This window comes from Balaenoptera acutorostrata, chromosome 15, assembly GCF_949987535.1.
Source record: "Balaenoptera acutorostrata chromosome 15, mBalAcu1.1, whole genome shotgun sequence".
Lineage (NCBI taxonomy): Eukaryota > Metazoa > Chordata > Mammalia > Artiodactyla > Balaenopteridae > Balaenoptera > Balaenoptera acutorostrata.
The window spans coordinates 2,093,562-2,236,700 of record NC_080078.1 but is presented as its reverse complement, the minus strand read 5'-3'; the positions used below and the strand labels follow the sequence as shown (position 1 = coordinate 2,236,700).

At 48.1% G+C, this 143,139-nt stretch overlaps 1 protein-coding gene across 6 annotated transcripts; it reads left to right on the top strand.

Annotated features, from left to right (window-relative positions):
- The first annotated feature begins 32,637 nt into the window (after nt 1–32,637).
- On the top strand, nt 32,638–140,560 carry CARD11 (caspase recruitment domain family member 11). Of its 6 annotated transcripts, none has more exons than XR_009005539.1 (26): nt 32,638–32,850; nt 101,613–101,734; nt 109,302–109,514; nt 111,086–111,223; nt 112,312–112,637; nt 115,478–115,657; nt 116,606–116,758; nt 117,231–117,356; nt 117,914–118,111; nt 119,955–120,131; nt 121,081–121,132; nt 122,725–122,807; nt 123,830–123,930; nt 124,945–124,997; nt 127,099–127,231; nt 127,776–127,977; nt 128,392–128,518; nt 130,854–131,094; nt 131,737–131,833; nt 132,216–132,311; nt 133,825–133,960; nt 134,743–134,922; nt 135,265–135,389; nt 136,844–136,959; nt 138,831–139,363; nt 139,883–140,560. XR_009005539.1 is itself a non-coding variant. In XM_057530153.1 (26 exons), the coding sequence occupies exons 3-26, from the start codon at nt 101,728–101,730 to the stop codon at nt 139,033–139,035; spliced, it is 3,465 nt and encodes a 1,154-aa protein (XP_057386136.1). In that variant the 5' UTR covers nt 32,638–32,850; nt 45,564–45,632; nt 101,613–101,727; the 3' UTR covers nt 139,036–139,496. The 6 variants fall into 6 exon arrangements, 5 of the variants coding, with proteins under 5 accessions (XP_057386136.1, XP_057386137.1, XP_057386135.1 ...); XM_057530153.1 differs by lacking the exon at nt 139,883–140,560 and adding an exon at nt 45,564–45,632 and having other exon boundaries at nt 138,831–139,496; XM_057530154.1 differs by lacking the exon at nt 139,883–140,560 and having other exon boundaries at nt 123,833–123,930; nt 138,831–139,496.
- Nucleotides 140,561–143,139: the final 2,579 nt, after the last annotated feature.

Genomic DNA, 143,139 nt, shown 5'->3' with positions numbered 1-143,139 from the left:
CAGGCAGCCGGGTCCTGGCTATTTCCGAGGTGATTTTAACAATGAATCAGAACCAGAAAATTGCTGCCAAGTCAGACCCTTCCCAGATGTTCAGACGAGTCTAATATCATACAGATCAAGCCACCTGGAGAAGAGGATTCAAAGAACCAAAGAGGGTTTTGATCTTATTCTTTCCTTTAAAAGATGAGCACATGCGCGCGAGCACACACGCACACACAATCTCACACACACACATGCTCCGTCCTATCATAAGCTGAGCTCTTGAAACAGCACCAAATATTTTAAATACTTGGAATTGATTCTCAAAAGAGCCCTCCCAGCAAAACCCATTCAGGATGCTCCTCTGGGTCTGGCATTTCTTTCATCTTCCCAAACCCAGGAGAGATCCTACGGTAAATGACAGCTACTGAGAAAAGATGGCCATTGTCGCCAGAACAGAAAGAACCCAACATTTCCAGCTTTAAAACCTGTGCATTTCACGGGTCACTGGAAATGTCTTTGCTGCTGTATTTTGAAAGAAACATTATCAGCCCCAGGGGGCCTGGCAGGTTGCAGGCTTTGAGTTATGGCTTTGGATCTTGCTATATGTTGGTTGTTATGCAAAATTAATTATCTTGGTCATTTGAATGTTTTCCCCAAACATAATATAATCTCACTACAGACTACTCCATACCAGAGTGAATCTCCAGCCAAATTCCATTTAGGAAATTGAAGGTAATTTAGAGTTATATGATTTGAAAAAAAAAAAAAATAGGAAGAAGCAGCCCCTTTCTGTGCTAAATGCTAATCTGGTCTGTCTCTATAATGTAGAAGTGACATTCATTTGTTGGGGAAAGGCTGTAAGTGTATAGGAGACTTGGGGCAATGGATGGGGCAGCTCAGAATTTTTGAGCGAGTTCTCTGGAAATAGACTGTGCAAAAGAATTCTGGGATACAGGCTGCAGAGGACAGGAGGCCACCTGGCTTTCCAGAGGATGGCATTTGTCGGCTGGTGAGCAGGTGAGTCCATGGGAAATATAGCCCTTCTACCCGAGAATCAGCTGTGGACAGAGAGAAGGCAAGGCTGTGGAGGAAGCAGAAGGGGAAGGGGTGGGGCCTGGACCACGTGAGCTGGCCTGGCCTGGTTTTAGCTAACACCGTGTGTATTAGTTTGCAGGGAGCGGCGGGGCGGGGCTGCCTTAACAAAGTACCACAGTCTGAGCAACTTAAACAACAGAAATTCATTTTCTCACAATTCTGGAGGCTGGAAGTCCAAGACTGCACTGTCTGCCGGGTTGGTTTCTCCTGAAGCACCATTCCTTGGCTTATAGACAACTGTCTCCCCACCCCCCACCCCCGCATCTTTATGTGGTTGGCCCACCGTGTGCATCTAGGTCCTAATCTCCTCTTCCTATAAGGACACAGTCAGATTAGATTAGGGTCCATCCTTACAATCTCATTTTACCTTAATTACCTCTTTAGAGACCCCATTCTCCAAACACAGTCATGTTCCAAGGTCCTGGGGTCAGGTTGTCAACACATGCGTTCATGGGGGACACAGTTCAGACCATAATGGAGTGTAAAGCCCCAGTGACCCTCCAGCCAGCCACCAGCTTGTCTCACCAGATGCCCAAGAGCTGAACCTGGCCTCCCTGCTCCCACCCTCCCCCATTCCTAGTGCTTTCTGCACACAGTAGCCAGAGTGAGGGATGTTCTTAAAACATCTATCAGATCATGACGTTCCCCCAGGACTTTGGTGGCTTCCCATTGTGTTTTGAATAAATACAGGCTCTCCAGCAGGGTCCCAGAGCAGCCCCTGCCTCATTCTCCAGCTCTGATCTCCAGTCACCGTGCTCAGGTCACCTGTACTCTGTGTCTTCCCCTTGAGCTCCTGGGCCTTTTCTTCTTTGCCTCAGGGATTTGCGTGTACTGTTCCTTCTGCCAGGAGACACTTGTCTCTGCTTGTCATCTAATGAGCTCACTCCTACTCACCCTTGGAGTCTCCATTTAAATATCACTTCTGCAGGAAAGCCCTCCGAACCGCCCTCCTCCTGATTGAAAGAAGCCCTTCCACTGCCTGGCATGGGACAGGCACTCCATAGAGATTGCTCAACAGAAGAGAAAATGAATAACATATGACCCAGCAATTCCACTCCTGGGCATATATCCGAAAAAAACAAACACTCTAATTTGAAAAGATACATGCAGGGCTTCCCTGGTGGCGCAGTGGTTGAGAGTCTGCCTGCCAATGCAGGGGACACGGGTTCGAGTCCTGGTCTGGGAAGATCCCACGTGCCGCGGAGCAGCTGGGCCCATGAGCCACAACTACTGAGCCTGTGCATCTGGAGCCTGTGCTCCGCAACAAGAGAGGCCGCAATAGTGAGAGGTCCGCGCACCGCGATGAAGAGTGGTCCCCGCTTGCCACAACTAGAGAAAGCCCTCGCACAGAAACGAAGACCCAACACAGCCATAAATAAATAAATAAACAAATACTTTTTTTAAAAAAAGTAAAAGTCTATTAATTAAAAAAAATAATAATAATACATGCACCCCCAATGTTCATTGCAGAACTGTTTACAATAGCCAAGACATGGAAGCAACCTAAATGTCTATCGACAGATGAATGGATAAAGAAGATGTGGTACATATATACAATGGAATACTACTCAGCCATAAAAAAGAATGAAATTTTGCCATTTACAGCAACAGGGGTGGACTTGGAGGGCATTATGCTAAGTGAAGTAAGTCAGACAGAGAAAGACAAATACTGTATGATATCGCTTATATGTGGAATCTAAAAAATACAAAACTAGTGAATAAAACAAAAAAGAAGCAGATTCACAGACATAGAGAACAAAATAGGGGTTACCGGGGAAGAGGGAAGGGGGTAGGGGAAAAAAAGGGTTATTATGTGATTATGCGAAATAGTGTGTGAAACTTTTGAAAACTGTGAAGCTCTATAGAAGTTAAAGAATCTTTCAATTTGAAAAAAAAAGAATGAATCAGCAAGTAAGGGAACAAACAAACATATCCAAACACAGTATGGTAACTCCAACCCCTCCAATGAAACTTGCAGTGTCAACCACGGGTTCATGATCTCAGCCTTGGTGCCGAGGAAACACCCACAGGGAACTAGGGGTGTTCTCACCCTTGCCCGCCCAGAGGGGCCTGCCAGGAAGCACTCACCTCTCTCACTTCTTATCCCCACAGCCCACGGCAAGTGAAAATCCACAGCTATGAGAGTTTGGGCTCTCTCTGGCCCATGACCCTCTCACCCAAACTTCTGTCCCACTGGAAATATCAAATTATAAATTTAAACTGCAGAGAGTGAAGCTGAGAAGTGTTTCAAGTGGCAGTGAGAGTCCCCATTAGACTTCTCCCTAATTTCTTTTTCTTAGATTATTACTATCCAAAAACCTATTCAAGCCAATCACTCCTTCCACCTTGGAACGATGGTTGTGAGTTAACAGACAACCGTCAAAGAACGTAACAACTTTGTTCAGACTCAAGCAAGTGTAATTGTTAGTGAAATGTGAGAACAACATCGGTAAATGGTTCCCTGAAAGAGTGAATCTCGTTCCCTGGTAAATGACACGGTCAGAGATGAGGTCCTCACCCTGAGATGAGGAGGTGAGACTCGTTTCCTGGGACGCTGATTCCAGGAAGCACTGCGGAAGGGAGGTGTGGTCCACGGCCCCGACGAGACACCCAAGTCCTAACCCCTGCGACCGGTACAGCAAAAGGGGACTTTGAAGATGTGGTTAAGGCTCTTGAGGCAAGGCGTTTGTCCTGGGTCACATGGATGGGCCCTTATACAACCACATGTGTCCTTATGGTACCAGACGCACAGCGAGGCCAAACACCACCAAAACGCCAGAGCTTGGAGCACAGAAATGTTTATTGCAGGACCATGAAGGAGATGGGTGGCTCATGCCTTAAAACCCCCAAACTCCCTGAAAGCTTTCAGCAAAGCCCTTTTATAGGAGCGGTGAGGGAGGGGCGTGGTTCGTTGGTGCCAACTTCTTGGTGTCAGATCCTCTGTTCTTGAGGTCAGGTCACCATGTTCCTGTAACCCTCCACCAAAATAAATGTTACTCTCTGTTCTGACAAGAAAAGGGTAGGTCCCAAGGCACAACTTTCATCCTTTGAGGTCCAGGCCTGGCTGAGAGAAGGGGGTCCCTGCGGTGGGTGGGGGGCAGGGGGGAGGGTTACCCTGCCCCAGAGCGCTCGTCCGGCACCCAGGCTGGCTCCTCCTACCAGTGCCCAGGCCTGACTGAAGAGGCAGATCTCAGTTGGCGGCTCCCTTCAGGGCCAGGTCCCCAGACCCTGCCCAGCCGTCCTCGCGGACGGAGCCAGGTGCCCAGGACCCAGCTGGCCCTCAGGCTCCTCAGGCCGCCTAAACGGTGGGGGGCAGGTCCCCCAGACTGTGTCCCGTGCAGACTGTCTCTGCCATTAGGTCACAGAGGCAGGGATGGGGGAGAGGGTCACCGCTGCCTCAGGGCCTGGGCCAGGCCAGTGGGTGGTCCTGGCCAGGGCTCTGGAGCTCTGCAGGACACACCCCCAGCCTGTTCCCTGGGCCCCTCAGCTCACCTGCCAGGCCGAGGCCGGGGAGCTGGAGGGCCCCGGGTAGAAGACCAGGATCTGCCTCTTACCTCTACTCCCCAGCTGACGACCACCACTCCACCGACCTTTGGCTCAGTGCCCCTGTGACAGTGGCTCCTTGACAGTTGCTCACTAGGGGGCGGGGCCCACTGCAGCGCCGACCCATTGGTCCTGGTCCCAGCGTCCCAGGAAACGAGTCTCACCTCCTCATCTCAGGGTGAGGACCTCATCTCTGACTCTGTGGGTCAGCTGAGCAGGACCTTTAACACCCTCTAAGCGTCAGGCATTAATGGTCTCCAGGTAACCGTTGCCTGGTAACGGGGTGAGGTGGGGGGCAGTGGTAAGTGTGCACAGCAATGGCCGAGGGCTAAGGACCGCACACTGCAGCACTCTATTACACTTACAGGAGGGAGGTAGAGATCTGACTACGGAAGAGAAGGCCTTGTGGAGACAGAGGCAGAGATTGGAGTGATGTGGTCATAAGTCAAGGAATGCCGAGGATGCTGACAGCCACCAGAAACTGGAAGAGGCGAGGAACCGAGTGTCTCCTAGAGACCCTGGAGGGAGCAGAGCCCCCCCAACACTTGGCTTCAAAACAAAGATACTGATTTCAGTCGTCTGGCCCCCAGAACTGTGAGAAAACAGTGTCTGTTGTTTTTAAGTCATCAAGTCTGTGGCCATCTGTTATGGAAACCACAGGAAACCAATATAGGAAGAAAACCAATACTGTGCATGTCACCAAGCAGCTTACTTCTGTGGGCAACTGGGGCTCAGTCCTGCGGGGCCAGCGGGACACTCTGTGGACCCCACCTCAGAGCCATCCCAGCTGGGGGATGAGGAACTGGGTAACTGATTCAGTCTCATCAGTCATTGGTTAAAAGGCATTCCTGGGAGGCTGCACTCTCTGTCCCACGTGCAAACCAAGCAGGTGCCAACAGCCAGAGAGAGCTCTCAGAAAGAGCTATAGCTGCTGCAGTTGCAAGCCAGTGGTGCGTCAGTGTGCGTAGAAATGAGGACTGTCAGGGGCATGTGGGTAAGGCACCGACAATGTCTACTACATGTACGAAAAGAAACAACTCAAAAGTGAAAGCCCAAGCGAGGGCACAATGTTGGACATGCACTAAGACCTTTTTCAGTGAATACATTGGGACGCTGATAGATGAAGTTGAATACCAACCCATAGCTCCAATATTACCTATTAAAACAGCCTGGAATAGCAAGAAGAACTAGCGCTGGTTGAGTGTTTGCCTTGATCAAACACTTGTGTCCATCTTTCCACTTACTATGCCATAATTCTTTATAGAGTACTAGGTCAGTTTCCTAAGGCTGCTGTAACAAATTACCACAAACTGGGGGGCTTAAAACAGCAGAAGAATATTGTCTCCCAGTTCTGGAGAACAGAAGTCTGAGATCAAGGCATTGGCAAGGCTGGTTCCTTCTGGAGGCTCTGAGGGAGAATCCACTCCATGCCCCTCTACCCTAGCTCCTGGTGGTCGCTGGTGATCCTTGGTGTTCCTTAGCTTATAGACACATCACTCCAGTCTCTGCTTCCATCTTCACGTGGCCTTCCCCAGGGTGCCAGGGTATGCCTCTCTGTATCCTCTCCTCTTCTTATAGGGACACTCATCCTTGGATTTAGGGTCCACCCCAAATGCAGATGATCTCATCTCAAGATCCTTAACTAACTACATCCGCAAAGACCCTATTTCCAAATAAGGCCACATTCTGAGCTTCCAGTGGACACGAATTTAGGGGGGACACCATTTAACCCACTATAAGTAGTTGTAGCATTGGCATTTTTACAAATGAGGGAATTGAGTTTGCCTGAGATCACAGAGTTTGTGTGTGGAAGACGGATGATTTCAGCACAGGTTTTTAGGACAGCGAAGTGCTTGATGTCTCACTGGATCTTCTATGTGGAGGCTGCGGAACTATGGGAAGCTCTAAGAAAACGTTCCCAGCAAGATTGGCCAGAGGTGGACCAGGCAAAATTCAGGCTCAATCAATATTAGTTGCATAACTGAAATGAATATTCCAAAAGGACCCCAAATTCCAGGTTCTAAACACAAATAGTGCATTTCTCTTTCATGTCTACCTGATGGGGACTTTTGCCCTGGAAAACTGGTTGCGGGAGGGTAGGGCATGATCTGGCCAAGATCAATGGTCCATGGTTTGTGCTTCTGTCTATGCTGTTGTCCTTGGCATCAGAAAAACGCTCAGCCACAATCAATTTTGTATTTTATTGCCTTTTTACCTGGTTCTCAAACAGTTTCAAGTACACTGGAGCATCTTTTATCCTTAATGATCTGTCCTCCCGAAATTTAGTTTTGGAAACCAAAGAGTAAAGAAAAGAAACCAAACCCAGCTCGATCCCAATAACTCTGAACCAAACAAATTGGGTCTTCCTTCTCATTTCTTTGCTGCTTACAGGGCTTTAAAGATCTTATGAGCCATTAATTTGTTGGCTCTTGTGGAAGTATTTATGCAGAGCCATTAAGTAGCACAAACTGTGGAGGGAGGTTAGGATTCTTTATGAATCTGGCCTCTGACCCTCACTGCCCGTCTTCTCTTAAAAGGGAAACAGTCAGGACTTTCAGCTCTGGGGCCGCCAGTTCATTATAGCCTGGTTTTCAATCCCCAGACAATCATTTTCCACCCTTGTCCTCACTGTGATCAAAAACAGAAAACAAAACAGAAGGGCAGAAGATTTTCTAAGGGGAAAAGCTGGGACACCGAGTAATGAATTAGTCACACCCTAAAAAGTGATTTCTCCACCCAGAAATGGCAAGTTCTCATCTAGATTCTATCCTCTTAGCCACGGTACAAGGAGGAAACACATTACAATGCAATTCTGACACAAACTATGGGGAGTTCGGTCAAATTTTACAGGTTAAGACTGTCCTCGCTGTAGACACTGCAAGCTCAGCAGTCCCCAGGGCACCTGCACTTCTGACCATCTGGCTACAGATTCAGGGCCCCCACTGTTCCCTTGGGTTTGGTAATTCACTAGAATGACTCCAAGAACTCAGGAAAGTGCTGTACCAACTATTATTATTTTTTTATAAAGGACTCAAATTAGGACCAACCAAAAGAAGAGACCCATAGGGCGATGACTGGGAAGACCCCAAAGGCAAGATTCTATGTCCTCAGACACTTCATACTCCCCAAGCAGAGATGTCTGATTACCAACCAATAGGGCAATGAGCTTCAGTGTCCAGAGTTTTTACTGAAGTTTCACTACACAGGCATTATTGTTTGATTCACTGGTTACATGATTTAACTCAATTTCCAGCCCCTGACCTCCCCCAGAGGTCAGGCTGATGTCACCTGGCTCAGTGCCCCAACGCTCTAATCACATGGTTGGTTCTTCTGGTGTGGCGGGTCCCCATCCTGCATCATCGTTCTAGCATAAACTCAGGTGTGGTCTGAGGGGCCCACCATGAACAACAGACACTCCTGTCACTTGGGAGATTCCAAGGGTTTAGAAGCCCCCTCCCAGGAACTGGAGACAACCAAACTTGTTCTTATACAACACAGTACAATTGGTGGGGCCCAAATTAAGAAAGTATTCTCTCTCCTCTTGAGCTGATAAAAATCTGTTGTCACTGGGTCCGTTTTCCATCATCTAAAGAGAAGGGATTCTTGCTTGCTGGAATCTGATCTACAGGACAGCCTGGCAAGGGTGGAAAAGGGGCCCAAGAGCCAGGGCTTGGGAAAAAGTTGTTGGGGGGAGGAGGAGTGGATGGTGGGAGCAGCTGGGGATTGAGGGCAGTGGGAGGGGCTTTAAGAAGTGCTCGTGATGGTTTTAGGTTGGGCTCCCTGTAATATGTTTGGAGAAACGTGATGTAGGAATGAAATTCATTTGGATTTCTTTTGACTGTGGACCCGTGCTTTTAAATGTCTTCTCTCTGCAAAGATTGAGCTGCGAGGCTCATCCCCCTGGGATGAATCATGATTTTATGCATATATAGATCTTCTCCTTCTGATGGTGAACTTTTCCTCTTTCACATGCCATCCTCACAAACGGAGCCAGTTCAAATTCGGCCTGTGCTTCGACCTTCAAGTACAGGCAGGAAAGGTGTGAGCTAGGCGCAGTGGGAGCCCAAAGATGAAAAGACAAGGCCCTGGGCCTAGGGGCCGGCAGTTTGGTCATGGATGTTATCTGTGCTTTTTCCTAGATGACTCAGTTCCTCCTGGTGCTGGGCACGGGGCACGGAGTGGGAGGGACAGTGGGAACGTCCAGTTCTACTACGCGTCAATGGCCACGGGCTAATGACTGAGCTTCTTTCAGTCAGCACTGACTTCCTGACCTGCCAGATGGGGACTGACTCACTCTGAGAATCAGGTAGATACAGCCAGCATCCTCCCCTGGGACCTGACTATTTTAGTGAGCACCTACAGGCTCCCCTTAGCTATACCTGCATCTCTGTGCCCAAGGGATGTCTTCCAGGCACTCCAAGAGCTGTTATATAGAGAACAGTGGGAATTCCCCAGCGGTCCAGTGGTTAAGACTCCGCACTTTCATTGCCAACAGCACGGGTTCAATCCCTGGTTGGGGAACTGAGATCCCACAAGCCATGTGGTGCAGCCAAAAATAACAAAAAATAAAAATAAAAATATCAAGAACAGCTCCTTTGTCCCCAGGTGAGATTATCCTGATGCCATTGTAAGTCATCCCCCATGGGGTCAAGGTCCTCTTGTTCCCAGTGGTGACTTGCTCATCAGATACCCTGTGTTCACCGCCTTCCCTTCCTGGCCTCATTTTCCCTCACCCCTACCAGTGTTTCCTGGGATCACCTCCCCAGTAAACCACTTACACAGAAATCCTCATCTCAGTGTCAGCTTCTGGGGAAGCCCAAACCAAGAGGCAAAGTTATCGTGAGGATTACCTGAGCTTCTATATAAAGAGCTCGCACAGTGCTGGCACATAGGAAGGTGCAGTAAATATCAGGTGCAAGCGTAACCTTTGGATGGGTGGGATTTGGAGGGGAGATCGGCCATGGAGAGTATTGGAGGTGGTCCAGGTGGAAAGGAGGTGGTGGACAAAGTCACCAAAGGGTGGTGCCGAGGCAGGAGAAAGAGCGCCACCTAGGGGTAGGAGAAAGAGGCGCCAGAAGAGTAGAAGGGTTGGCCAACATCACCCGCCCCGGAACAGAGAGCTTTATACTCCTCCAGTTCTCATTCTCAGCAGGAATGAACTTAATTTCTCGGAGTCTGTGCCCCTGCTCCCCAGGTTCTGTGTAGCTCTGTCCTTCCAGTGGAAAGGTGGCTCTATCATTGTCCCCACATCCACGATTCAGGTAGGAAAGGTGGACTCCTTCACCTAGACTACACTTTTTTCTTTTTTTTAAATAATTACTGTTATTTATATCATTTTGGGCATAAAGCTTAATTAGCCTCAGAGCAGCATGTTATATTTATAAACTGCCTTTCATCTGACACTTGTCTGACACTCACCAAAGGCTCTGAAACTTTAAAGAAGCCACACAAAGCTGGGCTTGACTCCACCCTGATGTCAAAGGCCAGCATTGGGGTGGGGAAGGAAACTCATCACAGGCTTACTCACCATCCCCACCGACTTCTCACAACAGACCAGTGAGGCAGGAGTTATGATCCCCTTTCCACAGATACAGAAAAGAGCTTACCAAAAGCAAATTTACTGGCTTCTCAATGTAAGGACACGTGACCCAGACCACACATTCCCAAAGGGCCTCTCACACAGACCTGTGAGATCTCCAGATGAAGTCCACCGACATGTTAGAAAGAAGACAACATTTGTCATTCATCTGTAAATCAACCCACACACCACCCTGCAGAACGAATCAATGTCTTTTTAAAATAAATCTCCTGGGCTTCCCTGGTGGCGCAGTGGTTGAGAATCTGCCTGCTAATGCAGGGGACGCGGGTTCGAGCCCTGGTCTGGGAAGATCCCACATGCCGCGGACCAGCTGGGCCCGTGAGCCACAACTGCTGAGCCTGCGCGTCTGGAGCCTGTGCCCCGCAACGGGAGGGGCCGCGATAGTGAAAGGCCCGCGCACCGCGATGAAGAGCGGTCCCTGCACCGCGATGAAGAGTGGCCCCCACTTGCCGTAGCTAGAGAAAGCCCTCGCACGAACCGAAGACCCAACACAGCCAAAAAATAAAGAAATGAATAAATAAAGTAGCTATAAAAAAATAAATAAATAAAAAATAAAAATAAAAAATAAATCTCCTAATCAACTTGGAAGAAGCGCAATTAGAGTTCTCATCACAAGAAAAAAATTTTTTTCTAACTATGTGAGGTGATGAATGTTAACTAAACTTATTGTGGTGACCCTTTGCTATATATTCACATATCAAATCAGTACATTGTACACCTGAAACTAATACCATGTTATAGGTCAATTATATCTCAATAAAACTCGAGGGAAAAGAACTTAAGTGAGATTCTCTAAGAGTAAACATCCTTCTATCATGAGATCATAACAAAGCAAGTAAAGACAACTCTTAGTTCACAGATTTTACAAAAACAGACTGCAGGGCAGATTTGGTCCATGGGCTGGTGTTTGCTGACCCCCTACTCTGGCAGATGATGAATTATCAAGAAAAAAAATGGAAGTGACTCTGGCCTCTCCTGGTTCCCGAGAGCCCCTCAATCAGCCCTCTTCATTTTGCCTTTCATTCTGTCTTGGGTTGGGGACCCCAAAATGGGACCCTGAAACAAAGATTCGAGGGCAGGTCATTTATATGGGAGGTGGTCCCCAAACTCCCCAGTAGGGCAGTGAGGAAATGATACGGGAAAGGGAAGGCAAGGAGTACACGGTCTGCCATTGATCCGGTAAGCACGGTGGGCGGCTGGAGCTGGTCCTGCTGGGACCTCCGGAGACAGAACACACCTTGGAGTTACCCTACTAGCCAGGGAGTGCCCCGGGGTAACTATCCTCCAGCCCCACCAGTTATTAGCTGAGCGCTGCTCCAGGGACTGCTCCTGTAAGTCGGTGAGACTCCCCAGCATTTGCAGCTGACAACGGCAGGGCTTTGTGCCTGGAGTGGCGAAGTACCAGGGGACTTGAGTGGGGCCCTGCTAGCATCCTCTCCTTTACGGCATCTTCAGGAGCACGCACTTTCTTTGCAGAAGAATTCTTTTTCTCCCTAGAAATAGTGCGCTCCTGTAAGGAAACAATACTCTCCTCATTTCCCCCTAATCTGTGCCAAAAAATGAAACACGTTTTAAAATATATTTTGACAAGCTCAAGGCTGTGAGCGCCTAGAGGGCAGGAATGATAAAAGCAGGTTGTTTCTCCCCCTTTTTATTCACAAGGCCTCATTCCTTCAAAAGGCTCAGTAACCTAGCCACACTGACAGTCTTTCCCTTCCAAGGTGGGCAGCGAACGGGGGAGGCGGCCAAGGTGGTGGCAGCAGGTCAAGATTGCGCTTTGATCCCCATTTCACAGAAGAAAAACCAAAAGAGCTGCAGCCGTGGGCCCAGGGTCACACGGTGAGTAACAGCAGCACCACGTCATTCTCACGTGCCCTTGCGCCCCCCAACGGGGTGCGGACACAACCCTGCAGCCCCTACAGCACGTCATCCCGTGTCCTCTGCCCACAGGCCCCCGAGAGCAGTGTTGAGAGAGAACAGAGACTGCCACTCAGCCGGTCCCCAGCCCATCTCAGTTGACTCAGCAGGCAAGTGTGAAGGGTCTTCTGTGCACAGGGAGGGGAGGGAGACACAAACGGATAAGACACAGCCGTGCCTCTGTGTGATCTGCCGTGCACATCAGAGACAGAACTGTGTCAAAGCAGGGTTCAGAGACTGCCGCTAAGGGGGGCGGGCACTGGTGCGCCAGTGGTGGGGCAGTGGGAGCCGTCCGCCCTGGGTGCAGGCGGTAGGGGGCATGTTCTCCACGGAGAATTGTAAAGCAACAGAAAACCAACGGAAAGTCGGTCTGTTTCTATTACCAAGGTGCCACCAGTGCAATATAATGCCACAATTATATTGTGTATAATTCTACACAATACCAGTGATAAACTGCTCTCCCCTGAAAAGTATCTTTGGTTGGTCTGAGTTCTAAACAATGACTGCGGTTACTGTTGGTGTTTGGGGTTTTTTTTTGATATTTTTATTGAAGTATAATTGATTTACAATATCATGTAAGTTTCAGGTGTACAGCACAGATTCTTTTCCCTTATAGGTTATTATATAATATTGAGTATAGTTCCCTTTGCTATATACGGTAGGTCCTTTTTGGTTATCTATTTTATACATAGTAGTGTGTATGTTAATTCCAGCCTCCTAAGTTATCCCTCCACCCCTCTTTCCCCTTTGGTAACCATAAGTTTGTTTTCTGCATCTGTGAATCTCTTTCTATTTTAGAAATAAGTTCATTTGTGTGTTTTTGTTTTCATTTTTTTAGATCTCACATATAAGCAATATCATATGATATTTGTCTTTCTTTATCTGACTTATTTCACTTAGTATGATAATCTCTAGGTCCAACCATGTTGCTGCAAATGGCATTATTTCATTCTTTTTTAGGGCTGAGTAGTATTTCATTGTATATATGTACCACATCTTCTTTATCCATTCATCTGTCAATAGACATTTAGGTTGCTTCCATGTCTTGGCTGTTGTAAATGGTGCTACAATGAACATTGGGGTGCATGTACCTTTTTGAATTATGGGTTTCTCTGTATATATGCCCAGGAGTGGGATTGCTGGAATACGGTAGCTCTATTTTTAGTTTTTTAAGGAAACTCCTTAAATTGGCTGCACCAATTTACATTCCCATGTTGGGTTTTAATAATATATATGTGAGCTTCAAATTAGCACATTTTTATTACTTGAACTTTAACAAATATTGTACTCTCCTAGGGAGTTAATTTAGTTCTGCAGTCTGCCCCCAATACACACCAACTCAGCTACACAACATGCTCATTTTAAAAGTAAGTTCCTGTGGAACAAGACAAGGATACTTGTCTTGGGTACTTCTATCAGAGGGACTGGCCAAGGCAATTAGGCAAAATGAAAAAGAAATAGAAATAAAGAAATGAAAGGCATCCAGATTGGGAAAAAAAGAGTAAACCTATCTCTATTCACAGATGACGTGCTCTCGTACATAGAAAATCCCAAGGAATCCACTAAAAAAACATTAGAAGTAATAATCAAGTTCAGCAAGATTGAGAGATACAGGATCAATATAAAAACCAATTATAATTCTATGCACTAGCAATAAACAATTTGAAAACAAAATTAAGAAAACAATTCATTTACAATAGCATCAACAGGAATAAAATACTTAAGGATAAATTTAACAAAGAAGTGAAAACTTATACACTGAACACTATAAAAACATCACTGAAATAAATTAAACAAGATCTAAATAAATGGAAAGACATCCCATGTTCACACTTCTCAAACTGATGTATAGATTCAACACAATTCCTAACAAAATCTCCTCCTTTTTTTTTGCAGAAATTGACAAGCTGACCCTAAAACTCGCATGGAAATCCAAGGGGCCCAGGGTATCCAAGAATATTTCAGTATTCTTGAAAATGAAAAACAAAGTAGAAAAACTCACACCTCCCAGTTTCAAAACTTACCACAAAGCTACTATAACCAAGAAGTGGTGGTACTAGCATAAGGGTAGACATATGGATAATGAAATAAAATTGAGAGTCCAAAAATAAACCCTAATTTATAGTCAATTGATTTTTGACAAAAGGAGTCAAGACAATTCAATGAGGAAAGAATTGTCTTTTTAACTATGGTGTTGGGACAAAAAGATATCCAGGTGAAAGAGAATAAATTTGAACCCCTACCTCACACCATATACAAATATTACATCAAAATGGATCACAGACGTAAATGTAAGAGCTAAAAGTATGACACTGTTAGAAGAAAACATGGGAGTAAATATTTGTGATCTTGGGTTAGTCGATGATTTCTTAGATATTTTATGAAATACACAAGTAACAAAAGAAAAAAATAAATTGGACTACATCAAAATTAAAACTTTTGTGCTGCAAACAATACCATCAGGAAAGTGAAATGACAACCCACAGAATAGGAGAAAATATTTACAAATCATAAATCTGATAAAGGACTTGGATCAGAATATATAAAGAACTCTCAATAATAAAAAGACAGCCCCACTTTTTAAATGGGCAAATGATTTGAATAGACATTTCTCCAAAGAAGGTATACAAACACATAAAAAGATGCTCAACATCATTAGTTGTTAAGGAAATGCAAATCAAAACCACAATGAGATACTACTTCACACCATTAGAATGGCTGTACTAGAAAAGACAGACAGTAACAAGTGCTGGCAAAGAAATGGAGAAATTGGAAGCCTCACACACTGTTGGTGGGAATGCAAAATGGTACAGCTGCTTTGGAAAGGAATTTGATAGTTCCTCAAAATGTTAAACATGGAACTACCATATGACCCAGCAATTCCACTCAGGTATCTACCCAAGATAAATGAAAACATATGTCAACACAAAAACTTGTACATAAGTGTTCATAGCATTATTCGTAATAGCCAAAAAGTGGAAACAACCCAAATGTCCACTGACTGATAAACAGATAAACAAAATGTGGGGTACTTATAAAAGGGAATAATATTTGGGAATAAAAGGAATGGCATACTGATACATGCTACGGCATGGTGAACCTTGAAAACAATTTGCTAAGTGAAAGAAGCCAGATATGAAAGTCCACATGATCATAAGCTATAATTTCTTGGGGGTGGGGGGTAAGTACAAATTTTGGTTCATATATGAAATATTTTCCTGAATTTGAACACTATCTTTAATATTTAAATTCATTCTTTTTATAACTGATAATTGTTTTAAAACCAAAACACAAACAAATAATGATTGTTACTGATTCTAGGATAATTATTACTGAAAATAATTCTGAAATATAGAGGAGATTGTTAAAAATGATCTGCTCCATGTGTCAGATAAGCTGGTGCTACTGGGAGTTGGATATGTCATAAATGGTTGAAAGGACACACTTTAAAGAAACTAGCTGTACCCAGAGTAATATATGCAGACCCAATGGATCTTAATAGTTATCAATAAGATATTGATATATTTCATGTATCTAGTCATGTACTTTAACACGTACTTTAACATTATGGACCATTTCATAATTTAATCTCAGCATCCCCAAGTACAAAAGCCAATGCTAAGAAAAAAAAAATGTGTATGTATGGAATACATAACTGGCACATGTTGTGTGTGCGTGTGTGGTTGTTGGTTGTTCTCGTTTGGTTTGGTTTTGATTTTGCTCTGCACATTTCCCATCTTACAGCTCTCAGGATGGGCGGCTCACATAGTATGCCAGATGAAGCCCTTCCACCTCGGCAGTGGTTAGTGTATTTATTTGGTGTGTTTATCTCATGGCCTCGGTTCTTTGGGCTGAATAGTTTTGAACCTTATTGGTTCTTCCCAACATTTGCTTCTGTATGATCAACCCTAGAGTGGTTCATGCTTGCTCTCACTTCCAGTCATTCTTTCCTTTCTTCAAAGAAAGAAAATTTCTTTCTTCCTCCTTGGAACATTTCCTCCCCTCCTATTTGCTCTCTCAACTAAACTTTTTTTTTTTTTTTTTTTTTTTTTTTTCCACACACACACACTGTATTTTATTTTTACAAGAGATAGATAGACTGACACCAAGCATTGTACATGGATGACCACAACAAAAGCAACAATGATTGCAATTACCAAACATGAAACACACTTATACTATGTCATAATATTGACATTCAGTCCAGTAATCCTCCACTGTAACAGCTCCTTTACTTTGCAGTGAAAATTGATTTGTATATTCTTTTCCTCTGAGTCCTTGTGGGATTTTTTTTTTTTTTTAATTCAGACAGAAAGTCACAAAAATTATACTCATCCTCATCAGTTCACTCAGTCCCATGTAATTAATTTCTTTTTTTTCATCTTGATCTTTTGTTAGCACTTTTATGAGTTCATCAGTTTTTCATTAGAGTTCTGAAAATGCTTATTCATTCAGTTCAGCAGTACAGTCAGTTACCAGAAACCTGTACTTGTCAGAGTCTTTTCCATGAATTTCTTGAAGATGAAACTCTTTTATAGGAACATATTTGCAAAATCATCAGAGTACACCCAGAACTGTCTGTAAATGACAAAAGACTTAAAAATGACCATGGTTAAAGATTTGATGAAAGTTCATAATAATGCAGTTGACACGAAAATTAGTTATTTCTGAGCTATACATTTTAAAGTAATAACTAGGATTATTACTTATAACATTATACCAGAACATATAAGATTTTTAGACGTTTCCTGTAATGTCTGAAACATTTATATTAACATATTTCCATACATATTTCCATACAAATACAAATATAAGATTTTTAGAAATTTCATGTAATGTCTGAAACATTTATATTAACATATTTCCATACATATTTCCATACAAATACAAATATAAGATTTTTAGAAATTTCATGTAATGTCTGAAACATTTATATTAACATATTTCCATACATATTTCCATACAAATACAAATATAAGATTTTTAGAAATTTCATGTAATGTCTGAAACATTTATATTAACATATTTCCATACATATTTCCATACAAATACAAATATAAGATTTTTAGAAATTTCATGTAATGTCTGAAACATTTATATTAACATATTTCCATACATATTTCCATACAAATACAAATATAAGATTTTTAGAAATTTCATGTAATGTCTGAAACATTTATATTAACATATTTCCATACAAATAACCCAATGAAAGTTTAGTATTAGTTGTTTTGTTTGTTTTTTTATACTGCAGGTTCTTATTAGGCATCAGTTTTATACACATCAGTGTATACATGTCAATCCCAATCGCCCAATTCAGCACATCACCATCCCCACCTCATCGCAGTTTTCCCCCCTTGGTGTCCATATGTCCCTTCTCTACATCTGTGTCTCAACTTCTGCCCTGCAAACTGGCTCATCTGTACCATTTTTCTACGTTCCACATACATGCATTAACATACGATATTTGTTTTTCTCTTTCTGACTTACTTCACTCTGTATGACAGTCTCTAGATCCATCCACTTCTCAACAAATGACTCAATTTCGTTCCTTTTTATGGCTGAATAATATTCCATCGTATATATGTACCACAACTTCTTTATCCATTCGTCTGTTGATGGGCATTTAGGTTGCTTCCATGACCTGGCTATTGTAAATAGTGCTGCAATGAACATTCGGGTGCACGTGTCTTTTTGAATTACGGTTTTCTCTGGGTATATGCCCAGTAGTGGGATTGCTGGGTCATATGGTAATTCTATTTTTAGTTTTTTAAGGAACCTCCATATTGTTCTCCATAGTGGCTGTATCAATTTACATTCCCACCAACAGTGCAAGAGGGTTCCCTTTTCTCCACACCCTCTCCAGCATTTGTTGTTTGTAGATTTTCTGATGATGCCCATTCTAACAGGAGTGAGGTGATACCTCATTGTAGTTTTGATTTGCATTTCTCTAATAATTAGTGATGTTGAGCATCTTTTCATGTGCTTCGTGGCCGTCTGTATGTCTTCTTTGGAGAAATGTCTATTTAGGTCTTCTGCCCATTTTTGGATTGGGGTGTTTGTTTCTTTGATATTGAGCTGAATGAGCTGTTTATATATTTTGGAGATTAATCCTTTGTCCGTTGATTCATTTGCAAATATTTTCTCCCATTCTGAGGGTTGTCTTTTCGTCTTGTTTATGGTTTCCTTTGCTGTGCAAAAGCTTTGAAGTTTCATTAGGTCCCACTTGTTTATTTTTGTTTTTATTTCCATTACTCTAGGAGGTGGATCGAAAAAGATCTTGCTGTGATTTATGTCAAAGAGTGTTCTTCCTATGTTTTCCTCTAAGAGTTTTATAGTGTCCAGTCTTATATTTAGGTCTCTAATCCATTTTGAGTTTATTTTTGTGTATGGTGTTAGGGAGTATTCTAATTTCATTCTTTTACATGTGGCTGTCCAGTTTTCCCAGCACCACTTATTGAAGAGACTGTCTTTTCTCCATTGTATATCTTTGCCTCCTTTGTCATAGATTAGTTGACCATAGGTGCGTGGGTTAATCTCTGGGCTTTCTATCTTGTTCCATTGATCTATGTTTCTGTTTTTGTGCCAGTACCATATTGTCTTGATTACTGTAGCTTTGTAGTATAGTCTGAAGTCAGGGAGTCTGATTCCTCCAGCTCCATTTTTTTGCCTCAAGACTGCTTTGGCTATTCGGGGTCTTTTGTGTCTCCATACAAATTTTAAGATGATTTGTTCTAACTCCGTAAAAAATGCCATTGGTAATTTGATAGGGATTGCATTGAATCTGTAGATTGCTTTGGGTAGTATACTCATTTTCACAATGTTGATTCTTCCAATCCAAGAACATGGTATATCTCTCCATCTGTTGGTATCATCTTTAATTTCTTTCATCAGTGTCTTATAGTTTTCTGCATACAGGTCTTTTGTCTCCCTAGGTAGGTTTATTCCTAGGTATTTTATTCTTTTTGTTGCAATGGTAAATGGGAGTGTTTCCATAATTTCTCTTTCAGATTTTTCATCATTAGTGTATAGGAATGCAAGAGATTTCTGTGCATTAATTTTGTAACCTGCAACTTTACCATATTCATTAATTAGCTCTAGCAGTTTTCTGGTGGCAGTTTTAGGATTCTCTATGTATAGTATCATGTCATCCGCAAACAGTGACAGTTTTACTTCTTCTTTTCCAATTTGTATTCCTTTTATTTCTTTTTCTTCTCTGATTGCCGTGGCTAGGACTTCCAGAACTATGTTGAATAATAGTGGTGAGAGTGGACATCCTTGTCTCGTTCCTGATCTTAGAGGAAATGCTTTCAGTTTTTCACCATTGAGAATGATGTTTGCTGTGGGTTTGTCATATATGGCCTTTATTATGTTGAGGTAGGTTCCCTCTATGCCCACTTTCTGGAGAGTTTTTATCAGAAATGGGTGTTGAATTTTGTCAAAAGCTTTTTCTGCATCTATTGAGATGATCATATGGTTTTTATTCTTCAGTTTGTTAATATGGTGTATCACATTGATTGATTTGCGTATATTGAAGAATCCTTGCATCCCTGGGATAAATCCCACTTGATCGTGGTGTATGATCCTTTTAATGTGTTGTTGGATTCTGTTTGCTAGTATTTTGTTGAGGATTTTTGCATCTATATTCATCAGTGATATTGGTCTGTAATTTTCTTTTTTTGTAGTGTCTTTGTCTGGTTTTGGTATCAGGGTGATGGTGGCCTCATAGAATGAGTTTGGGAGAGTTCCTTCCTCTGCAATTTTTTGGAAGAGTTTGAGAAGGATGGGTGTTAGCTCTTCTCTAAATGTTTGATAGAATTCACCTGTGAAGCCATCTGGTCCTGGACTTTTGTTTGTTGGAAGATTTTTAATCACAGTTTCAATTTCATTACTTGTGATTGGTCTGTTGATATTTTCTGTTTCTTCCTGGTTCAGTCTTGGAAGGTTATACCTTTCTAAGAATTTGTCCATTTCTTCCAGGTTGTCCATTTTATTGGCATAAAGTTGCTTGTAGTAGTCTCTTAGGATGTTTTGTATTTCTGCGGTGTCTGTTGTAACTTCTCCTTTTTCATTTCTGATTTTATTGATTTGAGTCCTCTCCCTCTTTTTCTTGATGAGTCTGGCTAATGGCTTATCAATTTTGTTTATCTTCTCAAAGAACCAACTTTTAGTTTTATTGATCTTTGCTATTGTTTTCTTTGTTTCTATTTCATTTATTTCTGCTCTGATCTTTATGATTTCTTTCCTTCTGCTAACTTTGGGTTTTGTTTGTTCTTCTTTCTCTAGTTTCTTTAGGTGTAAAGTTAGATTGTTTACTTGAGATTTTTCTTGTTTCTTTAGGTAGGCTTGTATAGCTATAAACTTCCCTCTTAGAACCGCTTTTGCTGCATCCCATAGGTTTTGGGTCGTCGTGTTTTCATTGTCATTTGTCTCTAGGTATTTTTTTATTTCCTGTTTGATTTCTTCAGTGATCTCTTGGTTATTTAGTAACGTATTGTTTAGCCTCCATGTGTTTGTCTTTTTTACGTTTTTTTCCCTGTAATTCATTTCTAATCTCATAGCGTTGTGGTCAGAAAAGATGCTTGATATGATTTCAATTTTCTTAAATTTACTGAGGCTTGATTTGTGACCCAAGATGTGATCTATCCTGGAGAATGTTCCGTGTGCACTTGAGAAGAACGTGTAATCTGCCGTTTTTGGATGGAATGTCCTATATATATCAATTAAATCTATCTGGTCTATTGTGTCATTTAAAGCTTCTGTTTCCTTATTTATTTTCATTTTGGATGATCTGTCCATTGGTGTAAGTGAGGTGTTAAAGTCCCCCACTATTATTGTGTTACTGTCGATTTCCTCTTTTATAGCTGTTAGCAGTTGCCTTATGTATTGAGGTGCTCCTATGTTGGGTGCATATATATTTATAATTGTTATATCTTCTTCTTGGATTGATCCCTGGATCATTATGTAGTGTCCTTCCTTGTCTCTTGTAACATTCTTTATTTTAAAGTCTATTTTATCTGATATGAGTATAGCTACTCCAGCTTTCTTTTGATTTCCATTTGCATGGAATATCTTTTTCCATCCCCTCACTTTCAGTCTGTATGTGTCCCTAGGTCTGAAGTGGGTCTCTTGTAGACAGCATATATATGGGTCTTGTTTTTGTATCCATTCAGCCAGTCTATGTCTTTTGGTTGGGGCATTTAATCCATTCACGTTTAAGGTAATTATCGATATGTATGTTCCTATGACCATTTTCTTAATTGTTTTGGGTTTGTTTTTGTAGGTCCTTTTCTTCTCTTGTGTTTCCCACTTAGAGAAGTTCCTTTAGCATTTGTTGTAGAGCTGGTTTGGTGGTGCTGAATTCTCTTAGCTTTTGCTTGTCTGTAAAGCTTTTGATTTCTCCATCAAATCTAAATGAGATCCTTGCTGGGTAGAGTAATCTTGGTTGTAGGTTCTTCCCTTTCATCACTTTAAGTATTTCATGCCACTCCCTTCTGGCTTGCAGAGTTTCTGCTGAGAAATCAGCTGTTAACCTTATGGGGGTTCCCTTGTATGTTATTTGTCGTTTTTCCCTTGCTGCTTTCAATAATTTTTCTTTGTCTTTAATTTTTGCCACTTTGATTACTATGTGTCTCGGCGTGTTTCTCCTTGGGTTTATTCTGTATGGGACTCTCTGCGCTTCCTGGACTTGGGTGGCTATTTCCTTTCCCATGTTAGGGAAGTTTTCGATTATAATCTCTTCAAATATTTTCTCTGGTCCTTTCTCTCTCTCTTCTCCTTCTGGGACCCCTATAATGCGAATGTTGTTGCGTTTAATGTTGTCCCAGAGGTCTCTTAGGCTGTCTTCATTTCTTTTTATTCTTTTTTCTTTAGTCTGTTCCGCAGCAGTGAATTCCACCATTCTGTCTTCCAGGTCACTTATCCGTTCTTCTGCCTCAGTTATTCTGCTATTGATTCCTTCTAGTGTAGTTTTCATTTCAGTTATTGTATTGGTCATCTCTGTTTGTTTGTTCTTTAATTCTTCTAGGTCTTTGTTAATCATTTCTTGCATCTTCTCAATCTTTGCCTCCATTCTTATTCCGAGGTCCTGGATCATCTTCACTATCATTATTCTGAATTCTTTTTCTGGAAGGTTGCCTATCTCCACTTCATTTAGTTGTTTTTCTGGGGTTTTTTCTTGTTCCTTCATCTGGTACATAGCCCTCTGCCTTTTCATCTTCTCTGTCTTTCTGTAACTGTGGTTTTTGGTCCACAGGCTGCAGGATTGTAGTTTTTCTTGCTTCTGTTGTCTGCCCTCTGGTGGTTGAGGCTATCTAAGAGGCTTGATGGGAGGCTCTGGTGGTGGGTAGAGCTGACTGTTGCTGTGGCGGTCAGAGCTCAGTAAAACCTTAATCCACTTGACTGTTGATGGGTGGGGCTGGGTTCCTTCCCTGTTGCTGTGGCGATCAGAGCCCCGTAAAACCTTAATCCACTTGACTGTTGATGGGTGGGGCTGGGTTCCCTTCCTGTTGGTTGTTTTGCCTGAGGCAACCCAACACTGGAGCCTACCCGTGCTCTTTGGTGGGGTTAATGGCAGACTCTGGGAGGGCTCACGCCAAGGAGAACTTCCCAGGACCTCTGCTGCCAGTGTCCTTATCCCCACGGTGAAACAGAGCCACCACTCGCCTCTGCAGGAGACCCCCCAACACCAGCAGGTACGTCTGGTTCAGTCTCCCCCAGGGTCACTGCTCCTTCCCCTGGGTCCCGATGCACACATTACTTTGTGTGTGCCCTCCAAGAGTGGGGTCTCTGTTTCCCCCAGTCCTGTCACAGTCCTGCAATCAATTCCCACTAGACTTCAAAGTCTGATTCTCTAGGAATTCCTCCTCCCTTTGCCGGACCCCCAGGTTGGGAAGCCTGAGGTGGGGCTCAGAACCTTCACTCCAGTGGGTGGACTTCTGTGGTATAAGTGTTCGCCAGTCTGTGAGTCACCCACCCAGCAGTTATGGGATTTGATTTTACTCTGATTGCGCCCCTCCTACCGTCTCACTGTGGCTTCTCCTCTGTCCTTGGACGTGGGGTGTCCTCCTTGGTGAAGTCCAGGGTCTTCCTGTCAATGATTGTCCAGCAGCCAGTTGTGATTCTGGTGCTCTCGCAAGAGGGAGTGAGAGCACGTCCTTCTACTCCGCCATCTTGGTTAATCTCTCTCAACTAAACTTTTATTAGCAGTGGTGCAGTTTCTCCATGTTCTTACACAATGAACTCAGCCATTTCTGTACAAACATTTCCAATGGACACAATTCTTTGATTAAGAAAATCAAAGGTCAGAGAAACAAATCTTCCAAACACTCTACGCACAGTTAAGTTCCAAGTAGATAACAATGTACTTAATTTTATACAATATAAACAATTCGAAGGCTTAAGCTAAAAGGATAGCATATATGCATGGGCAGAAATGCATATAATTCTTCTAAATAGTCGTAACACAATTGTCACACGTTGGTGTCGAGATTGATAAAGTGACAGGTGCTTTTCACATCAGTTATGGACGGCTGACTTCTCATTGGCTGGAGTGGTCTTGTGAATGCCGTGCCGAGCTGGACCTTGGGGAAATATACTGAAGTGTGATATGCAGATAGATATTGAGAGATGCCTCATAAACACCCCGACTACTATAAAACAGTTGGAGAACCACTGGTGTGTAGACGACTGTGTTTAAAGCAGCCAATTCTATAAGTTACAACATTCGTATTTTTAATGAGCCCTGAATTTCCTGCTCAAATCGTTGTGTGCTTGGGTGCTTCTAGTTGCTCAGAGCCATTTATATTGCTTAGGTGTTTCTAGTTGCTTTCTCTAAAAGCAAGGGGAAGGGAAAAAAAGCAATTGGCAGGCATGGTGATGGATGAGCAGAGCTAAATATTTTCCATTTTCAAACAGGGGGACCTAAAGCAAATATTGGGCCACTCTTAAGGTCCGTGCAGAGAGGAATGGACTCCTGCTTGATGGAGCACCTTTCAGGCCTCAGGTGACCGAGAGCGTTTCAAAGTTACATGCTGGTAATACAGTCCGTGAAGACAAACAAAGCATCCATTATGTACTCGATGCAATCACTCACACACATTTCTGGTCATTACTGAGATTATTCATTATTTATATAGCGCCGCCAGCACATACACCACACTGTAAAATGGATGTAACATGCCAATTACCCTAACGCTGACTAACTGAGAAAAAAAATGGTGGTCAAGTTTCAGAGACTGTCATCCATCCCCTTGGAGAGGAAAAACGTACAGGATGCAGGAGCGTGAAGGGACTGGGGTGATTCTACATTTTCTCGACATCTGCCTCCTGCACAAGATGGCCCCTCCAGGGCCCATCCTGAGCCCGCCCTCCTGGGCTTAGACCAAAAAGCCCTAAGCTCATTGCAACAATGGGCCCACCATCATTTTGCACATTCCATGCAGAAATGTCTCCCCACCAGTACTGTTTTTAGAGTGAAATTCAAGGTATCTTTCCCCCATGAGATATTTAGATGGCTTTCATCATATTTCATAACTCAAGCAATTGAAAACTATATTACCAGCCTACAGATGGGGGACATTTTCCTCCTGGATTTAAGCCATGCTTAAAAGAAGAAAAGTAAATAAATATGATCCTCATTTTAGAAAGAACTACGATCTTTGCTGTTAGCAGTTATTTATATTTGTTGCTCTTTTGTTCTTAAAAAATAAAACTCACATGAAGAGGGACACCCAACAAAAAAAGAATTAAAAAAAAACAAGTCAAGGGTCATTTAAGGTGTTCACCAAACGGTGGACCTTTCGGTGGGTTGTCTTTTATTTGTGTGGGATAATGGATACACTGACGCCTTTCTGGAATCTGTAGGGAGGTGGCATGAAAAAAATCCGGAACTAAGAGGAATGAGCTTAAAGGGGCAGCAAAAACAATAAGAACATAAAAGTATAAAGTATGTACAACATAATTAAAGGCCTGGTAGGTTCTGCTTTGCTCTCGATGCTACTTTGCGGTAGGGGTGGGTTGGGGGGTGTGTGGTATTAATACATAGAATGGCAGTAAGGGGTGGCATCTGGGAAAAAAGCAATATATTCGTGGATCAATAGTTTGTGAAATACGTTTTTGCTGTCCCAAGCGTGTGACTGTTCCCCCGATAAGGAAGGATTTTCTGGGCGGTGAAGGCAGGCTTCACGGGAAGAGAGCGCTCTCTGGAGGGGAGGGGTGGCCGGAGGGGGAGGGCCAGCAAAGGAGGGATCATTTAAGAGAGGGGAGGACAGAACCACGTCCTGCCCTGGGCTCCTGGTCTCATTCCATTTTGCTTTCAATGCAGCACAGAAACATCTCAAAACACAGCATTGTGACCGGAGCTAAGATTTGGCTCCGGGTAAAACCCATCTCTCATCTTTCTCGTTTCTCATCTCCTGTTGGGGCTCAGAGAACTCTGAAGCTGCGGTGTACAGCGAAAATTTTTCAGCGAGGAGGAAAACTGAAGATGCGGAGCGTTTGGCAGACATATTGAGACCTACAGGGGACCAAGAGTGAGAAAGGGGGGCACAGCAAACAGAGCTGACAATTCCAGGAACGGAACTAATTTCATGAACTTCCTCCAATTATGCAGCTGTGACACGGCTCCCTGCTGTTCTGTCCTTTCCGTTTCTGAGAGGCTGGTTCAAGGTGACCCCCTCTTGAGAGAAGCCCTGTTACACACACCTCCCCCTGGCAGCCCTCAGGCAATGGTTAACCAACCCCGAGCTCCAGTGCTTCCGGGGGGAGCAGGCTAGACTCCAGCTGGGATCACCTTCCCCTTCAGCCCCCCCACCCCCTGTTTGGGAAAGTGGGGTCTCCTGGAGCTCTCCCGATAGTTGCACAAAGGGGACAGAGAGAGGATGCTGAAAGGATATCTCTCTCAGGCGTGGGTGTGGGTCTGCCCCTCGCAAAACCTGATTGCCGCAGCCCGTCCTGCAGAGAGAGACCTGAAGCCTGGGCTTTCCCAAGCTCGTCCCAAGCTCCCCGGTGACAGGTGACACGGATGGCGAGTGAGAGCCTGCTACAGCACTCGAGGAGACCCCAGAGCAGAGGCTGCAGGGGGCCTTCGGGCTGGGTAAGACCATGGCAGATGCTCGCCCAAGTCAAGAGGGAAGCAGACCAGGACCCTGCTGGAGGTGGAGGCCGGCCTTGAATTCCCGCAGGGTGAGGGGCACCCAGGCCAGAAAGAGACGTCTTCCTCGTGGTCCTCAGGTCCTCCAAGCCACTTTCCTCCCTCACCCTCGGGTGCATCTTGTGGGGAACACAGAGGGAGGGGCAGCTGTAGGAGAGACTAAACATTTTTATTCCAGAAAACCTAAAAGGACTGTTAAGTTACTGGATTGGGCTATATTTTAAGGCAGATAGAGCTACAAGTTTTATTTCTCCTTCTAACGTGGAGGGGGCCCCAGAAGGAAGACAAGATAACTTCCAGATACAATAGAGGTTTTCTCTGAACATATATCCGGTGGTGTGAGCGACCCTGCGACCCCAGCAGGGGCTCAGATCATGATAACTTGAACGCAGGGAGACATGGGAACTAAGCTGATCGGTTCCCTCCTGGGTTCTCCCACCCCTGTTTCTTGTAGACATGATTTATTTTGATTATAAAAGAATTACACAGTACGGAAATACACGGTTTCTGGTATAGAAGGACATCCAGTGAAGACCCTTTGACCCTCCTCACTCCTTCCTAGTTCAATCCCTTAGAAATGACCATTTTTCACCAAATACGCCTTTCAGATCCATCTGACGTCATACTTTGTCCAATCCGGTAACTTCACAGTGCTTTCCAGTTCTTCGGGTGGCGAGGATCTGACTGAAAGCTCAGATACATCCTGACTTTTTTTTTTAGGCCTCCTGCATAGTTACTATTCCTTTTTATTATTTTCATGGATTTATTTTACTCTTTCCTGGATCCCATGTCTTCCTCTTCCCTAGATTTCTTTTTCATTTCATTGTAGTACCTTCTCAAGTAATTGTTCTTCTCCCCTGCCCCTGCCCCTGCCCCCTGCAACATGCACAGCCTCCCACTTTATCAACATTCCCCAGCAAAGTGGTACATGAACCTGCATCAACAAATCATAGTCACCCAGAGTCCACAGTATACATTACTGTTACATTCTGTGGGTAGTATACATTCTATGGGTGTTTTTTTTTTTTAACTTTTTATTTTTATTTTTTAAATATTTATTTATTTTATTTTGGTCTTCGTTGTGGCACATGGGATCTTTGTTGTGGCATGTGGGATCTTTCATTGTGGCGCACGGGCTTCTCTCTAGTTATGGTGTTTTCTCTTCTCAGGTTGTGGCATGGGCTCCAGAGTCCATGGGCTCTGTAGTTTTCAGCACGCGGGCACTCTAGTTGAGGCGTGCGAGCTCAGCAGTTGTGGCACGCGGGCTTAGTTGCCCTGCGGCATGTGGGATCTTAGTTCCCCGACCAGGGATCGAACCCACGTCCCCTGCATTGTAAGGCAGATTCTCTACCACTGGACCACGAGGGAAGTCACTGTTTTGTTTTTCAAGTATCCTTTTCTTTTCATATATATGCCTATATATTTACAGATGAAATTATATGATATTTGGGACGTGACTCAAAATAATCTGGAAATGGAGGGAAGTGTGTTGGAGCATAGACAAGATTGGTAATGAGTTGATAATTGTTGAAACTGACTTAGGGGTACATGAGGCTTCATTATGTTATGTTCTCTAGTTTTGTTTATTTTTGAAACTTCCCATAACAAACACTTTTTTAAAAGTTAAAAAAAAAAAAGAAAAGTAATTGTGTTTCTGGAGAAGTGCTTGGGGGATAAATTTCCAAAGCCCCTGCATGTCTAAGAATGTGTTTATTTTGCTCTCACAATTGATCAAAAATTTGGTTGAATACAGGACTCTACACTTAAAGTGAGTTTTCGTGAGAATGTTGAAGCATTACTTCATTATCTCGTCGCTGGAAGATAATCCACTGCTGCTGATGAGAATTCTGAGCCCCATCTGAGCCTCGGCATCACTGTGCTTTTTTCTTCCCCCGCTACAAGGTCTCAGAATCTTCTCATTATCCATCTTTCCCTTTTCTTTCCTGAAATTTCATGAGAATGTATCTAGAGGCAGATCTTTTTTTATTTATCACATTGCTTCTCACTGGACCCTCTCATTGTGGAGAATCACGTCACTCTGCAGCTCTGGCAAATATTATTATCATTTCATGATTAACTCCTCCCTCTAGTTTCTCTTTTCCTGCCTGGAACGCTTTCTAAGCGGACAAGGAACTTTTTGTGTTGATGATTGTCTCAACTTTTCTCTCGCACTTTTCCCGTCTTGGTGGGTTTCATTTGTTTTGGCTTCCAGCCTAGGAGACACACTCGACAGACATCTTCTTCCAGTCCTTCTATTAAATTTTATTTATTTTTCCTATGATTTTGGCAATTGTATTTTTAATTTCCGTGAACTGTCCTTTCTTCAGGCAGCCCGTTTCACGGCAATCTGTTCCTGTTATGGATGTGATTTCTGCTTGCATCTCTCCGAGGACACTCATTAGAGGGTTTTTTGGATCATTATACTCTGTTCCCTTCCCATTTCCTCTCCACCCTTGGGAGACAGTTGTCCTATTTGTTCATCTATATCCCTCACTTTCAAGCTGCTGGTTTCTGCCCGTCTCTGCGAAGGCCCAGGGTCACTGATGTTTCCCGACCTCCTCGTCGAGAGGCCGGCTGGGCTCTCAGGGCAGATGCGCTGCCCCAGCAGGCTGCCTTCCCTCCGGGGCCGCACCACGCAAAATCTGGCCCGTGGACCCGTGTCCTCCTGCGCGCTAGTCCTCGACGAGTGCGATGAGAACAGAAATCAAGACTGAGCACTCAGAAACCTTTACAGCATTTTGACATTGCCACGATAACCAAGCGTGATCAGCGGGCCTGTACCTTGAGCATCTGATTTTTAAATCGATTTTCTAAATTCATTTTTATTATATTTTACAAAAGTATCAGTCTGTAACAGATCAGAATTTTTTTTTAGGCTGGGGGATGGAGGATGTCTTTCACTACAGTTCAGAAAGCACAGCCCTAGGGGGCCGGGGCAGAGAGAGGTCTAGGCAGGCTGCCCTTCTGCCAAATGTCACATGGGGAGGGGTCTCCCTGGGCCGCTGCCCTCATTCCAAGAGCCCTTGACCCTCCCTCAGAGGAGGTTTCCTTAGAAATACTTCTCTGGCTTCGCCTGGGGGAGAAGCTTAAGGCGCACAGTGGAAGGTCAGAGGCGGGGAGTGCCCAGGGAACTCTACACTCAGCAATTCCATCCATCCATCCATCATTCAGTGTCTGCCCCTCATTCCACCCTGCACTACCCTCAAACCCGACAGATCTGTGGGGTTCCCAGTGAGAGAACCACTCCCATCTTTGCTGCCGCCTTCTCCCCTGCCCGCTCTGAGCTGGGGCTTCTGTTCACCTGCCTTCTATTCACCTGTCCACTCGCTTACTTTCCTGACACCTGGATTAACTCATCGCCCACTGTTCTTTGCTGTCATTCCAGCAGGTTTCCAAAAGAGGAGGTGAATTTTGCATTTAGTTTGTCGTCTCGAACCAGCATCCTTCAAAGATGTTCGAATCACCTTCGCCCTGGGGTCACAGAAGAATCAAGTTTTAAAAGGGCATGCCTGGGCAGGAGGGAACTTTCTGGGTGATGGTAGTGTTCTACATTATATCCATACTGTCCCATAAAAATATCATGGAAAATTTAAAATTTTCTAGTGGCAACATTAAAAAAGAAACATGAAATTCATTTTTTTTTCACACACACACACACACACACACACTGTATTTTATTTTTACAAGAGATAAATAGACTGACCCCAAGCATTGTAAATGGATGACCACAACAAAAGCAACAATGATTGCAATTACCAAACACAAAACACACTCATACTATGTCATAATATTGACATTCAGTCCAGTAATCCTCCACTGTAACAGCTCCTTTACTTTGCAGTGAAAATTGATTGTATATTCTTTGCCTCTGAGTCCTTGTGGGATTTTTTTTTGAAATTCATTTTAATAATATATTTATTGAACCCAGCATATCCAGAATATTATTATTTCAACATGCAATCAATATCAAAATTATGAGTGAGATGTTCTGCATTCCTTTCTACATACCATGTCTTCAAAGCCTGGTGCGGTTTTTACACTTATAGCACCTCAATTTTCCTTGAAAATACTTCACCTGTATTTAGCTTTCATAAAATTTACAGTTGAAAAAGCAGATTAATATACTCAAGATGCTCCCAACATACTTAAAAGTTTTCCAATAACAGAATTGAGTATCAGTTTTTAGATTTTAATTAAAATTAAATGGAATTTAAAATATGGTTCCTTATTCACACTAGCCACATGTTCAACAGCCAACAGTGTGGGTAGTGGCTGCCATACTGGACCACACAGTTCTATATCTTCACAGGGATTGGGGTTACACGGTGTATACATTTGTCAAAACTCATTTCATGATATCATTAAAATCTGTAGGTAAATTTCACCTAAAAAAATCTCTCTAGTTAATGATATGCATGATGAACTATTTAAAGGTGAAGTATGTTGATGTCATCAACTTTGAAATGCATCAAAAAAACAAAAAAACAAAAAAGAAGGATCGATGGCTAGAGGATACAGATGGGTATGCATGTGATAAAGCAAATATAGCAAAATGTTCATTGTAGAATTAGGTGGTGGGATATATGGGTATTCACTATACAATCCTTCTAACTCTTCCGAATGTTTAAAAAGTCTAATAAGGTGTTGGGGAGGAAAAGAGACAACACGTCTTCAACAAACCATACCTGCATGTAATCCCATGGCTAAATGTGAAAAACATAATATTGAACGAAAGAAGCTAGACCCAGAAGAGAATCTATGGATGGCTCCATTTATATAAAGTTTCTGAACTTTAGAGACAAGACATCTGGCGAAACTAACCTATGCTGTTGGAGGTCAGAAAGTGGTTTATCCTTGGTGGGGGGGAGAGGCTGACAAGTAGGGGTGCGTAAGGGGGAGTTCTGAGGTGCAAAACTCTCTGTTTTGGTAACTTGGGCGTGTTCACTTCATGAAAATTCATCAAGCTTTTTTGCAGAATTTCTATCAGTTTTTGTTGTTGATTTAAGGCCTGCCTGCCCTTCGTACCCTGCATGAGGAAAACCAGAGTTCCCCTTCAAAACTACACGGGCTGATTTAAAGGTTCACCAAGTGCAAGAGAGATTCCACCCTGGTCCCCAGCGAGTCACTGGGGATGAAGGACCCGGATGCTGTGGGCCTTGGCATTTATTTTAGGAACTTTCTCTTTCTGTGGTTCCTGATTAAGTTTTTGAACATGCTGTGCAGAAAGCAAACTCATGTCTCCTTTAGTTCCTGACCCATGTGCATCCGTCAACTGCACTCCTCAACACCGCCAAGATTTTAGTCTCCTGTGCTTGGACCACAGCACATCATTTATTGATCTTCGTGCTTAGTTGCTTAATTTATTGAACGCCTTTCCCTCCAGGAGCTCAAGGAACTTTCCTCAAAGGACTTACAACACGAAACAGGAGGGAATGTTCTCCAGCTGTAATGGGGGGGTGCGGGAGGGACAGAAGTCAGGGGTCACTGAGGCAGAGTAGAAGGAGAGGTGCAGGGGCTGGGGAAACCGGTACATGCGCAGAACCCAAAGTTCTCTGGATGTGCCTGGTTGGCCCAGATTTTTAAGTTCATGATTCAGAAAAACCCTTGGGACCTTCCCCCCCTTGCAGCCCTGTGAGAGAGTAACACACCCAGGGGCCTGGGCCGCAGCTTTGGGGCCAAATTATTAAACCGATGACATCCAGAAGTCACAATTTCCCCTACAGGTGTTGAGTCTGAGAGCACCGGGCGGGGGAGGGTGGGTGCGGAGGGCCAGAGGCAGTGGGGTGACAGACTCTGTCACCATCAAGGGTCAAGACGGGGTGAGTGCGGCCCTCGGAGGTGTGCTGACCGCCAGTCAAGCCCCAGGAAGCTTCCAGAACAGAGGCTGCGGGAGAGAAGAGCCCTGGGGGTGCCCAAGGCCGCAGGATCCCTTGCTTCCCACTTCTTTGTGGGAAAAGCCTCCCCCGCAGGTCGCAGTGACGCCTCCGGGAGTTCTTCAAAACGGGGCCAGTTCCTCCGAGAGGGCAGCTGCTCCAACCTCCGTCCCACGCAGAGCCGGGAGCGCCTTCAAGGGGGTGTCCCTTCCCACGGCCGCTCTGGGCCGGGCTCGGGGGCGTCGGTGTCGGAGCCGGCTGGGGACTGCGGCCCGGGCAGGGGTCCAGCCTCACGCGGCGCGGGGCGGGGCCTCGCGGCCCCGGGCCCCGCGCTCCCGCCCCGTCTGCTCGCCGCGCTCCCCGCCCTCCCCGCGGCCGGGACGCAGGCCCCGCCCCCCCCCCTCCCCCTCTTCCTTATCTCTTTTTCGAACCTTTTGCATTTTTTTTAGTCTCATTTCCTGTCGGGTTTTGCATTTCCCTCCCCCTTCCAGCCTGTGACACACTTTCTCTCCTTTTTTCTCTCTTTTGCCTCCTTTGGCCTCCGGACTGCTGCCCCGGTGGCGCGCGGCCCCCTACCGGCCCTGCAGCCCCTGGGCCGGCTGCGCCCCTCGCACGGTCCGGGCGGCGGGGACCGAGGGCCGGGGCCCCGGGGGGAAGACGGCGGCCTGCGCGGAGCATGAGCGGCCCAGGTAGGCGCGGCGGACGCGGGGGTGGGGACACGGGGGACGGCGGGGGCGGCGCGGTCGTGGCGAGGGGGGACGCGGGGGGCCCGGGGTCCTCGGCGGGCGGCGCGGGGTCGGGGCGCCGTGCGGGGGTCTGGAGGGGCTCGCTTTGCTGGTCCCGCGCTGCCGGACCGCCATCCCTGTCTCACCATCTCTTTCCCCCTTTCCCCTCTGGCTCCATCTCTATCTCCCTCTCCCCGCCTGCCTTTGGAAAACTTTATCTCCACTTTCCATCTCCCCGTATCCCGCCTCCGAGTTCCTCTCGGACCGTCTGTCTCTGGGTGGCCCCGCCTGGCAAAGTCCCCAGCCCCTCAGAGAAGAAAGGGATGAAAGGGGGGGGCCGGCCCGGCAGGGCGCCCCTCGGTGCCCCTGCCCCAGAAAGAGGAAAAGAACTTTTCTAAGACCTGAAAGGACAGGAAGTTTCCAGACCACAGCCGGGCCTGACTCGGAGGCTCCCGAGAAGGTGGAGCCCCTGGGAGGGGAGGGGAGGGCAGGGCAGGGCAGGGGGAAGGACAGCCCCTCCCATGGGGAGAGTGTGGAACCAGGAGGGGCCCAGGCTCCCCGCAAAGCCAGGATGAGGTCCTAGTGGCCTCGTGCCTTAAGTCCCCACCCCCGTGACACTGACCTCTCCCACCCCAGGACACTGCCCAGGCTGGAAGGGGCCCCCGTGGTGTCCTGAACTCTCTCGGCACAGGGAAAGGAGAGGGCTTCTCTGTCCCTTCAGAGTTCAGAGCACAGTTGGAGGGGCCCCAGGGAGACAGTTCTGGTGCAGGGAGCAGGGCCAGCTTGACGGGTACGTGCGTCTGAGCTCCCAGCTTCCTGTACCTGGTCTGGAGAGTGTCAGCAGAGGACCATCCCCACAAACCTGGTCTTGTGGACTAAACCCATCTCTGCCCAGCCTGCCCCCAAACCTTTGATTTGTGGTAGGAAAAAATTTCTCCTGACATTTACCACCTCTCCTGAAAGTGTAAGGCTACCAGCCTCCCAAGGAAGGAAAGAAACGTTGGTCCATCACTGGACAATTATTGGGTGCCTCCTCTGTGGTTATTGGGTGCCGGAAGTCCCGAGCCGTAGGTTAATGCGAAGACAGGAATTTAGCTACAGTGTTCCACTTAATGTCCTTGCCCTGAGTCTCCACTTCTCTCTAACCCCCAGGCAGCTGTAAAGAAATGATGGTCCCCGCTGTGGGCCGGGGCTGATCAGGGGGCAAAGGGAGCCTGGGACTGACTCAGCCTCATCACATCCCAGCAAAATTGTCTGGATGTCTGTGCATTTTATTAGCACCCATATCGAAAAGGAAGTCTGTTAGCCCCACCAGGCCCTGCAGTCCTGACTCTGTGTACAAATGTTCCTTTGTGTGATTTTTTTTTTAAATTGTGGTAAAATACACACGACATAAAATTTACCATCTTAACCACTTTTAAGTGTATAGTTCAGGGGTATTAAGTACATTCACATTGTTGTACAGCCATCACCACCATCCATCTCCAGAACTTTGCATCCTCCCAAACTGAAACTCTGTCACCATTAAACAACTCCCCATCCCCTTCTCCAGCCCCTGGAAACCACCCTTCTACTTTCTGTCTCTATGAATTTGACTCCTCTAGGGACCCCATGTAAGCGGAATCCTGCAGTATTTGTTCTTTTGTGACTGGCTTATTTCACTGAGCATCATGTCCTCAAGGTTCACCCATGTTGTAGCAGTTGTCAGAATTTCCTTCCTTTTTAAGGCTGAATAATATTCCATCGCATGGATGGACCACAGTTTGTTTATCCATTAATCCTTTATGTGATCTTTTACTTATTTTTTATTTTTTTAAAGATTTAATTTTATCTATTTTTGGCTGTGTTGGGTTTTCGTTGCAGTGCGCAGGCTTCTCCTTGCGGTGGCTTCTCTTGTTGCAGAGCCCGGACTCTAAGCGCGCTGGCTTCAGTAGTTGTGGCTCGTGGGCTCTAGAGCGCAGGCTCAGTAGTTGTGGCGCATGGGCTTAGTTGCTCCGCGGTATGTGGGATCCTCCCGGACCAGGGATCGAACCCGTGTCCCCTGCATTGGCAGGCGGATTCTTATCCACTGCGCCACCAGGGAAGTCCCTATGTGATCTTTTTAAATGACTTGTAAACCTAACTCTTCTTCTAAAGGTGGTGGCCCTTGTTTGAATCACTCAGTGGGCACTGTCTGGGTGACACTGTCTGGGTGACGGTACCAGCTACCGTCGGGGACACACAGAAGGAACGAGAGACCCAGACATCCTCCCCTAAATAGTTCAGGCCCTACAGTCGTGTCGCCATGACCAGAGCGTGGCAGAGACTCAAACTAGAGGAAAGGATTGAGGGAAGGAAGGATGGCAGGAGGCGAGTGTGGGCGATGGTGGGACTCAGAGAGCCCAGCAATCCGCGGAAGGTTCCAGGCTGAGACTGTGCTGGTGGGGCAACATCCCAACTAACTTCTCCACTTTCCGACATGCGTTTCTCCACCTTTCCAATGGAAACCTTGCGGTGCCCGGTTTGCTGATTATAGCACTTCATGCGAGAAGGGCCAAATCGAGTCCCAGTGCGCAGGTGATTATAGTGAAAACGGACACCAGATGCTGATAAACAGAGCTCCTCCCATCAGCTTAAAACTGCCTTCCGTCCTCTCTTGCTTTGTCCCCACACTTGGCCTTGAAGACAGTGAGTGCCTCCTGGTAATCTGGACGATGGTGAAGTCCCGCGAGGGCCAGAATGCCCAGATGACCACCCCAACGCAGAGTGTGACCAGATCTGTGAAACTTGGGTTAAAAAGAGGTCAGATCAAGGGGGAAAGGCCTCAGGAGGTCCACGGTCCGCCTTCTGGGTCGGAGGCCGAGGCGGGGGGTGGGAAGGAGCCTCGGGCTGTGGCCCAGATGCAGCGTCCAGTCGTGACTGCCCACCTGGGCCGGCCTGTCATCCCTTCAGCTCTCCGGGAGTCATCTCTCCCCAGTGAAATCAGGATATTAATACTGATTATTTTCAGTCTTGTCAGTTACACCAAGCATAAAATGAGAAAACTCGAGACGTCCCATACTCTTCCCATTGCTGTTATTCCTGAGATCCGGGGAGGATGAGAGAGGATGGACGCTTAGGTCCGGACCTGGGGCCGGAGTGCGGCTTTCCCCACCCCGCGCCGGGTGGACTTCCTTTCTTAGTCTCCTGCTCTGCAGTCCTAATCTTCCAGGGCAGCCGAGAGGATTGAAGGAAATCTACCCTGTAGTTGTACTGCATTATCCAGGAGGTCTGGAGCATTTTGAATTGATTTAAATACGGGAACAGAAAGAAAAGGAAAAGACGACTATCAAGGAAGCCCCTGAAAACCTCTTTTCTGCTAAAGGAAAATTAGATTGGCAGATTCCCAGGTACCAGCCTCCTCACCCGTGCCATGGCGCATGGGAAGAACGTGACCTGTGCACTTCACATGCAAGGAACACACCCCGTACACCTTCCCCCAAAGTCTCCTTGAGCAGCTCCTGCTTGTGGGTCAATGGTTTTAAGGGGGTGACTATTTCCAGGGGGGGTAACCTTTTTGGTTGTGATTTGTTCAGGGCTCTGAGATTGTAACGGTCGCTGTCAGATGGGTGTAATGGGCCAGTGCCGCGGGGTAACGAAGGGTCCCTGCTCCTGCCTCTGGCAAAAGCGCTCCGTCTTCGCTGGTCCAGTCCCGCAGTCAGGCTCCCCGGGCTCATCTCTTATGTCACGGTCCTCTGGTCCTCGAGCTCACAAGTGGGTGAGCCAGAGCCAGGGCTCCATCCTCCCCGGGTGGTTTCTGTGTCAGGGGTGTGACCTTCCTTCTCACCCCAAATCCCACTCTGGAATGTACGTCCTCATACTCGAGTGTGGTGGTGACAAAGCGGGGCCCCAGGCTCTGTCCACATACCTCACAAATCCTGCAGGTACCACAGCAACACCTGTCAGACTCTGCTTTGTACAGTCAGCGCCATCCCCCGGTGCTGGACCCGTCCCCTGAGAGGCAGGTTCCTCCAGGTGGAAAGATCTACGGACTTTTGGAGCCAGGCAGAAAGGGCGTCTGCCCCGGCTCTGCCACGTACTAGCTGTGTGACCTCGGGAAAGTCACCGGTGGCTCTGAGCCTCAATGGCCACGTGTGTAAAATGAAAGGACCACCCCTAAATTAACATAGACCAAAGTGTTTCCAAATGAGAGTGCTCTGCTTTTAAAGGTGTACTTCTGCCTTGGTTATTTTTGACAGAGTTGGGGGTAGGAGGTAGAAAAGAGTGACGAATCTGATGCAAAACTGAATTTATCTAAGAGAACTATTTCCTTAATTTACAGAGAACTCTCAAAAGAAATCAGTGAGATGCAGGAATCGGCACACTTCTTCTGTAAAGGTCCAGATAGTAAATACCTGAGGCTCTGAGAGCAAGAAGGTCCCTGTGGAAACGACTCTGCTCTGTCCTTGCCATGTGGCCGGATTTGGCCAGTGGGGCACGATGGGCAGTGCAGGGGTGGGCCCTCCTCTGCAGTTTGCTGACTCCAGAATTAGGGAACTCGACCCAAGAGAAAAATGCTTAAAGGATGTGAACAAACAGAATATGAACAGACCAATCAATTTACAATGAATAAATGCGAAGTAATACAACAGAGAGATGCCTTTTTTTCACTGTCCGACTGGCAAAGATCAAAACATTTGATAAAACGTTATATTGGCGAGAGAAACGGGAAGCAGGTAGTCTAATACGCTGTGGATTTGACAGTAGGTACCAGCATGATAAGTGAATCAACCCAAGAATTCCACTTCTAAGAATTATCTCACAGATAGACTTGTCCATCTTTTTGTGCACGCTAATGTTAATTGTAGCATTGTTTTTTTTTATTTTAATATTTATTTATTTATTTATTTATTTATTTATTTATTTATTTTTGGCTGTGTTGGGTCTTCGTTTCTGTGCGAGGGCTTTCTCTAGTTGTGGCAAGTGGGGGCCACTCTTCATCGCGGTGTGCAGGCCTCTTATTATCGCGGCCTCTCTTGTTGCGGAGCACAGGCTCCAGACGCGCAGGCTCAGTAATTGTGGTTCACGGGCCTAGTTGTTTCGCGGCATGTGGGATCCTCCCAGACCAGGGCTCGAACCCGTGTCCCCTGCATTAGCAGGCAGATTCTCAACCACTGCGCCACCAGGGAAGCCCACTGTAGCATTGTTTTTAATGGGAAAAAACTTGAAACCACACAAATGCTCCTCAAAAACAAGATCCATCCATCCAGTGGAATTCTGTGAGGCCATTAATGAGACAGGGGCATAGAGGGAGTTTCTGGAAGAAAACACTAGCACATATAAGAAACTGCTCTAGTAGGACGTCTGGGGAATGGTGGCTAGGTGGACGAAGGGGAAAATTCTAGTATTCCTTTTTTTTTTTTTAACATCTTTATTGGAGTATAATTGCTTTACAATGGTGTGTTAGTTTGTGCTTTATAACAAAGTGAATCAGTTATACATATACATATGTCCCCATATCTCCTCCCTCCCGCATCTCCCTCCCTCCCACCCTCCCCATACCACCCCGCTAGGTGGTCACAAAGCACCGAGCTGATCTCCCTGTGCTATGCGGCTGCTTCCCACTAGCTATCTATTTTACGTTTGGTAGTGTATATATGTCCATGCCACTCTCTCACCCTGTCACATCTCACCCCTCCCCCTCCCCATATCCTCAAGTCCCTTCTCTAGTAGGTCTGTGTCTTTATTCCCATCTTGCCACTAGGTTCTTCATGACCTTTTTTTTTTTCCCTTAGATTCCATATATATGTGTTAGCATACTGTATTTGTTTTTCTCTTTCTGACTTACTTCACTCTGTATGACAGACTCTAACTCCATCCACCTCACTACAAATACCTCCATTTCATTTCCTTTTATGGCTGAGTAATATTCCATTGTGTATCTGTGCCACATCTTCTTTATCCCTTCATCCGATGATGGACACTTAGGTTGCTTCCATGTCCTGGCTATTGTAAATAGAGCTGCAATGAACATTTTGGTACATGACTCTTTTTGAACTATGGTTTTCTCAGGATAAATGCCCAGTAGTGGGATTGCTGGGTCGTATGGTAGTTCTATTTTTAGTTTTTTAAGGAACCTCCATACTGTTCTCCATAGTGGCTGTGTCAATTTACATTCCCACCAGCAGTGCAAGAGGGTTCCCTTTTCTCCACATCCTCTCCAGCATTTATTGTTTGTAGATTTTTTGAGGATGGCCATTCTGACCGGTGTGAGATGATACCGCATTGTAGTTTTGATTTGCATTTCTCTAATGATTAATGATGTTGAGCATTCTTTCATGTGTCTGTTGGCCATCTGTATATCTTCTTTGGAGAAATGTCTATTTAGGTCTTCTGCCCATTTTTGGATTGGGTTGTTTGTTTTTTTATTATTGAGCTGCATGAGCTGCTTGTAAATCTTGGAGATTAATCCTTTGTCAGTTGCTTCATTTGCAAATATTTTCTCCCATTCTGAGGGTTGTCTTTTGGTCTTGTTTATGGTTTCCTTTGCTGTGCAAAAGCTTTTAAGTTTCATTAGGTCCCATTTGTTTATTTGTGTTTTTATTTCCATTTCTCTAGGAGCTGGGTCAAAAAGGATCTTGCTGTGATTTATGTCATAGAGTGTTCTGCCTATGTTTTCCTCTAAGAGTTTGATAGTGTCTGGCTTTACACTTAGGTCTTTAATCCATTTTGAGTTTATTTTTGTGTATGGTGTCAGGGAGTGTTCTAATTTCATACTTTTACATGTACCTGTCCAATTTTCCCAGCACCACTTATTGAAGAGGCTGTCTTTTCTCCACTGTATATGCTTGCCTCCTTTATCAAAGATAAGGTGACCATATGTGCGTGGGTTTATCTCTGGGCTTTCTATCCTGTTCCATTGATCTATATTTCTGTTTTTGTGCCAGTACCAAACTGTCTTGATTACTGTAGCTTTGTAATATAGTCTGAAGTCAGGGAGCCTGATTCCTCCAGCTCCATTTTTCATTCTCAAGATTGCTTTGGCTATTCGGGGTCTTTTGTGTCTCCATACAAATTGTGAAATTTTTTGTTCTAGTTCTGTGAAAAATGCCATTGGTAGTTTGATAGGGATTGCATTGAATCTATAGATTGCCTTGGGTAGTAGAGTCATTTTCACAATGTTGATTCTTCCAATCCAAGAACATGGTATATCTCTCCATCTATTTGTATCATCTTTAGTTTCTTTCACCAGTGTCTTATAGTTTTCTGCATACAGGTCTTCTGTCTCCTTAGGTTTATTCCTAGATATTTTATTCTTTTTGTTGCAATGGTAAATGGGAATGTTTTCTTAATTTCACTTTCAGATTTTCATCATTAGTGTATAGGAATGCAAGAGATTTCTGTGCATTAATTTTGTATCCTGCAACTTTACCAAATTCATTGATTAGCTCTAGTAGTTTTCTGGTAGCATCTTTAGGATTCTCTATGTATAATATCATGTCATCTGCAAACAGTGACAGCTTTACTTCTTCTTTCCCAATTTGGATTCCTTTTATTTCTTTTTCTTCTCTGATTGCTGTGGCTAAAACTTCCAAAACTATGTTGAATAATAGTGGTGAGAGTGGGCAACTTTGTTCTTGTTCCTGATCTTACTGGAAATGGTTTCAGTTTTTCACCATTGAGGACGATGTTGACTGTGGGTTTGTCATATATGGCCTTTATTATGTTGAGGAAAGTTCCCTCTATGCCTACTTTCTGGAGGGTTTTTATCATAAATGGGTGTTGAATTTTGTCAAAAGCTTTCTCTGCATCTATTGAGATGATCATATGGTTTTTCTCCTTCAATTTGTTAATATGGTGTGTCACGTTGATTGATTTGCATATACTGAAGAAGCCTTGCATTCCTGGGATAAACCCCACTTGATCATAATGTATGATTCTTTTAATGTGCTGTTGGATTCTGTTTGCTAGTATTTTGTTGAGGATTTTTGCATCTGTGTTTATCAGCGATATTGGCCTGTAGCTTTCTTTCTTTGTGACATCTTTGTCTGGTTTTGGTATCAGAGCGATGTTGGCCTCGTAGAATGAGTTTGGGAGTGTTCCTCCCTCTGCTATATTTTGGAAGAGTTTGAGAAGGATAGGTGTTAGCTCTTCTCTAAATGTTTGATAGAATTCGCCTGTAAAGCCATCTGGTCCTGGGCTTTTGTGTGTTGGAAGATTTTTCATCACAGTTTCAATTTCAGTGCTTGTGATTGGTCTGTTCATATTTTCTATTCCTTCCTGGTTCAGTCTCGGAAGGTTGTGCATGTCTAAGAATTTGTCCATTTCTTCCAGGTTGTCCATTTTATTGGCATATAGTTGCTTGTAGTAATTTCTCATGATCCTTTGTATTTCTGCAGTGTCAGTTGTTACTTCTCCTTTTTCATTTCTAATTCTATTGATTTGAGTCTTCTCCTCTAGTATTCATTTTGTGTCCTTTTCTTTTGTTTGTTTTTTAACCCTGAGCAACTGTTATCATTCTGATTAAGAAAACAAGAAGGAAAAGCCAGGTTCAGAAGAGAACAACAAGAGTGGTCCCCATGAACTGCTGTCCCGCTTAGTCTTAGCTATCCTGATTCCCAACCTGCTGGGTTGCAGGAAGAGAGTTCCTCTTGCAGTGACTTCTGATTTCAGCTGTGTCCCAGTAAGAGAAATCACAGGGCCTCCGTGCTCCTGTGGAAAGGCAAAACTGATTGGTTAAAAAAAAAAAAAAAAAAAAAGGATTTGTTTTAAATTAAGACAGAGCACACACACAGTACACGTCCCAAATCTGAAGTGCGCTATGGGGGAGGTTTCACACCCACCCACGTAGCCAATCATCCAGATCAAGACACGGGTCCTTTCCAGGCCTCCAGGGGGTAGGGGGCTCATGCTCCTTCCCGGTTGCTAAGCCCCCCACCCCTTTTGCCTGTCCTTGAATGTCACGTAAATGGCATCACACAGAGTGTGCTCTTGTGTCTCCAACTTGATTCATCCATGTGTGTAGCAGTCATTGGGGTTTTTTCCTTGCTGTATAGTGTTGCACTGTGAGCGTTTACCACAATTTATGTATCCATCCTACCGCTGATGAACACGCGCGTTGTGTGCAGTTTGGGGCTATTGTGAGAGCTGCTGTGAACACTCTTGCAGAAGTCTTGGTGGTGATGACCCACTTTTTTTTAATCTGAGGGCAAACAGAAACCTTGTGCCAGCATTACTGGAGGTTTAGCCAATTGTCATTTCAGTGGATGAATGCTGATACGAAGTAAAACTGCGTTTTATTGACATTACTGCTTCGTTCCCTGCCTCTGAGTAAGGATTCGGTCATTCACTGAACTTTTCTAAGAAGAAATGGCCTTTTTGAAAAGGGATTCAAGTGTGGCTGATTCGGGGGGTGTGGGGGAGTGTGCGGTTGAATAATAATGATACCTTGCACTTCTCTCCGAGTCTCCTGGCTTCAGTTCTCAGATGCTTTTCAAAATCAACTTGTGAAGTTCCGTGGCGCCTGGGGAGCTGAGGCCACGGCCATGCCGGTTTGCGGGTGGGAGGCAGAGACGCGTGGCGATTCCCAATTCCTTGTGGGAGTTCTCCATCCTCAAAAATCGTGTCTTCTGTACTCTTAGAGGAGGTTCTGCCACGGGGCCCTGGAGACGCAGGCGTTCTGAGTTTTGGGAGGTTTTAGGCTGTAAAGGAAAGTGGCCCTAAGAAGGAGAGGGTGGTTTCCTATAACTGCTCCGAGTAGGGGAGACCACCCGACTACAGCAAAGCAGAGGGCTGTCCCCAAGGAATGGGTCAATCTCCTTCCCCCTCAGTTTTGTATAGAAATTCTGTATAATGTTGTATCTTTCTTAACTGATTTAAAAATATGCTTTTGAAACCCAACCATTTATGTCGGACTACCTGGGCCCAAGAGGCTCCCCTGCCCTAAGCTGATGACCATCCTTCGTCCTTCGACCCACCAGCCACCCCCAGCCTCCCCTGGCCCCCGGCCTCTCCGGGCCCCTGGCCTCCTCCTCCACCCGCCTGGTCCTGCCTCCACGCAGGCACCAGAGCCACCTTGTACATGCAGAGATGCTTCTATAGCGGTTGTCTCCTTTTTCTCCAGTATCATCAACTTTTTTCCTTCTCTCCAAGGATCATTCCGACCAGAGTAAAAATATGCTGCAGTTCCCCCCATCTTTAAAGAAAAAAACCCAAACCTGCTTTGATTTCATATTCCCTTGTAGCTGTCACTGCCTTGCTCTGTACCCCTTTTCTGTTAGTCTGTCGGGGCTGCTGTAACAGAGTACTGCCGACCAGGGAGCGGCGCGGGGGAAGGGGGGTTAAACAATTGAAGTTTATTCTCCCAGTTCTGGAGGCTGGAAGTCCGCGATCAAGGTGTGGGCAGGGCTGGTGTCTCCTGAGGCTTCTCTCCTTGACTTGTAGGTGGCCGCCTTCTAGCTGTGTCCTCACATGGTCATCCCTCTGTGTGCATGCACCGCTGGTGTCTCTCTGTGTGTCCAACCTCCTCTTCTTACAAGGACACCAGCCCCCCTGGATTAGGGCTCACCCTAACGGTCTCACGTTAACTCAGTCACTCCTTAAAGGCTGTATCTCCAACTACAGGTAGTGGGGCTAGGGATTCAGCATATGCATTTGGGGAGATGCAACTCAGCCATCACACCTTTACAGACGGTCTCTTTGAAAGTGTTGTCTACACTGTCTGTCCCCATTTCCTGTCCCCGCATTCTGTCCTGGACCCACTTCAGTCAGACTTCTGCCCCCTGAGTCCCCAAGTCCAGGTCCGCTCTTAGTCCTCAGGGGCATTAGCTCAGTCTGTCTACCTCTCCTCCTCGGAATGTGGCATGGGTTCCCTCTCTTGGTTTCTCCCGCCTTCCCGGCCACTCCTTCCTAGTCTCTCTTTTCTGATTCTTCTGTGTCCCCTGACCTCTGAGGTCAAAGGGCCTTGGCCTCTTCTCCCTCTGCACTCCTTCCTGGATGGTCTCATCTAGTCTCATGGCTTCAAAGCCACCTCTGTGTTCATGACTCCCAAGTTTATACCTCCTGCCACGCCTCCCCTCCTGAACTGTGCACTTCAGTAGCCAGTGGTCTTGACTACCCGGACATGGAGTTGATCCAAAACCAAACTTCTGATTTTCCCATCCCTAAGTCCTCTCTTCCATCCTGCCAAGTGCTCAGGCTTTGAAACCTTGGGGTGGTCTTTGATTCCTCTCTTAGAAATAGGAATGTGTCCACTTGCTCAGCACAGAAAACCCAAGTGATCTGGCTCGGTAACAAAGAATGTCATTCCCATGCCTTGTTGGTGCATCTTTCAGGGGACTTGTACCCCTAACAGATGGGGCACAGCATGATGTGCTGGAGAGAACCCGGGGCTCAGAAGGCAGGGGTGAGATTCGGGTTCTGGGCCACTAACCCATTGGGCCATCTTGGCCAAGTCCCTTCTCTGCTCTGGGCTTAGTTTCCTCATAAGGGAAGTGAGACAGGAGACGGGGCCAGAGACGGCAAATGGGTTTCACCTTGAGGGCCAGCTCCGCAGAAGAGAGTTCTGTGATCGATTGCCCATGTCTGCTGTGGGTGTGAAACTGACAATTGGAGCCCGGGTGCCCCCCATTAGTCATCCCTGCCCTGCCTCCTCACCACCAAGAACCCTTCCAGCTTTAAAAATCTGCGATCGCGCCCTGACCTTGAGCAAATCACTTCACTGTCCCAAGATTTTGTTTCTTCACAAGCGAGGTGGAGATAAATAATCCCTGCCTTCCTACCACACAAAATTGCTCTGAGGAGCGTATGAGATAGTGGGTGAAAAATTGCTTGGAAAATAACAGAACGTTATATAAATTCAAGGTTTCATTGTTATTAACTGACCTCCCTGGTCATGATTTGTGTTAGTCATGCCTTCCTCTGAACCGTCTTCTAGGGCTGGGCAAGAAGCCTTTGCTTTCATTTTTGCCCCTGCCCCCCACCTCGGGCAAGACAGTGCCATTTGGATTTCCCTGGTGATGATGAGAAAGGAGATCAATATGGATGTTGGGTGTGGGGGTGATCTTTCTGTGCTTGGAAGATCTCAGCATCTTTCACAGCCCCCGGGGCAGGTGAAACCAGGAAGCCTTCTCCAGAGCCTTTCAGCTACTCAGCACCGTCTTACCCTCCCACCATCACCCCACCACTTTGTGACACTTCTGCACAACAGGTGGGGAAAAATCTTCCCAAAGTAAATTTTTGTCTCCCTCAAGGGTTCATCTGTATTATCCAAATGTCTGGAGTTAAAGTAATTCTCCGGTTGGGCAGTTGGGAGCGGTGGGTCTCCCCGCAGCACTGCTGAGCACAGCTCTGGTTAATTTCTGGAGCAGGCATCTGCCCTGCAGCCTGTGGGAATCCAGGGGAGATATCCAGATACAGCTGTTTTTGTTACCTGATGAAAAAAGCATCCCTTCCCTCAATCTACAATTCTCCCCTCTTTCACCTTGAATGTTGTTAATGCCCCGTGTTTTCTGCCAAAATCCCAAAGAGAGTCTGTTTGCATCTTCCTGTGTGCATTAACTTGTCCCAGAGACCCAGGGGAGCCATCTGTTCTTACATTATTTGGTGTAAGCAAAGCTTTGGGGCATTTCTTCTTGCCAGTGGTGTGTTCTGAGCTGGTTTCTTTGCTCAGGCTCTTATTTATTGGCGAGTGCGTCTCATTTCCTTCTTCCCTCCTGCAGCCTTTGTCATGAACAGTGTTCGGCGTGGTGTGAAATGAGAAGCATTCAGAACTCTTCTAAGACATAAAGGTTTGATTTCTTTTTTCTTTTTTTTTTTTTTTAAGTGGCAGAAAAATAAAGGACTTGAGTTTCCTGTAGGACTGGAAGCAGTGAATCAGATTTTTGTTTTGCTTAAAACCTGAAAATCTCAGGCAGCAGTTGAGAGTCTCTGGACAGGGCTGAGTGCTGTGTTTGGGGGTTTAGGGTGATGTCCCTTACCCACGGGCCATTCCACGGGAGAGGGGCTGGCCACCCACGGAGACTGATTTGAGAGGGACCAGAAACCTACCTGAGTCACAGAGCTGTCCAAGGCAGAGTGGGCACTGACACTTCCTGCCTTGCCTTTTCTGCTCCGTGAGGCGTTTCAGTGATTCAGTGCCTGGTGTTATCCACAGACGAATGGGTGCAGTGCGCGTGAGCTCTCCCTCTCCCAGCAGGCGACCTTGGACAAATCGCTGAGGTCATTGGTGAAGTGGGGATAAGACGGCACCCTTCCCACAGGAAGTTAGATGAGATACCACCTCCCAAGTGCCATGAGGCAGGCAAGACATCCAGGGAGGCACGGTTGGGACAGGTGCACACTCGTGATACAGGTGTGCCGTGCTCGTCAGCAGGATGCCCTGGAGAAAGTTCAGAAGGGCCCCTGACAAACCTATAATCTAGCATGAGCCATTTGCTTACATCCCTTGCCTGATCCCCGTTCATTAACATCCATTGCTACCATTATCCTTTTATTCATCCCTTAACGAGTACCCAGTGCCTGCCACTCGCGGGCACTCCGCTAGGTGCCAGGGATAAACAGATGTAAGCGCGGGGTCCTCACCCCAATAAGCCTGTACTCAGGTGAGGAGACAGTCAGTTGCAAGATAAAGGAGGCAGGCATTGAAGACATGTGTGAGAGAGAGGGGCACCCGGGTCTGCCCAGGGAGACAGAGACCCCCAGGGCCGATAGAAGCTGAAATGAGACTTGGAAAATAACGAGGCTTTTGCCAGGCAGAGACGTGGGAAGGGCCCTCTAAGGAGAGAAACCGCACTTGCCCAGCCGTGGAGGTGTGATGAGTGTCAGTGTTGGCAAAAAGACGGGAAGATGTGGGGACGGGGGAGGAGGGGCCACCGAGAGCCCCGGGATGCCTTGCCGAGGGGGCAGATGCTGTCCGGTGGGTGAGCACCAGATACTGGGGCGACTGAGCCGTGACCGGGAGCCAGGATGGATGTGCAGGTTCGAAAGGTCACACACAGCGGTGCGGAGAACAGATGGGAGATTGGGGGCAAGAGGCACGGAGGGCCCCCTCTGATGGACATGGGCCAGGATGAGCTGTGTCTTTTTTTTTTTTTTTTTTAATTTTATTTTATTTATTTTTTTTTTGAGCTATGTCTTTAAGTAAACTTTGTGGATGCATGACATTCACGCAGGAGGCATGCACACATCCTAAGTGTGCAGCACGACGGATTTTCGCAAAGTGAACGCACGGTGTCCCCAGTACCCAGATCAAGAAACAGAACGTGACCAGCTGAAAAATAATATTTTAATGAAAAACAATAATGGCTTTTCATAGCATAGTAATTTTTAGTATAAGTCCATCCCAAATACTGCACGGGACATGCACGTTCTTCAAAATGATTGGTTATTCAAGATACAAATCTAACTCAGCGCCCTGTATTTTGTCTGATAACCCTGGATGCATCCACGTTGTTGCAGGTGGCAGTAGTTCTTTCATGTTTTTATTGCCAGCAAGAGTCTGTTTTATGACTGTTGCACGTTTTATCGAGACTACCACTGATGGATCACTGAGTTGTTTCCAGTTTGAGGACATTATGAATGAGGCTGCTCTGAGCACTCTTACACTTACCTTTTGGAGACACGGGCTTGTATTTCCACCCAAGAGTGGATTTGCTGGATCTTAGACTATGTTTATATTCAGCTCTAATAAATGCAACCAAATAGTTTTCCAAGAACGTTGTTGCAAACTACACCCCATCAGTAGTGGAAGAGCGTTCCAGTTGCTCCACATCTTTTCTCACACAGCATTGTCTGTCTCTTCATTTAGCTATTCCAGTGGGTGTGCAGTCAAAACAAAGCATTGTGCAGTTTTAATTTGCATCTCACTTGTGGCTGGGCCGAGTGCCTTTTCATATATTGATCGGCCATTTTGGCTGTCCTCCTCTGTGAAGTGTCTGTTAGAGTTTTGCCCACTTTTCTGTTGTCGTGTCTTTTTCTTATTGAATTGGAGCAGTTCTTTATATATGAGGAGTCCTTTGTCAGATAAACGTATTGCAGATATCTTCCTTCAGTTTATAGCTTGCCCTTTCGCTCTCTTATTAGAGTCTGCTGATGAACAGAAGTTTTAAATTTTAATGTAGTCCAGCTCGTGTGGGTTTTTCCATCATGGTTCACTCTTTTTTGAGTCCTGTTTAAGAAAGATATGCCTTATTAGTTTATCCAGTTTCATTACATTTTTTAATGTGGCTACTTAAAAATTAAAATTATATGTGTGGTTCAAAAAAACAAAAAAGAAAGAAAGATATGCCTACCCCAGAGTGTGTGTTTCCTCCTAAAAGCTTTATTGTTTCATCTTTCACGTTTAGATCTATAACCCATCTAGAATGGATTTTTCCTTTAATAAAGGATAACGTACATACAATAAAACCCATTTTAAGTACACAGTCCAGGGAATTTTGGTAAAAGTATATACCCATGTGACCACAACCACAGGCAAGATGTAGAAGATTTCCATCACCCCATAAAGTTGCTTTATGTCCTTTTGCTTCTCAGAGTGTGGTCCATGGGCAAGCAGCATCGACCTCACCTGAGAGCTGGTTAGAAATGCAGACTCTCGGGCCCCACCCCAGGCCGGCTGAATTAGAATCTGCATTTTAACAAAATTCCTAAGTACTTTGTATGCACTTTAAAGTTTAGAGACAATCTGAGTTCCTTTGAAGAAAGGTGACAAGTGAAAAATGCTTTTTCTATTGTTATTAATGACATCGCCCGAAGCAAGGCAAGGTAAATGATAGATTATTGAGTTTGGGGAAAAAATGAAAGAGAAGAGAAAGACAAAGTTGGGAAGAAGTTTTGAAGTCATTACAGGAGCATCCTCTACTCCCTGGACCACTGCCTCTCCTGGAGACCTGGCCCCGCTGTTGTCCTGCAAAGCTGAGGGACAAGATTTGCCATTGGGGAGGCTTGGGCTCCTGGGGCAGTGCTTCCTGGTCTGTGCCCTGGACCAGCATGGAGAAAGCCATCCTAACGACCAAGTCCAGAGAGACCATAATTTTTGGTTTGTTGTTGTTTTTTTTTTTAACTTTTCTTTTTTTTTTAAGTTTAATTTTTATCTTTATGTAATATATGTATTGCTTTAAAATATCAAATACTTCCACGTGGCTTATAATAAAAAAAATAGCAGTTCTCCAGCCCACCCCTCCCCAATCCTCCGACATTTTAATCACCTACTTTTTGGATGACCCCTTATCCCTCACACTGGAGTCTGGTTTTCCAGTGAGTAAACGTTCCTTCTGCCAGAGCTGGGGAGAGAGTCTGGGGGTTTAACTGCCCCTTTTACATATCTTCAGCCCATCCTCCTGGTGTTAATCCCACCCTGGTTGTCCGCCTTCTGTGGTCCAAGGTACCTCTATTTTCTGGCCTTTTCTGGGATTCTGCAGAGCAGATTGGCTTTTGTTCCTTCCAGCTCTTCTACCATTAAGCACTTAGGTTTTCTCCTTCTCTACTCACATTAGACATTTTTACATTATAGATTAAATTTCTTTTTTAAAAAAATCAAACAAAAGAATATATACATATATTATAAAGAATACTAACAAAAAGGCTTCATATCTCAGTCTGTGGAATTTATTTTTGTGAGTGGTTTGAAATCCAATTAAATGTGTTAAGTTAAATTAAATTAATTTCCAAAGGGCTATCCCAGCCCCATTCCTTCCCCTCTGACCTGCGGTGGCGAGTTTATCCTGCATTATATCCCTGGCTCTAAATCTGAGCTCACATTTCTGTTCCTTAGATCTATTTGTCTTTTGCCAAAAAAAAATAAAATACCAGGCTATCTTTTTCCCCCTTTGTTTTCTGCCTTCTCAGGTTTTATACGAGCATTTCATGATCCCATTTTACCCCTCTCAGCATATCAATTGTACTTCTTGTTAAGTTGTTGTTAGTGGTTGCCCTGTAGTTAAGAAAATACATTTTTGACTAATCCACGTCCCCCTTGAAATGACACTGGATGGTTTCCCATGTAGAGCCAGGCACCTTATAACCCAGTGTTCCCAGTTCCTGCCTCCCGACCCTCTGAGATTGTTGTCCGTCATTTCACTCACCATCCACTATCAGTTACGAGATATGTTGTTACGATGATGACTTTAAAAAACAGTAATCTTGTAGATCAATTAAGAGTAAGAAAAATAAGGAAATCACTGGCGGTCCAGTGGTTAGGACTCAATGCTTTCACTGCCATGGTGGCCAGGGTTCCATCCCTGGTCAGGGAACTAAGATCCCGCAAGCCAATGGGCGGGGCCAAACAAAGAAAAGAAAAGATCTTATTTGACTTTTATTTATTCCTGCGCCAATGCCTTTCCTTTCTTTATGTTGTTTTTCTTCTGCCCGAAGATCCTCTTTTAACACGTCTTGCAGGGCAAGCCTGTTGGCCAAGAATTTCTTCCATGTTTGTTTATCTGAGAAAGTCTTCATTTCTCCTTCACGTTTGAGGACGATTTCGCTGGAAATTGACTTCTGAGCTGGTCGTCTTTTCTCTCTTAATACTTGCAGTATTTCACTCCACTCCCTTCTTGCTTGCGTGGTTTCTGATAAGGGGTCCACTGTGATTCTTATCATTATCTCTTCATAGGAAAGGTGTTTTCCCCCTCTCTGGCTTCTTTCAGGATTTTCTGTTCATCTTCGGATTTCTGCAGTTTGGATCTAATGTGCCCAGGTGTGTTTTTCTTGTTATTTACCCTGCTTGGTATTCTCTGAACTTCCTGGATCTGTGTGGTTTGGTTACAGATCCATTATTAATTCAACTGTTAGTAACGTTCTTGGCCATTATTAATTCAACTGTTTGTTTTGCTTTCTTCTCTTTTGCTTCTCCCTCTGCTTATCACATTATACTACACTTCTGGTATCATCCGATAACTCTTGCTTATTCTGCCCTGTTTTCTTTTCATTCTTTTTTCTCTTTACATTTCAGTTTGGAAGTTGTATTGACCTATACTCAAGCTCGCTGATTTTTTCCCTTGGCCACATCCAGTCTACCAATGAGCCTGTCAAAGACACTTTATTTCTGACACTGTGTTTTTGATTCTCCCTAAGAGCTTCCTTCTCTCTGCTTACGTTACCCTTCTGCATGTTGTCCAGTTTTTCCATTAGCGCCCTCAACCTATTAATCATATTTATTTTAAGTTCTCTGTCTAGAGTAATTCCAGTATTTGTGTCATATCTGAGTCAGGTTCTGATCACTGCTTTGTTACTTCAAAATGGATTTTTTCTTGGTTGTCACTTCAAAATGTATTTTCTCTTGCCTTTTGGCATACCTTGTGCTTTCTTATTGAGAGACATACGTGCTGTGTTGGGTAATAGGAACTGAGGCAAAGAGGGCGTTAGGGCTTTAAGTGTGAGGGTATCTGTTAATCTGGCCAAGCTTTGGGCTCCGTTCGGTATTTTTTGCAGCTGTAGATGCGAGAAGCTTCAGCTCCTCGAGTACCCCTGCTTGTGTCTCCCTTCTTGACCCTGGGCTTCCCTCTGTTCTCCTCCTTAAAGAGAGTCTGGTTTTTTCAGCTCTTGTGGCTGTAACCACCATGGTACTGGAGCCCTGTTGCTGTGGGGGGAGGGGAATGGTCTATAATCTACGACGAAATTTCAGTCTTTTCGTGGGCTGTGTTTTGGGGCTGAGGCGTTCACGAGGGATTCTCCGGTGATGTGGTTTTTCCCTCTGCGCCTGCCCACCACTCCCTCCCCAGGTGCAGCATTCCCAGTCTGTCTCCTTGAAGCCTGATTCTGTTGACTATGGTCTCCCCTCCCGCTTTGGTGAGACAGGAAGGCTGGAGGGGTCCAGAGAAGGGAGGAACTTCTTCCCCTGGGTGGGATAAGGCTTCTGAATTGCATCTGGCCAAGTCCTCTCCCCTGGACTTTGTTATGACTAAGGCTCTGGGTCTACTTCACAGTGGTTCGTCTTCCCCTCCCTCTGCCAGAGACACCAGGGGGTCTTTCTGGGATCCTCACCATGGAAACCTGGAGGGGTTCCTGGGGGTAAACCCAAAAAAGTGTGGTGGCCTCCTAAGCCTGTGTCCCCTCCAGTTTTTCACTTTCACGCTAGTCCTCACTCAGCCTCCAGCAATTCATCAAAATCACCATTTAAGTGTTCCTTCCTGTTTATGGCTCCAGCAAATTCTTCTCCCTATAAGTAGATCTCATTTGCTGTATCCCTCTAGATGTCCCCATCTCTTGGGCTTTCAGGGTGGCCATTTGTCCTGTGACCTTAGTTCTCTGATGGGTCCAAGAAAATTGTTGATTTTCAGTTTGTCCAGCTTTTTCTTGTAAGGATGGAAATGATAACTTTCAAGCTCTTTACATGTTGTAGCTGAAACCAGAGGTCAATACCAAGCTGTCTTCATTACTGTAAGATATCAGTTAGGGTCGGCTACACTGCGTAACAAATAGACCCCCAGATATCAAGGTCTTAAAGAGCAAGAGGTGTATATATTTTTTCTTATGTAAAATCAGGGTGGCTTTCAGGTCAGCAGGATAGCTCTCCTCCATGCAGTGCTTCAGGCACCCAGGCTCTTTCCATCATGTGCCCCACGATGCCTAGGCTACAGTGTTGTTTGCATCTGGGCAGCAGAAAGAATAGGGCAGAAAGGTGCACATATGGGAGGTTTAGTATGGACCTGGCCCAGAAGCAAAGCACAGTACTTTTGTTCACATTGCATTGAGAAGAACTCAGTCCATGCACCCAGAGAAAAAGAGAATGGAATTTCAGGAACAGCTACCATCCTCACCACTTAACCGCTTTACGTTAGCTCTACCAGTCTACTTGACCACGTTCTTTGTCAGATGTGTCTCGACTCTTTTGGTCCTTTGCTTCTCCTTATATACTTGAGATCCAGCTTCTCGTGTTCTATTAAACACTCTGTTGGGATTTCAATTGTATTAAATTTGTAGATCAATTTAGGGGGGACTGGCATCTTTATGATAATAAGTTTTTTCATGTGTGAACTTGGTTTGTCTTACCATTTTTAAAGGTCCTCTATAATGTCTTACAATAAAGCTTTAAAATTTTCTCTATAAAGGTCTTGCTTAGTTTTTGTTCAACTTATTCCTCATATCTTTTGGTTTTTTACTGCTATTATAAAGAATATCTTTTACAATTTGCATTTATGTTGTTACTAATGTAGAGAAACACAGTTGATCTTTTTCATATTTAACCTTGGATTCATAACTATACTAAACTCTTTTTAACATTCTGATAATCTCTAGATTTTTTTCATTTTTCTATGTAGATAATATCATTTGTGAATTATGACAGTTTTTTCTTTTTTTCCATTTCTTAGATCCTTTGTTTCTTTTTCTTTTGTTCATTTATTTTTTTACTGTGCTGGTCGGCATCCCCAGTAAAGCATTGAATAATAGCGGTAATTGTGAGCATCTATGCTTTGGCCTCAGTCTTGAAGGAAAAGCTTTCAAAGCTTCACCTTTAACTATTGTGTTTGCTAGAGGATTTTTGTGGATATATTTAATTAGGTAAGAATGTTTATTTCCTTTCCATTCGTAGTTCTCCAATATATTTTATCAGGAATGCATGTCAAATTTTATCAAGTGCTTTCTCTACACTTTTGGTTTTTTTTTACTGAAACAACTACACAGGCACACCTTGGAGATACTGCAGGTTCGCTTCCAGACCACCTCAGTAAAGCAAGTCATACGAGTTTTTTCGTTTCCCAGTGCATATAAAAGTAAATCCTTGTTGCTTATCTATTTTTGGATAGTAGTTTGTATCTGTTAATCCCATACTCCTAATTTGTCCCTCCCCTCCTCCCTCTCCCCTTTGGTAACTGTAAGTTTGTTTTCCATGTCTGTGAGTTTGTATCTGTTTTGTGTATAGATTCATTTGTGTTATTTTTTAGATTTCACGTATAAGTGATATCATATAGTATTTGTCTTTCTCTGTCTGACTTCACTAAATATAATATTCTCTATGTTCATCCATGTTGCTGCAAATGGCAATATTTCATTTTTTTAGTGGCCAAGTAATATTTCCACATCTATTTTTTTGTTGACTAATTCTCACCTCAGGTGTATTTATTCTACTGTTTAACCATCCTTTGAGGGCTTTAAAAACCACATGACTAAGGACAATTTCAAACATACAAAATAGAGAGATTCAAATAAGGAACCCCCTCCCTTTTCCCATTGTCCAAGTTCAGTAATTATCCACACATGGCCCTTCTTCCTGTATATCTTTTTTTTTAATACTTATTTATTTATTTATTTGGTTGCACCAGGTCTTAGTTGTGGCACGCGGGCTCCTTAGTTGCAACTCCAGGGCTCCTTGGTTGTGGCATGAGAACTCTTGCAGCATGCCTGAGGGATCTAGTTCCCTAACCAGGGACCGAACCCAGGCCTGCTACATTGGGAGTGTGTAGTCTTATCCACTGCACCACCAGGGAAGTCCCTTCCTGTATATCTTTAAACCCCACCACTTCTCCCCTCACAGGATTGCTTTAAAGCAAATCCCAAATTCCACATCATTTCATCTCTAACCATTTTAGTCATAAAGTTTTTAATTTCAATGATTATAGTTTTTCATTTCTAATTCTGTTTGGTTCTTTTAGAAGTCTGCCTGTTTATTTTGAGCGGTTATTTACTTTTTATGTTTTGCTTCTCTTTTTCATTTATTTAAACATACTAAATATCATAATTCTATATTCTGTGTTTGATCAGCTTCTAATATCTGAATTCCTTGTGCATCTGATGCTGCATTTGCTGTCCTCCTAACTATTGGTTATTGGGCTTTGTTTCATTTTATGATTTCTTTAAAATCGTGAGCTCATGTTCTTTGAAACTTTATCTACAGGAAAATTTGGAAGTCCGATTGAGGGTTTGCTCTCCCCAAAGATGATGTGGGTCTGTTCTGCCGATGACTAGGTGTAGTATGAAGGGATCACTGTTTGTTTAATGTGAACACTTTATTGAACTATAACATACATACAAAAAAATACAAATCATTAGTGAACAGCTTTTGTGACCAAGAAACAGAAAGTGATCAGAACTACAGAACTCCCTCTTGCTCCTTCAAGTTACTTCTTCCCTTCAAAGGTCACCACTGTCCTGAGCATAGTTTTGCCTGTTTTCATGTAAATAGAATCATCCAGTCTGTGCTCTTTTTTCGTACCTGGCCTCTTTCACTTAGCCTATGTCTGTGAGGTTCATCCAGGTAGATGTGTGAGCGGCAGGGTTCACTTTGCTTTGTTGTATAATATTCCATTTTGGTTATCTCTCTATGGCTGGTGAGCACGTGAGTGGTTCCCACTTGGGGGATGATGACGGTGCTTCTACAGACTTCTTGTGCACGTGTTGTGGGAACATACCATGCCTTCCTTTCAGATTCATATGTAGGAATGGAACTAAGGGTGGTGGGCATCCACAGGATACTTCTGCTTTAATACTCACAGTTTTCCAAAATGGTCGTACTAACTTATATTTCCACCAGCAGCACAAGAGTATGGGGTGATTTAAATTAAATCCTCAGCTTGGTGCTATTTGGTCCATGAAGTCGGGTGAATTAAGGTCCTCAAGCCACATGGAAAGCAGTGGCTGCAAATTCAGAGAGAAGACCTTCCCCTCCACTCAGCTAAGGCTGAGACAGATGGGTTTCCTCGCTGTCTCCGTCTGTGGGTTGTGTAATTCATCACTTCTCGAGGAATGCAGCCCTTGAGGGGTCCCATGCCGTAGGCCAGGGTCTCTGGTCTGACTCCCCATTGCGATCTGGCCCTGATCGGTTCACCTGGGCTTATTAGGCGAGGCCTTCGGGGCAGCCTGAGCACCTGTTCCCTCCCTAACTTCTCTGGACTTCTGCAGCCGATTCACTTTCTGCCCCTGAGGACTTCTCTTAGTGTCTTGCCAGGTCAGTTATGCACTTCAATAAATATTTTAAAGTATTTTATCTGGCATTTTAGCTATATTATGGTGGAAGTGCTTTTAGACCACATAATCTTCCCCAAAATAGTGGTCCCTTTCTGCTTTCCATCTTCCAAAATTTTGCTGACATCTCTCATCTGCTGTGGTCTTCTCCATTCTCTACGACCATGCGAAGATACACACACACACCCCCACACACATTTCTTTACTGTTGAACTGGTGCAGTTTCAGGAGAGAGCAGAGAGAAATGTGTATGCATTTAACTGGAAATTCAGCTAAAAGCATTTTTCATTTTTTTTGGCCGTGCCGCGAAACGTGCGAGATCTTAGTTCCCCAACCAGGGATGGAACCCGTGCCCCCTGCAGTGGAAGCGTGGAGTCTTACCCACTGGACACCAGGGACGTACTAAAAGCATTTTAAGTAATGTTTTTCTCTGTACTTACTGACAACTCCTCTGGTGCTCCTTTCTCTTCTCAAAAATATGGTCATTAGACCAGCGGCTCTGATGTCTCTTGGATTCTCGTTAGAAATCCAGGCTCCTGGACCCCACCCCAGACTTTCTGAATCATTTCAAGAGCCCCAGGTGAGGGACTTCCCTGGCGGTCCAGTGGTTAAGACCCCGTGTTTCCAATGCAGGGGGTGCATGTTCGATCCCTGGTCGGGGAACTAAGGTCCTGCATGCTGCATGGTGCGGTCAAAAAAAAAAAAAAAAATGGAAGAAAGAAAACAATAACTGGGAAGGCAAATTTAAAAAAAACTATTATATATAGAATGGATAAACAACAAGGTCCTACTGTATAGTAGAGGGAACTATATTGAATTTCCTGGGATAAACCATAATGGAAAAGAATATGAAAAAGAAGGTATATATGTATAACTGAAGCACTTTGCTGTACAGTAGAAATTAACACAACATTGCACGTCAGCTATACTTCAATAAAATAAATTTTTTAAAAAAGAGCCCCAGGTGATTCCTCCGTGCAGTGAACTTGGAGAGACACTGGTTGGCACCGAGGGTCTCACCTGGGCCCCTCCCCCTTCCTGCTTCTCCTCCCGTCCTGGCTCCCTGCCCTTCTCCACCTTGGGTCCCTGAGAAAGCCGGAAGCTTAGGTGTAGACGTTCTCCGCCTGGAAGTTAGAAGCAGCTTCCCAAGCTGACCCTGCCTGGGCAACACCAGGGCTAGTCACATCCTTATTTGGGGCTGGGCTCTGAACTTGGTACTGTAAAACCTTCACAGGAGATACTAAGGTGTACCCAGGAGAGGCAGAGATGGTGAGAAACGGCCCTTGACCTTAAGACATTCTCAGCCTGGATCTGGGAGAACATTCTGGAAAATCAGAAACAGCCCCGGAGGGCAAAGAGTAGATTCCTGCACATTTAATGTAAATTACACGCTGTTACACTAGCACTTTATTGTTTTGGAGTCAGACGCCTGGACTTGTCATAAAAGCCCCAGAACTTTGTTTTCCTGGGATCTTGGGTTCAGTTGAAGCTCCCAGTGTTTTGCTGGCCAAGCTCAGGCCTCAGGTGACAATGTCATCCCACTGAACTCCATCCCTTGATCCAGGAGCCGCAGGGGAACCCAGGACAGATGGGAAGAAACACGAGACAAGGTGCTGTCGAACTCCATTCCCTCATGGTCCTTCTCCCCAGACACTCTGGCCTTGCCCTCGGTGGCCTTGTTTGATCTCAGAGGTGGAGGGGCGTCTCGGGTGATTTGAGTTGGGTCACCCTGGCCCCTCAGGTAAAACAAGACTCTGGCCGCCTGACATTCCATATCCTTCTAACGCCGCATCCTAGCTTTACCTGTTTCTAAGAACCAGGCCTTAACGTGCCCTAACGTTACTAAGTGGAAGACGGGCACTCTCAGAGTTCCGTTCTCCAGGACCATTGCTTTCTCATCTGCCAGGTGGACGAGTCACCTCAAGTTCCACCGAGATTCTGTGAGTTTTAACTAATGGTGCTATGAGAGTGGTTTGAGATTCCTGGATGCAGCCTGCGGTGTGTCAGTGCCTAATGTTGGTATTTTAAGTAACAGAGTCTCAGTGCCCTTAATTACTTCCCTGGGCGGGCTCTGGAATCAGAGTGTGGAACCTGCTGCCCACGCAGAGTCACCTGACTCAGCCAGGTGAGGAGGGGGCTGGCCTGGGAGCCACTCCTTGCCGAAGGCCCCTGAGCGGGGGGAGTGCTATGGGCTGAATTGTGTCCCCTCCCCAGATTCATGTTCAAGTTCTAACGGTGAGTACCTCTGACTATAGGTGGAGATGGGGCTTTACAGAGGTGATTAATGTAAAATGAGGTCACTAGGGTGGGTCCTAATCCAATAGGACTGGTGTCCTTATAAAAAGAGGAGGTCAGGACACAGACACCCGCCCTGGGCGCCAGAAATCACGGTGCAACGTTAAATACCGCAGCTGGCCGCAGTGCAGCCCCTGGGCTCAGCGGAGAGCTTTCTCACGTATCTGCAGCCCTCGGGCCCCCAGAGCAGCGGGAGGGTTGGCTGCAGGAGAAGCATTTAAGGTTCAGGCCGTCCCCTCAGCCCCTGCTGCCATTCCCCGTATTACGGAGCACGTCGGTGGGCATCGTGCCGAGCTGATTTTTTTAAAATTGGCTCGCCCGACCCTCTGTGGGAGCTTCTGGGAGTTCATTTTAAAGTCAGAGAGAGAGGAAGCGGGAGCTGCCTTATTCCCTGGTTCAGTCGCACACGAAATCTAGTTTGGTATCGTCCCCAAGTGACACGTCTCTTTTATGACATTTGGAAGCAGATGACAGCTCTGGGTGCCCTGCCTCTGCACTGAGGGGTCAGGACAAAAGAATGACCTCGTTACGAGGCCCACCGCCCTCCCTCCAGGCCTGTCTGCCTCTTATTGCAGACTCCCCGTTATCCACTCAGAGGCAAAGGGGCACTGGTGACACATGCCCGAGGCCACCTCTGCTGCAGGGCCCTCAAACCGCCAGTCAAGTAAGCTTTCTACACTCAGTGTGTGCACTCAGCTCAGCTGGTCGCCCAGACGCAGGCCCCGCCTGCTCCCACCTGCAGCTCCGCCCCCGGGTGCTCCCTGCCCTCCTTACCACCTGCTCTGCCATCAGCCGGTGCAGAGCCCACCTGTCGTGTGCCTCACTTAAGCCCCATGAAACCTGTTGTGGCTTTTCCTCAGCACTGCTGCCTACCTTCTCTGAATTTCCATTGCATTTTGTGATTGAAAAAGAAATCATGGTGGGAACGTAAAGTGGTGCAGGCGCTGTGAAAAAGTCTGGCAGTTCCTCAAAAGGTTAAACACAGAATTACGATGTGACCCAGCAATTCCACTCCTAGGTAGGTACCCAAAAGAAACGAAAACAGGTTTTCAAACAAATCCTGCACACGGATGTTCGTAGCAACACTATTCACAAAATAGTGGAGAAGCCAAAAGGTGGAAATAACCTAAATACACATTAGCAGATGAATGGATAAACAAAGTGTGGTAAAGCTGTTATTCAGCCATACAAAGGGATGTTGCAATGACACAAGCTACAATGAGGAGAAACCCTTACACTCAGTGAAAGAAGCCAGACACAAAAGACCACTTATTGTAGGATCCCACTTATATGAAATGTCCAGAATTGACAACTCCAAAGAGACAGAAAGCAGATTAGTGGCTGGCAAGGGCTGGGGGGAGGACCTGACTGCTGAATGGGTTTGGGGTCTCCTTTAGGGGTGATGAAATGTTTGGAATTAGGTAAAGATAATGGTTGCACAGCATTGTGAATTTATGAAATGCCACTAAATTGTACACTGAAAATGGTTAATTTTATGTTGTGTGAATTTCACCTCCATAAGAAGGAAGAAACCGTGGATTCTTAGAGCTGGAAGGAACTTTGATCCAGTCCAACCTTGTAGGGGATGCAGGAGGACACTGTAGGGTGTCCCCGACAGTCTCCCTACCTAGTGACCCGTGATGTATGCAAGCTGACACCTGATGAGGAGAGGGGGCCCAGGCAGGTGACAAGCATTCAGGTGTGGGAAGGTGGCCCTCTCCTCCTTTCCCTCCTTCCCTCCCCTGTTCAACAGTCGTGTGGAACATTACCAGTTCTTATTTTAGCCTTTGGTTTCCCAGCAACGGCAGGCAGAGAAGCAGCATGATGCGCTGGCTACGTTTTTTCAACTTTGGGGCTGGACAGGTTCGGTTTAAATCTGGCCTCTGCCAATAGGAGCTCTGTGACAGTGGGCAAATTCCCAACTTCTCTCTTAGCTCTGGTTCCTCTTCTGTGAAATGGGGGTGTCATCGGGATCTATCAGATACATTTAAGTAAGACGTCAGCTCTGTGGGGCTCAGGGCCACGCCTGGCACAAAGCACCCGAGAACAAGGTTAGTCGTCGTTGGTATTTGTGATCCCAAGTCCCTCCACTGTCCTTGTTTGGGTTTTCATTTTAGTCACCAACTCCATCTTCTCCTGGGTAGTTAGGGTGACCTTATAACTTACCGTCCAAACCAGGACACTTTTCGTCTTAACTAACGTATAGAGGATTGACTCCCTTTAGTGTGTAGTTCTATGAATTTTGGCCCATATATGGATTCAAGTGACCACCACCACAATTCAGATTCAGAACAGCTCCATCGCCCCAAATAACTCCCTGAAGCTGCTCCTTTGCAGTCCACTCTTCCCTCATCGCAACCCTGGCAACCACTGATGGGTTCTGACACTATAGTTTTCTCTTTTTTAAGAGTATTGTATAAATGGAATCATTCGGTATGTAGCCTTTTGAGACTAGCTTCATTCATTCAGCATAATGCCTTTGAGATTCATCCATGTTATCGTGTGTATCAATAATTTGTTCCTTTTTATTGCTGAGTAGTATCCATGGTATGGATGTACCATGTTTGTTCACTCATTGGTGGATACTGGGGTAGCTTCCATTTTGGTAATTATAGAGAGCTATTATAAACATCCGTGTACAGGATTTTGTGGGAACATAAGTCTTCATTTTACTAGGGTGAAATATCTAAGAGTGGGATTGCTGGGTAAGTTTATATTTAACTTTATAAGAAACTGCCTCAACAGTTTTCCAAAGCGGCTTGTATGTGCCAGTTTTCAGTCCCATTAGCAACGTGTGAGAGTTCGATTTGCTTCACGTCTTCACAGGTACTTGGTACTGTCAGTGATTTTTATTTTAAGGATGCAAAGAGTGGTGTCGTGGTATCAATATCTCATCATGGTTTTAAACTTGCATTTCCCTAATGGCTAACAATACTGATGTCTTATCATGTGCTTATTTGGCATTCATATATCCTTTTCGATAAAATGTCTAAGTCTTTTGACCATTTTAAAACTGGGTTGTTTTCTCAGTGGTAACTTCTGAGAGTTCCTTTTGTGTTCTGGATCAAGTCCTTTGTCTGAAAGGTGATATGCAAAAATTTTCTCCCAATCTGTAGCTTGTATTTTCATTCTTTTAATAGTGTCTTTTGCAGAGCAAACTTTTTAATTTTCAAGAAGTCCAATTTGTCGATTTTTCCTTCCATGTACTGTGCTTTTGGTGTCTTGTCTAAGAATTCTTTGTCTAACCCATTCTCACAAATATTTTTTGTTTTCTTCTAAAAGTTTTATAGTTGGATGTTTTATATTTAAACATGTGATCAGTTTTGAGTTAATTTTTATATAAGGGGTAAGGTATCTGTTGAAGTTAATTGTTTTGCATAGGGCTGTCAGTTATTCCATCACCATTTATTGAAAAGACTGTCTTTCCTCTATTGAGTAGCTTTTGAACTTTTGTCAGAAATCATTTGGGCATATTTCTGTGGGTTTAATTTCTGAACTCTCTTCTGTTCTTTTGATCTATGCGTCTATACTTTCACCAATACTCTGTTGATGACTATAACTTTATAGTAGTTTCAAAATCAGGTTTTCAAAATCTTTTTGGTTATTCTAGTTTCTTTGCCTTTCCATATAAGTTTTTAAAATCAGCTTGTCTTTATCTACGAAAAGTCCTGCTGTGATTTTTATTGAAATTGGGTTAAATCTGTAGATCAGTTCGGCGAGAATTTACATCTTGTCCATGTCAAGTTTTTAAATCCATGAACATGGTATATCTCCCCCTTTATTAAGGCTGTCTTTGATTTCTTTCATCAGTGTTTGTTCAGATCCTGTTCCTGTTCGGGGAGATTTTTACCTAAGTTTTTTATTTTGAGTTTTGGTTGTTTTTTGTTGTTGTTTTGGGTTTTTTGTTTTTTTGTTTTTTTGTTTTTTGGAGCTCCTTTAAATCAAACTTACTCTTAAGACTAAGAAGAGTCACTATTAATAATTACACCAGCGCAGTAGGCATAAACCAGTGTCGTCCTGGGCAAATTGGGAAGTATTCTGATAGAGCATGATGCTCAGACTGGACACAGAACTCCAGATGTTTTCTGACCTCCCAACACACAGTGGGGCTGTTATCTCTTAGGACTTGGGCACTCTACTCCCACTGTTATGAAGTAACCAAGATTACATTGTTGTTTGGGTTTTATATATATATATATTTTTTTCTAAAAACTCATACATGAAAACATTCTTTTAAATTTTTCAAGTAATGTAGACAAAGCTCTTAGGTTTTCCTTTACAAGCATATCATCAGTGCTGGTACACAGCCTGAGGAGGGCTGTCAGTCTGGCGTGGCACCTTCCAGACCTCTCTCTAGGCATGTGTATGTAGCTACAGAAATACATGTTTTAGTTTTGTGGTTTTTGTTTTGCGAAGTAGCGTCATACAATACTTATTGTTCTGCAACTTGTTTTCTTCACTTAAAAATGCGTCTTATAGATCTTTCCATGCTAGTGTAAGTGCCACCTCATTCTTATTGACACCTGCAAGGTCTTCTGCAGCATAAAAGCATTATGTTTAATGTAATCAGCCCTCTATTGATGGGCATTTAGGAATTTTTCCAGTCTTTGCTCTTCCTTGTCTGCACATGCCTCCTGTGCAGAGAGGTGAATGTTTCTCTAGCTTAGGTGCCAACATGGAATTGCCAGGTATAGGGTATATGTATTGTGTGTCTTAATGGATGTTGCCAAATTGCCCACAAAAATTGGCTGGACCAACTTATATTCTCACCAAGACAGTGTGAGAGTATTTTTTCCTCACACTCTTGCCAGAACTTTATTTTACCAAAATTGAAATTTTTTGCTGCCCAGATTGCTGCAGTGTGCTAAAGGTAATGATAGCTAATGCCTATAGATTGTTGATTATGTTCCAGGCACTGCCCCAAGAGCTTTACTTGTATATATTGACTCACTTAATCCCATAACAATCTTTTGAGGTGGGGTCTTTTATTGTTCCTGTTTTATAGCTGACAAAACTCAGGTGCAGAATGAAATCTTATTGTTGCAAATTTTTCCTCTATTATTCCTGAGCCCAAAGTATTGCTTCATGTTTATTGATCACATAAAACTCTATAACTTGCGGTTCATTTTCCTAATTTCCTTTTCTACCATATTCCTTGTCTTTTTCTTATTGTCGTTCTGCACATTAATCTTTATTTCACATATTACAGATGTTTTCCTAGAGCACAGCTTATGCATTAACTTTGTTGCACTATTTTCCATCACACAGAAGTTTTAAATTATGATGTACTCACATTCATCAATCTTTTCCCAAATGACATTAGCATATTATGCCTTGTTTAGGAAGGCCTTTCTTATCCCAAGGTTATAAGCATATTTTAAATTTTGTTTCCTATAAAACTTTTGGAATTCATTATTTAATTTTTAAGTCATTAATCTATCTGCAAATTATTCCTGCAAAGGGTCAAAGTAGGAATTTAATTTTCTCCAAATTGTTAGCAGATTATCCCAACAGTTATTGAATACTCCTTTTAACTCTGTGTTGATTTAAAATGTTACCCTAGTCATGCACTAAATTTCTACACCTAGGTGAGTTGTTGACCAGGCTTTTGTTCATCGATCTAATTATCTGTTTCTGTACCACTATAGCCTATTGTTTCTCAATGTGTTTTAATACCTGGAGAGAGATAAGTTAACTTGTATTTAGCCACCTTACTGAACTTTTATATTCTAGCAGTTTATGATCTCCTTATTGTTCCTTTAAAAATAACTTTTAATTTATGTTTTTATATTTCTTTGGTGTATAGATTGGAGATGGTATTCTGCAATTTTTAAAATATTTTATATTTTCATCAGCAAATATGCCACATGTTATTTCTGCTTTTCATTATTGCTTGAATTTTTTGTGGCTAATACATGGTGAATTTTTGTAAAATTTCCACATGTATTTGAGAAGAATTTGTCTTCCCTGTTTGTTGGGTACAGAGTTCTGTAGGTCCATCAGGAGCAAACATCTTAATTATTTTGAATCCTCTATAACCATGCTTATTGGTCCCCTTCTTAAGGGCTTTATGAAGTCTCTTACTGTGACAGTGTCTTTGCCAATTTCTTCTGGTATTTCTCTCAGTTTTGCTATATGTTCTTCAAAGCCATGTTGTGAGGCACATAAACATTCATGATAGTTGCTAGTTCCTCTTAGTAACATAAAATCTCCTTTGTCCCTTTTAATGTTTTCCCTCTCAATTTTCTTGTTAACCCTTTTATATTTGTTGTAATTTATGATGCATTGGACTTATTCTTAATACCTTATCTTGTGATTTTTTTTTCTCAAAGGTTTTTTTTAAGCTTCTTCCCTTTTGCAGAATAAAGCAAGTTCTCTTTGTTCTACTTTTTCCTGTAACTATTTGCTCATCATTGTTTCTTATTGATCATCTGTCTTGTTGTTCTATTCATTATTAAAAGTGGGTTACTGAAGTCTCCAACTATTACTGTAGAGCTTATATTTCTCCCCTTAATTCTGTCAATTTTTGCTTCATATATTTGGGGGCTCTGTTGTTAGATGCATATGTGTTTATAACATATTTAATCAATTGATTGACCCATTGATCAATATATAAAATCCTTCTTTGTCTCTTGTAACATTTTTAACTTAGAATCTATTTTGTTTGATATTAGTACAGTCACCCCAGCTCTCTTTGGTTACTATTTGGATGGAATATCTTTTGCCATCCTTATTAGGACCCCATCCTAACGGCCTCATTTTAACTTAATCACCTCTTTAAAGACCTTATCTTCAAATACACTTACATCCTGAGGTACAGGGGGTTTGGCTGTCAGCATGTAAATTTGGGGGACACAATTCACATCATATCGGGCAGGTACCATTGTTTCTTATATCCTATTTTTTCCCCTTGGAATTTCTTTCCTCCTTAGTAATGTGCATCATTTGGTGATTGTTTAATTAAAGGTATGTGGATGGTAAATATTTTGAGTCCCTGGATATGTGAAAAATATGTTTTTTCCCTATTTTATACTTGAGTCATTGTTTAGCAGAATATAGATTCTAGTTTAAAAATCATTTTTCCTCGGAACTTTAAGGATAATGCCCCCATTATCTTGTATTTGGTATTGCCAATTAGTTGATCTTATTCTATTTCTTTGTAGTCAGTATATCTCTTCCAGCTTTTAGGACTTTTCCTTGTGAACCTTGTGTTCTGAAACTTCATCACAATGTGAATAGACATGGTCTTCTCTCTCAGCATCTTCCCTGTACTTTTGTGTGTCCTTTTAAGCTTTTTTCAATTCTGTCTTTTTTCAATTCTGGAAATTTTTTTTCTTAGAATGTCTTTGAGTTTATCTTCTCCATTCTTTTCATTTTCCCCTTCTGAATCACCTATAGGAGAAATGTTGGAACGTCTGGGATTCCATTCTCTTGACTTTTCTTTCATTCTGTCCAGACTTTTTTTTTTTTTTCTGGATCCTGGGAGAATTCTTCAGTTCAGTCTTCCAGCTCAGCAAGTCGGTTATGGGCTGTATCCATTCTGCAAATTCAGTCCACCTGCTGGCTTTTGTTCCAGTGTTCTTTCTCCATTCAATCTGCATTGGCTGAGCCCATATTGCTTACATCTTTCTGGGGACACTAAGTGTGCGTGGTCTAGTGATTTGTTGTGCTGGCTCTGTGAACCACTTCCCTGGTGCAGGCTGTTTGTTGCACGTGGTTGTTCCTCTGTCGTGGTGTTGACTTGCCTTGAATGTCTGGTGTTTCTTGGTGAGGGGACTACATTTACATTGGACATTTGTTCTCTATAAGCTGTCTGCCATGGCTCTATCTGTTCACTGCAGCCTTTGTGTGAGACATGATCCCAGGTGTGTTGTGGGGAGAGATGCTTCAAGAACGCCATTTCTTGGCTCTGAGGCCGCCTGTTCCTCCTGGGTTTTACCTGCACACCCTATCCCTTACTCCAGATACTGCCTTGCCTCTCTGACCCCCAAGCCCATAGTCACAGCTCTCACCTGCGGGAAGATGGCCCCAAGGTTTGCTGCCTGGCCATGGGAGGTGGAGGGGTTTGCAGGGGGTCAGCCAGCGTGGCGGCTCCTGCCCTGGGCTGGGTTCTAACCCGTCACCCTAGGGCCACTGCTGTATCTGGCACTTTCAAGCTTGGAAGTGACCTTTTCTGCTGCCATTTGGACTTAGGTTTTCTCGTTCAGTCTCCTAGTTATCAAGAGATTCTTCATAATTTCTCATCCACTGGGTTAGGGATGGGAGGAAAGGGAGACATTCCATCATGTACAGAATTTTCCTTCTTCATACAATCTTACATTATTTTTTAAGTACCCTTTTTACATTATGGTGTCACTTTGAACATTAAGTTAATCCAAAGAGCCCAGGATGTTTCTTGTTTCTTTTTTTCTTTTTTTGTCACAAGTCTCTGCCATGCCAAATCTCCCTTATCCTGGCCTTGTACACTTTTTCAGGGCAAAATTCAGCACTGTACATCTATTTCTGTTGAATTCCATCTTGTGGTTTGGGCCTTATAGTCTTGGCTGTCAAATCTCTTTGAATATTGATGAGAGCATTTATCATATTAACTATCTCTTCCAACTCTGTGTGACCTGCAGAACTGATAAGATTCTCATTTATGTCTCCACTCCCATCATTGGCAAAAATGTTGAACACAATGGGGCTAGAAATGAGCTCTTTGGTGTCACCGCTTGAGACCTTGCCCAAGGTTTATTTATTTATTCAACAAACATTTATAAAGACAGAGCTGTTGTCAGTACCCTTTAGGTAATGCTGTTCAACAGCTTGTGAGTTCACCTATCAGGAAAAACAGTCGATCCAAATTCTATTATCTTACCTTCAAGGTTATCATGAAAAATTAGTCAGAAGCTACCATCGGACTGTACTGGTTGTTAATCCTAGCAGATTAACATGAAATTGTCTTGCTGTTTCCCGGTTGCTCTGGTGTGTTGGTTTGCCTTCCCAGATGGAGAATGAGTTTCGTGGGGAAGGGTATTGATGTCATTTCCTGGGGGGGGGGGGGGGGGGGCGTGATATATAGTTATGCACACACACTCATTCTGACATGGAAGCCAGGGCAGCCTACGCTTTCTGCGTATTAGTATTAATATTAATTAATTATTTAATTCACCACACCACGGTCCTGGAGATGTTATGATTTCGATTTTATAGGTGGGGAAGTACCTTGCATAAGTTACCCAGCTGGTTATAGGGGAGTTTGTTGGACTGTCCGTCTCCAAGCCCAGGCCTCTGCGTTGCACATCCTTCCTCACGATTTGGGAAGAGGTTCAGAAAATGCCATCCTCGGAAATTCCACCTGACAGGAATTGAGGTAAAATGAACAGAGGTGATCCCCAGCGGGGGTCACCCACCTAAAAGGTCAATTGAGCTGGCTTGCTGGAGTGACTGCCTCCTTCCCCCACCTCCCCAACAAGCACCAAGCCAAGTTGTAACTGAATGCAAGGTGATGTCATGCACTGAGCCTGTCCGTTATCAGTACGGCGCCGTAACAGAAGCGGGGCACTCTTACCTAAGAGTAAGAATTGGCCACGTGCTTTGTACCTGAGCCGCCCTGGGGAGGCCATGGCCTGAGGCTACTGACAAGTTCCCACTTCCCAAACAGACGCAGAAAGGCCTGGGGGGGACCTGAGTTCATCAGGTTGATCGATGCGTGTCCCGAGACGGTGTTTCTCAAAGTGTGTGCCGCACAACACTAGCCCTGTGAGTTGTCTCATGAAACAGAGATTCCACGGTCAGACAGCTTGGGGAAGGCTGAATGCTGCACCTCCCTCAGGGAGAGTCACACGCAAAGGCTTTGAAAAGTCCTGCAGTAACCCAGGTTTCCAGTCAGTTTCACCGTATCACATACTGGACTCCTCGCCTTTTTTTTTTTTTTTTTTTTTTGGCTAAACACACTTTGAGGGACGTCCTGACCCTGAAACCTTCCTTTCTTTACTCTCATTTGAACTTATCCATTGGGCAGGTACGCCCCTCCTTTATCCTCTCTCTGGCATAACATTCAGTTTACTTCCTTCTGATCTCTTATCACAGTTTCTTAAGATGGGCTTCTTTCTTTCATGCTAATGCACCACCACTGGACCGTAAGCTCCATGAAGGCACGAATCACACTATTTTACTCACCGCTGTAAACTTAGTGCCAAGCAAAGTGCTGGCACATAGTAGGTCCTCAGAAGGATGTGTTGACAGAGTAAACGTGTTGCTGAGTTTCCACGTGGCAGGACCTGAGCTAAGCTCTTCCTACACGTTATCCGTTTACTCCTTGCAGCCATCCTGTGAAGCTCATACACTGTCCTCGCTCCCATTTTACGGGCAGCACCTTCGAGGCTCGGGGAGTTGAAGCCCTTTTCCCCACTCACTCAGCTAACAAGCAGCAGAGCCAGGTTCGGATCCAGGCCTGCCTCACTCCGAAGCCCACTGTTTTGTGCTCCCCTAGGGGAAAATGACCACGTATAATGATAATAAAAACAAATTAGTGTTTACGAGCCGGCCCCATAAGAGTCCAGTGGTCCAGATGACCCAGAACGAAGGGGAAAGTATTAAATTCCTCAAAACTGAGCCCTACACCCCAAGGGGAAGGTGACCCCACGAAAGCATCACCAGCCTCCTGGTCTCTTTCTGGAGATTTCACTTTCCTCTCTGTGGTCAAATTTTCCTGCCAAAAGAGACCTAGCATGGCACTAGGCATGTTAAAGCACACCGTAGACAGCTGCAGAAGCAACAGTTGAGATTAGCCGGCATGAGTCCTTATGTGGGAAGGGCTGTGGGGTCTTCATGGCAGGCTGGGACGTCGAGGGCGCTGCTCACCTCTCTCCCAGCCCATACTTGTGCTTTGCAGTCAGCGTCTGATTTCTTTAGCTGGCTGGAGTTTGGCCGTCGGTTATCCTCAAAACGCCCAAGGATGCTGCCCTCGGCTGAGCGTGCTCCCAGCAGGTGATCTCAGCTGTTTCTCCTCTTTTGGCCTCTCTTGCAGTTTCTTTCCCAGACCGTTTGGAGCTTTGAAATCTCCACTCCAGCTGGTCCCGGGTCTCGCAGCCCCTTAACCCATAACACTCATTCACCCGGCAACTCTGTGAATGTCCTGTCCCCGTGGGGACCAGACATCCCATCTCCATAGCAGCCTGCAGAAAGCTCGTGATGGCCTGGGACCTGGAGTCCTTGGATGTGGCCTCTCCCCACAGGGACCCCAGGTGGAGAAGAAGTGATCTGGGGAGTGGGGAAGAGGAGGTCCCAGTGCCTTCTGGGGCAGATTGGAGGCATCCTGGAGGTATCCTTTCCTGTTCCCTTCCTCACTTTGCGTTCTTACCAAAAACACATCATGGAGCTGATGTGACACTGGATTACGGCTAGTGAGAGGCCCTTCAGGCAAAGATTCATTATTAATAGGCCAGGCTGTGATGATTAGTTAGGCAGGAGAACAGCAGACCACCTGGGGAAGCTCGTGCAATCTGCTTCCGTGCATACGGCCTCCAAATGACTGGGGGCTCAGAAGCAGGTAGGACTCTGCCAGCACTCGGTGACTGTTTAATGAGGTCTGGGCCAGGCACTAGGGAGACAGAGGTGAGTGAAACGGACGAGGTCTCCAGTATCAGGAAACCTTCGGGGTGGCAACAGCAGTAACCTCTTGTGTGTGCACACCATCCGGTACCTTAATAAGGTCCTTCTCCATGGAAACGGTCAGCCCTTCCATTTCCACTGCCAACATCCGACGTCCAAGGTAACTATCATCCTCTGCCCCCCAGGCTGTCCCCCCTCCTCCATTCTTGTCTCCCCAGAGTCTGTTCCCCACCTGAGCCTCTTCAGTCTGTGTCAAATGCAGGCCACATCCTGTCACTCTCAGACCCGCAACCCTCCAATAGCTTCTCCAGGGTCCTTCCCAAGACCCTCAGGGCCCCCCTGACCTGGCCCTGCCGCCCCTTTTGATGACACATCACGCCTCCTCTCCGTGTGGTCCCAGCACTCCAGCCCCACTCACCCTCCGACAGGTCCTCCCTCTGTGCCGTCCAGCACGGGGGCTGCTCCCCAGCGAGGCTCTTGGGCACTTGAATATGTTCTGTCCAAACCGAGATGTGCTGTACGTGTGAATACACTCCGGGTTTCAAAGTCTTAGGATGAAAAAGAAAAAGGATGCAGAAGATCTCATCAGTGTTTTTTATACTGATCACATGTCCAAATGATCATATTTCGGTTATATTAGGTAAAATACAATATGTTGTTTAAAATTAATTTTACCTGTTTTTTTTTTTACTTTCTTTAACGTGGCTGATAAGAAAATTTAAGATGACATCTGTGGCTTGCATTCCTGGCCGACGTCTTCCTATTGGACGCCGCTGTCCTGGACCACTGCAGGCCCTTTTATTCTGTATCTTTGTGCCAGGATCTCTGGCCCGCTGATGTTTCATTTAGTTGGTTCCTCCTCACCATTTGGGTCTTGAATTAAGACTGACACAGGCCTCCCTGACCTCATCTAAGTGCCTGCACCTCTGTCAGCACCTGTTTGTTTCTTTCCTGGCACTAGTCACACTAACTGTTGCAATGTATTGTGTCTGTTCCCCAAACACACAATGTGCCAAGCACTGTTCTAAGTCTTTTTTCTCAGGTATTCAATTTCTAAAGCCTCACCACCACCCATTTTACAGATGGGGAAACTGAGGGATCCCCACGCAGGGGTCTGGCCCCAGAGCCTGCTGTTCTGACTTAGCGAGGGCAGAGACCCCGCCTGCCTTGAGTTCCCATTTGGCACATGTTGTGCAAAATAAGTGTTGGTTAACAATCCAAATGTCCATCAACAGATGGACAGACAAGCACACTGTGGTCCATTCACACAATGGAATACTATTCAGCCATAACAAGGATGCGGTGCTGATGTGTGCTACAGTGTGGATGGACCTGGAAAACATTACACTGAGTACAAGAAGCCAGACACCAAAGGCCACGTGTTGTAGGATTGCAGTGTTGTGAAATGTTCACAGAGGGAATCCATAGAGACAGAAAGCGGATTAGTAGCTGCCAGGAGCTGGAGGAGAGAAGGAATGGGGAGTGACTACTGATGGGTATGGGGTTTCCTTTGGGGTGCTGACTGTTCTGGAATCAGATGGTAGTGATGGTCGCACAACCTTGTGAATAGATTAAAACGCACTGAATCATACACTTGAAACGGTGAATTATGACATGTGAATTAGAGCTCAATTAAAATAAACAAACATATGAATCGTGTGTTGATTGGATGAATCCTCACAGAGGCAAATGGGAAGACCCAGGGTTCATCACCTTTCTCATGCAGCCACCAGGAAGCTGTACAGATGCAAAGAGAAGTTGTACCCGAGTCATCACTCATCGGTATTTCTCCTGCATCTGCAAAGATGCCGGGCACTTTGCCAGGCATCATGTGCCCGCTTCGAATAAGACAGATGGGGTTCCTGCCCTTTGGGCTCCTGCAGGGAAGACAGGTGGTTCTATGAGTGCTTACAAGGGACTGGGAGGAGTGGGACCCCGGGGCAGGGTTTCTTAACCTGGAGCTCAGAGGCCCCCCCTAGGGATCCACGGATAGAATTCAGGAGGCGCATGAACTTGGATGGAAGAAATTACATCTTCATTTTCGCTAACTCTAACGAAAATATGCCATTTCCTTCAATTATGAATTCAGGTGACAAGCCATAGTAGTATCAGAGGCACTTTTAACTTTGTCACCCACAGAAATCACAAATATTTTCTTTCATATCCCATTACGGTTTTTGCAGATACCTCAGGATATTGTTTGTCTATCCCAATTTCAAAATCGGGGCAGTTGTTAGGCCGCAGTGCTAGATATTATTTCATGCCTTAATAAGGAGGCACACATATTAAAAATTCACAATTATTAAAGTATTTGATACCTCTGTTTCAATGTACTAATGTGTAATCCTCTGTATGTTATTTCATGTATTTAAAAACATTATTCAAATGGATTTCAGAAAGTTAAGAAGCGCTGCCCCTCAGGGACAGACTCCTTGTTCTGTAATGAAGGGAGGAGGCGGGCCTGAAAAGGCAGAGGACTGACAAATGAGGGCCCACCCAGGTGGCCGCACCAGGGCCCAGAGGCGTGATGCTCTCATTCTAAAAGTGGCCGCAGGGCAGAACGGAGCTTGTCATGTCTGGTCCTCAGTGGGTCCCAAAGAATGTGTGTTGTCGTGTGTTGACAAAGGACAAGATGGCCGGAGAGTTCTGGGGTCCTCGGGCAAAGGACAGCTTCTTCAGAAGGAAATTATTCTTCTAACCAGCCTCGGGTTGTAGGGTTTGGCCTTTGTTGCTTGAAAAACACTTTGAGGAAGTGTAGATGGAGAAAGCTCCAGGGAACTTCCTGAAATACACAGTCAGGGTTGGCGAGCCTTTGTCCACTCATTCCAGTGTAAGAGGGGAGCCTCCACTTCAGGACGGTGATGAAGTGGTCCCACGTTTCTGTTGCAGGAACGGCAAAGGCAAGGAAGGCGCATTACGAATGACGTGTCAGCCATACCTCTGAGTTTCTTGGTTTTATTGGTCTGTGTCATAACCTTAACGTTACTTAAATGTAATTTGGTGGTGTTTTTTAGTACGGTTTCCCCTTCTTTTCCTCACGGCCACTAACATTTCCTGTCTCGGCTCCCCACTCTCCCTTGTCACCATTATCCATTACTGCCACCGCCCTGCCAGGATGTCCTTGGAGGGGACTCTTAATGGAGCTGTCCTGGTTAAAGAAATTCAATGTGATTGAACTGCAGCGAAGAATCAAAATCCAAATATCTGAAAGGGATGAATAATAACTAGGTATTAAAGCATATTGGTTATTTATTATTGGCAGAAGGCAGAAAAACATTAGCATGTAAAAAGCTGTAAATTAATCACAGCTGGGGATAGGAAACCTGAAAAAGTCACCTCTATCTTTGTTAACTCTGTTTTGTTATTCTTGACGTGTTCCCACGTCCCTACTTCTGTCCTTCCGTGATAGATTTTCATCCCAGCTGGCTAGCTGCAGGCACGAAGAGGGGAGATTAAACCCAAAAAAATGGTTAATCTCATGTCACCTGGTGTTGAAAAGAGGGCGGCCGGGGGAATGTGCGTCTGTGAGCTGACCTAGATTCAGACTGTGGCCACACTGCTCACTAACTGTGACCTCGGACAAGTCACCTGACCTCTCCAGACGTCGGGTCTCCAGTCTGTCAAGTGCAAATAAATGATTGTAAAACCTTCCTCATGGCACTGTCATAGGGATTAACTGAGATCCTGCCTTTATGTGTTTAGTCCCGTGTCTAATGACTGCTGTTGGTGACAAAGGGACAAAGGCCTTGCCAACTCAAAATGCTATCAGTGGTCCAGCGTTGCATTAAAATGCCGATTCCCAGGCCCCGCCTCTGGCCTCCTGTATTAGAGTCTGCATCCGACAAGATCCCTGGGCGAGACAATTAGACCTTAACGTTTGAGAAGCCCTGACAGAAGTGTTCTTGTACATATAAGGAATTTTTTAGTGAACTGGAGAAAGGGTGTTCTGTTTTACGATAAAACCAGGAAAAAGATTATTCACGTTCAAAGAATGCATTGACTATTGGAGCTGAAAGGTACGCTGGAAGGCTTTGAATCCTGCTGTCTTTACCATTGAGGACGCTGAGGTCTGGAGAAGTGAAGCATCTGTCCGAGGCCACAGAGTTGGTGTTCTGGTTAAGTGCTGTTGCATAAAAACCACTCCAAAACTGAATGACTTGAAACCACAGTGATAATTTATTTCACTCACGAATCTGCATCGTGGGCTGAGCTTGGCTGGAAAAGCGTGTTTGTTCCACGTGCCAAAAGTTTGGGGAACCAAGATAGCGCGCTCCATGGCCGCGGGCTGGGAGCTGGGTCTGAGGGCTGGGAACCTCCCTTCCTCTCCAGGGGGCCTCTGCCCGGCTGCTTCAGCCCCCTCATAGCATGGTGGCTGGCTGTTCAGAGTGCGTGTCCCAAGACACAGGCCGTGGGAGCCGCCAGTTACTTATGCCTGGGTCCAGGCCCTGGCGGTGCATCCCTCCACTTTTCTGTATGGATCAAGGAGTTGCAGAACCCAGCTCCAAGGGAGGAGACATAGGCCCCACCTGTTGATGGGAAGAATGGCAGAGAATTGGGGGTCATATTTTAAAACTGCCACAAGTAGCCGTTAATAGAACTGGGATCCAGCACGGAGCTCTTTCTACAGTTCCAAGTTCAAACTTCCCTCCTGATCTTTCCTTGGGGAAAAGTAGACCCTGTCAGCTTGATTTTGCATGGGAACAAAAACAACTCCATCTTTTCACTTTACAGTGTGAGCTGAGAGCCCAGGGCCTAGACCATCATCCTGTTCCTAGACAGAGCCCCCAGGAGCGGCCATGGGGGATGTCTCCGCTCTGGGAAGCTTGTTTTTCACGGCACAGGGAGGCGGCAGCAGTTGCCTTCCCTGCCAGGGGCCTGCTGGTCTCAGGACTGACTGAGTTAACACAAGCCCCTAATAAGACGTGGCATCAAACTTCGACTAGTTCTGCCCACCTGCACCAGCCCAGGGCTTTGCTCCTCCCTACCACGCCAGTTGGGCTGCAGGGAACTCCTGGGCTTCCTGACTTTGTTCTCCCTGAGAAAGGGTGCGTGTCCATCTGCCTGGTTTAAGGTTTGGGGGTGGGGCTTTGTGTGTGTTGTTTGGTTTGCATCCAATGAGCCTTTGCTGGAGCTGGGATTTGAGCTCAACTTCACCTGCCCACAGCTCTGTCTACCGTTCCAGACCATGACGTCATCTGGGTTCCTTCAAAGTGGTCTGTGAGACAAGGATTTGAACTGGGATCACAGAGCAGGGAAGTGGGACGGGGAAGGGAAGGCAGATGATCGATGAAGGCCTTGGTTCCACTGGTGAAAAGAAGGGTCTCCTGCCTCAAGGGCAGATCCTTGAACGGAGAAGGCACGTGAGCAGAGTACAACCTGATGTGACAAACGCTGTTCTGAAAGTTGCGTTTTGGGAGACACGAGGGAGAGAGCCACACTGCTGCTGGGGGGGTTCAGGCAGTGGTGGCTCTGGGCCCTGACGGGTGTGTAGGAGTCTGCCAAGTGGACACAACAGCAGAGACATGGCTAAAATACTTTGGCACGGCTGCTGTGTGGGCTCTATACCTTTTCCAGGGATGATGTCACACACACAAAATGATTGGAGTCCTCTCCTTTTGCAATTGTTTTTCAAGCTTTAGGACTGTAGCTTGTAAACTCACTGAGAGCGTTTCAAAGGAGTTTCCATCGAATTTGTTGAGCAGTTGCAGCGTTGTTGGAAAGACTGTCTTAAAGGAGTGTGTTCATTTGGGTGTCATCAGTGAAGTCTCCTTTGTTTAAAGTCTATTTCGGTTCATACATCCCGTCATGTTGGGGGAAGAGGAGGGATGTTTACTTACTGCTTAGGGACTGAATTGTGTCCCTCCCTAAATTCATACATTCATGCCCTAAGCTCCAACATGACTGTATGTGGAGAGGAGGCCTTTGAGGAGGCAGTTAGGGTTAAATGAGGTCATAATGGTGGGACCCTGATCCAGCAGGGCTGGCATCCTTATGAGAAGAGGAAAAGACACCAGGGGTAAATGTACCCAGAGAAAAGGCCATGTGAGGACACAGTGGGAACAGCCGTCTGCAAGCTAAGAGAGGCCTGCCCAGAAAACAACCCTGCTGGCACCTTGACCTTGGACTTCCAGCCTCCAGAACTGTAAGAAAATCAGTATCTGTTGTCTAAGCTGCCCAGTCCAGGGTGAGCTGACCAATACAGTTACCAACAGAGAACTCAGCATGTTTAAGGGGAGCATCTTTAAACGTTCTTGCAGACTTCTGAGCTCTGTCTGGCATTCATGTGTGGACACCATTGCAGCTCAACCCTTTACACATACGTTTTCTCGCGTGTAAACAGTGTTCTGTTTTTGAGGCCCCTCCTTTTCTGGAAAAGTTCTGCCCCTCCCCCACCAACACACACACTCAGATCCCTGATGTTTGAAAACCCTCAGTCAGGCATAGCTATTTTCATGGTTCCGGAACAGGTGTTCATAGACGAGATGACCAGCTGCTGAGCCAGACGTACCTGAGCGGGGATGGGGCCTGGCCAGTGCCCACTATGTTACTTGGGCAGGGAATCCATGTGAATTAACGTGCACAGGAATATCTGCATCCCGGGGGTGTGTGAGCCCGTTCCACCTGGAGAAGGCAACTGGTGGCTCTGAGTCTCCCCTCTCCATGCCTCTCCTGAGAGAGGGTCTTGATGGGACAAGATTAAAGAGACATACGGACTCTTGAGTACTTGGTGGATAGAACGGGGCCCCTCCTGCCTGGAGAAGGAAGAGGGATGGGGTGTTGGGGTGTGTCAGGGCAGGTTTACTGAGAACCAGCTCTGCAGCCAAACCTGCAGGAGGTTCCCCAGCTGAGGAGCAAATTATTCACCCTGCGGAGGTTAATTCCTCTATGGCGAAAGCAAATGGCCTTAACTCCTTCAAAGAGAAAAGGTAAAGGCAGCTCTGACCAGAGCAAAGGCCCAGCCTTTGGCTCTCTCTGTGGATGGGGGCTTCTCCCCGGCACAGCCCACTCCTCTTTCCTGCAGACTTAACAGATGTATGTTTGATTTTATGAGAACTGCCAAATTATGTTCTGAAGTGGCTGTACTATTTCACAGCCCCACCAGCTGTGTTTGAGAAGTTCCAGTTGCTCCGCGTCCTCACCACGTTTGATGTCATCAGTTTAAAAGTTTTAGCCATTCCGCTGGTTGTTTGGGGGTATCTCATTCTAATTTGCACTTCCCTGATGACTAATGATCTTGAGCTCGTCTTCATGTGCTTATTAGCCATTTGTATTTCTTCCCTTCTGAAATGCTCATTCAAGTCTTTTGTCCTCTTTTTATTAACTTGCTGCTTTTAGTTTTTATTTGAGATATTCTTTATATGTTGTGGGTACAAGTCCTTTATCAAATATTTATATTGTGAATATTTCTTCTATGACTGACCTGTTCATTTTCTTACTAGTGTTTTGGTTTTTTTTGAAATAATTGGGAGTTTAGATTTTTTTTTAATTAATTAATTTATTTATTTATTTATAGCTGTGTTGGGTCTTTGTTTCTGTGCGAGGGCTTTCTCTAGTTGCAGCGAGCGGGGGCCACTCTTCATTGTGGTGCGCGGGCCTCTCACTATCGCGGCCTCTCTTGTTGCGGAGCACAGGCTCCGGACGCGCAGGCTCAGTAGTTGTGGCTCACGGGCCCAGTTGCTCCGCGGCATGTGGGATCTTCCCAGACCAGGGCTCGAACCCGTGTCCCCTGCATTGGCAGGCAGATTCTCAACCACTGCGCCACCAGGGAAGCCCCTTACTAGTGTTTTTGATGAGCAGTTTTTCATTTTTTAAGTTTTTTTGTTTTGACGAAGTCCAATTCTTTTTTTTTTTTCAGTTTTGTATTTAGTACTTTCTGGCTCTTGTCTAGGAAATCTTTGCCTACCTCAGGGTTGTAAAGGTGGTCTTCTTTTTTCTTCTAGAAACATTGTAATTTTGGATTTTATGTTTAAATCTGTGATCTACTTTGAATTAATGTTAGTGTCCCGTGTGACATAGGAGTTGAGGTTTATTTTTTCCCATGAAATGGATATCCAGTTGTTACAGCACCAACTGTTGAAAAGACTTTCCTGGCACCTTTGAATTGTTTTGTTGACTTTGTCAAAAATTAATTGACTATATAGCTGTAGATCTATTTCTGGACTCACTCTTCTGTTTCATTGATTTATTACTTATCTTTACACAAAAACCACACTGTCTTGATGACTGTAGTTTTACAGTAAACCTTGAAATTGGGTACTTATATTTATATATAAAATATTTATAATATATAAATGATAATATAATATATAATACATAAATATATATTATTAATACATATATTAATGTGTATTCCTCCAATTTATTTTTCAAAATTGTTCTAGCTATCAAAGTCTCTTTCTTTTCTATATAAATATTGGAATTTGTTTATACTATACCAAAAAATCTTGTTGATATTTGATTGGAATTTATTGAAGTTCTAGGTCAATTTGGACCTAACTGGCAGTAATATTGAGGAGTCTTCCAATCCATGAACATGATATATCCCTCCGTTTGATTTAGGGCTTCTTTAACTTTTTTAAGCAATTCTTTGTAGTTTTCAAGGTAGATATTTTACACGTCTTTCATTATATTTAAATCCTAAGTTTTTTTTTTTGATATTATGTTTTTAAAAATTTTTGTATATTGACCTTGTATCCTGTGTCCTTGCTAAATTAGTGTATGATAATTAGTAGTTATTGATTATTACTGATTCTGATAGTAGGTTTCTTTTTTATAGATTCCTTTGGATTACTTTTCTATACACAATCATGTTGTCTACAAATAATGACAGTTTTACATCTTGCTTTCCAATCTTTGTTCCCTTTAATTCTTTTTCTTGCCTTATTGCACTATCTAGAAACCCTAGTACAGTGTTGAGTATAAGTGCTTAGCATGAATATCCTTGCTTCATTCCGAATCTTAGAGGAAAAGCATTTAGCCTTTCATCACAAAGTATGAGGATAGTTGTTGCCAGGTTGAGGGCAATCTATTCCATTTTGCTGAGAGTTTTTAAATATGAATAGATGTTGAATTTTGCCAAATGATTTCTGCATCTATTGAAATAATCATATGTTGTTTTCTTCTTTATTCTCTTAATATGATGAATTATATTGGTTGATTTTCGAATGTTGAACCAGTCTTGCATTCCTGGAATCAGTCCCACTTGGTCATGATGTATAATCTTTTCTCTATACTTCTGAAATTTTGTGCTGAAATTATGTTAAGGATTTCTTTGCATCTATCTTTATGAGGGGTACTGGTCATACTTCTCTTTTCCTGTAATGCCTTTGTTTGGTTTTGGAATCAGCATAATGTTGGCCACATAAAATGAGATGGGAAGTATTTCTTCTCCCTCTATTTTATGTAAGAGTTCATGTAAAATTGGTGTTATTTCTTCCTTAAATGTTTGATAGAATTCACCAATGAAGCCATATGAGTCTAGAGCTTTCTTTGTGGAAGGGTTTCTGATAATAACTTCAAATTCTTTAACAGAAAAAGGGCTAACTCAGATTTTTCTATTTCTTCTTAGGTCAATTTTGAGAATTTGTGTCTTTTGAGTAATTTCTGTGCTTATCATCAGTGTTGTAGAATTTATGGTCATAAGGTTTTTCATGATATTTCCATAATATCCTCTCAATCCCTGGTGGATCTGTAGTTATAGCTCGTCTCTCATTTCTGATATTAGTGATTTTGTTTTCTCTGTTTTTCAATCAGTCTAGCTAGAGGTTTATCAGTTCTGCTGATCTTTTCAAAGCTTTTGATTTCACTGGTTTTTCCACGTTGCTCTTATATTTTCTATTTTATTGTTTTCCACTCTTATCTTTATTATCTCTTTTCTCTACTTACTTTGGCTTTTCAGGCCTCTTCATGTAGAAACTTAGATGATTCATTTTAAATCATTCTTCTTTTCTAATATTAGCATATAAAATTATAAATTTCCCTAAAAGCATTGCTTTAGCTGCATGCTAGAAAGTTTGATATTTTGTTTTTATTTGTATTCAGTTCAAAACATATTCAAATTTTCCTTTTGGTTTCTTTGATCAATGGGTTATTTAGGACTGTATCATTTAATCTCCAAATATCTAGGGATTTTCCAGATGCTGACATTTAATTATCAATTTCTGATTTAATTCCCTTTTGTCAGAGAACATATTTTATACAATTTTTATCCTTTTAAAGTTATTGAAACTCATTTTATGGCCCAACCAAAAGTCTTGGTGACTGTCCCATATTCACTTGAAAAGCATATGTATTCTGCCGGTATCCTGCAGTTGTTAGCTGGAGTGTTTTATAACTGTCAGTTAGTTCAAGTTGGTTGCTGGTGTTGTTCAAATCTTCTATATTCTTAATTTTTATCTACCTGTCCTAACAATTACTGAGAGAAGAATGTTGAAATCTACAACTGTAATTGTGGATTTATCTAATTCTTTCCGTTTTATCCATTTTCGCCTTATGTGTTTTGAAGCTCTGTAATTAAGTGCATTCCGCATTGTTATATTTTCTTGGTGAATTGACTCCATTATCATTATAAAATGTCCCTCTTTATCTCTGATAATACTCTTTTTCCTGAAGTCTGCTTTTCTGGTATTAATGTATCCATTGCAGTTTTTATGAATAGTGCTTCCATATTTTACTTTATCTGCGTCTTTATATTTAAAGTGAGTCTCTTATAAACAGCATATAGTTGAATAATGTTTTAATCCACTCTGATAGTCTCTGCCGTTTAATTGAAGTGTTTAATCCATTTACATTTACCATCTAAGTGTTTTCTTTTTGATGCGTCCATTCTTTGTTTTATCTGTTCCTCCTTTTCTGCCTTCCTTTGGATGAATCAAGGTCTTTTTTGGTATTTCATTTTATCTCCTCTTTTGACTTGTTAGCCTATTTCTTTGTTTTATTTGTGTACGTGTGCAGTTGCTCTATGGTTTATACAATGCACCTTTAACTTACCACTGCCTAACTTGTATTAATATTACATCACTTCCCATATAGTGTCAAGACTTATGGCAGTATATGTTCACTTAACCCTCTCTCATCCCTTGTGTGATTATTGATTGTCATGTATTTTATTTCTACATACGTTATAAACTGCACAATAGATTGTTGTTAGTTTTGCTTTAAGCCATTAATTATGTTTTTAAGAAATTGCAAATGGAAGAAATTTTATCTTTACTCACCATTTTGGCACTCTTCAGTCCTTCGTGCAGATCCAAGTTTCCATCTGGCTTCATATTTCTTCAGTCTGAAAAATATCATTTAACATTCCTTATACTTCAGATCTGCTGATGATGGATTTTTTTCAGCTTCTGATTTATCAAACAAAGAGCCTTTATGTCATCTTATTTTTGCAAGGTATTTCGCTGGATAAAGGATTCCAAGTTGGCCTTTTGTTTCAGCAGTTTAAAGATGTGGTTCTATTGTCTTCTTTCTGACATTGTTTATTATGAGGAGTGACCAGTATTTTTATCCCTATTTCACTGTATGTAATGTGTCTTTTTTTCTCTGTCTGCTTTTAAGATTTTATTTTTATATTTAATTTTCACCAGTTTATGATATGCTTATGTACGATTTCATGTTTATTTTGCTTAGAGTTCATTGAATTTCTTGGATCTGTGGGTTGATATTTTTCATTAAATTTGGGGAAAAAATTAAATGATTTTTCTTCCACGATTTCTCTTTTTCCTCCCCTTCTAGGACTCTAACTACATGAATGTTAGACCACTTGATATTATTCCTCAATTCACTGATTTCCTGCTCATCCTTTTTAGTCTTTTTTCCCCCTCCATGCCTTAGGTGTGTGTAGTTTCTATTGCCCTTTTTTCAATTTCACTGATTTTTTTCTTCTGCAGTGTCCAAATGGTTGTTAAGCCCATCTATTGAATTTGTAATTCATATATTCTAACTTTTAGATTGAGAATTTCCATTTGGTTATTTCTTGTTTCACATCTTTTTCCTTATTCTGTTCATATTTCCGTTAAATCTTTGACATACTTACAATAGCTGTTTTAAGGTCTTTGTATGCAAAGTTCAACATTTCTGTAATTTCTGGGTCCATTTCTATTGACTGGTTTTTCTCCTTGTAATTTGTTGGCTTATGCACATGTATAGCAAAAATTTTTTATTCAATTCTGGTCATTGTGGATGCCAAGTTTCTGGATTTTGTTGCCCATAAGTTGTGATAAATTTTGATCTGGCAAATAGTTATGTGTAAATAGGCTTGATTCTTTTGGAACTTACTTCTAAACTTTGTTGGTTACATCTAGAGTGGTCCGTATTCTGGAGTTAGAGTAGCCCTGCTCTTCAGGCGTGGACTTTCTAGGTCTCTGAATTCTCAGGGGACCCAGTGAGGTCTTCCAAGTCTGGCTAATTGGAACCCCAGCATTTGTCTGTCTTGTGTCATATGAAATCTCTCGGTTCACAGCCTCTTGGTACTTGTTCTCTGCTCAGCTCATGGAGTCTTACTTGTGCACGTGCAGTTTAGTATTTAGCCAAACACTGTTTCTCCGTGTACTTCCCTCCTCTTGGTACCCCTCCTCCCAAATTGCAGACCTCAGCAGCCCTGCACTCCGGACTGTCACCTCAGTTTGGGCTCCACCCCTCTGCCCCGTGGTATGTGAAGTGCATCCAGGCAAAAAGCCAGTGATCACGAGGCTTACCTCATCATTTACCTTCCATCAGGGTCATCCTGAGCCCCCTGTTGTTCAGTGTCTACAAACAGTTGTTTCAAATATGTTGTTCCATTTTATAATTGTTCAGTGTTTTCACTGTTGTTCATAACATGTTACCTTCCACAAACCTCACAACTGATCTGAATTCACCAGGCCAGGTAAGAGGCTATCATAAAAGATTGGCAATGAAGTAGGTTTCATTGTATGAAATATTAGATTTTTATAAGAAATAATTGTGAGGCGTAATTCTTACTTTGCAGAAGCCTTCACTTTACAAAAGGGCTAGCTGCAAGTAAACAGTGTTCTTCCTTAACCCATTTAAGAGATTGGAAAATGACTGTTGAAAGCAGAGCTAGGTGATGGGCAGCAGAGCCCTCAAGCCTGTCCTGGAAGTTGCTTCCAGGTGGAGCTGTCAGTCAGGAGTGGAGTTAACGTACCATTGAAGTGTCAGCGTGTCCAGGGATCTGGGGCCCACTAGCAAGGCCAAAACAAAGTGAGGGGCACTGCGGGATGAAGTATGAAGACCTGGACGGACTGGGTTCTTTCCCCATCATGTTTAGGAAATTAACAATCACGTTTTAACCTCAGCTTCTTGGATAATGCTTGCAATAGTCCATTTCTTCTTAATAGGGCGTCAGATGTTAGTAAGTTCTCGACTTTGGGTTTAACTAATGAACTCGTGCACGGATGATAATGATGAAAGCTCCCATTAATTGAGCATCTACTATATTCCAGGCAGGTGCTTTAGAAACGTGTTTAATCATCACTAAAATTCTGCCAGCTGTGGGCATTATTATTCCCGTTTTGTAGATAAACTGTTTATACATTATTTATGGGTTCCTATTTATAGAGGAACCGAGGAGGGGCAGTTGGAGGAACGGGGTGGGTGTCGGGTCTGGCGTGTTTTGTGAAGTGTGGACACCATGAAGTCACTCACCCACCAGTGTTGAGCACCAAGGAGAGTCACTGAGCTCTTTCAAAGCTCTAGTGGCTTTTCCTTCAGCTTCTTGGCAAAGACTCCACTTTCTTCCCACCCCTTCCTTCTGCCGGGCAGACAGAGCCGGGCCTCTGACCGGGCCAGCGTGCCCGGGAACTTCTCACCAACCCAAGGAGGAGACATCTGAGCCCACGGCCACATCCAGTCCTCTGCCTGAGTGAGCTCCTGGCCCCCGTCCTTCCCGGCCAAGACGGCCTCTCTGCTCTCCAGGCCTTGCAGGGGGTGAGGGGCAGAGGGAGAGGCGAGAGTTAACGGGAGGCCGGCTCTGTTTTACACGGGATATGCTCTCTTCCCCTCTCTGTTTCCACGGCAACTGCTAATTAAGCAAGCTGCTAATTAAAGTTCATATTTATGATCAGAAAATAAAATCATTGGACCTTTCCGAAATAGGATTTTATGAGTTTTGGCTCCAGCAACTGAGTCAGCAGTGAAGGGCCTGTGCTGTTCAGGACCGCGGTTTCAAGGCGGAGATAAATAAGCAAACAGCGCGGGGAGGAGGCTGAACCCAAGTCCTTGGGCAGAACTGGGCCTCGGCGGGACCGCCAGCGGGAAAGACGGGGCTCTGGGACGAGGACCCTACACCGAAGCCGTCGGTCCACGTCGGCTATGTTCCGTCTCCGGGGTCACCGAGCTCCCGTGAGGCGGTTTTCTACTGCAGAGCCAGCTGTTTTTGTTCTTTTCTGTTCTCGCCATACTAGAAAAATCATCACCCACAAGCTCAGACTCGAACCTCCCCAGGTGTGTGTGCAGGAAACTCTCAATGCCACTTCCTTTCACATGTGACTTGGTTACTGCTGCTTCTCCGAGGGGTCTCTGGGCACCCTGTGGCCTCGAGTAACCCCTCTTCCTGGAAGAATTCAGCTCCTTGGACCCTTGGATGTTGGCTTCATCCCTTTTGTGGGCCCTTGACGAGCCCGGTGGGAATCTCCTCACCCAGTTGTGGAAAAATTCTGCCATCTACGCTTGGTCTCTCCGACGCGGCGTGTTTCAGAATCCCAGAGTTGGAAGGGACTTCGAGGGCATCTGGCCGCCCCCCCAGGAACATGGCTGCACGTCCTTTGCCCTGAAATCTCCCCCAAGGCTGGGCAGCTTCCCTCCGCTTGCCTTTGGCGATGTCATTCTTGCTACCTGTCCTGCCCGAGCTTGGAAGGATCAGCTTTCTCCGAGGGGAGAAGAGGAGGGTGGGGGGGGGGGGGTGATGGAAGGTCAGTGTGCCGGGCTGTGAAGACCACCATCAGTCCCTGCTCCTCCCCGCACCCCTTTTGGGGGTCCCAGGCCCGGCGTTCGACGCCTCCACCTGCGGCCCGTCTTCTGCAACACGGAGGGCAGAGGGCGCTGTCCCACTGGGGTGCGCGGCAGGAGAGAACACGACAGAGGGCCCAGTAGGCGCGGGGCCGTTCTCGCAGGGTTGTAATTCGGCCAGTCCTTGTGTCACCTTGGCCCCTTCCGCTCCCTAGCGTGTGCGAGGCGGTGCTGGTGGCTGAGACGGCCCCCGAGAACCCTACCAGCTCTGCAACTCCATTAGTGTGGGCTCGGACCCTGTAAGATTGAATCTTCACACTGTGCTTCCCTCCCATTGATTGGCTCAGGGAGGCGTCACTCCGTTGACAAAGTCCCGGTGATGCCTACAGCACAGCAGGTAACGAGGGGGCCCTGAGCCCACGGGAGATACAGCGAGTCCCCCCGCGTCCCGTGCGGAGCCAAACCGGCAGCACTTCCCGCCGCTTCTCACGGGCTGTGGGCTGAACGCTGGGCCCCCGAGTTCACATGTTGAAGCCCAAACCCACAACGGGATGGTACTTGGGGGCGGGGCCTTCGGGAGGGATGAGGGTTATTTGAGGTCTGGGGGGGACCCTCGTGATGGGATTAGTGATCTTAGAAGAAGAAGAGACAGCAGAGCTCCCCTGCCCTCCACGAGCTCAGGAAACGTGAGGACAGAGGGCCGCCTGTGAACCAGGAAGGGGTCTCTCACCAGACACCCCCACCTGCCAGCAACCGGTGGTGGGAAGGCAGGGTGACAGGGCCACTTCTTCGGGAAACAGTGGGGACTTCTTACAGAGTTCAGCGTGCACCTCCCAGACGACCCAGCAGAAGACATGACAACGTGTGCCCCCGCGAAGATGCGTACAGGAATGTCCCAATAGACAAGTCGGGCCAACAACCTAAATGTCCGTCAGCAGATAAATGGATACACCGTGGTCCACACATCAGTGGACAGAAAGGGACAAGCCAGACCCTAGAGAGAGCTGGCCGTGCGGATCCATTTTCCTGAGGTCCAGAAAAGGGAAAACTGAGAAAGCACAGTTGTGGTCGCCTCTGGGGTGGGCGTGGGGAATAGAATGCAAAGGGCCGTGAAGGCACTTGCTCGCGTGGTGGCCGTGCCCTGTTTCTTGATCGGGGTCTTGGTGACGGGGTGTCTTCTTTGCAAAACTCATTAAATTTAAGATGCCTGCGGCTTACTGGTCATACTGCAATTTTTAAGAAAAGGAAAGGGAACAGAAAGGCTACAGACTGGGAAATAAAGGAATTAGGCAGAGCTGGTAGGTCTGGGCTCTGTTGTGTAGGCCGCGGAGAACAGCGTGAGAAGCTCCTGTCTAGCTGTGTGGGACCAGCGGGGCCTCGCGGGCTTCTAGGAAAGGGGAAGGGCCAACCTTTAGGGATCACCTACTTGTGCAGGATGCTCGCACAGGCCAGGCAGGCAGGCGACCGTCACCCGTCACCTCAATCTAACTTGCGCTCTCGCTGAGCGTTTGCCAACCCGTGCTCCTCCAGGCATCTATACTGCAGGGCCTGCCCGTGGTGGGTGGGGTGGTCCCAGCCCTGCTGCAGCTCGCGGTGGAGGTCCAGCTGGATTGGACAGAGAGAAGACACGGTTGTCAGAGGAGCTGGGTCAGTGGCCAAGGCGGATGCGGGCAGGGGAGTACGAGATGTTGGAGGAGAAAAGAGGGTGATGGTGTATTTGGCTCTGGGAAGCCCCGCGTTAGGCCCACTGGAGCGTCCTCCCCGGAATGTTCTAGGCCCCGCACTTCCATCAGCTGGCCTTCCTCTTCGGTGCAGTTCAAAGTCAGGACCGTGGTCTCCGGGGTGAGGGCCGGCAGAGCTGCGGGGCAGCAGGATGGGCGGGGCTGAGCTCCTGCCCTCCCATCCTCACCTTCCCCCACGTCGGACACGGCTCCCGCTCTCTGCAGCGCGCCCCCTGCCGGAGAGACCACAGTTTCCTCCTCTTCTCCCAGCCTCCGCCTCTGCAGAAAGTCACCCACAGCCTCTGCTCAGAACAAAAATAAAAAGGGAAGTATGGCAGCCCACCCCGGCCCACACCTCTGCCCCTGCTAAAAACAGAGGCAGCCTGTGAGTGGGGTGTTGCGCCAGCTTCCGGGGGGGCCGCTGCTCCCTGTAGCATCAGCGCTTTCTGGGGGCCTGGCAGCCACTGTGCTGGAGGAGAGGGAATTTGAGAGGACCACGGAGAGACCCCCTAGCCAGACCTGAGGCCGAGCTAGTTTGCAAACATGTGAGTATACTTTCCAACCGGCTGGTCCTCTTTACTCTGACACATGTGCGCGCAGCTGGTGAGTCCACATCCCCGGTCAGGGAGCGTCTTCTGTGGCAGGTCTGGGGGCTGCTGTGGAGCCCGCCACGCCCCTCGCTGATCGGTCGTGCTCTCGTCTGAAGCCTGAGCTCTCATGGCTCCACGCGTGTTCTTTTTCCATCTTAATTTCCTAAACAACACGGGAGACTCGACAGCGGGTGCTGGGGCAGCTATTTTATGCTGTAGCTTTGATTGCACAGAGCGTGGACTGGAGCCCAGAGAAGACTTTCAGTAAATGCCTGATGACCGATTTGGACCAGAACGCTCTCATTTTTACGTGCTGGTTTTTTTTAACTAACTTTCTTCTGAGGGAGGACGGTGCAGAGGGCCCAGGAGTGGGGGCAGGTGCCCAGCGTGTGTTCCTGTTGAAGGAGTCAGATGCCCGCAGCCCAGCTGGGTGGAGGGGAAGTGTGTGTGCATCTGTTCCCAGAAGCTGGGGCCCTTGCCTTTATCGGCAGGTCGCAGCCCCACAGCCTTGCCCTCTCTGGGGTTCCTGCCCTCCCCGGGGAGCACCTTTCAATCAGTTCCTCCGAGGTTGATCGAGGTTCCGTACACAGAGAAACAAGCCTGTCGCTAAACGTTGTACAACAGCTAGCGCAGGCCCAGGCCCTGCCCGCAAGCAAAATGGCATGAGAGAGAGATTGCCGAGCCAGGCCAGGCAGGAGACGTGTGATCCAGAATCCGGGGAGGAAGGGCGCAGTGCGGGGCGAACGGCTTACCAAGCAGGCAGAAGGACCAGGCTCCCAGGGGGACGTCGCCCCTGCAGTACCTCTTGGAGGCATCTGAGAAGGTTCCTCATTTCCTAACGACATGCTTCAGGAATCCAGTGAGTTCTGGGAGGCTGAAGAAACTTTTGCAGCAGTTCCTGGGGGTCTTTTGCTTATCAGAGACCGGAGTCTAGTTTTCGGGCCGGGGGGGGGGGGGGAGTGCAGGGGGGAATCAAACTGACGTCACTGGTTTGAAGAAGTCAGCTGGGTCGTGGGGGCGTCCTGTGCAGACATGTCACCGCCTGCCGGTGAAGCCTCGGCTGGCTCACAAGCCTGGCTTCCTGCGTGGACTCGTTCAACGATCACAAAAGCAGCGGGGTCCCCCGACTCCCTTGCTACCAACATCCCTAACAGCCTCAAGTCAGTAATCGGCTACAGTGTCTGGGTGCCGTTTTGATGGGTGCCTTAATTACTGGTTATTGTGTCATTTGGTACATGCCAAAAAAAAAGTCTTTCCAGTTTGTACCTTGATTCATAAGCTTTCGCTTACATGGCAAGAAGCTAGAGCTGATCTCTGAGCGTAAAGATTCCCGCATTCCTATCACTGTTACTTTCAGAGGCTGGGTCAAGTTATTTCCATCCCAACTGTGTGGGAAGGATACAACATCAGAAAAACACGGGCTCATATTTGCTGGTGCCTGGTGGCAGAGAAAGTGACAAAGAAACGCCCACCAGCCTCCAACCCCGACAAGTTCCATCAAAGACACCTTGTCACAGCAGACCATTCAAAGAGAGGCGGTGGACACCAGCCTTCCGCAGAAGGAAAGTCCGCGTGTTTGGAGACGTTTTGCGACGTTGTCTTCTCTTCCTGACTCCCCTGATCTCGCACGGCTACGTGGAAAATGTGAGTCTCGGTATTTGTAGGTTTCGAGCTCGCGTGTGGCTTCAAAACAGGTGAGCCGGATTACAGGAAATTGCTCAGTTCAAGTGGGCGGCGCTGGGGAGCTTCCAGAGGAGGGATGTGACTGACATGGATGCAGAGACAGGGGCAGTCCTTCCTGGCTTCCCCTTTCCCCAGCCCTCCCGGCGCCCGGCCCCCAACACTCCTCCCTTCACGGCGGCGTCTTGCTTCATTTCTCTGCCCTTTTCTCGGCCCCGCACCTGCGGGTACTAAATAAAGGTCTGAGTTCCGGTTCCCTTTTCTCTGTCCCCAACCTCTAAGCCTCGCCCCACCTCCCTCTGCTGCCCCCTCTTCTCTCTCGCCGTTTCCTGGACACCGAGGCCCTCAGGAGCCGCTCGCTGGATTCCCAGTCGAATCCGGAACCGGAGGTTTAAAAGCCGGCGGAGAGAGACGCGACGAGCACGTGACTCCCCTCCCCGCCGGGGTGTCCCCTCCCCCCGGCCGCGATTTCCTGACTTATTCATCAGAATTGATGGTTTGAAGGGTTCGGGTTAGTCTTGGTTGGCGACCCATCGTAGCTGTTTTTATTGACGCGATGTGATTTGATTTGAGGTGACATTTGCATATCAAAATTCACCGTTTTAAAGTGAACAGTTCCTTGGTATTTGGCACATTCACAGTGTCGTGCAGCTGCCACTTCCGTCTAGTTCCAAACCATTCTCGTCACCCCCAAATAAAACCCCATACCCGTCAGCGGTCACCCCCTCCGTTCTTCCACCGCAGCCCCTGGCCACCGCCAGTCGGTGGATTTGTGTCTGCGTGGATTTCCCTGTTCGGCACATTTCGTATCAACGGAATCTTACAATACATGGCCTTTGGAGTCTGGCTTCTCTCGCTCAGCATAATGCTTTCGATGTTTTCGTCCGTGTTGCAGCGTGGGTCAGTACTTCGTTCCTTTTTTACGGCCTAATAGTATTCCACTGTGTGTAGAAGATGTCTTTGTGTTTATGGGGTCTCTGGTGCTGAGGGTTCGCGGCTGGCAGGACTGGAAGGGGGGGGCTGGGCAGAGGGACGTGGGAGAAGCGGGAACTTGGCCCGTGGCCCCCGCCCACCCCCAGGGCGGTTCCGTCCTGTGGCCGTGACAGCTCCGAGCCGCCCCCTTGAGGGGTACGGGGGAGGAAGGTGCAGCTCTGGCCAGCCTTCCCGAGCTGCGGTTCCGCTCTGCTCCTGAGGACATTGTGACGATTAATGACAGCCAGCCCTTGATTATCCGAAGGGGTAGCCCATTGAAATGTGGGGCTGCAGGGGTGGAAGCAAGGGAGGGGGCCCCGTTCCGTGAGAGAGCCGTGTATTTCAGAGTTAATTTTGAGTAGGGAGACCCTTTCTGAGCCTCTCTTCCACCTCCTCCACCTCCCCCTCCCCCTCTCCCCCTCCCCCTCTCCCCCTCCCCCTCCCCCTCCCAAGCCTGCCGCTTAATCGAAAGCGCAAGCCTGTTTGGCTCCCAATGTAGCGGATGCTCCCCGAGTGCGTTAGAACTAGCCTCCTCCCTTGCCATCTCTTTGGCAGAGCATCTCAGGATAGAAAATCAGGTTTGGATTTCACTTCCCTCGCAGGGAAACGCTTATTGTTGTAATAGCAGTGGCAAAGAGATCACTATATTCTTCTAAAAAATGCCTCCAGTAAGTGAGGATGCTGCCGCAAGACGCAGAGACGAAGGGGAAATAGAAAAAATCGGGCGTCTGGAGCCGCCCCAGACTGGGCCATCGGTCCCAGAAGGATAGGGAGACGGTCGTTGTCGCTCTTCGCAGCTTGCCTGTGCGTCCTTTTCCGAACCCGCGGGTGTGCTGGGTAGTGAGGCGCCTCTCTTGTTTTCCTGCCCCGTTAAAAACTAAAACTCGCTGCTGTGTCCTGCAGTTTTCCATCACCGGCGTCTTGATTGTCCGTTCCCTGCCGGGAGGCAGGGCCGCGCGGTCTGGAGTCGTCCTAGCTGAGGTGCTAGCGCACCCCGCGATCTCGTGGAGGGCAGGCCCGCCAGCTCTTCGCCCTCCAGCAGCCTCGTCTTAGATCTGCCTGCTCCGTCCGCCGGGGGTTTTGTTCCTGAGTCACTCTGTGCCCTCCTCAGGTCTGGAGCCGGTGCCCACGGGGTGTCAGGCACCCATGGCGCAGCAGGCCCTGTGCCTGAGGTCCAGCAGTGTTTCTTCCGAAGGTCCGCTGGGGACGCGGTTTCTGTCAACTTCCTGTCACCTCCCACAGTGAGGGGTGACGCGTGAGGCCGACTCCCCAAAATGCCGGCTGTTGTCGGGTTATCCATTTTCAAAGAATTAGGATTTCACAAACGGAACCCCAGCGCCCCAGTGGCTAGAACTGGGTCTCCTTGAAAATGCAGAAGGTGCTTCAGACTCCAGGAGTGCCCCACGGAAGGAGCACATTGCAAAAAAACCGGTGGTTGCCATAACGCTGACGCGATGTGTTGGGGAGAGGGAAGGCAGGTGGAGGGTTCTCCCCAACAGAATGGAGGACCCGCGCGGGCGTTTCTGCGTGTCACCCGGTGGAGATGGTTCGTGACAAGATGTCTCTGTCCCTGTAGGTCGGAAGCTGGAGGGATGGGTATTCTATTTCATTTACTTATTATTTTACTAGAGTGTGGTTGCTTTACAATGTTGTGTTAGTTTCAGGCGTACAGCAGAGTGAATCAGTCATACACATACGTGTATCCACTCTTTTTTAGGTTCTTTTCCCGTACAGGCCATTACAGGGTATTGAGTAGAGTTCCCTGTGCTCTCCAGTACGTCCTTATTAGTTATCTGTTCTATATGTAGTAGTGTGTATATGTCAAACCCAGTCTCCCAGTTTATCCCTCCCCTCCCACCTCCTGGTAACCATGAGTTTGTTTTCTACATCTGTAACTCTATTTCTGTGTTGTAGATAAGTTCATTTGTACCCTTTTTTTCAGATTCCCCATGTAAGCGATATCATATGGTATTTGTCTTTTTCTGTCTGAGGGATGGGTATTCTAGACTTCCAGCCCACGACTGACTGAGGCTACAAGATAGATTGGCGCTTAGATCTGAATTGCAGGCACAGCAAAACCACTTGGGTATGACTGAAGGGCATACGATCCTGTCAGCCAGCTGTCATGTGAAAACCCTCCCCACAGCCACCGAGAGAAAGGTCTCATCCAGTGAAGAGAGGAAACTATAACAAGAGAGCCAGCACTTACCATTGGAAATCAATCACTTTATAAATAGTAAACGCCTATTTGTGAAAGATACTTGTTAGACCACGGGGCGTACAAGGAAGCAGGAGATGGTCCTGCCCAGAGGATCGTAAGCAATATGGTAGACAGATTCTCACAACACCAGGTGGGAGAGTCGCAAATCAGAAGCCCAGACAGAAGGGTTGAGGACAGACCTTTATAAAGTTTTTCTCTAAAATCTGTTTGGTGTGGAGGTAATTATACTGAACGCCAACGCAGAGACTTCTCTCCATCTTGAGTTTGCCACGGGCTTCCGAAAGGGTGGACTAAGTGATAATTGATTAAGTGCCTCCCTGTGTGCACTGCAGCAACCCTAAGATGTAGGTGCTCCGTGTCCAATTTTACAGAATGATTAATGGGGGCTCAGAGAGGTTAAGCAACATGCTCGAGGCCACACAGCTGAAAAATGGCAGGATCCAGTACCATATCCTTTCCTCTAGAACACAGGGAAGCAGAAGCTGCTGGTTTTCTCTCTTGATGCAAAGTTTTGGTTTGATTCTTTTTGTTTGATGAGAGTAGAATTCCTGCAGTCCTTCTCCTACAGCCCCCACCTTTTTTTTTCACGGGGGAGTGGGGAAATCCATGTCACTTCCCACCCACAAACACAATGTATTTTAACCTCTGGAGGGCAGGAGTTACATCTTGTTGTGGGGGGGGGGGCGGGGAGGTGCTTCACTTGGAACCTCAGCCCCCCAACTCTCTAAGCCGACAGCGGAAGGAGTCTTCACAGAATCACTCTCCCCCAGCCTTCACCACCTCCTGCTTTGCTTTCTTCTGCTGCCCGGAAATCTGCCCAGGGGACTGAGGTCTGAGAAAGTACATTTCTGACCTCAAGCCTTGCACACCTCGGGGTGTTCGCGGAAGTCTGAGATCTACATAAAAGCCTGGTCTGCTGCTTCCTGCACCGGCGTTTTGACCGGCCCCAAAGGCTTTTCTAGAAAGAGGCTCTGGCAGCCCCGTGCAGCCAGGGACAGCCAGAGCCTCAGGCCTCCTCCTTGGCTTCCCTGCTGCGGCCGGGGTGACCTCCCTGATTTCAGCAGTTGGTATTCTCCCTGGATGGTGGTGAGAGAATCAGAAACACCCCACCCTCCAATACGAGACCACCCTGTGCCCACATAAGAAAACCTGGAATGTGCCTTTTTCTAGATCCTAGCCTAGTTGATTGAAGTCATTGGGAGCATTGTGTTCAAACACATGGAAATGTGTTTAGGAGTGTTACTGTGTTTACCTGTCCCCTTGACATTTCAGAAAATAGACGGCCCCACGACTAGAAATGCGTTTTAAATTGATCGCCATATCGATCCTAAGTAGATTTTCAGTGTGCCTTATAAACGCAGAAGGGAGAGAGCTTGTTCTGTGTGCAGCCTGTTCGCCCCGAGTCCTCAAAGGATGCAGCTCTGGGCCCTGGCGATAACTCCGTCTGAGCTGCAGCGGGTAACTCGACCGACCTGCATTCCCCAGCCCTCCCCCAACGCGCGGCACTGTGCCTCTGATTTGCATTCTCAGAGCTAATGCTCACCTTTAAAATAAGGGCCAGGCCCCGCTGTGGTCCAGGCTCCCTGTCCTTCTTTCCCTTCTTCACCAGTCACTGCTCCCATCTTTCTGTCACCTCTTCTTCCGATGAATCTGCGAGGCTTTCTTACCTTTGTTCCTTCAAGTTTCTTTTTCTGCCTCCTTTGCTCTGCTCTGAACATCCCTAAATGTGTCACTTGTGTCTTATCCTCACTTGTCCTTATTTTCTTTTCTCCTGAACCTTCTCATAGTCTCTTTCTTTTTCTTACTCTTCTGTCGTTCTCTGCTAGTAATGCTTGTTGAATCCAATGGGTGGATGGGTGGGTGGGTGGATGGGTGGATGGGTGGATGGATGGCTGAATGAGTGAGGCTCCCACTCTCCTGCTTCAAGTCTACTCTGACGTGTCCTCGTTACCAAACTCTGCAGACGTGCCCCTGTAGACGTCCAAAGGCCTTGGGCCCCCGCCTGGTTTCCTTTTTTAACCTTGTCCCAGGCTCCCATGGGATTCCTGTGCAGCCAGGCGAGACAAGCAGGAGATAAAGGGGGAGGTTTAAGTCTGCACATGGCTCCCACAGAAACTGCCAACTCTCATTCTTGGCTGCTCTAGGAGTGGGCTTCTTATTTGATGACGCTGGTGACCTTTCCTACGAAACGCAAGGACCCAACCTTTTCACTTAGAAGATTCTCGGGGCCGCTGGGCTCACCCCACACTCTCGTGCCAGCCCCCAGACTCCCAGGAGCAGGACTTCGTGTCAGTGCCCACGTTTAGGTCTGTGCCTGCCCCATGTCCAGTTTTGTCCCCTCCAAACTTTCTCACCCAGACCCCAACCCGGAAAGGAACTCATGGTTTCCACCCACCTCTCCTGTGCTAGAATTTAGCGTAGATGAAGCCAGCGGTCTCTCTCTGAAAGCACAGAGGGCTCCAGAATGGGAACCAACTGGTGGTCGCGGTGACTTGACAGCCCCCGTGGCCAAGGCGGGCTTGCTGACCAGGCCTGGAAGGCACCCTCAGGAGAAAACAGTGTTTCATTACCATCAGGGCTGGCCCGGAGCAAAGCTGCCCTTCCGGGAATGAGAGAGGATGACCTCACGCTGGGCTTTGGGTTTGGCAAGTGGGTGTCCAGCCACGGCTCACGGAGACCATCGGAGCTGTCAGTTTGCTGTCTGCGCAGCTCTGGAATCTAGACGGAGGGAATGCTTGTAAAGAGCCAATGTGATAAATTGATACACATTTCAGAACAATTTAAGTCTGTCATTCCTAATTCTGCTTTTCACAAAAGCTTCTCTGCAGTAGTGGTAGAAAAATGAGAGCTGGAGGCGGGGAGAGGGGGGAGCAATGTCCTTTGGTCGTGCACGAGGTGTACGCCCTTCCAAACTTCTCTGCCCTGATGGGTGCAAGTCAGAAGCCACTACAGGACATGTCTGGATATGTGGCAGGGCCTGGGGAGGGGGAGGGCTGGTGTTTGCCATGTCCCCCAACCACCCCCAAATCCTGACTACCCATAGATGCTTCCTCTTTTCCCAAAAGCTATCAAGCTGAGACATTTTCATGCCACAGAAGCCATTGGCCCTTTGCCCGGGTCACCTGGAAGTGGATGGGTGGAGCACCTTGAGGAGTGTCAGGTGGAAATATTACCTGGTGGCCTGGTGCCCAAGGAGATGCCCCGGGGGTGGTGGGCAGTGCCCTAGGCTGAGGGGCCGGACATGCCTCGGATGATGGCTGAGAAGTTTGGCTGTAACTCGAGTTGGGGGGAGGGGTGCATGTGGAATAAAGAGGAGTAAAGAGAAGAGATGGATTCCAGTGGATGTGATGGAGGCTGGAGACATGACCAGAGATTGGCTGAAAAGTGAGGGGCACGGCTCCGGATTTGAGGCAGGACCCAGCGGGCAGGATAAATCATCCGGCGTATGCGTTGGACAATGGTGTGGTGTTAGTTATCACTTCCTGGGCAGTGCCCCATCTCCCTCAGAGTCACGCTGTTTGTTTCTGTCCCCTGCAGGCCTTTGTACATGGGCAGTACTTAGTCCTTATTGATTGCTTACTCTGGTTTTGTATCTAGAAAAAAAGGAACAGGAACAAATAGATAAGGAAGTTGCTCAGATTGTAGGGCTTAAGAGTGTGTGGCTGGGACCAATGTGATTTTCTCAAAAGGCTTAGATCTTGTTTGTAATGTGTATCTGCTGGGATGATTTTTGGTTGCAAGCTATAGAAACAAAATCACAGTTTTATACATACTAGGGATTTTATTCTTCTCATGAACCAAGAACTCAAAGGTTAGCTTGGACCCAAAGTCCGTGAAGCACATCCTATGCAGCCATACTTAGAGTGTGGACTTTGTCTTCATGCTCACAAGATTGCTGCTCTTCTTCCAAGCATTGCATCCACATTCCATGTAGGAAGACAGGGAGAAACAAAAGGTGCTTCTCACCTGATTCCTCCTCCTCTACAGACCCTTCCTAGATGTCTCACCCAGAAACTTCCACTTACATCTCATTGCCCAGAATTGTGTCACACACCCACAATTCTAGCTGCAAGGGAGGCTAGAAATACAGTTGTTTTTTTTTTTTAAGGTGGGTACAGTAATGCTTCAAACAAAATTGGGGCTCTGTTGATAAGTAAGAGAGAATGGATATTGGGTCGGCAGCTGGCAGTGTCTGCTACTACACTGTGAATTTAAAATGATAATTGCTGCTTTCAAAATATGTATCAGCGAAGCTCGCCTGATTACTATACACATGTTAATTCATGGAAAATATTACCATCTCAATATTTCAGTTGAATGAGCTGAGATAGACAGAGGTTAAAAAGTTAAGGGGTTCCAGAGAAGAATTTTGCAGGAGGAATTTTCTAGCTGCTTCTCTAAGTGCCCTTTTTGTAGGAATGAAACGGATTGTAGGGCAGGAGACACACAGGAAGGGCTGCATCTGGTTCTTTCCCGCTAAGCTTTCATGTCAGAGCTGTAAACACAGTAGACATTGCTGGTGTGTACCGGCGTCTCCAGCCTGTTCTCACAGGCAGTAGATCATCCTTCTCAATAATTTTTCACCCGTTTTTATGCCAGAAGTCCTTTCAATTAAGTGGAGGTTTCATTGGAATAATTAAACCCTCCATCTCAAGCCTCTCACTCCAATCATCCAGACAGATCAATTAACCAGAGACGCATTTATCTAACTGATGGTTGACCCCCTTCTTATTCCAGAGCTTTTGCGCTGGGGCAGCCCGTGGAGAGGAGAGATGTCTGTCCCATGGAGACAGCTCATTTCCAAAGGGCTTGGCACTCCCTGGATCTGAAGTCATTGCAGCCTCATTTATTTTATTCAGGTTTTGACTTCCATTTATTCACCCAACAAATATATATTGAGCACCTCCTAGGAGTCAGACCCCGTGCTGAACTTTACCGGGGAGGCGGGAGTGAGGGGGGGATGCAAAGATGAAGCAGACATGTGACAGGTAGCTGAACCCCTCTGAACTCACTTCCTCTTCCATAAGTTGGGGACAGTAGTGGTATCTACCTCATAGGGTTGTTGTAGTAAATGAGATAATCCACATGGAGCATTTAGCCCAGTGTCTGCTTATAGCAACTACCGTGTCCCTTTTCCTAGACAGCTATTAGAGGATATGCTCCAGCAAAATGAGGGAATAAAGCAAAAAAAGAGAAAGATACAGACCCCAGGAAGCAAGGAATCTGATTAGTTAGATTAGATGCTATGCTTCGTCAGTGTTAGCTGTGATGATGGTGAGTTTTAGACCAGGTCATGCTGAGTCGGTGAGGGTTGACTTGGAATCTCCGCTCTGCCACTTAGTGGCTGTGGGATCTCACCCCGTTATTTAACTCTCTGATCTGACCTCCTCGTCATAAAACGGGAATCCTAAAACCGACCTTGTCAGGCTCCTGTGAGTGCTAAGCGAGGCAGCATCTGTGACGTGCCCAGCACATAGTCAGCGCTTCTGGTTTAGGAAGGGGTGAGCTGTCTGACAAGTTTTACAAAAAGTAGAATATAGTACGTGTTCAGAGAATGGAGGTAACTGATTGATTCTTTATACTGAAATGTCTTAAATCGTTCCAACTATTGACACAGGTAATTTTTTTTTACCATGATAATACATATGTCATGCAGAGATAAAAAAGTAAAGTAGGAAAAAAAAAAAAAAGTAAAGTAGGCTTGTCATGAAAAACATCCATCCCCAGCCCTGATCCCCAGAGGCAGCTACTTCTAACTCTTTTTCTCCATGTTGTTTTCTTCTGTTATTTACCTCCTTATTTCTAAATAATATGCTTACGTTGCTATTTATCTATGTCGGTTTTAAGACATTATTTATTGACACGCCTTTAGGTGGATGATAATTTAGCTTCCTTTTCCTAGTTCCCCACTCCATGCACTTCGCCCCCCCCCCAACCCCGCCATCATCTCGGTACATTTAGATCAGTTTTACCTTTTACATTATCGTGACCAGGTAAATATTGTTCGTGTTGAGGCAAGTTGTATGCTGAGATTATGTTTCCTTTCCTATCTTTTTGTTTTTTCCAAAGTTAATATCGCCTCTCTGTTTTTTTTTTCACTTGCTGAGGTTTTTTTAATGTACCTATCCTCAATTTTTTTCTTTCTGACTCTCAAACCTGTCATTTGCCTAATAATAATATTTCCTAAATTATGAAATATATCAGATAATGGTTCGTTATTTTCCCCCTGGCAGTCTGCATCTAGTGGGCCCTCCGTGATCCTGCCAGAATCTTGGCCAGCTACTTTTTACTGCATCCCTCTCATCCTGCAACTTCCCTTGCTGCTCTGTTTCCTGGCCTTCATACCTTCTTCTTTATTGTTTTATTCCCTCATTTTACTGGAGCATAGCCTGCAGTAGCTTCCTAAGAAAGGGTGCGTGGGATCTAAATGTTTAGAGTCCTCACCTTTCTGAAAATAGCATCATGCTCTTTTCCACGTAATAGTTTGTGTAGGTATAGGATCCTAGGTTTAGAAGTATCTTCCATTGGAAATGTGAAGGCATCACCCAGCTTCCAGCATTACTGTTGAAAGATCTGATGCCAAACTTACTTCTAGTCCTTTGCACATGACCTGATGCTTTCTCCCAGGAGGATTTTAGGGTCTTCTCTTATTCCCTGGTGCCCTGAAATTTCAGAATGATCTTCTGAGAAGGTTATTTTCCACTGAGTGTACTGAGCACTCAAAGGACCCTTTAAAACTGAAGACTCGGGACTTTTCCTGGTGGCGCAGTGGTTAAGACTCCGCGCTCGCAATGCAGGGGGCCAGGTTTCGATCCCTGGTCAGGGAACTAGATCCCACATGCCGCAACTAAGAGTTCACATGCCACAACTAAGGAGCCCTGGAGCCTCAACTAAGGAGCCCACATGCTGCAACTAAGGAGCCCGCCTGCCGCAACTAAGACCTGGTGCAACTAAATAAATATTTTTAAAAATAATAATAATAAATAAAAAATAAATAAAACTGAAGACTCATGTTTTTACATTTGGAGAATCCTCTAATACTATTTTCTCTGATAATTTCATCCTATAATTGATATTGTATCCCCACAAGATATACAGGAAAGGAAGCATGATTTCTATTTATTGGATATTAGACCTTCTAAATTGACTTCATTTCCCTCCTTTCTTATTTTCCTTCTCTTAACTTCTTGTTAACTTTCGGGGCGATTCCCTCAACTTTATCTTCCAAACTTTCTATCGATTTTAAACTTCGGCTACTTTATTTTAATCATGAAGAACTCTTTCTTGTCCTTTGCTCCCTTGTCAAAGCACCCTACTATTGTTTTATGACTGCAATATCTTATCTAATCTCTTAATGGATTTTAATTGTTGGATTGTGTTTTTTCCGTTTTCTCTTATTCTGTGCACTGTCTGCTTTCTGCCGTTTCCCTGTATCAGTTTTTCTCTTTCGGTCTCTTCCTTTCATGTGGAGACTTTGCTTAAACATTAAGTGCCCCTTGCCTCTCTGTTTATTCTTATGTGGGAGGGAAGAAAAACTGTGCATGCAAGTTCTGCTTGCATAATGGGCTTCCCTGGAACGTGAATAATCACTGGCTGACTGTGCTTGAATAACACCAATGACGGGGAGCTCATAACTCACCAAGCAATTGACTCCTCTTTTGAGAAGCAGGAGTTATTCTTTTGAACCCTGAGCCAATATCTGCCATCTTAGAACTTGGTTTTAGTTCTGTCTTAAGTTTGTGCGTTAAAGTGATATTTCAGGGAGACTTTGTCCATACACTTTATGGTTAGAGTCATTTAAAAGGTAAACTCTTTTAAAAAAAGGCAATTCTAGGGGCTGTATGGTAGTGATTAAGTCCAAATCCAGCCTTCCATGCTAATCATATGACTTTGAACCTCTCCCAGGTTTGATTTTCTTGGCTATACTGTGGTGATGACGGTGACGACGGTGATGATGATGGTGGTGGTGGTGATAAAACCACCTGTCTCTTGAGCCGTTAGGCTTAGCCAAGTGCCTGGCAGGCTAAGTCGTCTATAAACACAGGGATGATGTGTCCACCAGTTGAATGTCATGCCTATGAGTCAATCGCTCAGGAGACATAGCCGATACATTTTCCCCGACCTTAGGACCAAGTTTTCGAGGGGGAACTTAAAATTCAAAGGGCAGAAATAGAAAGTTCAGCCTCATTACTGGGTGTCTTGTGCCTCAGTTTTCCCAAACTACATTGACACATCATCGGATAGTACAAACCTGCTTTCCCTTTCCTGCAATTAAAACCTCTCCTACTATGAATTTTCTTAAAGCTTCTTCTTCTGATTATAAAAGAGGAAAAATGCAAATGCATTCTTCTTTGTTTAATGCAAATACAGAGAAGTATCATTTCCCTGGGCCTCCCTGGGCCTTGGTTTGTTGGGCTGAGGACGGCCCTGCCGATCTTGGCTAGGGCACCTGGCCTGCCCATAGATTTCCTGCTCCCCCAGCACTCGCCCGGGGCCCCACAGCCAAGGAGACCAAGGAGACAGTGTCCTCCAGAGAAGCATGTCACCGCCACCTCCCCGGGGCTGAGGGTCTGAGACAGCTGACTCCGATCCAAGCTGACACCCAACAAGAAGAGCTGCTGTCAGCCCTGGGAGATCTGGTGTCATCTATGATTAATCCTCAAAGCCAAAACCCAACAAGTTTCTGATTAAACGATGGTATCCCAGGGTCCCCATCACCCCCTGAGTGGAGCTGTGGGTTTGGAACAGCCGTCTGGAGCCCCCGCCAAGGGACCCTGGCAGCTGTGGAGACAGGTGTCAGGGACTCCCCTGGTGGCGCAGTGGTTAAGAATCCGCCTGTCAATGCAGGGCACACGGGTTCGAGCCCTGGTCCGGGAAGATCCCACATGCCGCGGAGCAACTAAGCACGTGCCCCACAGCTACTGAGCCTGTGCTCTAGAGCCCACGAGCCGCAACTGCTGAGCCCGCGTGCCACGACTACTGAAGCCCACACACCTAGAGCCCGTGCTCCGCAACAAGAGAAGCCACCGCAATGAGAAGTCCTGCACACCGCAACGAAGAGTAGCCCCCGCTCGCCGCAACTAGAGAAAGCCCGCAGCAGCGAAGACCCAGCACAGCCAAAAATAAATAAATAAATAAATAAAATTGCCATCTCTCAAACCACTAAAAAAAAAAAAAACATGTAAAAAAAAAGAAGACCGGTGTCGTCCCCTCCTCACCTTCTCAGGGTCTGCGCCTCCCCCTCCCCTTGCCCCCTCCTCTACCACCCTTTCTCCAGAAGGAGAGCCGGCCCGTTCCCTCAAAACCCACAGTCCCAGCCGGGCTCCTGGAGCGACTGGCTGGGCATGACGGCCTTGTCAGTCACCATAAGGAACGCCGCCCTGGGCAAGTGACGGCGCGTTCCTGCCCAAAGCCACGGCGAGCAGAGCTGAGACATCATTCACAGTGAAGGGAGCGCTTCTGGACTCAGGAGTGTGGTTTGCTGCTTTTGACCTGATGAATTAGTAGCTGATTAGAACGTCTCCACTCTGCAGACGCTTCCATCAAAGACTTCTAACGAGCTTCCACCCGGCCACGGTGCAGCCCCACAGTTACCATGTGGCCTTCTCTCCACTCCCAGAGTCTTGGGACCTGGGGCCAGTGGCCTTCCCGCTGTCCATCGGTGGGAACAAAAGCCCGTCTCCCCCAGCAGCTCCAGGCCGTGGTCCACTGCGTCCCCGTCACCTGAAGAGATGCGGGCCCTGGGATTGTGTGGCCTTTGCTTCCAAAGCAGCGGGCCCCTTCGCCGCTTGAATGGCTCTCTCTCTCCAACCTGTGGCCTTGTTTCAAGTCCTATTATCTTTCCTCTTACAGATCCTGCCCATCACACCTCCACATCCAGAAGGAAACTGGCTCAGGGAAGGACCAGCCCCAGCCAGAAGGAGTAAAAAGAATAAAAGTCACCTCCTGTCTATTGAGTGCCGACTCTATGCCAGGTACTTCACGTGTGTCTACTTTATGTAAAATAAATAGAAAGCGAGGTCACCTGAGACTTGCCAGGGGAGCGGGGAGGGGAGGGTCCCAGGCAGAGGGAGGTGCAGGAAGCAGGTTCTGAGCAAGCGGGCACCTGGTGGAGAATCAGAGACCGTCAGGCGAGATGCGACCGTGGGGGCTGGTGTGGGGGTCAGCTCGGAGGTCAAGACGGAGATGCTGAACTGTATCATAGCAGCAGCTGGGGCCACACGGTCCGTGTTTCCAGCGAATGGCGGAGGGACGTGAGACCAGCAGCTGCCATGGAGTTTGTCCACCAGCAGGTAGCCTCCTTGGCCTGTAAAAACTTGAGCAAAATAGCCCTTCCTGTAGAATGTGGCCCAGAAGCCTTGAACCTGCTTTTTCTGGCTGTGTGTAGAAAGACAGACGTGGTCTAGGGTTTGACTCAAGACCAAGCCAGACCCTGCTGAGGGTACTGTCCGAGTTGCCATCAACTCTGGCTACGGTTGAGGGGAGGGAGGACTGTCCAGCCTGATAGGCTGTTAAAGCTCAGGGCCTCGGTGTCTAAGAGTGTGTTTCCGAGCAGATGTTTCATCCAGGTTCCTCCAGGTGATGGGGCCGAGTCAGGCTGAGTTACAGGGAAGCGTCTGAGAAGAGAAATACATTTGAAATTGTGGTCAAGGTGGGTTTTTTTTCTTTTGAGCCTAGCTACACTATCCAGAGTTCCTGCCCATGAAATATTTCATACGTATTTATACACACACACACATAAAAATGTATACGTGTATCTATGAAACAAAGAACAGTAAAATGGACACGCGTGTCCCCAGCTGAAGCAGTATTTCCAGGATCACCCAGGTCACCTATGTGTCCCTCCACGTCACAGCCGTCCTGCTGCCCTCACCCTTCTGACGTTTATCAGACCCTTGCTCTTCAGTACAGGTTTGCAGTATATCCTCAACCATATAGCTGAGTTGCGTATGTTTGGGCAATTTCGTGGGCGCTCCCCTATCGCACGTAATCTTTCGCGATTTGCTTTTACACTCAGCGTCACCTCCCCGAGGTCCGTCCGCGTTGACGCACAAAGCCGTAGTTCTTTTCCCCTGCCCTGCTGTAGGGTACGCCATCGTTGAATACGCACATTATTTACCCCCTCTACTTGTGTCGGGACGTCTGTATGGTGTCCAGGTTTTTTGGATACACGGTGCCTCTGTTGAATATTCATGCACGAGTCTCCAGCTCAAATTAATGGGGAGATTCTTGAAGGTCTGTAGCAAGGACCAGACATCACACGTGGCCAAGGCTTACAGGGCGGGGAAGTAGAGTCATACGCCTAGAGGGAGGACTCTTGCCACTTCTCAGGGGCCCTCGGGGTCTCTCACTGCAGCTCCGCCTGGCAGACCAGCTCCCTCCGCCTCCATAGCCTCGACCTGCCTGGGGCTCTGCTTTACTGTGGCCAAGTTCTAGTCTCCACTGTGGCCACCCTGATGCCACCTCCTAGCTAATTCCCCACAGCACATTCATCCGCCCCACTGTCTCTTTGGCCCATAGGAAATTCCCAGGTCAAGGGATTGGGCTAGTGCAACCAGCCTCGGGATTGGTCCTCTTTGGAGCAGGTCACTCGGCTGTGGCTGGAGGGTTTATTTGGTACAGACAGGATATCAGGGCTGTGGCCATCTGAGGACGTGAGCAGGAAGGCAGATATTAGGTATTGGCGTATCGATTTCCCTAGACTTGGCTGTCATCTTTGTTCATTTTTCTTTTTCTCCTTTTTCAAACTATACACATAATACACTGATACGTGTGTGTGTTGTAAACACTAAAACAGTATAGGTAACGTCCAAGTCCTCCTGGCCAGTAACCTCAGAATTCCTCCCTCTTCTTACATAGAATCAGTATAATCAGATCCTCTCAAACTTTTCCCCTCCCTCCTTCTTTCCCTCCCCTCCCCTCTCCCTATTTCTCTCTCCCCTTCTCTCTCTTTCACACACACACACACACCCCCCTACCTATATAATTACAGGCGTTGCATTACATGAATGATTTTATACTGTGTTGTGATATTTTTTCTGACACCAAAGGTATAGTGTTTTCTTGACACCAAATACGTGTCATTTTTTCACACATCCACCAGTTCTCTGACACCAACTGGGTGTCCAGAAATCCAGTTCACTTCTGACACTAACTGTCCAGAGGCAGCAAAGATGCCACAGGCTAAGGGCTCAATCCCACAAGCCTGCCTCCGCCTCGGATGCCGGCCCCAAACCCAGGGCCACCTGCCCTCTGACTGAGCAGCTCTAAATCAGGGTCTCCCACAGCCTCCTCGCCAGGTGCAGTAATTTGCTGGAATGGCTCACAGAACTCAGGAAAACACTATACTTATTATAACAGTTGATTTTAAAGGATACAAATGAAAACACATATGAGGAGGTCCGGAAGGGTCCCGAGCACAGGAGCCTCTGTTCCCATGGAGTTGAGATGAGCCACTTGCCCAGCATGTGCTTGAATTCAGAAACTTGGAAGCTCTTTGCCCCCCATCGTTGAGGGATTTTCATCAAGGTGCTATTATGTGTGTGATTGATTAAATCATTCTCTGTTGGTGATTGAGTTCAATCTCTAGCCTCTCTCACCTCCCCTGAGGCAGGAATGTGGGGCTGAAAGTTACAACCTTCTAATCACTTGTGTGGTTCTTCTGGCATTCAGCTCCCATCCTAAAGCTACTAGGGGCCCCTTACCCAAGAGTTACCTTGTTACCATACAAAAAGCATTCACACCCTCCTCACTCTGGAGATTACAATCCGTGCTGGGAACCCGGGGCAAAGACCAAATATATTTTTAAATTATACCACATATATGTGTGTACGTATTTACTTTTTTATTTTTATTTTTTTAACATCTTTATTGGAGTGTAATTGCTTTACAATGGTGCGTTAGTTTCTGCTTTATAACAAAGTGAATCAGCTATACATATACATATATCCCCATATCTCTTCCCTCTTTCATCTCCCTCCCTCCCTTTACTTTTTCAAATAAACGATGTCTTGGGATCTTTTTATGTCACTACATCCTTTCAAAATGTTATTCTATAGTGCAAAAGGATCATGGAGTATCTGCTGAAGAATGTTTGGATTGTCTACATTTTTTTCCTATTATAAATAGTGCTAAATTTTCAAGTAAAAAACTGGGGGGAAATTAAATATCCATTATAGGGAAATGAAGAAATAAATTATGGTATATTCTTGCAATGGAATAATACATCCAACAGTTAAAAATGAATAAACCAATAGAAATTAAGGGATTGCCAGATTAGATTGAAACAACAAGATCACATGTATACTATCTACAGGAGAAAAACCTTACATCCAAAGGTGTACAAAGAGGTTGAAAGTAAAAGGATGGAAATATAGACTATGCTAAAAAGAATCATAAAAGAGCTAGAGTGGCTTATATCAGACAAAATAGACGTTAAAACAAAAGTGTTACTAGAAATAAAGAAGAGATTTCATAATGATAAAAGTGTCAACCACCAGGAAGTTATAACAGTTATAAGTATAACTTAACCCAAACAACAGAGCCTCAAAATACATGAAGCAAAAACTGACAGAATTGAAGGGAAAAATGTAAAATTCAACAATAATAGACGGATGGAGATTTTTAATACTCTACTTTCAATAATGGATAGAACAATAAACAGAAGATCAACAAGGAAATAGGAGACTTGAACTTGGACTTGTCTATAGTACATGCCACCTAACAGCAGAATACATACTCTTCTCAAGCACCCACCTGGAATGTTCTCCATATGCTGGTCCCTAAAACAAACTTCAGTAAGTTTAAAAGGATTGAAGTGATCCAAAGTATGTTTTCCAACCACAATGGAATTAAATTAAAAATCAATAACAAAGTAATTTGGAAAGTTAACAAATATGGGAAATTAAACATCGCACTTCTAAATAACCAATAGGTCAAAGAAATCACACAAGAAAATAGAATATTTACTTTGAGACAAACGGAAATGAAAATGCAACATACTGAAACTTAAGTGGTGTCACTAAAGCAGTGCTCAGAAGGGAATTTATAGCTATAAATGTTAATATTTTTAAAAGATCTCAAATCGGTAACCTAACCTTTCACTTTATGAAACTAGAAAAAGAAGAGCAAACTAAAACTGAAGCAAGCATAAGGAAGGAAGTAATACTATTGGGACAAAAATAAATGAGTTAGAGAAGAGAAGAGCAATAGAGAAAATCAGTGAAACCAAAAGTTGGTTCTTTGAAATTTCAACAAAATTGACAAACCCTTAGCTAGACTGACCAAGAGAAAAAGAGAGATGATCCAAATGACTAGAATCAGAAATAAAAGAAGGGACATTACTACCAACCTTACAGAAATAAAAGGCAAAAATAAAGGAATAATATGAACAGCTGTTTCCAATAAATTAGGTAACTTACATGAAATGGACAAATTCCTAGAAAGACACAAATTACTGAAACTTACTCAAGAAAAACAGGAACCTACAACAAGTAAAGAATTAGTAATCAAAAACCTAACTACCAAGAAAAGCCTTCCTTGGTGACCTCTACCAAACAAAAGACAAAAGTATGCCAATTCTTCATAAACTCTCCAAAAAAAAAATAGAAGAGGAAGAAACACTTGCCAATTTATTCTAGGAGGCAAAATTTACCCTGATGTCAAAACCAGTCAGACATCACGAGGAAAGAAAACTACTGACTAACATCTCTCATAAGGTATGGATGCCAAAATGCTCAAAAATATACTAGCAAACCAAATCCAACAAGTCCATAATTAACTGGGATTCATAGCAAGAATGCAAGGTTTGTTTAATACCTGAAAATTAATGTAATATATTAATAGAATCAAAACTAAAAACTATATGGTAGTTGGATGCAGAAAAAGCATCTGACAAAATCAGACATCCTTTTGTGACAGAAATACTCAGGGAATTTCCTCAGCCTGATAAAGAACGTCTGAAACACACACACACTTAACCAGGTAACATCATACTTAACAGTGAAAACTGAATGCTTTTCCCCTGTGATCAAGAAAAGGATGTCCATTCTTGCCCCTTCTATGTAACATTTTGTTAGAAGTTCTAGCCTGGGAAATTAGAGGGGAAAAAAAGAGAGAAGGAAAGAAAAGAAAAGGCATCCAGATTGAAAAGACAGAAGTAAAACAATAATTGCAGATGACAATATCTTACATATAGGAAAATCATATAGAAAAAAATCCTATCATAAGGAATCCACTAACAAACTATTAGAACTAATAAATGATTTCAGTAAATTTGCTGGATGGAAGAGCAATATACAAAAGTCATTTATTGCATATCCATATGTTAACAATGAATTTTATTCAACAAATAAAATTAAGAATACAGTTCACATTTACAGTGCCATCAAAAAGAATAAAATACTTAGGAATAAATTTAGCAAAAGAAGTGTACACTGAAAAACTACAACACATTGCTGAAAGAAATTAAAGAAGATCTAAATTAATAGAAACACATCCCATATTCTTGGAGCATGACACTTAATTGTTAGGTAGTAATACTGTTCAAATTGATCTACATATTCAACAGATTCACTATCAAAATCCCAACTTCTTTTTTTTGCAAGTATTGACTAGTTGATCCCTAAAATTCATATGGAATTGCAAGGGGACCTGAATAGCTAAAACAGTCTGAAATGGGAAGAACAAGGTTGGAAGACTCATACTTCCCAATTTCAAAACTTACTGCACATTTACAGTAATGAAGACAGTGTGGTACTGGCATAAGGATAGACATGTAGGTCAATGGAATAGAATTGAGAGTCCAGAAATGAACACTCACATTTATGGTAAATTGATTTTTGACAAAGGTGCCAAGACCATTCAATAGGGAAAGAAGAATCTTTTCAACAAATTGTGCTGGAACAACTGAATATCCACATGTAAAAAACAGTTGGACCCTTAACCTCACACCATACACAAAAATTAATTCAAAATGCATCATAGGCCTAAATGTGAGAGCTAAAAGTATAAAACTCTTAGAAAAATAAATAGAAGTAAATTTTTATAACCTTGAATTAAGTAATGGTTTCTTAGATACACACCAAAAGTACAAGTGAAGAAAGAAATTGGACTACATCAAAATTAAAAACTTTTGTGCTACAAATAATACCTTAAGAAAGTGAAAGGGTAACCAACAGAATAGGAGAAAATATGTGCAAATCATATATCTGACTTGTATCCAGAACACATAAAAATTCCATATTAAAGACAAAGATCCAATTTAAAAATGGGCAAAGGATTTGAATAGGCATTTCTCAATGCCCAAATGGCCAATGTGCACATGAAAAGATGCTCAACATCATTAGTCAGTAGGGAAATACAAATCAAAACCACAATGAAATACCACTTCCCACCCATTCAGATGGCTGTACTAAAAAAGATGGACAAGAATAATTGTTGACAATTAGAACCTCATACATTGCTAGCGGGAATGTAAAATGGTGCAGCCGCTTTGGGAAACAGTTTAGCAGTTCCTCAAAATGTTAAACATAGAGTTACCATACGGCTCATCGGTTCCATTTCTGCATATCTGCTCAAGGGAAATAAAAACATGTGTTGACAAAAAAATGTGTACATGAATCTTCATAGTAGCATAATTCATAATAACCAAACAACCCAAAGTCATCAATGGATGAATAAACAAGATGTGATATATCCATACAATGAAAAAGTATTCCTCAATAAAAAGAAGTACTGAAATATGCTACATACAACATGGATGAACCCTGAAAAGAAGCCAGTCACAAAAGACCACATGTTATACAATCCCTTTTAAGTGAAAAGTCCAGAACAGGCAAGTCTATAGAGACAGGAAATAGACTAGTGGTTGCCTAAGGTTGGAGGAGCAGGTACTGGAGGGAAATGGGGAGTGACTACTAAAGGGTATGAAGTTTCTTTGGGGGGGTGATGAAAATGTTCTAAAATTAATTGTGCTGATGGTTGTACAACTCTGTGAATATACTAAAAAGCATTGAATTGTACACTTTTAAAAGGTGAATTGTATGGTACATGAATTATATCTCAACAAAGCTGTTTTTAAAAATGAATGAATTAGGTCTGTATGTATCAACCTAGATAAATCTCAGTAAATGCAGAGAGAAAAAAGCAAGTTGAAAAAGGAAACAGGAAAGCATATAGTATGATGCCATCTATGTGAAACTGTAAAACAAAAAGTATAGCATATATTGTTTTTGGAAATATAAATTCTTAGTAAGATATAAAAACTTGGAAGGAAAGGATATACTCCAACTACAGAATTCTCCCTCTCTCCCTATAATTTTTTTTTAAATTTTATGGCTTATCCGTCCATTGTTTGTGTTCAGTACATAAAGAAATATATGTCTATTCATATCCCTTCCTTTCTCAAATAAAAAGAAGACTATATATGCTTTTCTCTACTTTTTTTTCACTTAACAGTGGATACTGGAGATCTCTCCAGAGTTTAGAGAGCTGTTCCAGTGAGGCTCTTTTATTAACCTTGTTGGGGTTTCTGTCTAAAAGGAGGAGCGCCAGAGATGGATGACTATATGGAGACGCTGAAGGATGAGGAGGACGCCTTGTGGGAGAACGTGGAGTGCAACCGGCACATGCTGAGTCGCTATATCAACCCAGCCAAGCTCACCCCCTACCTGCGCCAGTGCAAGGTCATTGACGAACAAGATGAAGATGAAGTGCTTAACGCTCCCATGCTGCCGTCCAAGATCAACCGGGCAGGTAACCTCGGGAAATAACTTACCGTTAGCTGTAGCAAAATGAAGTTTCTCTCAGTCAGGGATGTTTAACTAGAGTCCACAGACCCCTCTACCCACCCCTGGTCCCCCACCAAACTGTCCATGGGGTAGAGAGGGTCTATTAACTTGGACAGGGGGAAATTACATCTTTACTTTACCAACCTAAGACTTAGCATTCCCTTCGATTATGGATGCAGGTAGGCAACAAATCACAATGATTAGCAATACTTGTGTCTTTGTCGACAGTAAACATTACAGATATCTTCTTATCACATTACAGCTATTACAGATTTCCAAAATATCATTTACACTCATCTCTCCCTTGAAATTATAGTAGTTATTAGACCTGCCAAGAGATTGGGTTATTTAATGCATTAATAAAGAAGCACATTTATTACTAAGTCACAAATTTAATATTTGTTAACTGTATCTTATTATAATTGATTCCCTTTGTAATCCAATGCATTTTATCTGTTTGAAAATGTTATTCTGATAAAGGGTCCATAGGCTTTTCCAGACTGCCTAGGGGTCCATGACACTTTATCACATTCATTAAAGGTAGGTAGTGAGTGTGGTTTGTGAACATTGTTTTGGTTTTATATACATCTGTGTGTGTATTCACACGTATGTTTGTAGCAAAATATGTCTTTGTGTGTAAGCATGCGGTCACAATGTAAAATACATTTCTTTCTGTGGTTCACAGTTTAAGAGGTTTGAAACTCACTTACCCACAGTATGACTGGTGACAAGTAGCTCATATGCTATGACTCTCTTTTGCATACGTGACAAACATCACTCATCACAGCGTGTTTTCCTACTGAGCTTGGATGTAACTTTAGAATCCCTCTCAACACAGTGCTCCAGGCAGCTTTGACAAACAATCAGTTGACACAAGATGAAATTTATTTATTATGTCTACCCTAGGGGAAGGATTGAGTTTTAGGACCTCAAGGGAAGAAACAGCTGAAAATAAAATGTTTAAGGAAGGGGCAAGAAATGTAAACAATAAGTGGAACCAGTAGGATAAAAATTGAAAACTGCCAAGGAAATTACACTTAGATTAAAAATGTTTCCAGACTATGTGATAATCCCATCGAAGAACATGGAGCTATTCCTGCTTCCTGTGACTTTTCCTAGCTCCCCACCCAAATGCTTATCTTCCTGGTCTGAATCCCAGAGAACCATATATTATTCTGTAACCACTGCTGTACATCCGTCCTCCTTCAATCACAGATGCGCTGATGCCTGTATGGTTAATTTTAGCCCTGGTCAATTGGGAAGCTCTTTAAGACTGTTGGTTTCCTATGGCTGCTCTGGTTCTACCAGTCTTTTGGAGAAAGGAAACTAACACTCACAATCCCTGCTGAGGGCCTGGCACTTTGATTTACATTATCTGGACTGTAAGATATAACTCAGGAGTGACAGGATGTGGTGAGACTATCTTCTTAAGAGTGTACTGACGGATGTGAGCCCAGCATAAGACTGGATTTGGAGACTTGCATCCAATCAGACATGTACGCTTCTGCCCACTGAGTGATTTGGCCTTTCCTCTAGGCCGACTGCTGGACATTCTACATACGAAGGGGCAAAGGGGCTACGTGGTCTTCTTGGAGAGTCTGGAATTTTACTACCCAGAATTGTACAAACTGGTGACTGGAAAGGAACCCACTCGTAGATTCTCCACCATTGTGGGTAAGTGGCTTTACCATCAGCATTCGGACTGTGATGGGAGGGGTGTGTATGTGTGTCCAGTGGTGGGACGGTTCTAAGGTTATGGATCTGTGACATCAGGACAGCGCCCCAGTGGCACTTACAAACCGTCAACCACTTATTTCTGCCTGATGATGAAATGTAGGTGACAGAGGAACAAACTGAATGAAGAGCCAAGAGAAGTGGGTGTTTACTGAACATCCCCCATGAATGTTGGTGGGGTGGAACTCCCCCTACCCTCTGGATCTTGTCCTTGCCCTGCCTACCCTCCTGCCAGTATCCCATGAACCAGAGCCCATGGTCATCTCGTCATCTTAATTTTCCTTCCTAAATATTCTCAAATCAGTCTTTTCTCCATATACACCACTATCCTAGTCAAGACCCATACAACCCTATCAGCTCTTTATATCCATTCCTGCTCTCATCCAATGAGTTCTCTACTTCTCATGTTACCCTCCACTACTTAAAACCTTTCAGTGGCTTTCCATTGTTTCCATCTAAAGACCCCAGTGCAGCCCACAAGGACCCTACATGGTCCAGCCCCTGATGATACTCCCAGCCTCACCTTTCTGCCTCTCCCTCTCTCTAAGCTCCAGCCACTTTGGTCTTCCTTCAGTTTCTGAAATGTGCCAGGTTCCTCTTCCCTTCCCATAGGACCTTGGCAATGTTGTTCCACCTTCCTAGAATGTGTTTTCTCTCCTCAATACTTGAGCTCATCCATCAGGAGCCTTCTCTAATGCCTCTGTCCACTCAGCTGGATCTGGTCCCCCCCACCCCATTACACACTCTCATAGTCCCCTATGCCTTTACTTTGTGCAGTCCTCTCAATCTGTAGTTATATTTGTGTGTGATCACTTGCTTTTTTAATGTCTGTCTCCCTTACCAGACATAAGCTCTACCGGGACCAAGGCTGTCTTGCGCACCCTGAATCCCCGGTGCCTAATGGGTAGTAAGAGCTCAGTAAAATGTTGCTGAGTGAATGAGTGAACGAATGACACCTGCCCCACGTCTGGAACCCCCTTCTTCCCCTCCCCAGTCCTCAGGCCTGACTGGGTGCCCCCTCTCCACAGTGGAGGAGGGCCACGAGGGCCTCACGCACTTCCTGATGAACGAGGTCATCAAGCTGCAGCAGCAGATGAAGGCCAAAGACCTGCAGCGGTGTGAGCTGCTGGCCAAGTCGCGACAGCTGGAGGACGAGAAGAAGCAGCTGACGCTGACACAGGTGGAGCTGCTGACCTTCCAGGACCGGTACTACAAGATGAAGGAGGAGCGGGACAGCTACAACGACGAGCTGGTCAAGGTGAAGGACGACAACTACAGCTTGGCCATGCGCTACGCCCAGCTCAGCGAAGAGAAGAACATGGCGGTCATGCGGAGCCGAGACCTGCAACTCGAGGTGAGGGGCACGTGGCGGGAGCTGCTGGGCCAAAGTGAGAGAGGGGGACGCGAAGGCCACTGGGGCAGAGACCACCAGGCAGGCAAGGGCAGGGTTTAACACTTGGCCAGGTGAGGGAGGAAGGAGGACGCAGGAGTTCTGGGGGCCTAGATCTGCTGTGCGCGTGCGCACGCCAACCCAGTGAGGCTTGGCGCCGCAGTTTAGCGCCCAGAGCCACTGCGCATGTGTGCACAGGTGCACACAGACCCAGTGAGCTTGACGTCCTGCGCAGGAGCCCTCTGGGCCATTGTGCGCATGTGCAGACTTGCGCACCTGGACCCAGTGGAGCTTCCCTCTTGCTCCGGAACGAGGACCCACCAGGCGCATGAACCAGAGATGCGCACATGGGCCGAGCACGTGAGCCCTGCACCCGTGCTGGGTGAGGGGCAAGATGGAGGATGCAGGGGCCTGCCCAGCTGTATGGCCCTCGGGAAAATCAGCGAGGAGGTGGGCACAGAACCTGGCCCGTGGATTCATGAGATCTTTGAGGCCAGGACTCTGCCCTTCACAGCTGTACCCACAAAGCTCAACATGACACAGTGGAATAGTCACTTATCAACGAACAATCCAGTAGCCAAATGATAGACGTCATTAATGAGTTTACCTGCAAAAGGGAGATGGAGAAGGGAATTGGCTTAACTCATTCATTCCTTTTATTGTGCCCCGCCTTGCACCAGGCTCTTTTCCAGGGTTACGTAACTCAGAACCAAGGTCCTGCTGTCATGGAGCTCACATTCTAACTAGAAAAAAATGCATCAATAGCTGGTAGTAATAAGCGCTATTAAGAAGAGGGAGAAAAGAGTTTAGGGATAGTGCGTGAGGGGTGCTGTTTTAAATAGGATGGTCAGGAAGCGTTCCTGAGAAGCAGACACAGGAGCAGAGATCTGAGCAAAGGGAGGAGCCAGCCATGCAAGTCTCAGGGGAAGAGCAAAGAGCGAGTGCAAAGGCCCTAGGTAGGGGCCATGCTCGGTGTTCTTGAGAAACAGCAGGAGAGCCAGTGGGGCTGGAACCGCATGAGCAAGCGGGAGATGGCCAGGGTCCAGATCCTGGGGGCTTGGTAAGAACTTTGGAATTTATTCCAGTAGTGATGGAAGCCACTGAGGGATTGAGAGCTGCGAGTGACAACTGATGTATATCTAGAAGGATCACTCTGGCTGCTGAGTGGAAAATAGACTCTCGGAATATTTATTAAGCACCTGCCATGTGTAAGGCATGGTGCTAAGCACTGTGGGGGACATAGGCGTAAATAACCTGATTTGTGCTCAGGTCACTCACAATTTAGTTGAACCAGACAGATCAGTAAACAGTCCACTAGAAATCAGGTGAATTGAGTCAGTGGCATAGCAGGCAAAGAGCAGAAGCTTTTAAATCCTTTGGATTTGAGTTCAAATCTGACTTCTGGCTTTGCCACTTAGTTAGTTCTTGGCCTCAGTTTCCTCATTTGTAAATGCCAATTACATGGAAATGAAAATAATACCTACACCCTAGGATTGCTGAGATACTGAAATATGTCTTTGGCAAGATGGCTGACCTAGTAAGCACCCACTTTGTGTCCACTTGGATGGGACAGGGGATCTAGACCCAGAACAGGTCACTTGGGTTCATCTTCCAAGACTCTGAGGAGGATTTTTTTTTTTTTTTTGCGTGACCAGGAAGCAAGGTTTCTGTGCTGTCTCATCTAAGATTTGGAGGTGTTAATAACCTGTGGCAGGGCTTTAAAACTTTCTCTCCTAGAACTTTCTCCTGTTTTATGTTTTTCTGGCCATATAGTAACAGTGAGAAACCATATCTAGAACTTGAAAGAACGTCTGGCCAGCTGAGTCCTAGGCCATTTCTCAGGCCCAGGCTGCTTCCCTGCATTCCTCTTTGTTCCTTCCCTCAGACCACAGGCGTCCAGCCGAGGTCCCTTGCTTGCTAAAGCCACCACCCTCTACCTGCCAGATTTCTTGAGATGTTCCCCCCATAAGCCTAGAATTGAAAAAGGACACTCACCCATTTGGTGCCCTCTTCCTTGCAGACCTTGAAAACAATCTTCTTATTCTAGGTGTTTTACCAAGGCTGATCAGTTTGGGGAAGCAGACAGGCTAAGTCACAGAGGTTTAAGAAGCTGCCTCCTGGGTGAAGCTCAGCACAACTGGGGAAGTTGTCCCATTTCCAGGGGTAGTAACTGCCTTCTCTTCCAGGAAGCCACTCTTTCTTACACACTAAGTCTGGGCAGGTCCTTTAGGCCAGAGATCCTGTCAATGGCAGCAGTGCCATTTGTTCAACTAAAATCTTGTGTGAAACACAAGAGGCCAAAACATGTGCATGCAGAGCTACTCTGGGGTGTGAAGTCGGGGTGGGGCCCGGATCTCCCCCCTCCCCATCTCTTTGCTCCCTTCGATAACACGAGGGTTCTTCAGGGAATCTTGACTTCTGAGGCTCAGAGTTTGAAACCCATCCTAAAAGACCTTTAAAATGGATAACATACCTCAGGGAAACACCAGGTTGGGTACCTTTTATCCTAGTCTGTAATCTGTTCCACCCCACAAAAATTGCCAGAGGGAGTCTTCCAGGGGGCATAACTGCTTTAGAACTATTCTAAATTAATGGATCAGGACCTCTTCCTCAACAAGGAGGGGGGTGGTTTGTTTCACTGGAAGAGGTTTCTTTGAGGCCTTCTCTGTCGCCAACTGGAGGAAGGAGAGAGGGGGGCAGAGCACGGGTCACGCTGGAAGTCCAGTAGCATCTGGGAGGCACTGCCTTTTCTGAACGTTTCCTGCCAACTGCGTTCTGCCCTCGGCACCCTGTGGGTGTTTCAGATCGACCAGCTCAAGCATCGATTGAATAAGATGGAGGAGGAATGCAAGCTGGAGAGGAACCAGTCGCTGAAACTAAAGAACGACATCGAGAACCGGCCCAAGAGGGAGCAAGTTCTGGAGCTGGAGCGGGAGAATGAGATGCTGAAGACCAAGATTCAGGAGCTGCAGTCCATCATCCAGGTGAGGGCCCGCGCGGCACGGTGGGCGGGAGGGAGGACGGGGGCCGGGGACGGACGTGCCTGCCTGGCCGCGAGTCCCGAAGCCGCCACCTGCTGACCGCAGGACCACAGAGAATTCATGTCGTCCTTGGGCACCTTAGTCCCTCCGCTGTCAGCGGGGGTGACCACACCACCCACTTCTCAGAGACACGACATTATGTGAGATAAAACTTGTGACGGTGTTCCCTTGGCTGAATCACTCCGTGAAAATCACCACTCACACAAAATCACTGCCCTGGGTGCTGTGAGAAAAGTACATCCGAGAAATCTTCTTGCCTTAAAGATTCCAAGAAACTCAACTCTCAGCTCTGTGTGATTTGTTAAATCTTCAAGAGCCTCCCCACCTTTGCCATCACAGAATCATCTGTGGGTACAGAGGAGTAATATCCCAAAATACATCTGCAGGGAAAGAAAAAAGGCACCCGCCCCTTCCCGCAGAATGATTCCCCCAGGCCCCCAGGATTGGCTGCCTGGCGTGGAAGGCTCAGGTTCAGAGCAGAGGACGAGTCCCGGTTTAGTCGGAGAGATTAATTGATATTTCAGGGGAGGCATCCGGAAGAAGATCGGCCCTCTTTTTGTCGTCACCTGTGAAGTGTGTGGAAAAGCAGCAACTGTTCCTCTGAGCTCTGATAAGAGCTGGGGCAGAACAATAGGCATCGGGATATTTCTGAGCAGAAGTGGGTTTTATGCTTCTTTCCAGGTGATAAAATTCATAAATAATAAGCTGCTTAAGGACCCCAAGAGACAGCGACTCTTGCCTCTCTCTGCTTCCCTGGCACAAAACCGTCTGCTTGCTCAGTGTGTCACTGGCGCTCTTGTCTGCCGCCTTCCCGGGCCCCATGCTCCCTGCCCTTCCCCTGCCCCCAGCACCGTTAAACGTTCCCCCCTTCCGCACCCGCCACCCGCCCAGGCCGGGAAGCGCAGCCTGCCAGACTCGGACAAGGCCATCCTGGACATCCTAGAGCATGACCGCAAGGAGGCCCTGGAGGACCGACAGGAGCTCGTCAACAAGATCTACAACCTGCAGGAGGAGGTCCGCCAGGCGGAGGAGCTGAGGGACAAGGTGGGACCCCCATGGGCGGTTGGGGCAGCACCCACCCAGCTGGCATCCTCGGGCCGGGAGCCCCTGTACATTGATGTGTGTTAGTGGAACCTGCAGAGCCCACGCTCTCTTCCAGGGACCAGGTCTGACCCCTGGTGTAAATTCCCGGTGCGTCAGCACCTGCAGTTACTTGTGAATTACTAAGCATCAGCACGGCACCTGTCTTGCCCCCTGGCTGAAGGCCACAGGAGGGCACACGTGGCATCTGCCCTGTCTCCTGCTCATTCCCTGGCACATAGTAGGTCCACAGCATATCCCTGTTGATGGACTGGCCTTTTACCTCGGTCCCTTCTGGTCAGAGAGCTGACTCTCAGAAGGCCAGGCCCTGTGGGGAGGGGCCGGCCGGCTCTGGGAAGACGCAGCTGGAAAATGGCTCTCGGCCCCGATGTGCTGACAGCCTGACGCGTGTGTTGATTTCTCCCTGTGCTCGCAGTACCTGGAGGAGAGGGAGGACCTGGAGCTGAAGTGCTCGACGCTGGGGAAGGACTGCGAGATGTACAAGCACCGCATGAACACCGTCATGCTGCAGCTGGAGGAGGTGGAGCGGGAGCGGGACCAGGTACGGGCCTGCCCCGGGGCCGCTGCGCCGCAGGCCCGTGGGCTCCGAGCCGTGGGGTCCAGCAGGATGTTGTGTCCAGGGCAGTGTCCTTAACTCCGCCGGAATCACGCGTGAATCCATCATTCCTGCTTCCGTCCCCAGAATGAGTTCTATCCCAGTTCATTTGACTAGCCTGGGGGCCTGAGCTGGACCCCAGTGGCCTGGGCTGTAGAGTGAGAGGGCCAGGTCCAGACCCTGTCACCCTTCAGACGCGTGGCTGCGGGCAAGCTGCCACTCCCTGGAAGCCTCGTCTGCGAAATGGGAATAATGATAATAATAGTAGCGCCACTCGCTAGGGCGGAGGGTGGGCTCCAAGAGACACAGCCGGGGCTGCACAGACGGGGGCTGTGGCGTGTTGCTAAGGATGGTATCGGCTGAAACGCCCAAGGGTCAGGGTCCAGAAAAGGGCCGGAGGCCGTGTGGCTGACCCGGGGGCTGGGGGGCGGGCGTCTGGGTCTGACTTGGGAGTGTCGGGGCAAAGAGCCAAGCGGCCTCCTCCTCCGCCTCCTCCCGGGCAGGCCTTCCATTCCCGGGACGAGGCGCAGACCCAGTACTCCCAGTGCTTAATCGAAAAGGACAAGTACAGGAAACAGATCCGCGAGCTGGAGGAGAGGAACGACGAGATGAGGATCGAGATGGTCCGGCGGGAAGCCTGCATCGTGAACCTGGAGAGCAAGCTCCGGCGCCTCTCCAAGGACAGTGGCAGCCTCGAGCAGGTGGGGCTGGCCGGGCGCGTGGGCCCCCGCGAGGAAGCACACCCTTCCCTCCCACGCCCAGGACAGCCGTGCCCCTGAACCGTCGTGTGTCTGGGTCATGATGAGTAGAAGCCGCTCATTTTGAAGCTAGGAGAGGCGGGACAAAACCCTGGCCTGGCCGCTTGCTGGCCGGGTGATCTCGGGCAAGTCGCTTCCGCGGCCGTGAGCCTGCCGCTGGGTTTCCTTAACCCCTCTGGACGGTCATCGGGTGTAAGATGCCCCGCTCCCATTAAAGTCAGTAGGGCCTGTAAGGAAACCGTCATTTATCTCGATATGAAGTTCAAGCACGTGTCACAGCAGGGCCCCAGGCGCTCCAAAGTGAACGATGCCATGGTGAAGGCAGATGGTATTATCACTCTCGTAGCTGTGGGCTTGGGTGCCGTTGTCTGCAGGTACTGTGCTAAGTGCCTTCTGTGCCACGGGACTGCCCGCCAGGACAGTAAGATCGCTGTCTTCCTTTGCCAAGGGTAGAATCCAGACGCAAGCAGCTGAGTAACTTGCCCGAGGGCATCGCTAGTCAGTGACCTGGGGAAACCAGGATAAGACCCACCCTCCCAGCCCCTTGCCCAGAGGACTCAGATCTAGTGCTGGACGCAGATCCAGGAGTGTGACATTCCAACGCAAATGTTGTAAATTACGCGTCGAAGGGGTGCTGTAGGCGCCCAAGGGAGGAGGCCTCCGTTCTGTCAGGGTTCCGGGAAAGACTCCCTGCAGGAGAAGCCAGCCTCGGGACCTCCATTTGGAGTGCTGTCCCCGGACTTCACCTGGCCAAGTTCTGACCCCCCTTCTGGGGTTGGCTAAAGTGTCAACTTCCTCAGCTAGGCCTTCACTGGTTCCTAATGGAAACCAGGAGCCTCTGTGTCATGCCCTCAACTTTTGAGCGTGTCCCACAGTTTGTAATTACGCAGAAGCTCCGTGTAGGCCCCTCTGTTTGTCCAACACGTAGCATCGTGCCAGGCTCAGGGTGGACCCTCGGGGAACATCTGCTGAATTTATGAACGAAAGCTGTGACGGCGCCTGGCTAGGTGAGGAAAGATGGGGCTGTATTCCAGCCCACGGGGACACCACGAGCAAAGGCCTGGAGGTGTGACACCCATGGCATGCCGTCGGCAGGCCGCGGTTGGCAGGTCCGTCATCCATGGAGTGGGAGGCGGGGCCGGCAGGAGGTGGGCTGGAGCGCGTTGCAGGAGGGAGCAGAGTGGGCCTGTCGGCTAAGGAGCTTGGTCGTGAGTTATTCTTGGACGTGAAGGATTTTGTGCAGGGAAGTAAGGCCAAAAGCTTTGGGTTTGGAGGCAACGTAGCATGAGGGTGTTACGTGGCTTTGAGGGGATCAACCAGAAGTTACTGAGTACTCGTGCACCTCAGCTTCAGATAATGGCTATAAATCACTTAGGACAGTACCTGGCACTGTGTTTATCATTATCCAGTCATTCAGCACCATTTCTTCTATCTGTAGCTTAGGCATAGGGCTAGAAATCGTGGATCTGATGGTGGTGTATCAGATAAGGGGCCAAGACCATCTGGGAGGCAGTCCGTCTACTACTGTAAAGAACACAGTACGAGGGTCTGCGCCAGGGCCCCGGCGGGAGGGAGATGAGGGCGGGGGTCTTGAGAGGAGGAGAGTGGAGCTAGAATGATAGGTCTTGGCATCGAAGTGGACGCGGGGCTCAGGAAAGAGGAGGAGGCCATCCTGAGCTTCAGGCTTGGGTGCCCGAGGGAGTGATGACGCCACCAGAGCTTGTTTCTGCGCGTGGCAGCGGCTCCTCCGCGCTCCGTCACGGACACGGCCTCTCCTTGTCTCCAGAGTTTGCCCAGGAACCTACCAGTGACCATCATCTCTCAGAACTTCGGGGACACCAGCCCCAGGACCAACGGTCAGGAGGCTGACGATTCTTCAACCTCAGAGGATTCGCCGGAGGACAGCCGCTACTTCCTGCCCTACCACCCGCCCAAGCGCAGGATGAACCTGAAGGGCATCCAGGTGCTTGCACACAGCCGGGGAGGCGCCAGGGCCCTTGTCGGGCCATCCTGGGGCGGGGGCGGGGACCGGGGAGCGGGGGGCCCCCTGCAGGTGGGCGAGGAGGCAGCAGGGCCGCACGTGGTCCTGGGGCGGGTCTCAGACCCCTGATGCGACTTGACCGCCGTCAGCCCTCTGAACGGAAGCCGTGCCAGCTTGTGCTTTTTGCTTGTTTGTTTTGGCTAATTCTTTCATCTCTTACGGATGTAGTACAAGTTAAGAGAGAGGAGAGAGAATGACATAAGCGTTATCTCGAAATTCATTTGTTTATTCAACGAATAGGTACTGAGTGCCTATCGCGTGTTTACTGACGTCAGTGGCTTGCGATGGAGCTGGAGTTACAGCACTTATCCTATCTGCTTTGCTCTGTCTCTAGTGCACTCCATCAGCCGAGGAATGAATGAATGTGAGTGAGTGAGTGAATGAGACGGTCTCACACGCGCGGCCTGGCAGTGCCTCTGCTGTCCCCGCCCTCGCACACAGGGAGCAGGAAAGCCTAGGGCAGCACCTCAGAGGCCAGCCTGGAACCGCCAGCACCTAATGCCAGGGGTGGCCGGGGCCGCTGCCCGGAAGCCTCATCCTTTCCTGAAAATTCCCCCGTGCCGTGTAGCCAGTTCTGCTCAGCTTCACAGTACCACCCCACCTCCGCTCTCGGCCCTTGTACCATCCGAGCCACGTGGCTCCGCCCCCCGTGGGGCGAGCGTGTCTGTACCAGCAGCTGCCTGCGCTGGGCCAGGGGAGCCGCGGCCGTGGAGACGGGCATCCCGCGCGCTCCGTGGTTCCTGCAGCCACGTGACAAGGGCGGCGTGGGCTCGCCTCAGTTTCTTTCTTTCCTTAGCGCCGGTGACGTGTGTCTCAGGCCTTGTTTGATTCGTGTCCTCTGTCTCCTTTCTTCCCCTCGCCTCCCTTTCAGCTGCAGAGAGCCAAATCCCCCATCAGCCTGAAGCGAACATCAGATTTTCAAGGTTAGTGAGACGCCCGGATCCGTCTCCTGTCTGTCACTCTGACTCTCGGTCCATCTGTTTCTCCCATCGTAGGCATCGATCCTGCAAGGTTAACCCGGGAGGGGTCTCGGGGGCCCTGGGGCGGCAGGGTGTCCAGATGGTGATTACGGTTCGGTGTCATCGGAGAGGGCGGGAGCCCTGACCACGGAAACGTCACATCTGAGGTCCTCTCCCCGTGGGTCCGTCCGGAGCCCCGATACTTGGCCTCCCTCCCAGACTTCCGGCCAGGCAGTCCCCGGCGTGGGAGACCAGTTCACCCCTAAGCCCCGGGTTCTCCGAGGAACACTGTCCTCAGAATTCCTCTCACTCATCCTCAGCGCCGCTCTGGAGCGACAGCTGGCTAGCGAGGGTTTGCCTGGGTGAACCGGGCACCTACTGTGTGCCAGGTGCTGGCAGGTGCACATAGATGCTTCCAGAGCCCATGTACTCGGGCAGGGCCATTGGTGAGGAGGTGGAATGTGGATCTGGACACCCAAGAGAGCGGTTGGAAGAAGGCTGGAGAAGGATCTGTCAAGAAGGGCACGTGTAGACGGGGCCTAGAAAAGGGAGAATTGAGGCCGCTGGGCACGGCCTCCGGAAGGGCCCCCCGGGATGGAGCAGGAAGCAGAGACACGGACGTGCAGCCTGGAAAGCGTGTGATACAGAAAGCTGTGCTGCCTCCTGGGGTCACAGCAGGACGGCGCCGGGAACGAGCCCGCAGAGGTTGACGGCCAGGCCCGAATTCATGGACTTCATTCCTCCAAGGAGAGCAGGGCAGCCAGGGGTCCAGATCTGGGCTGCGCCTGGTGGGGACACTGGGGGAAGGGGAGCCCTAGGGTGGGGGCCGAGCCACTTCCCTGGTGGCTAGACCAGGTGTTTTAGGGACCTTGTACAGAAGGGAGGTGTAAAGGGCCTGGGGCCTGCAGAAGTGGAGAGGGCGTTTGTGCCGAGGAGAGGGAAAGGGGTGCAGCGGAGATGGGGCCTTGCCGGCTGCCTGACGTGGGGCGCTGGGCCAGGGAGGGAACTGTGGTTCGTCCCCTCGAGGGCGCCACGGACCGGGGTGCACGTGTGCGGCTGGCTGTGCACGTACACGCACACGCACGCACACGCACCAGCGCGTGGGGCTGTGGATGGGGAAGCTGACTGCTCCCCTGCTGCAAGACGGGGGCCGAAAGGAGTGTGCAGAAGCCCCCAGGCAGCCTCGAAGGAGCACAGGGGCCACGGGAGGCAGCACACCCAGCCCATCGGCCCCGGTCCCCAGTCGGCCTGTTGAGTGGGGACGTTCCGGCCCCCTTCCCGCTGTTGTACACGGAGTGCCAGCCGGGATGCCCACCTCGGTCCTCAGGACAGGGCATCATCCAGCCTTGATGAGGCCGCCCTGGGCCTGGGTGGGGGGAGGGACGTGGTGGTGAAAAGACCCGGCTCTTCCTCAAGCAGAGGGGAGAGGAGGCCGCCCCCCCCCGGACAGGACGGCCCCCAGGGGCGCAGTGCCTCAGGGGCTCTCACTGACCCTTCCCTCCCCATTCTCCCCCGGCCCTTCCGTCTGCGCCTTCTGCCCGGTTCGCTGAGGACAGGGAGGGGACACGAAGAAGATGTCATGGACGCCAGCCCCAGCTCCTCCAGGTCGCTACCCGTCACCACCTCCTTCTCCAAGATGGTGAGCAGGGAGGGCCCTCAGCGCCACTCCCCATTCCGGCTCGGAGCTTGGGCCAGGCCCCCCACCCCGGCCTCGCCCGCCCGCTTTCCTCTCCCGGGGCTGCAGCCCAGGCCCTGCTCGACGTCTCCTGGCCTCACGATGTATTTACACCTTCTTGCCGCCTCCTTTCCCAATTTAACACTCGGTGGGCGGAAGAGACAGGCCTCCGCGGGGCTGCGGCAAGTTGCACAGGCCGCTGACGACCCTGCTGCCGCTTCTCAGCCCCTGGCGACTCCGGCCGCTGGAGGGGGGCAGCCGGCGGGTGCCGGAGCCGCAGAGCAAGGCCTGCCCGGCACCCACGCGCCTCCCCCCAGCCCAGCTGCACGGAGCCGGGCAGGGTCGCCGCCGCCACTGCGGTGTCACTCTCCCCGGCCAGGCAGCAGGAGGCGTGGGATTATAAATTCTAACCCCGAGGGGAAGCCCTGGGAAGCTGGTCAGCTCAGCTCCCAACATCAGGCCCTGGAGGAGAGAGATGTGATAAGGAATGACTCCTGTCTGAGCCCAGCTCTGGGAGGGGAAATCCCAGGCTCCCGTTTCAGGCTCCTTGCCGGGAGCCAGCGGGCCTCGTCTCAGAGGGCCACCCTCCAGCAGCCGAGCTGTCTGCGGGGGCATCCGCCAGCCCCAAAGGTCTTCCTCTCGTCCAGAGCAGGTGCCCAAGGCTGGGCAGCTCTGGGGACAGAACTCAGCCTGTGCTGGGCACAAACAAGGACCGCCTCTCGGGTTCCCGCCCGCCGCCCCGCTTCCTGTTCCCGGGGCGAGCAGACGTGCGCCAGGCTTGGTGGCTCCGCCGCCCCAGGCCGAGCACGAACCTTCTCCGGCCAAGGTCGCCACTGAGAACCGGCCTGCGGGCCCACACTGCCTGTGTAGCAGGCGGGGACGCATCTGAGTTAAGTTTAGTCCGTGTGCATGTAACGTTTATGCCCGCGGAGGCGCAGCGTGTAAATATCCAGCTCCCCGTAACACATCTGTGCGTGTGTTTGAAGCAGCCCCATCGAAGCCGTTCCAGCATCATGTCAATCATGGCCGAGCCCCCGGGAAACGACTCCATCGTCAGACGCTACAAGGAAGATGCACCTCATCGGAGGTGGGTGACAGGTGGAAGGAGGAGGTGGGACATCTTCCTGGTGCCTGTTGTGCCGCTCGACCCTGAGCTAACTCGGCAGTCCTTAAGGGAAGCTTGAAGTATAGGCAGGGTGGTGCCCATTTTACAGATGAGGAGGCTGAGGCTCAGAGAAGGGACATGGCTTTCCCAGGGCCGCCCAGCTAGCTAGCAAATGATGAAACCAACATCACTTTGCCCCCTGCTACCGAGAAACCAGGTCTCTCCATCCCATGGTTCCAGAGCTTGGCTTTTTCTGCCAAAGAGTGAGGGACCCTGCGAAGGTCCCCCTCATTCCTACTCTCTCTCCCCTTTCCTCACCGCTTGGAGACCATCAGTGTCCCCAGTGTGGAAACCACAGTAGAGATATGCCTGGGCAACCAGATGTTTCCAATCAGCCGGATATTTCTCATCTTACGTTCGGAGTCAGAGGTTGGTGGTGGTTCCTAGAAGGGCCAGACCAAGGAGTGGCCGGCGGGGCTGGATCTCCATCTTGGGTCCTGCCAGCCTCCTGGCTGGGGCCTCATTACTGCGTCGCAGGAACCACACAGGGACAGCTTAGAACTCTTGGAACACACATCTCACCCCCGTCCAGTCCTGTCCGAGGGAGGCTCAGCTCTTTGGGCCCGTCACACGGTGCAGCCCGTCTGAGTATAAACGCTATTAAGCGCTCTGCGTCCGGGGAGAGGAATGAGTGGGAAGGAGCAGGTGGGGCTGTCGGGGACTCTGCTCACCAGGTCTTCGTGTCCGTCCTCACACCAGCTCATGTGGCCTCTGCAGGCTCCGGGGCCGCCCTGCCCTCCCAGCAAAGCACCCAGCCTCGTGCAGCCCTCCCATGGCCCACAGCCCTCCACCCACCTGCTGACCTTCCTCCCCCGCCCATCCTGCCCGCTCAGAACCAAAGCCTCTCGGACAGCCGGAACATTCCGGAAGCTTCGCTCTCCCTTGCCCACCTGCACACACAGGAGAGCTCCCCTGTCCCCCCCTTATGTCTTGCAGCACAGTTGAAGAAGACAATGACAGCGGTGGCTTCGATGCCTTAGACCTTGACGGTAGGTTCCCAGCAGATATGAGAGACGCCACAGGTGTGGCGGCCACATCAGCCGCGTCCTGATCCTCCAGCAGGGCCTGCCTGGGGCGAAGCCTTGCGCACAGTAGGTCCTCAGGAAACGCGTGCAGAGTGGATTCCGAGAGGGCTGTCTGTGCACAAGGAAGCCAGGCCTCCGCCCGCTGAGCGGCTTGGGCCGGGAAGCGCCTGAGGAATCCGGCCCAAGGTGTGCAGACAGCAGGAACCATCCCGACGCTGGGTGTAGAAGCAGAGTTAGGTCCGGGTTTTTAAGAAAGCATAGCTCTCGTGATTGTAGCCAAGCACTGTGATTCAGTTCCAGTGACTCTCAGCAGCTGTTTTCAGAGATGCCATAGTTGTCCTCGTTTTTCAGATGAAGAAACAGAGTCTTAGGGAGACTAAGGAGGAGTGTGGTGGAGGAGGGACCGGAAACAGGGAGATCTCTTGAGAAGCCAGGTGTTAATTAAGCTGTTAACCAACCTCAGCGAGACGAGTGGCAGGCCTGGGGCCAGGGCCCTGGGATGGAGATGGGGCGGCAGTTAAGGCTGGTTTTCATCCCCTGAAATTGTAGGTGTGGGGCAGGCAGGCACTGGGGAGACTGGAGGGGGTGTGGTCGCCCTGAACCCACCCCACGGGCAGAGCTGGTGTGATGGAGGGGATATTCCCTTGGCCCAGCATGTTGCCACGCAGAGCCGGAAACGAAGGCTCCGTCTCCCGGGAGTAAGCATGCACGCAGCGCCCGCCAGCCACCGCCCCTCACAGCCGCGAGGCCCAGCACACGTTGAGTTCCTGCACCTCACCAGGCCCTGTTACAGCTGCATGGGACACAGAAAGCTGTGTCCCTTTGTTCTTGCTGTGGCGGAGACTGTGGTGGCATAGTTGAGAACCAGTGGGGAGACCAATGCAGATTTGCAGACCTGAGCTGATGCTTTTTTTTTTTTTTAATATTTATTTTATCATTTATTTATTTTGGCCGCCCTGGGTCTTAGTTGCGGCATGTGGGATCTTTTAGTTGCGGCGCGCAGACTCTTAGTTGCAGCATGTGGGATGTAGTTCCCAGACCAGGGATCAAACCTGGGCCCCCTGCATTGGGAGAGTAGGGTCTTACCCACTGGTCCACCAGGGAAGTCCCCAGACCTGAGCTTCTGACTGGATGGACGGGAGAGAGAACAGGAAGGGTTCCGGCTTCTCGGGAGATGGCTCGGCGCCTTGGGATGGTGGCAGCGTCCTCGGGCCCCGTGGAGCTGGCAGCATGGAGACAGGCTCAGAATCCTCCGGGTGTGGCCTGCCAGCCCCCTCAGTTCCAGGGCCCCCGCCAGCCTGCCTCCACCCCCCGCCAGCTCAGGCTGCCAGCAGATAAAATGAAAGATTAGTGGCTCTCCTTAATTGGGGACCATCAGAAGCTTTCAAGTGTTAAAGAGAGGTCGGCACCTAATCGAGGCTGGGTAATGGGGAGAACTCAAGGAGTTTGGAAAGGGGAGAGCTGGGAAGAGAATTCTGGGCAGCTGTCCAAAGCGTTTTTCAGCGTCGGGACAAATTCTCTCCGCAGAGAAGCCTTTGTTATCAGCCCAGAGCAGGGCTTGCAGATCTCCCATCCCAGCGGCCTGAGCTGTGCGGGGTGGGCGTCTTTCCCTGGGGGGCTCGGGGTTCCGCTGAGCTGGGAGGAGAGGGGGCTTCCTTACTCAATCCAGACACTGCTCCTGCAGCCCCGCCCCACACCCATAGAGGCCGGTAGATGGTGGTTAGACCTGAGGTCCCCAAATGAAAATTTGGACCCCGATTCCAAAGCAGAACAAGTGCCTGCTAATGGCGACCCCTTTCCAGATTCCCCCCTGGAGGCGGGGGAATGACTCTGATGGAGAGGATGTCAGGACTGGACCCTATGCCCCCCAGGGTCTCCGGGACCCAGCTGACTGAGGCTGCTCCCTCATCCGGGGAGGGAGGATTTCCCAGGAGGCAGAGAGAGAGAGGAGCAGGGGCTGGAGGGCCCGCCCTGACCCCCCTCGGCCATCTCAGGAAGTCCATGGGCCGCCCTCCCTCCTCCATCGACCACTCGGGGGCCTGAAGGGTCCGTTGCTCCTTTGCAGATGACAGTCACGAGCGGTACTCCTTTGGACCCCCCTCCATCCACTCCTCCTCCTCCTCCCACCAGTCTGAGGGCCTGGACGCCTATGACCTGGAGCAGGTCAACCTCATGTTTAGGAAGTTCTCTCTAGAAAGGTACCGAGGTCACGGGAAAGGGGAGGCTGGGGTGGGGGGCAGGGATGAGGGGAAGGCTGCTCACTCCTCGATCCCCTGCAAAGGGGATCGTCCACATCACCCGTGTTCTAGAATCAGAGTCTGGGAATCGTAGTGTCCCAAAGTCAGAAATCACTACCCCGACCCCCAGTCAGGCCCATGTAGGAAGGGGCTTGCCCGGGGCCACACAGCCTGGTAGAGGCGAGGAACGGGACTCTGATGTCGGACCGGCCCCGGGCCCCGCCGGTGACTCCCCGAAGCGGCCTTCCCGGTGTGCGAGGAGGGGCCGGCAGCCCTTGCACCCGATGCAAGCAGCCGGGGCGCGTGTGACCTCAGTCCCACGGTGGCAGTGTCTCCCGGGGCCCCTGCTTCTGGTCTGTGACCGCAGGAGCCGGTCGCCAGCTCTCTCCTAAGGTGCCTGCTGCTGTGACTCGCGGGGACGCCGCAGCCCGGGCCCCGCCCTCCGGGCGTCCCGGCCGGGAGTCCGAACGACAGCTGCCTAACCCCGCCTTATCTCCCGACCCAGACCCTTCCGGCCGTCTGTCACGTCCGTGGGGCACGTGCGGGGCCCCGGGCCCTCGGTGCAGCACACCACGCTGAGCGGCGACAGCCTCACGTCCCAGCTCACGCTGCTCGGGGGCAACGCGAGCGGGAGCTTCGTCCACTCGGTCAAGCCGGGCTCCCTGGCCGAGAAGGCCGGCCTCCGCGAGGGCCTCCAGCTGCTGCTGGTGAGGGGCTGGGGCCGGGGGAGGCGGCAGCTCTGATTCCTTCGCGCGTCTGCGGCTGACCTCGCAGGGACCCCCACGCCGACGCCCGCGTTAAGCTGCGGATTCCCGGCCGGGAGGAGGGGCTGCGGGGGGCGGGCCCGTCAGTCAGCTCCTCTCTGGAAGCCCCTCCCCGCGCCCTTCTCGCCACGACTCTTTGCTCGTGGTTCTAGAGCCTGTGCGCGCGCACACGTGCTCCGGGCGGCGGACGGGAGGCACGTGAGCCCCATTTCGGTGCGATGCTTTCTTCCCGCAGCGGCGCTGAGCTGGTCTTTGTTGGGGAGAGGCGCTTTTATTCCCGGCGGGGCAGTCTCACCCCTGCGGCTCCGCTCGGCTCGTCGCGGAGCCCAAGCAGGACAATGTGTCTTTGATTTCTAGCTAGAAGGCTGCATCAAAGGCGAGAAGCAGAGCGTTCCCTTGGAGACGTGCACGAAGGAGGAGGCGCACTGGACCATCCAGAGGTGCAGTGGTCCCGTCACGCTGCACTACAAGGTCAACCAGGAAGGTGAAGACCCCAGACGGGGCGGGGGGTCCCTCCCCTCGCTCAGCTGCTCAGCAGGAGGAGGGCAGTCCCGGCCCCGCCAGGAGGACTGAGGGGGCAGGTGTGGGGCGGGAAGGGCAGACGCGAGGGCAGACGCGGGGACACACGTGGGCACACACCTGCCCCGGCATGCCTCGGGCCTCTGCCCCACTCACGGTGGAGACGGCACGTCCAGCCACAAGCGGACTGCTGGCCAATGGCCGCGTCCCTGCCTGGCCAGCTCCCCCCTCGCTCTGCAAGGCTGAGGTTTGTCTTCTCTCTCGGGCTTCCCGGCCCTGACGTAGGCAGTGACTCTGGGGTGGCCGCTCTGGCACCCGCGGGCCCACTGAGCCACACCGCGGCCAGGCCGTCTGCTGCGGGACAGCCGGGGCTCGCCCCCTTCTCATCCGGCCCCCCGGCAGCTTTCTCACGGTGTCTTCTCTTTCTCGGCCCAGACTCCTCGGCAGCGTCTGTCTTCTCCCAAACTCTGAGTTCTCCTTCTCACCTCTGGGTTTCTTCCTGCGTGATTATCTCTGCAGCTGGATCTTATTTTTAACCACCAGGGGCTCATGAATGTTTCAGCAGAGCATAAATAGCCACTCTCTCTCCAGCCGTTCCCCACTGCCGCCTGCTTGCCCGTGCCCCTTCCCGGCAGTGCCCGGTCAGTGCGGAAGATAATGATGCTCTGTCCCCAAACACAGGGCCCAGCCTTCTCCTCCTGCAGGCGGGCTCCTCCCCTTTGCCAGGCTGGCATCCCAAAGTCTCCGGGCGCTGCCCTGCCCTCCAGCCCCAGTGCCGTAGAGCCCAGTATGAGCAGCGCCCCCTGGCTTTGTGTAGCAGCAGCCCTGCGTCTGGAATTCAGTGGAAGAAGGGTTCCCTCTGGCAGGATCCCGTTTGTAGGGCCTTTCCTCCCCGCTGGTGGAGCGCTAAGATGGTGATTGGTGTTAACTCCGCCCAGGTGGGTGGGAAGGGCCCAACCAGGAATCCCCGTCTCTCCATGAAAGGTGATCAGACAGGCCTGCTGGCTCAAGTCTCCCTGGCGTGTGAGGTGTGGCCTGTGAGACGTAGCATTTGAGGAACTGTTTCTGGGCCTGGCGATTAGGATTGCTTTAGCTTCCACTATATTATGCCTGTCTGCATGTGGGGCTGATTTCAGGATTTATATTATGGATTTATGTCTTGGACGTTTGCTGAAAGTTACTGCATTTATTGTATTCATAGTTTTATGCCCTGCTTCCTTCCAAAAGGAGTCATAAAGTTTTACACTAAAGGGCAATGGTGTTAACTAAGGTTAAAACGTGTGCCGTGGTCCTACCACTTTGGAAAACCATTTGGCAGTATCTACTAAAGCTAAATGTATACACGATCAGTGACCTAGTAATTCCACTTCTGTGAATACATCCAAGAGAAATGAGTACATACGTCCACAAAGGTATAAGAGTGTTCATAGCAGAGATATCCATAGTAGCCGAAAACTGGAAATGGGATAAATGTGCACACCAGGGAAAGGATAAATCAGCACCGTGTGGAATACTCTACAGCAATGAAAAAGAACACACGGGACTTTCCAGTGGTTGGGACTTCTCCTTCCAGTGTGGCAGGGTGTGGGTTCGATCCCTGGTTGGGGAGCTGGGATCCCACATGCCTCGTGGCCAAGGAGCCGAAACATGAAACAGAGGCAATATTCAATGGGGACTTTGAAAACGGTCCACATCAAAAAAAAAAAGAACACACGATGCTACGTTGCAGCATTGCAGTTGAATCTCACAGGCGTGACGTTGTGCAGTGAATGCCAGGCACATTCTGGCCGGAGAGCACGTACCGTCTGCTTCCACTTATATGAAGCAAGGCAGAGCTCACTTGTGCTGCTGGCGGTCAGCATAGAGGTTACCACTGCAGGGTTCTGACATGGGCATGAGGGAAGGTTCTGAGTGGTGGTTACCCAGGTCTAGACGTTTGTGAAAATCCATCGTGTGGAATGCTTAAGGATGATGGGGTTTACTGCATGTAAGTTACCTATCAATTAAAGAAAAAAACGATAAAACACAAGCACTGTGTATCGGTAGGGAGGGACATGGAGATCGCAGCAGAGGTCCTAGATTTGCTGCAACTTGGCACAAAATTTCTCTCTGAGCTTCTTGGCAGCCAAGACAAAGAGAGAAAGCCATCAGTAACTCAGCAGCTCACTCATCGGGGAGGACAGACGTTTCCCTAACCACGCCCCCGTGATGGGAGGACCGCATCACGGGGGTGTCATCCGTGGGGAGCCCAGCAGTGGGAGGCCCTTCACCGATGGCTTTTGCGTCTTCTCCTTCCACAGGGTACCGGAAGCTGCTGAAGGACATGGAGGAGGGCCTGATCACGTCGGGGGACTCCTTCTACATCCGGCTCAACCTGAACATCTCCAGCCAGCTGGACGCCTGCTCCATGTCCCTGAAGTGCGATGACGTCGTGCACGTCCGCGACACCATGTACCAGGACAAGCACGAGTGGCTGTGTGCGCGGGTCGACCCCTTCACGGACCACGACCTGGACATGGGCACCATCCCCAGCTACAGCCGGTGAGGCCGAGGGGGCCGTGCAGCTCAGCAGAGGGGCTCACAGCGGGGCGCCTTTGCCTGCTGACCAGTGACTGCCCCCCATTCCCTCCTCCTCTTTGAAGGCCCCCAGGAATGTTGCTCTCTTAAATCCCGTTGCTTCACTAAATCCCAGAGCGCCGTCTTTCCATCAGTACTGGACAGCTTAGAGCCTGAGTTCATGCTCCCTGTGTTCGACACTCATCTCTTCCGTAGCCCATCTCCCCAACGTCGTTCTGTAATTATATAGCAGTAGTCGCCAAGGGCTGAACATCAGCCTGTCCCTGGTTAGACGCCCCGGGCATCTATAAAGCATCCACAGGCTCTGACTCTGCTGCCCAGGCCAGCCCTGCAAGGCCAGCGTCAGTAGACCCGATTTACAGATGAGGAAACCGAGGATCAGAAAAGTTAAGCGACTTTGCCCCAGTACCACGATGAGTCAGTGCCAGAGGCAGGATTCAAGCCCCGATGCTCAGTGCCCAGTCCTCCCTGGTGTATCCCTGGGGCTCAGAGCTCACACCCTGCATAGAGCCCCCTGCCCGGGCCAGGCCCCCGCCGGCTTCCCCAGCCTTGGCCCTGGGGTCTCTCCAGCCCCTGAGGCTCCGCCCTCCCCTCTCCCCTCCCCAGAGCCCAGCAGCTCCTCCTGGTCAAGCTGCAGCGCCTGATGCACCGGGGCAGCCGGGAGGAGGTGGACACGGCCCACCACACCCTGAGGGCCCTCCGGGTAGGTCACCCAGCACCCCGCCAGCTTCACACCACCTCCCGGGCCCTTTTTGGAGGGGATCCCAAGTGGGAGCCATCCGTCTCCGTGGGATGGTGGATTGCAGGGAACCGGGCTCCTCAGGGAGGGGCCGCCCCCTCCAGAAGGAGCCCCACCTCTGCACCCTCCCCAGCTGTGGTGCACGCTCCCCTCGGCCAGCTCTGGTCATTGCTGGAACAAGTCCCGAGGCCCCTCTCACCCCCTGAGCTTGCTCTCCTGTCAGGAGTGCTTTGATGCACGACGGGTGTTCTCCCCCCGTGAGCACGGAGCGGGACTGGGAGCCATCTCCCGTTCTCAGCGGCATCAGTATGCCAGCGGGTCTGACCGGTTGATAAACTGATTTCAGAACACCCTGCAGCCCGAAGAACCACTTCCCACTGCGGACCCCCGGGTCAGCCCCCGCCTCTCACGAGCGAGTTTCCTTTTCGGCCAGCTCCTTCAGGTAAAGCTCTCGGAGCGCCTGCTGACCTTCAGCCACGTTGTGCCACAGCCCTACCCTCTCCCTACCGAGAAGAGGCTGTATCAGAACGGCAGTGCTCTGTGTTTGTCCCCCACTTGCAGCTTTTCACGGCACCTTTTAACATCTTCCGCCCATTTTATCCTCACAGTGACGGGTCGGTACACAGTCTGCACCTGTTGGAAGCAAACCTCACTTTCATAGATTTGAGCAAACTTAGGGCTAAAAGAAACTTAAACATCTTAGCTGCTCAAATATTAATGGAAAAGTGAGGAGAGGAAAACAAACGTTCCAGATATCCAGGTCCTCAGATTGAGCATTAAATTTATCTCTGAGCATCCTAGCAGCCAGGGAAGAAAGGGAAACCCAGCAGGGTCTTTAAATCTTATCTGGTGCCAAACGTTTTAGCTCTTTGGGACCAGGAAAAATTTTTCCCTTGTACTTGATTCTAAGAGGCTTTTTTTCTTTTTTTTTGGCATGGATCATTATACGAGGAACATTGAACAGCCTCATGGGTGATGTGTTCAGAAGTGATTTCACATAAACGCAGAAGCATTCCGTGCAGCCTTTTTCTCTATCACCAGTTGACAAAAGCTGAGAGTACGATTAAGATGTAGCCCCGCAAGGATGTTCCTGTGTTGGCGCTGTGCTAATTAGGCCCCAGCAGAGCTAGTGTGTCACTCCATTGCTCCATCCTAATGTTGGAACATAGGAAACCCAGAGAAATGGTTCACGGTGTGACCCCAAAACCCAGGCAGAGGCAAACAGGTAGCAGAAAGACACTTACGGAGGTGGAAGGGAACCCTGGTGAAGTCCGAGGCACCCCTGAAGGCAGGACCACGTGAGACCACACGTTTTTGTGCCTACGCGTCATGCATGAGTCCAAAACCCTGAGTTTTTGGGTGACTTGCTCGAAGGCCGGTTAACAACAGAGCAGGGCTGACATCCCGGCTCCCTGGAGCTTCCTCCCCGCAGAGGGAGGGCGTGGAGAGTCTCAAAGCAGCCCAGGGAGTACGGTGCCCACCGCTGGGCATCCATTTCCGCCCTCCAGGACTCAACTCTGAATGGTGGGAGGGCGCAGGCACTCCCCCGGAAGACTCGGGGATGCCGAGGCAGGGGGTAAAGTCACCTGCACCCCCGCCGGGTGGGCCGTTTGGGGGCGGCCAGGGGTCTTCCACAGCCAGAGCGCTCCACGCCCCACAGTGCCCGTGGATCCCCTAGATGTGGGTGGGACCGCAGGGGGGCTCCACTGAGGGCCTGCTTGGGACCAGCCCCCTGGCAGGTTACGCCCAGCCGGGGAAGAGGGTGTGAGCGTTTGTTCGCTTACTTGCCGGCTGACGGCGTCCCAGACAGCTAAAGAAGCTGTGCCACCTGCTAGGTGTCCCCTGTGCTGAGCGGGGGCGTGACTGACCCAGGCGCCCGGGGCGGAGCCCGGATCTGAACGGGGGTCTCCCGAGCCCGGGTTCCCCGTCCTCCACCCGCTCCCCTCTGTCCGCAGTTCGTCAGCAGGTCCGAGAACAAGTACAAGCGGATGAACAGCCACGAGCGCGTGCGCATCGTCTCAGGGAGCCCGCGGGGGAGCCTGGCCCGGTCCTCGCTGGACGCCACGAAGCTCCTGACCGAGAAGCAGGAAGGTGTGGTGCCGACCGCCCAGCCCCGCCCCGCCCCGCGCACGCCCGGCGGCCTCGGTTCTGGGCGGGCCGCGGGGGCCCCCGAGAGTGGGGCTGGGACGGCTGCTTCCTCCAAAGCAAGGGTACCACCTGGGGAGGAGCTGCCCGGCTCTGGCCAGGAGGACCGACAGCCGCCTGGGCGCATCCTGCCAAGTTCCCCCGACCGACGCCCGCCGTACTTGGTTTGAGCCCAGGCGCCCGTGTTATTTGGAGCTGTTTGCCGTGGAGCGTTTACTTATTGATTCTCTCCCCGCTGGGCACCGACTGCCATTTATCGTGAAGCCAGCGAGCGGCCTCCCGGTGCGCAGTCCCCTGCGGAAGGCCCTGCCGGCGGCGAGCCAGCCCTCCCAGGGCCACGCTGGCCCCGGCGCTGACGGTGACGAGGGCCAGGGGCGCCCCTCCACCCCAGCCTCAGCCCAGGCCCTCCCTGGACAGCTTAGCGTCTGGAGGGCGTTACGCGCTTCTTGCCGGCGCCTCCTGGCCCGTGAGCAGGGCCGTCTCCCTGGCTCAGCGCCGTTGGCCCAGCTCCCGAAACAGCCCGGTCCACAGGTCACCCGTAAACTTGCCTGGATGGCGGAAGGGCGTCCTGGGCCGCTGGCTTGCGTCGATTTGTACAGCGGTTTTTGAGAACTAGCCCCGGTGTCCCGTCCCCACTGCCAAATGGTTTTCAAGGCTCCATGGCGCCGAGAGGGTACCCCGGCTGCCCTTGCCCCCGTCAGTGCCCGCCCTTCCCTGTCCCCTCCCAGAGCTGGACCCCGAGAGCGAGCTCGGCAGGAACCTCAGCCTGATCCCCTACAGCCTGGTGCGCGCCTTCCACTGCGAGCGCCGCCGGCCCGTCCTCTTCACGCCCACCATGCTGGCCAAGGCGCTGGTCCAGAAGCTGCTCAACTCAGGGGGCGCGATGGAGTTCACCATGTGCAAGCCAGGTGGGCTCCCCGCTGCAGGCTGCCCTCTTCCCCCTCCTCGTTCTCCCCCTCCCCCTCCTCGACCTGTTCCTCCTCCTCCCCCTCCTCCTGCATCAAGGACTCAGGAGTGGATGGAAGGGTGTGGATGGCTGGCTGCCGTGGGGACTGTAAAGTGTGACCCTGACCTTGCTCTCAATTGAGAAGCCTCGGGGTCTAGTGGAGGAGACGAGATTCACTTAAACGTGGCCAGAAAGGGGTCAGACATGCAGCTCTGGCGAGCCCAGGAAGCAGGGCGGAGCCTGGATGGGACAGTCGGCCCGAGACCACCGGTGCTGCCCTCAGGACTGGCCCCTCTCCCCGCAGATGTTGTCACGAGAGACGAGTTCCTCAGAAAGCAGAAGACAGAGACCATCATCTACTCCCGAGAGAAGAACCCCAACTCCTTTGAATGTGTCGTTCCCGCCCACATCGAGGCTGTGGCGGCCAAGGTGAGGCCGGCTGGAGGCTGGCAGGGCTCGTGAGCCACGTGCGCCGTGGAGAGGGCGATGCTCTCACCTTCCCGTGGGGAACCTTCTTTCTCTCTCCCTCTACCATGTGCTAACACCTCCAGGCCCTGTCTTGCGGCTCTGCCGTGCGTTTATATTTGGAACCTCCTGTATTTCTGATGGCTTCCTGGTGCCGGTCCTCTGGTCCGCGTTGTTCAGGGATGTGTGCGCGCCTGGCTGTGATAACGGGGGCCAGAGATAGCGAGCAAGCGGGCGACGGGCACCGTGTTCGCCAGATGGGGGAAGTGGGCCATCAGAAGGGTTCTTGGCAGTGATGCAGAAAAGGCATCATCTGCACGCAGTTTGGAGTCTTCTGCAGTCAGGCTTTGAGAGCCTGGCCGGCCCTGAGCGTGGAGTTCTTCCTGGCTCCAGGGCTGGGTGAAGGCGGGGCTCTCGGCCCACGAGGATGGTCACGGCCCCGGAGTCTGGGACGGTGGCCTGGGGGACGGCAGGAGCAGGAGTCCAGCTGGAAATTCTGAATTTGCCACCCAGCTGACGGTCACTCCCGCACCCTCCCGCGTTGTCACACGGATCAAGGCACGGGCAGAGCTGTCAGCCAGCCTTGAAGAGTTTGTTGGGTATTAAAGCTTAGGGAATTGTGACAGCCGGACCGGATAGACAGTGAGTGGGCAGGGCTGGAGCTGAGAACATTTTAGCTGCGAAGGGGTTACCAGCCAAGAATCTGCTGTTAGAAATCCCGCAGTTGCTATGCTGGCGAGACAGAGGAGCAGTGACCGGGGGCACAGGGGCCTGGGGCTGGCCATCTCTGCCACTGGACCTGGGTGCTGGTTCCACCGGCACGTTCACTTTGTGAAAATCCACTGAGCTGCAGGCTTAGGAGCACGTGCACTTTCCTATATTCCAGTTCTGTTTCAGTGCAGAGGTTTAAGTGGCACCTTCAACAAAACGGGGATCGTCTTTCTTCAGAAACGATGCGCTCTCGGGCCTCAGGGAGTCGTGCTTGAGAACCCTTACATCCTCCCGGGACCATCCAGCCGCCTCACCTTCCCTGTGTTTTCCACCCCCGCCCCCCCCCCCCCCGTCCTAGTACCAAGAGCGCCTCCGCAGGCAGAATAGAGTAGCAGGTGTTCTCTGCACTGACTTGGGTTTTTATTAAGACTCACGCACACTGCCTGATTCACCCCGGGCTGGGTGCCGGGCCGCTGCCATCACCCATCCCTGTGCGGGGGGAGCCAGGTGTCCGGACGGGGGGCCTTGTCTCTCAGAGGCTGGGTTCTGCCTGGGTCGTTCTCTGGTTCAGCGGGGGGCACGCGGGGCTGTCTCGCCCCCGGCTCTGTCCCGTGGAGCCAGACCCTGCCCGGTGGACCCGCCCCAGGCACCCATACAGGCCGAGGAGGCAATGGGCCCCCGCCGACCGCCGGCCACTGTGTCCGCAGAACAAGCACTGCCTACTGGAGGCCGGGATCAGCTGCACCAGGGACCTGATCAAGTCTCGCATCTACCCCATCGTGCTCTTCGTCCGGGTGTCGGAGAAGAACATCAAGAAGTTCAGGTAGGGCTCTGGGACCTGCCCGCAGGGACCCTAAAGCAGCCGTCCTCTCCCCCGACCTCACCAAGCCTCTGGGGTTCCCGCCAAGAACAGCTGGCTGTGTTGGGCCCACCCCCTCCCCCGAGCATCCCTTTAGTGAATCCTTATCGAGGGTCAGTCCCTAGTCCAGGGGGACATGGCCCTGACCCTTCCAGCAATGGAGACAGTAACACACACACGCACACGTAAAACACGTCCAGGAGGATGGGTGCCGGGAGGGATGGGGGCGCCCTGGGACCCAGGTGGTCCGGGAAGCCAGCATTGGAGCAGGACCCACCACAGCGAGGCCAGGCCGGGCAGGTGCAGAGGGCACAGCTGGCGCCCAGACCCCCAGGCGGGGATGGCCCAGAGGAAGCCAGTGTGCCGGGCAGAGCGGTGAGAGGTGCCTGGGGCCGAAGGGGGTCCAGACCACACCGGCCGTGTCGGCCACGGAAGGATGTGACGTCTCCTTCTGAGTGAGACAGGAGCTACTGACGGTTTTGAGGAGTGACTTAATCTACTAAGGGATGTAAAGGCCCCGCTGGCTGCTGCGTTGAGACACAGGCATCGTGACAACCCACACGAGGGGCAGCGATGCTGGGATCACATCCTGCCTGGCGGGCGATGAGGAAAGGCCCGATTCTGGGTCCGTGTTCACGGTCGGGCCTGTGTGATTGCTGAAGGGTTAGCGGTGAGATTTGATAGGAAGAGGAAATCAGGCTGATGCTGAGGTTGGGGAGGGGCGTGGCCTGCCTGTCACGGGGCACCATCTCTGATCCCCACCCTTCCTTGCAACACAACTGCAGCTGACACTGAGAGAGGTCGGGCCACTCCATTCTCTCCCCAAATGTTCACCGAGCGCCTGTTAAGTGCCAGGCCCGGGACCCCATGAGTGAGCAAAAGAGCGCAGAGTCCCCCCCTCACCACCTCCCACACGTTAGGACGGCTGCTGTCCGAAAAGCAGAAACTCACACGTGTTGGCCCGGATGGGGAGAAATTGGAGCCCTTGCGCACTGCTGGTTGGGAACGTAAAAGGGTGCAGCTGCTGCGGAAAACAGTAAGGCGTTTCCTTAAAAATTAAAGTGGAGCTACCATGTGATCCAGAAATCACACTTTTCGGTCTATACTCAAAAGAATTAAAAGCAGGGTCTTCAAGAGGTATTTGCACACCCATGTTCACAGCGGCGTTATTCACAGTAGCCAAAAGGCAGAAGCCACCCAAGTGTCCACTGACAGATAAATGGATAAACAAAATGTGGTCCATCCCTATGAGAGAATATGATTCTGCCTTAAAAAGGAAGGAAGCTGACACGTGGTGAAACATGGCTGGACCTTGAGGACATGATGCTCAGTGAAACAAGCCAGACACAGAAGGAGAGACGCTGTGCACTTGCACTTCTACGAGGTCCCTGGGGGAGTCAGATGCACAGAGACAGAAAGTAGAGGGGTGGGTGCCAGAGAGGGAGGGGGAAGTGATTGTTTAATGGGTAGAGTTTCAGTTTTGCAAGATGAGAAAGTTATGGAGATGCACATCGCTGCGAATAACTTACCGCTGCTGAACTGCACACTTACAAGTGGTCAAGATGGGAAATTTTATTTTACGTGTACTTTACCACAATTAAAAAGACTTTTTTTTTTAAAGTCCCCACCTCTTAGGATTCCCTAATGAACAGAATAAAAGGGGACAGTGCGTAAGGTGCTAAGTGGTAGACCAATGGAGAAACAAAGCAGGGAAGGCGGCGTCGGTGGGGTGGCCGGGGGGTGGGCGGCAGCACAGGGGGGTCCCGCAGCGCGGGTCCGCCCAGCCAAACCACGCCCCTGTGCGTCTCCCTCGCCCTCCGCCCGCCCGCCCGCAGGAAGATGCTGGCCCGGCCCGAGACGGAGGAGGAGTTCCTGCGCCTGTGCCGGCTGAAGGAGAAGGAGCTGGAGGCCCTGCCGTGCCTGTACGCCAGCGTGGAGGCGGACATGTGGGGCAGCGTGGAGGACCTGCTCCGCGTCATTAAGGACAAGATCGGGGACGAACAGCGCAAGACCGTCTGGGTGGACGAGGACCAGCTGTGAGGCGGGGGCACCGCTGAGTCCCAGCGGGACTCGGGAGGGGGTCCGGATCCCGCGGGGCCGCGCCGAGGGGCGAGGGGCGTCCTGCTGCCTAGATGGCCTGGGGGCTCCGTCCTCCCGTTGAGGGATGCCCTCCAGGGAGCCCCCCGGGGGCAGATGCTGGTCGGGAGGGAGCAGGGAGCCGTCCACTCCACCCAGGGCTGACCTGCTGAGACAGCCAGCCCTGCGGGCGTGAGTCGGGAGACAGGACCCCACGAAGGACACAGAGCCAGGTCGGAGGCCAGCGGCCCCTGGAAGCCGGAACAGCAGTTGAATGTCACGCGTGGAATAGGTGTGCTGCCCGTAGGGAGGGGACCTGAAAGCCAGGCATCCCCCAGCCCTCGGGACAGAGGATAAGCACATTCCCAGGCAGAAGGGGAGGTGTGCCGTGCTGTTATTTTTCTCGCATTAAAATTTCTCCAATTCCTTGTTTTCAACCAATTGTTTAATAGTTTGCAGAGGCTTTCGGCTCTTGCACCCTTCCTCAGCTACAAACCACCCCCAGCGAGCTCAGTTCAGGCCCCGTGTCATATGCAGGGTGAAGGCAGGGTGACCGTGCATCCCAGTTTTCCCAGGACAGGCCTGATGCACGCCTGGGTTTGGGGCTGATCACTAACAGCACCCCCTCTGACTAAGATGCGTCCTGATTTGGACGATAAATTGTATCGTCACCCTGGGAAGGGCCCCCCCCCCCATTCCATAGGCTGCCGGGAAGGTCTCGCTGTCTACAGCCCTGCGTCCCCCGGCTGCAGCCGCAGGCTAGACCCTCCTGACTCAGCTCCCCGCACGTGTGCTCCGGCTCTCTGGGCAGGTAACATCCTACGTGATGCAGCCTCGCTCCGTCTTTCAGTTCGGGAAGCAGCATGTGGGCAAAGGCCCTCCGGTGGGCTTACTGCCCACGGCCCAAGAGCCACACTCCCTCCACAGCAGACAGCAAAGGCCTTATGGGCTCTAGAACCATTCTTCTCCTCGACCCTCTCAATGCAAACTTCCTGAGTACAGCCCCAACAGGCACAACCAAACCAGGCCAGCTCCAGCCTGGCACCATGGCGAGTATTCATTCAGCAGCTGGTAGGTAGCAGGCTGGGGTTCAGATCTAGGTCTGTGTGTTCATGGGAATTGTGGGAGCAACTGCTCGTTGACAATCCATGTCTACGCTGCCTTTCTCACCAACTGAATCCTGACTGTATCCTGGGAAACCACGTGCACAGCTAAAAGACCATAGTCCCCAGCCTCCCTGGCAGCTGGAGTAATCAAGGAAATGTAAGGCAAGGTTTAGGGTAGAGACAAAGCAGACAAACAGCCCTTCCTCCCGTTTCCTGCCTAAAATACAGATGTGATGGCTGGATCTCCTGCAGTCATTTTGGATCTTGAGGTGCCCTTGAAGAGGGAAACCTTGCACGGAGGATGGTGGAACAGAAAGCCAGAGTCACTGATGACACTTTGGAGCCCAGGACTGCTGCTTGGGTTTCTTTTACATGAGACTGAAATAAATGTTTATCTTGTATTAAATGGCTGTTATTTTGGTTGTCAGTTACTTGCAGCCTCGAGCAGTTCTTAACAGACACAGTTTTGAATTGCTTTATGGTTTCAGATACCATGGACATGAGTTGATGACCCTCTGGTAGGTTTTTGCCACATATTGAAGATATGAATTATTAATAAAAGAACTCTTAACGAATACCTCATCCTAAAACAACAGCGTGTGTCCTGTAGCAGTTTCTAGCATTTCAGCTCTTAGAAATCGCATCAGCACCACAGAGCCCTGGGAGGTGTGAGTTGGGGGTGGGGGCTCCTAGGAGGGGGCGGGGTCCTCTCCCTGTGATGATCCATCTCTACAGCACAGGGTCTGAGTTTGCCTGGGAGTATGATGCCTTAAAAAAAAAAAAAAAAAAAATTCCTCCAAGAGCCAGTAAGCAATGCTTCTTTCTCCAAAACGGCCCCCAGAAACAAGCTGGATGTGCTGGGTCTGGAGAGGCCATGATTCCAGAGGTTCAGCCGTGATTATTTAGGGCCAGATAAACTGCCACACGAGGAGATGCAGGAGCTGGAAGGTCTTCTGCTTCCATCTTGTTAGAGCTCTAAGTCAAACAGTAAATTTTCCACAAGCCCAGGCAATCGTGTTTCCACTTAGAAACCGTGCTTCCTTGTAAGTACTTAGAGCCAAGGGGACAGACGTGACTGGAAAGGAGTCCCGGAGTAAAAGGCCTGCTGATTTATTTATATTTATTTATTTAACTTCAGAACTCTCAAGCTTGTGCAGAATAACCAAACCCGCAGCTCGCATGTAATTGGGGTTGGCGGGGTGGGGGGACAAGAAGGGGTGAAGACAGGCCACGCTTGGAGAAAATACCTTAAGAGAACGTGTGGTGGGGTTTTTTCCCAAGTAATTTCAGCCAGGCTCCAGGACACAGGGCTGCAGGGTTGTATATATGTAAATCAGCTGGGGTGGGAGGAGAGAAGTGAGGGATGAGTTCCGTGCCCTGGGTCACTCCCTGCAGGAAAGAAAGTCAGGAGAAGGCGGTGGGAGGCTGGGGTTTGGTACCCCGGGGAGTCAGGCCGCGTGAGGATTTCAGAGGAGACCCGTGACAGCATCTGCTCAAGCTCCGGGCTCCCGACTGGCCTGGGAAGGAAAGGGGCCTGCGGGGCTGGGTGGTGAGGGCGCGCGCGGAGCTCTCTGCAAAGTCTGGCTGCAGCTGGAATTACCACACCAGGGCCTGCAAGGTCAGTGTTTCCTTTGGAGCCAGCCCAGGAGGACTCCGGGAGGCTGCCCTGAGCCACGCAGTGGGGCTGTGCCAGGCAGATAACACCACTGACAAACGCTTGGTCCACCTCCAAGGGCATCAGCCACGCAGCTCAGAGCCCCAGAAAGCATGTTGTATGTGTAGACCTACATTTTTCTTGGGAGGAAATCCAGGCTTTCTCAGATTCCTAAGGGGTCCTGTAATCCCCAAAAGATTAAGGACAATTGCTCTTGGGTTGGGCAAATATTAACAAGTTTTTGAGCTCCTACTCTGTGCCAAGCACTTTCTAAATGTTCTTCTACTTACTGATCCCAAAACTCTTCTACATGTTATACGGGAGAAAATTGGGGCTCAGAGAGGTTAAATAACTTGACCAAGGTCACACAGCTGATAGCTGGAACTCCACCCAGGCCTGGCTGATTGGCTACCTGCAGGCTCTCAACTGGATCTTCCAATTCAGAGGTGCTGTTTGGGGCCCTGGTGACATCTGTGTGCCTCTCCTCTGCTCTTCCAGTGACTGGGGAAGTGGTTGGTGTCCAGGGCAGTGTCTGGTTTGGGGCCAGGTCACTCAGGGATCACATCAAGAGGATGTGGATTTCCTCTCTTGGACCTAGGCAGCCTTCTCCTGCCCAGCAATACCACCTGGGCAGGCCCTGGGTTTCTACCTAATCAGGCCACAGTCTGGGGGCGAGGTGGGTGGGAATGCAGGAAAGGAATGTCTTTGAGCTCCAGTGCCGTGTGCTGTCACGCTGCTCTCAAAGGCCATTGCATCCGAGGGCCTTGTTCTCCTGTAAGTGTGTCCGTCTGGGTTGGTGTCCCCCTCCCAGCCCTGTTTCGCTCCCTCTCCGAGGTTTGTCTTTGGCAGTCCCGTCAAGGTCAGCCAGGATGCTATGGCCGCTTGATGGGGAGGCCCGGCTCCCAGTGCCCTGCTCCAGCCCATTTTATTATCCAGAGTGTTCTGCAGGGGTTCCAACAACTTCCAGAAAGCCTTGCCTCTGTGCTCTGAGGGCCTGGCACCAGAAGGGGAGAAATGCAAACTCCAGGAGGGAAGGGGGCTGCTCCCGCTGAGGCTGAACCTTGGCTTTTAGTTTCAATTTCAAACCCCAGGAACCCAAACCGAAAGCAGCAGGAAGTGTTCCCCACCCCGCCCTGTTCTGGCTTCCACCCTCCCACCCACTCAGGCCAGCTTGCTGCCCCAGAGACCCCCATCCTTCTGGGGTCACCGGGCTGTGGGTAGCTGGGGAAAAGAAGAGAGCCCCCGGGGACAGCTCCATCCTCAAGGGGCTGTGACCAGCTTGAAAGAAGCAGCAAGTGCAGAGCACCT

Excerpts from the sequence above, each read along its gene's own strand:
- CARD11 (XM_057530152.1), top strand. Across the intron at positions 115,658-116,605 it reads AGCTGCAGTCCATCATCCAG|GCCGGGAAGCGCAGCCTGCC; the intron begins GTGAGGGCCCGC and ends CCACCCGCCCAG. Across the intron at positions 120,132-121,080 it reads TGAACCTGAAGGGCATCCAG|CTGCAGAGAGCCAAATCCCC; the intron begins GTGCTTGCACAC and ends CCTCCCTTTCAG.